This window comes from Mirounga angustirostris, unplaced genomic scaffold (genome assembly GCF_029215605.1).
Source record: "Mirounga angustirostris isolate CCGP_5_RB_7025 unplaced genomic scaffold, mMirAng1.0.hap1 SCAF_8, whole genome shotgun sequence".
Lineage (NCBI taxonomy): Eukaryota > Metazoa > Chordata > Mammalia > Carnivora > Phocidae > Mirounga > Mirounga angustirostris.
Genome location: NW_026991716.1, coordinates 113715796 through 113857438, shown reverse-complemented (window position 1 = coordinate 113857438; position 141643 = coordinate 113715796). Strand labels below are relative to the sequence as shown.

Genomic DNA, 141643 nt, shown 5'->3' with positions numbered 1-141643 from the left:
AATACCCATCACCAGGCTAACCCATCCTCCCACCCCCCTCCCCTCTAGAACCCTCAGTTTGTTTTTCAGAGTCCAACGACTCTCATGGTTCGTCTACCCCTCTGATTTCCCCCCCCTTCATTCTTCCCCTCCCGCTACCTTCTTCTTCTTTTTTTTTTTTTCCTTCACATATATTGCATTATTTGTTTCAGAGGTACAGACCTGAGATTCAACAGTCTTGCACAATTCACAGCGCTTACCAGAGCACATACCCTCTCCAGTGTCTACGGCGACTTGCAAATAGGCTGGAGGGGGTCGAGGGTGGGACAAGGAGACCTTCTTTTTCTCCTGTGTAGAAGCAAGTAAGAATTCCCTCAAAGCCCTGCTACCCACTGCCACTCTACTCTGGGAAAGGAATAACCAACCTTAAAATACCTGGTGTAACTAAAGCACTCATATATAAGGGATACTTCGTTTTCCACGGATTTATGTGGTTTCTGGGTTTTTTTCGCTGATCTTGTCTTAATATATTTACTTATTAGTTCCTTTAGACTTTCTGTGTTGAAGGCTTCAAAGTGCCGATGTTGCCTCATCCTGAGGTTGACGCTGATACTTGGTTAGCAGTATTGAACATTTTAACACAGTCCGAAATACTTTGATACTTTATTTTTGAACTAGGACATGAACGGTAAGCTGTAATTATTGATGGGTTTTTATTCACCTTCGACTCTACAACTTTTACTTTTCCTTCCTCATCAGAAAAACCACAAGTGTGTACTGAAGTGATTCTTGTCTGTGAAGGGGAAGCAAGTGACTTTGAATTGCTTTGCAATACCAGGGACTGACTCTGGGGACCAAAGAAAGTTATACATTCCAAAGACGATTGTCCATCCATTTTGACTATGCGGATGTATACAAATATTTTTTTTAAAAAACTGAGGATGGATATTTAACAGATATAAAGTGTGTGTTATTCCCTTTAAAATAGTCAATTTAAGATGCTTTCCATTTATACTGACTCATTCATTCATTCATTCATTCATTCATTCAATAATGAATCTTTCAATTCAATCTTTTGGCCTCCAACTATGTGTACCATACCAAAGATGAATAAAAGTATATATTTCTCAAGTAGTTGAAGGGGGTAAAGACAATAAATAAACAAACAAAAAAAGTAAAACCCAAGTCCTATATGCATAATAGAGTCACAAATAAGATATTTTGAAAGTTTAGTGGAATGGTAACTGACATCTGGAAGAACTAAAAGCCATCCCTCACACATGACTGAGCTTTTTCTTTTCTTTTCTTTTCTTTTCTTTTGTTTAATTACCTTTGAGTCAGCTTACAAACCACCGGAGAGAAACAGGTTTTCACTATTTCATAGTCACACATATTTTTTACCCCAAACTTGGCTCCAAATTTTCCTTTAACTGTTTCCAAAAATCAGATTCAAGGACAAAGATTTGTGCCACAAAGACTGGTCAAATGAGTGTCAAAACTCCTAAAGGAAACTCAACAGTGTGGCTTTGAACCTAACAAAACAAATGGAATCAGTATATTGATCATAACCATCCCAAGGCAAAGAATCACTCTCCAGGCTTCACCCATGGGAAAAGTGAGCACACAGAGTGAGTCTACAGAGGCACAAACTCAACCTCCATCAGTGAGTGAGGCAGTCCCCTGCAGGTTACCTGTGGGCTCTTGTTACAGGGGTGAGGATTTACTCAGCAGCATCCTGTGCCCATTGTGGCCAGATAGATTTCTCAAGAGAAACCGGAAATTTAGATGTTTGTATGACTTCTCCAAGATTGCAAAATTTTGTCTACAAAATTCAGAAAAACTATTTCTTTAAACACTTGAAAAGCCAAACAAAATGTAACACATCTGCAGGGTGGGCCTGGCAAAGAGGCACCAGGATGTGGCCTCTGCCTTATGCTCAGGCCTCGCCGGAGCCAGTTGGGATTTCTGTGGGTAACTATAAAAGTCTCGTTGAATTTTTAAAAATCAGAGGAATAAGAATGGATCGATTGAGTGTGCCAGTCATCTTGCTTAGCTACAGACATCGCAATGACTGTAGTGATGTCTTGCCAGGGTCTTGTTTCTTTTTTTTTTTTTTTTAAGATTTTATTTATTTATTTGAGAGAGAGATTGAGAGAGAGCACAAGAGGGAAGAGGGTCAGAGGGAGAAGCAGACCCCCTGCTGAACGGGGAGCCCAATGTGGGACTCGATCCCGGGACTCCAGGATCATGACCTGAGCCGAAGGCAGTCACTTAACCAACTGAGCCACCCAGGCGCCCCTGGGTCTTGTTTCTATTCCAAATAGTCTGAGGAATAGCTTCACTCTCCAAAGGACAACAGAACTTTCCTGGTTAGCGCAAGGTTAATAATGACTGTTTCATCCTCAGTCCTAAACGACTCTGCTTAAATGATGGAAGACTGTAATCTAGTACAGCAGTAAAGATGAGAGGCTAAGAGTTTGTAAGATTCCTTAAGTTTTATTCTACAGAAATATTTAAACTCTTCTCCCTCAGTGCCTGAAACTTGAGACACAGATAAGGCCAAAACACCAAATAAAACCAACTTATCTGTGTTTGAAGGATGACTTCTCAATGTGAGGAACAGTTCTTCTTGGCTTTGAAAAACGGAGATTATTTTAGTAATTATTTTACCAGCTGTTCCAGAGCTAGTCCAGCTTTCTCCAATTCCCAGTAATACACAAAAGACATTTAGCCCAGTCAAAGAAGAAAAATAACCGCATGGCTTTTTAATCTTTGTGAGACATAGAAAAAATTATTTTCCATGCGTTAATTTATTTTTAAGATTTTATAAAGCATCTTTTCTCTTTCCTTTTTGTAAGCACAAACATACGCTCTTTGGGAGAAGCTTGGATAACTATGTGACCTTGTACCGATTATGAGAACTCTCTGAGTCTTGGCTTCCTCATTTATAAAATGGTGTTACAAATAATAGCATAAAACTACACGGCTTTCTTCAAATGCCAACAAAACGTGTAACATTTCCCCAGCTTACACAAAAATTTAAATGTCTCCTTTCCATATTTAAATCACTCAACTCACACCCCTAACAGAATAAAACAATGTCATTTTCGCATACACAATGCATGATTTATACTTAATTTCTGGAAAGGTTTGAGAACTGCCAGTGAAAATGCATCTACAAAGGGAGAGCCCGTGGAGTCAGGAAGGGATGCTTGCCCCTCTGGGATGGAGGAGAGATGGCTTGTTATCAGGCAGATAGCAGAATGAGTGAAGTGAACCCTGAAGTGTAAAGTGCAATTGAGAGTAATAGAAACTGGGGAAACATGGAAAGCACATATCCCATCTAGAGGGAGCTGCTGTCCAGGCCTTCACTTTCTGGTTGTCTGCAGTCTCTGCCACTCCTGTTGTCCAACAAAACCTCGGGTTGCCAAGAATCTGAATGTGTATGTCTGCCGCTTTGCTATTTGCTTTCTATGTGCCTCATGTCTTTTCTTTCCCTCTGTTCCTCCTTTACCTCTTTAAATTTGTGATAATTTTTTTTATTATACCAGGCTAATTCCTCTGTTGAATTTTAGCTTTTTTAAAAGTGTTTTTCTTAGTCATTGCTGTAAAAGTTCTAACAGGCATCTTAAACTTACCATCTACTTAGGATTGATACTGACTTAATTCTGGTAAAATACAGTGTTTTTTTTCTGCAATACCTTTCCATTATATTTTTAAGATTTCATTTATTTATTACAGAGAGAGAAAGAGAGAGCAAGCACAGAAGTGGGGGGGGGGCAGAGGGAGAGGGAGAAGCAGACTCCCTGCTGAGCAGGGAGCCCAGTGCTGATGCTGGACTTGATCCCAGGACCTTGAGATCATGACCTGAGCCAAAGGCAGACGTTTAATCGACTGAGCCACCCAGGCATCCCCATTTCCTCATCCTTTTTTGCTATTAGTCTTATATATATTAATCTATATGCATTATTAAGCCAATGATGCAGTGTTATCATCATTGTTTTAAGCAACCATGTTTTTTAGAGAAATTAAGAGAACAGAGTACATGTACACACATACATACACACACAGATTTTTTTTCCCCTTGAATATGAGTCACTTTTCCTTCTCTCTTTGCATGTATTATAAGGTTGGGTTGAATGCTGGACTTCCAGGTACTGTGTTATAGCAACTCTGGATTCTGATTATTTTTCTGACATTTTTTAATACTCCCCTGGACTTAGAGCTACAGATTTGTCCTGCTGTTTTCTACCTTTGCCATTTTCACACCTCACTACCAACCCCACCAAATCAAGTCTACCCCTCTGGTGGCTAAAGCCTAGAAACTCTCACTATTCTTATCCAAAGCCCTAGTAGCTTTTCAAGAATAAATGCTTCTCAACTTGTCTGCCATTAGTCAATTTACAGAACCCTGAAATTATTGTTATTGAGAGTTCTATTTTTATACTTGCATTTGGTGGAGAGAATTTGCAAATCTTTTTAGCTGACATAGCTGGAAATCCATTTCAGATTTTTAAGTTAATGCTGGAAATTTGGATATTTATTTAAATTTTTCAATATTGGCAACTGTGAGGCACTGGGTGGCTCAGTCAATTAGGCATCCGCATCTGACTCTTGATTTCGGCTCGGGTCATGATCTCAGGGTTGGGAGATTGAGCCCCACGTCAGGCTCAATGCCCTATGCCGAGTCTGCTTGGGATTCTCTCTCTCCCTCTTCCTCTGCCCCTTCTCTCTCTCTCTCTCTCAAATAAATAAATAAATCTTAAAACATGAATAAATATTGGCAACTAAGTCAATATTTTTAAAGACACATGGGGGCCAACAAAATATACCTGAAAGATTCAGTGAACCATGGGCTCTCAATTTGCAGACTCTATCCTAAGTGTATGCCAAGTGTGCCTGCAAAGCACTGAAATTCTCCCTCAGTTTTCATTTTAGCACCAGGCTAGAAATTCCCTGCCTATGCCCATGTCCACTCCATAGAGGCTAAATCACAGTATCTCAATCCCTTTGTATTTCTTTGAGATAACTCAGGGACTGGGGTGACATGTAGAGTCAACAGTGTATTGAGCAGAGTTAAGGTGTGAAGAAAGGATAGGTTCCCCAATATATATCAGTGTATTGTTCCAGAAGAAAGGAAATTGGATGCTAGACAGCAAAAATGACAAATGTCCACTACAACTTCTTTCGTGCCTTAATTACTATTGGAATTCTCTAAGCATTGTGAGGTCTCCATGGGCAGTTTCATCCAAGATAACAAATTGCTACTTAATGATTGTGGGCATCATGCCTGCTCTTTGGAAGTCTCTTTATTTTAGTAAATATGTGTAGAAAAGACACAAATGTATACATTAGCATTCAGATGCACAATACATATGTAAATAAATGATCTTGTCTCCTCATTGGGTAGCTAGGGATTGAGGTGATCATGGGGCAAACTAGATCATATTATCTCAGTCCTTTTCAGTATCTTTGGGGGTAACTCAGGGTTTGGGTGTAATTGTGCCCATTCTTTCTGTTTGCTCCCATATCTTTACTCCCCAGGATGTTTGTTGGCAGGGGTTAAACAGAGCTCTCATTAAGCATGTGGGAGAGACTTGCAATGGCTTGCTTCTTTAGGCATTTTTCTTTGGACTTTTGCTGATCTATGTGGGCAATGTCAGGTCTGATCTGGTCTCCGGGCACGTACACTTATCTCTTCTGAAATGCTATTGGTAAATGTCTGACTTGTTTTCTTGGCTCCAACAAAGCTCAGAACTTCTTTATATTTGATCAAACTCAACCTCAACCCATGGTAGGGTTACAGATACTTCCCAGTTCAGCCACATCCTCCATCCAACCATGGTCTGAGTTCTTTATATTTGATTCTCTGACTTAGTGTCACCTTATCTTTAGCTGTAAGGTTTATTACATAACTCCATTGGCTCTCAGCTCAGTACTTTCCACATCCCCATAAAGTATGCAGGAACTTGTGAATTGTTCCCTTTGTACAGGAAAGCCAATGAAAGCTTCAGAGTACTCCTCAGATTCCGCCTAACTATATTAGTGAGGGGAACAATCTGTCAACAGTTCTTCCCGGAGGTTCCATCAGGAAGTAGAATAAATGCATCTGTACTTCAGGCTTTCTATATGGCCTACCTAACGCTTACCCCCATTCAAGATTTCAGCTCACAAAAGGTAAAGCCTGAAGGACATGTAATTAGCATAAACATAATTTGAATTTCAGAAAAAGATGGGGGATGCCTGGGTGGCTCAGATGGTTAAGCATCTGCCTTCAGCTCAGGTCATGATCCCAGGGTCCTTAGATCAAGCCCCACATTGGGCTCCCTGCTTAGTGGGGAGCCTGATTCTCTCTCTGCCTGCCGCTCCCCCTGCTTGTGCTCTCTCTCTCTCTGACAAATAAATAAAATCTTTTAAATAAATAAATAAATAAATAAATAAATAAATAAATAAATAATTGAATAAATGGATCAAAATTTTCCATTTTTTTTAAGATTTTAAAAATTTATTTATTTGTCAGAATGAGAGAGAGAGCAAGCACAAGCAAGGGGAATGGCAGGGGGAGAGGTAGGACTCTGGGATCATGACCTGAGCCCAAGGGAGATGCTTAACCAACTAAGCCACCCAGGCATCCCAAAATTTTCCACTTCTAAGGGAATCTCTCAACTCACAAATTTCAGAATGTAAACTAATGCCAAGCAGAATAGACACACACCAAAAAAAACTATATCAAGGCATATTGTGATCAAATTGCTGAAAACTAGTATTAAAGAAAAATTTTAAAAGCAGTCATGGAAAAAAGATGCATTATATTCTGAGGGGTTTAGAGAAAAGATAAGAATTACAGCAGATTGCTGTTAGAACCTATTCTAGGCCAGAAGATATGGAGAGACATCTTCAAAGTACAGAGAGAAAAAACACACTTGACAAACTAGAGTTCTTTACCCAGTGAAAAATACCTTTGAAAAATAAAGGCAAAATAAAAACATATTCAGACAAACTAAGCAGACAAAATATATCCCCAGAAGAATTGCACTACAAAAAACATCAAAGGTAGTTCTTCAGCAGAAGGAAAATGACACCAGACCAAAATTTAGAGCTATACAAAGGCATAAGAAATATAGGAAATTGTAAATATTTGGATAAATATAAGGATTTTTTTCTCATTTAATCTTTTTCTAAGAAGATTTATTTATTTGAGAGAGAGTGCACACACGAGTGTGCATGTGTGCAAGGTTGGTGGGGGAGGGGAAAAAAAATCCTCAAGTAGACTCCCTGATGAGCAGGAGCCCGACTCCCGGCTTGATCTCACGACTCTGAGATTATGACCTGAGCTGAAATCAAGAGCTGGCTTTTTAACCTATGGCACGACCCAGGTGCTCCTCTCATTTAATCTTTTTAAAATAGAATTCATTTGAGCAAACTTAATGGCAACTTATCATGGGGTTTGCAGCAAGTATGGAAGTAAAAGTCATGATAATAGCATGCAAGATGGGAGGCTGAAATGGAAATTTACTGTTGTAAATTTCATACCCTATATGGTGAAGTGATATGGAATTAATGGAGGTAAGTTATGACAGTTCAAAGCTGTATAGTGTAAACTTTAGGTCAACTACTTATAAAATAAAACAAAGAGCTAATATGCCAATATTGGAGATAAAATGAAATCATAATTTATTCAAATTAACCCAAAAAAAGAGGAAAAGAGGAAAAAAGAAACAAACAGAAGATGAGAAAATAGAAAATAAACAATATGGTAGATTTAAATCTACTTACATTGACAATAACCTTAAAAACAAATGGGTTAAAATCTACTTTAATTAAATTCAATTTCCATATTGAATAAAAATGCAAGACCCAACTTTACGCTCAAGATACCCACTTTGACAGGAAATACAGGTAGGATGAAAGAAAAAGATAGAAAAAATATACCATGCAACACTGATCAAAAGAATGCTTGCATGTTATAATACTATTACACAAAGTAGTTTTTAAAAAATTATCAAGGATATTGGGGAGGGTATGTGCTATGGTGAGTGCTGTGAATTGTGTAAGACTGATGAATCACAGATCTGTGCCTCTGAAACGAATAATACATTATATGTTAAAAAAAGAAAAAGAAGAAGAAGAAGATAGCAGGAACGGAAAAATGAAGGGGGGGAAACCAGAGGGGGAGTCCATGAGAGACTATGGACTCTGAGAAACAAACGGAGGGTTCTAGAGGGGAGGGGGGTGGGAGGATGGGGTAGCCTGGTGATGGGTATTAAAGAGGGCACATACTGCATAGAGCACTGGGTGTTATATGCAAACAATGAATCATGGAGCACTACATCTAAAACTAATGATGTAATGTATGGTGATTAACATAGCATAATAAAAAAAAAGATACGTAAGTCATAGGGATTTACAGTACAACCTGATGACTACAGTTACTACTGCTCTATGGTGTATTTGAGAGGTGTTAAGAGAGCCAATCTGAGAGTTCTCATCACAAAAAAAAACCTTTTCTTTCTTTTTGATTTACTTTATCTTTGTATCTCTAAGAGATGATGGCGGTGAACTAAACTTACTCTGGTAATCGTTTCAAGATATATGAAACTAACATCATTATGCTGTGTACCTTACACACACACAGTGCTCTATGTCAATTATATCAATAAAACTGGGGCAACAGATATTTTCATATTCAAAATGAGCATCAGGAAAGTTGACATGGTAAAAAGAATGACACGTAAACAAACCTGAAAACAGCAGAACCTAAAGTCAGTAGATTATGGTACAGATAAAAAAAGATCCAAGCCATTTGCTTAAAAAGTGGTATTTTGAGTTTAAAAATCAGTGAATTCAAATTAAAGTAGATGAAATAGAATTTTAAATTTGTGTTATATTTAAAAAATTGATCAAGGAATAAAATGTCTTAATCAATTAACTCTGAAAATTACCTTTTCAAAAAGCTTTTCCTGTTTTGCCAATTTCGGATTTTAAGCTTTTACGTTCACACAGAATGAGAACATGTTGTTTGATCAAAGTTGTCTCAAGGAAAATGGCTGAAATAAGATGCCTGAGATAGGACCTAAATGGAAGAGTGTAAGTGGCAAGATGAAATTGCCCCATGTTCATTTCTCCGTATTTGCAGTTTTTTTTTTTTTTTTTTTTAAAGATTTTATTCATTTGACAGAGACACAGAGAGAGAGGGAACACAAGCAGGGGGAGTGGGAGAGGGAGAAGCAGGCCTCCCGCCAAGCAGGGAGCCCGACGCGGGGCTCGATCCCAGGACCCCGGGACCATGACCCGAGCCAAAGGCAGACGCTTAACGACTGAGCCACCCAGGCGCCCCTCCGTATTTGCAGTTCTTAAATACAATTTATTTTTACATCATGAAGGACATTAAGTTCCTGGAGTACATTCTAATTGTATTAAATGCATTAATATCTTTGTACAACCTGCCTGTAACCCATCTTCACATCTCATTGCATCTTGTAAAACTAAAACTCTATACCATTAATCAGAAACTTGAGAAAAAAAATTACCAAGGATAAAGGACATTTTCTTATGAAAAGGGGCCAGTTTATCAAGAAAATATAACAACCCTAAATGTGCATGCACTTAATCAGAGTATATGAAGCAAAACTGTATAAATTTGAAAAAAAGAAATCTGCAGTAATACTTCAAGATTTCAACACTCCTCTCAGTAACTGATAGAACAAATAGAACATCAATAAAGATACAGAAGAATTAAATAGCAATATCAACCAGACTGACATAGCTGGCGTGTATATACAAAACTCCACCCAACAGCCAATACACAGTTTTTCATGTACTTATGGTACATAAACCAATAGAGATTATAAGATAAGCTTCAATACATTTAAGAGGATAGAAATCTACAAAGTATGTTCTCTGAACACGACAGATTTAACCTAAAAATAAAAACATTCCCAAATATTTGGCATTTAAATAGCATACACTCCAAATAACTCTTAGGTCAAAGAAGAAATCACAAGAGAAAATAGAAAATATTTTTAACTTAATGAAAGTGAAAACACAATGAATCAAAATTTTTAATAAGCAGTTAAATCAATACTTACAAGAAAGGTTATGACATTTAAACTTATGTTAGAAAAAAAGTCCCAGGGGCTTGGGTAGCTCAGTCGGTATAGCGTCCAACTCTTGATTTTGGCCCAGGTCATGATCTCAGGGTTGTGAGATCAAGCCCCACATTGGGCTTGGTGCTAAGCATGGAGCCTGCTTAAGATTCTCTTCCTCTCCCTCTGCCCCTCCCTGCCTCTCCTTCTCTAGGAAAAAAAACCAAGAAGTCCCAAATGAATGATTTAGAATGAAGTGAACAAACTAAATTTAGAAAAGCTGAGGGAAGAAAATAGTAAGGAGAAGAATAGAAATTAATGAAATTGTAAACAGAAAAAAGTGAAGACTATCAATGACACCAAAAATGTTTCTTTGAAAAGCTTAAAAAAAAATTGATAACCCCCTAGTTAGACTTACCAGGAAAAAAAGAAAAAAGTCACAGATTCCCAATATTGTGAATGAAAGAGGTGACACAAACACTAGGAATCCTCCAAACATTAAAGGATGAGGGAATATTATGAGCAATTGTATGTGAAAGTCTAGAAAGGTAAATCTGTAGTGGCAGAAGGCAGGTCAGTATTGACTGTAAGTGGGCACAAGGAGGCTTTCTGGAGTGATAGAAATGCTTTATATCATGATTGTGGGGATTACCTGATTCTACACATATGTCAAAACCCATTAAATAACACACCTAAAATCAAAGAATGTTCCTATATACAAAATATGCCTCAATAAGGCTGATTTTTAAAAATTAAAAAATGAAGTAATGTGAATGGGGACTTCTGGGCAAAGGCGATGGATCAAACATATATATTTTCTTTTACTTTCTCCCAAACCACACTCAAACAACAGAATGACTTTTTACAGGCATACATCCACAAGGGCAAAGATAACTGGAGAAGAGATGACCAGAATAGCACATCAGGTGGAAAAACAGGTGGACCCTTGGTAACTGCTTTAGGAGACCAAAGAAAGTATAACCCTAAACCAAAAGTAAAGAAAGCCAAGATGCAACTAGATTTTATTGTATGTAATTATATGTAAAATGGACTGCAACCGGGTACCTCAGTTAGAGGATATAAAGGTTGGACTTAAAAACAGGAGAATTGGTTAAAGTCTATTTAAGAAGCATTGAGAGAGCCAGAGTCTCACCCCAACTCCATGCGGTTGGTCTGTCTCTTCTCCCGTGTCAGCAGAAAACTGGATGTTTATTCTGTGTAGAAAATAAAACACAGCCTTTGAACTCGAGGACTTCAGAACTGAGAGGCAAGAAATTACCATATTCATATATTTAACTAGTCACCGTTATCGGGAACACATTTATTGATTATCTACTGAAGACCAAGGCCTGTACTAGAAACACTGGCAATAAAAACAAACAAAAAAACCCCCCAACAATTGTCTATCCTCACAAGAAGCTCCTAGCCTAGTGGAAAGACAGAATCTTGACAGTTCATTGTGATACAGCAGTTTGAAAGCTATGAACGGATAGCACATTATGTTAGGGGTCCATTGAAAGGTACCAATCCCAAATCAAAGGGCCAGCGTCCTGATGATCATCATCGCTTATGCCCCCTCTAGTCCACTCTAGAAAACCTATTCCATGGAGAGCCACCAGAAAGGACATAGTGCTGCCCCTTTAATCATGACTGATTTGATCAGAAACATGCCTCAGAGAAATCTGGTTCCTCCACTGATTCTGCCATGACTGAGGTTTTCTCTGATTTGAGCTGTAAGGTTTTCTGTGGGTTGAGAATTTTGCATCAGACATTGCTGAAAAGTCATGATGTAGAAAGAGCAGCTGACCTGTGTGCAAGGTGAGTCAGCAGGGGAATCTGGCACATAGAGAAAGGAAAACACGGAGCAGGCATTCGGAAGCAGCAGAGTCGGGAGGGGACATGACGTGACCTCTTGATTTTCAGCACCCCAGCCTAGGACCTGGATGGCTCAGCTCTACTTTACCTACCATCTTTGGATTTTACCTGTTGTTGAGTTCTTAAAGGAATGCCCCTCCTTCTTTGCCTTTAGTTGTTTTTGTTTTTGTTTTTGTTTTTTGCCTTTAGTTGGTTTCTTTCCTTAGGTACAGAAAGACTAGAACAGGGGTCATGGGAGACCTCCTGAAGAAAATGATGCCCCAGCAAATCTCAAAGAAACAGTATGGGTTAGCCAGGCTAAGAATAAGGAGAATGGGATTCCAGGATGAAGCAGAAGGCCACACAAAGACTCACAGACCTGAAAAAGTGTGGCTCCTTCCAGGAACTGCACCACAAGCAGTTGGGTACCATGGAAGCACATGACAGCTGGAGAGAAAGAGACCAAAAACGTGCAGTTGGCATCTAGGCGCTGAATGGATAAGGTGACAACTCTTGGCCCATTCATGTCTTCATTTCTGCAACTCAGAGAAGATAAATAAGACGATCAGAAAGTTTGACAAGGCAATTAAAAGACAATGAGTTGTGGTATTCTGGTTCTGGGAGAAAAATTTACAGAAGTGTTGTTGTGTGTAAATATCCTAACTAGAAAATTAATCCAGGGGGAAAAAACTTTCAAAATATCTTTGTTTTCCCTTTGAGCTCTAAGGGAATTCATTTTAAGAAATTAAATGTGAGATGAATGGAATGGTAATTATTCACAGGTCTCAAACTTTCCCTGTGAATCTAAAACAAAATAATTCAGTCTTTGCCATCAATTAATTGAGAATTGAAATTAAGATTAACATTATTATAACAGAAAAACTAATTATCCAGAAATCTCCATATTATTGAGATTATCACACTTCTTTACAAAGAAAAATGAAGGCCTTAAACTTGCAAATTTTATTAAAGCATGCAAATTAGAGTGAAGAAAATTGAATTTTCAGAAAAAAATGTATGAATAATTAATTCTGTTTACACCTGGCCATATATTTCTTGATCATAGAAATCCTCATAGGACTAATAAAACTTGTACTAAAAACTTAACTGTTTTATTTATTTATTTATTTATTTATTTATTTATTTATTTATTTATTTATTTTTTAAAGATTTTATTTATTTATTTGAGACAGAGAGAATGAGATACAGAGAGCATGAGAGGGAGGAGGGTCAGAGGGAGAAGCAGACTCCCTGCCGAGCAGGGAGCCCGATGCGGGACTCGATCCTGGGACTCCAGGATCATGACCTGAGCCGAAGGCAGTCGCTTAACCAACTGAGCCACCCAGGCGCCCAAAACTTAACTGTTTTAGTAAAATTAAATAAAATCAAGGCGAATATACATTTTAATACACATAACTATTAAATAGAAAAAATATTTTACATATTTTTGCATCTAAAAATTCACTGATTTATTCTTTATTATGCATTCATATATACACGTACACATATGTATATCTTTTTATGTCTATACATCCATCCATTGCACAATTATAGGAAACAATTCAAAGGGAGGAAACAACATATTTGAAGGCGCACATAACTTTCAGTTTCTGAAGCCATAATCAGGTCTTTGATGAACTGAAATACTCAGCAAATTTATTTGATCTGTCATGGAGACTAAAAATAATAATATTAACTTATTTTATTGATTGTCACCATGTTGGTCATGGTTCTGGAGACTTAAGTCATTCACGCATTTTTTTCACCCATTTTTTATTCATTTATTCCTTCGCTCATTTATTCCTTTATTCATTTAATATTTATTGAATTCCTACCATGAAGCAAGTGTTATTATAGGCTTGGGCTACAGAGCAAAAGAACACCAATCTTCTCAAGGAGTTTAAGAGTCTAGGGAAGGGAGATAGATATTAATCAAATAAGTGCTGAGAATTATATTTAAAAGTTGTAACAAACACTATGATGATAAAACACAAGGGGCTAGAATGTAGATAGTAGAGTATCTGAACCAATCTGTGGTAGTGGTAGGATGTGGTCAAAGGATTCCCTGAGGAAGTGATGCTTGGACCAAAATTTGAAAGATAAGTAGGGCTTAACTAGAGGAAGTGAAAATGAGACCACAGACCCAGATGATTTTGAAAAATGCTTACACTAGTTGTGTAACATCTGTATAGAGGAAGAAATGAGGTATCAGCTCTTTATCTGCCAATTTTATGGGCTCCCTTTTATACATGAGAGCAATTCAAGATTTCAAGATCCTCCCAACATTGTCAGAAATAGTTTTGGGATCCAGATTGGGGGAGGGCACTTCAATTTACAAGTGAAAAAAAAGACTTCAAAGGGATGATAACAATAATACACATTTGAAATGTGATTCGGGTATATGTATTTTGCAAACAGGAAGAGAAATAGTAAATTAGATGAAATATGCATTTGGAAAATAGATTCAAATATATATTTTGAAAATAAGGGAGTCACATAAGTGAGAAAAGTTGTACATCCAAAAGGAGATTCAAAAAGAAAGCAAGTCCCAGAATGATGTAGAGAAAGGAAATCTGTAAAGATACTTTTTGTTTTGATTTACCTTGGGTTGTGAAGAACTACAAATAACAAGGGACCTATAGGAGGTTGCAACAGGAAATTCAATGTCTTGTGCTTTTTTTGCCTCAATCATATAAAGTTAAACTTTCAGAGCTATTTCATAGGAATGAATGCTTGGCAAACTGAAAAAAAAAAAAAAAGATTTAGTTTGGCTTTTTTTACACTTTGTTCAGAATAGAGATATTTGAACTTTGGAAGCCACAAATTGTAAAATGTATCAAAATTTTATTTTAGTAAATGATTATGTATCTTTCAAAATAGGAGGATGCAGACTCTGTGGGTCACAACGTTAGGCCTTTGTGCATAAAGAAGCAACTGGCTTCCCAGCTCAGAGAGGAGGCTGGTGCGGGAGCAGGATGGGCAGACCCTCCTCTCTAGCAGTTGCTATATTGTAAACACAAGTGAAGTAATCCCAAGGAGAGGCAAAAAGGACTTTAAGGATTCACTCAGTCATGCTCTTCTGCTCCCTGGAAGTAAGCCATGATTGAGATTGGCTGGAAAACAGCTGTTGGTGACAGACCCATCTGGCAAGCAGCTGAGACATGAAGTTGCTTTTTCTGAGCAAAGGCTAAAAGCCAATGATCTCTCTCACAGGCACTGATACAAACAACCATGGGCGCCTTTTAGAGCTTGTTGCTATGTGACTCTATTACAGGGAGAAAATAAATGATGATAAATAATAAAACAACACTAGTTACCACTTGTGGGGCTGATGGGGTTTAGGGCAGGCTGCCCCAGAATGTGCTATTTGGGCATATAATTTTGAATTAAAGTTACTTGAGAAACAGCCAGTACAAGAAGAACGCTCTGACTCTCTTTTCTGTCTCTCTGAAAGCAGGAAATAAATCTCTCAGGAGAAAGACACCCTCCCTGCACCAGGTGTAGAGACATCCTTATTGCCAGAGATCGGGAATTCAAAGGCAAGTAGGCTTTTTGTAAACAAACTCCGCTTAGTTTCCTCACTAATTAGTACTCAAATCTAAGTTTCCTTGTCTTGTCAGTTCTTCACAAATGTATTGTTTCTTTGTCTAGAAGGTATAAAAGCTGCCTTTGTTGGTCACATCTTTGGGTCTTATATTTTTATGGGGCTCAGAAGATACAAAATTCAATGTGTTTTTCGCCCATTAATCTGTGCCATGTTAATTTAAGTATTAGACCAGCCAAAAGAATGAAGAGGGGTTGGGGGAAACTGTCCCCTCCCCGACAGTTCTGGCGCAGTGGGCAGGATACTTCACTGGCTGGACATGGCGTGCTCCAGGGCCACCCCTGAAAGATCCTAGGGCCTCTGACTAGCACCAGCAGAAAGTAAGAATTCTTAACACACCCGCCTCCCAAGTCTCTGTCTGCAGGGTTCAATGGAAGCAAAAGTGGTGAAAACCCTTTTGCCCTTTTTCTAAATTTAGATTATCAGGAGAAAATATTTGTGGAACTAGTTCCTTGGTTATAATGACTCTGGTAAAGATTTTGTATGAGTGCTGTCAGTTTGTATTGATCCTTTTCCTCCCAGAGATGGCTATGATTTCTCTTCGTTCTTGTCTATTATATCACTCATCATAAGGAGGAAAAATCAAAGGGCAAAACACGGGCATAGACCCTATATGCCTGCTGTTTGAGCTGGCCTCACAGACTGATGAGTTCACAGTTCTCACCAGACCGATGTCTATTTATGACAAACTTTGCTGTGGGTCGCCTGCGTAAAAACTGGAGGAGACTTTTCCTTTTGTCTTGTTTTATGTCTTGAGAGTGTGCCTTTATGACCAATGAGAATATTCTATCTGGTCTCCAGCATCCGGAAGATGCACTTAGGAGGGTACACTTTGGTGGTCAGTTGAATGGACTGGGATTCCAAGACGCAAAGTTACAAGCAGCATCCCCTTTGTCTAGCCATGCCAGCTTTCAGGGGAATTGTTATAACAGGTTCCAGTCCATAAGGAGCCTTTGTCATCTCAACCTTTGTTGTCTGCTAAAATGCTAAAAAGTCTCATTCCTATAGCACCTGCCCAATGTCACAGATTAGCGGGTCTATGATTGGAGAGGCATCCCATGTTCCAACAAGAGACCAGAAACAACATTTTCACTGCACCATCTTTACTTCCTGTGCAATGAAGGCTTTTGCTTTCTTAGGCTGTCTGCACCTGTGAGGGCTGTATCTCTTATACTCTCTTATAGGATGCCTCTTGCATCTTTGGTGAAGCCATTAAAAAAGCTTATTGGTTTGAGTCACTATTTGGATTAGTATAAGATTCTATTCATCAATGATCAAACAGTGGATCCTTTGAATTGGAAAACCTTCTATATTTTAGAGAGTTTAAGCAATTGTCTTATTGGTACCTATGGAAAGACCAAATTAAAAAGTGGATACAAAAAATATGACGGCTAACCTTAGGGACTCCATTAACAAGATAAAAGAACAGAAATTAAAATTAAAATTAACACCCACAATCAACATAAATTCCCCTTCTTAAAATCTGGCCCCATCTCCTCAAATTCTCTTAACTCCTCCAACTCCTCCACCTTCCCAAGAAAATCCCTTAAACACTCAGCTGCTTGTTTTAACTTCCCTTTCCAGAAAAGATTTTTAGAGAGTACTCCAGCCTAATCTCTAGGCCCAAGTTATTCATGTAAATGCTAAAAGCCAGGAAATAAATTCAGAAATACCCAGGATGAGCAATAAAGTTCATTTTGCTGGGTTTTATAATCAGACTCTGCCAGCTTCAGGTCTTCCTATGCAATGTCTTTTGTGGATATATCCAAAATGCCCTCCCAAAGAATTCACATTCCCTGGACAACAGAACATAGAAATCTTTTGATTTCCATTTTAGTTAGAAATTTTCCAATTGATTGAAAAAGGCAAATTCAAAATAAAGTGGTAGAGTGGGTAAATCAACTTCTAAACACTACAATGGCAAAGCCTACCCAATTCTTTGAAAATAGTTTATGGAAATACAGATTTTTTAAAAAGTTAAAATCAATGATTCTTAATTTATAAATGGACTCTTCAGAAGGACAAAAGCATGACTCTGTAAGCAACTCAAAATCCACTCCGACTCTTTCCTATTTGCCTTCAGACATTTGCAGATATTATAAAGAAACAAAGATATTGAAAACAAAACTGTTCTGTACTTAAGAAAAAGAAGGAAAATTTAAATAGCAATTATTTCAGGTTTCTGGTAATAGACAAATATATCCCAAAACTCGAGGGAAAAACTTACATTGTTTCTCTGTTCCTCGAAGTTATAAATCTCATCATGCTTTAACAGGAAACAAACTGAGGGTTGCTGGAGTGGTGGGGGTGGTGGGAGGGATGGGGTAGTTGGGTGATGGACACTGGGGAGGGTATGTGCTATGGTGAGTGCTGTGAATTGTGTAAGACTGATGAATCACAGACCTGTACCTCTGAAATAAATAATACATTATACGTTTAAAAAAAAAAAAAAAGATAGTAGGAAGGGAAAAATGAAGAGGGGGAAATTGGAGGGGGAGATGAACCATGAGAGACTATGGACTCTGAGAAACAAACTGAGGGTTCTAGAGGGGAGGGGAGTGGGGGATGGGTTAGCCTGGTGATGGGTATTAAAGAGGGCACGTATTGAATGGAGCACTGGGTGTTATACCCAAACAATGAATCATGGATTACTACATCAAAAACTAATGATGTAATGTATGGTGATTAACATAACATAATAAAATAACATTAAAAAAAACATGTAAATACAACCCACTAACACCTGAGACTAAGGGGGAGGGGAGCTGGGGGGAGTGGGTAGAGGGGGTTTGTGGGGGAGAGAAAGAGGATTTTTAAAAAATACAAATGCTAAAAAGGCTCCCTTGCCCAAACTCTAGACCACAGCTTCCTTAAGATTGCTTCCAGTGACAATCTTTAAGTCTTCTCCACAATTAGTAAAAAGCTTTAGCTGTCTGAATGGATACACTTATTCCAACTGTTATTGATAAACTAGTGAGTTTATATTGTTATACCTGATTCATTACTAAAATTTTAAAATTAAAGCTATAGGATCTCTATGTTTGTCTATAATACGCACATTACAAATATTGTATTTTTCTACGTCTGGATGGTATTGCCAAAGTTAACTCATAAAAGAGCTCTGTTTAACTGGCTTAAAATTAAGTGCTTATAAATTAAGTATTTCTAATTCTCAAAAAAAAAAAAAAAAGAAACTAACCCTATTGCCTTTCAAAATCACATGCCCTGGGAAAATATTTGATATTAAAGCAAGCTTAAGTCTGTTGGTTTAATTATTACAGACATGTCTTTAGAGTTCTCATCATTCAACATAATGCTTTTATTATACCTAGGTTTACTAAAAGTCAAATAAGCTCATGTTATCTCTGTTACAAAATTTGTCACCAAGAAAAAAAGCAAATTTCAGACATTGGCTAACTGCTTTAATGTCTCAAGAAATTCTCATGAGTAATCTAATTATGATTGTTAAGAACACATGAGTTAAATAAATGCAAGTGAAAGAAGAGTTTTAAAAAGTGAATTTTTTAACAATGATTGCGTTATTATATGTCTACTCAAATAGTGTTCCTAATCTACTTGGTAACTTCCAGAACTTCCACCCTTAGGATTTTGTTAAATTAAATTAAATTATGGGAACTTACTGAGTGTCTAGATCATTTCCAAGTAAGATAAATACTGAAATATTAATTGCTAAGCAAGTCTAAGTTTACCTACTTTTGACCTCTTTTTACAAAGGAACTAAAGAGATTTAGGTGTATTAGTGAATATGTCTTGTGCTATGTTAAATAAATTGCGCTATAAGGAAATGAATGCTTCTAGAAATTATGAAATGTATTTATAATTTTGACAATCTAAGAATATTGATGTAATAGACAGCTCATTATTGTTTACTTTTTAATTTTCACTAGAAATTAAGGTTTCCAAGGCTTGAGAATTCTAATTAATATATTTAATATATTAGCTACCAGAAATAAGTGAAATGACTCTGTATGCAAGAAAAGTAGGATATATGTTTTTAGAAAGCAAATGTATGAGGAATAAAGATGCATTTTTGTTGAGGGAAAAAAAGTAATTTTGTCCTCAAGTAAAGCTGATTATTTCTGAACAGGAAAGATAGCAAGGGACAAATTAAAATAAACAAAGGAAGTTGTACAAGGTTTATGAAAAAGGAATCTTGGGGAAAGAATTTTATATGTGATCAAGTTGAATGAGATTCAATTAATTTGTTATAAGAGTTAAAAAAAAAAAATCTTAAATATCAATAGTGTACTTAGGTCAAACCGGAACTTAATTTTCTTTCATCTGCTAAACATACAAATAAGTCTGCTTGGACTATCGGTCTGCTCCTTATAAAAGTTTATGCTCCTCATAAGAGATAATAAAATGTTTTTCTTTACCTTTTAAAGTAATCTGCTTAGAAAACAAGGGTTCTATGTTTTTCCAAAACAATTTCCTGTGTTTATCAGGTCTTTGATTATTAAGGTAAACTTAGTCCTCTTAATATTAAAAGAGCTAAGTTTTGCTTAGAACTATGTAACCTTTTTTTTTTTTAAGATTTTATTTATTTATTTGAGGGGGGCGGAGAGAGAGAGAGAGAGAGAACATGAGCAAGGGGAGGGAGAAGGAGACTCTCTGCTGAGCAGAGAGCCCGAAATGGAGCTCAATCCCAGGACCCCGGGACGCCCAACCGACTGAGCCACCCAGGCACCCCAAGAACTGTGTACCCTTCTATATTTGCCTATTAGGTCTTTAATTGTCACTTTGGTTAAGTTGATAACTAAGTATTGTTTCACGGTGACCTATGATTCTCTTTTACCAAGTGTTTTAAAACCTTTTTGATATTTTTGACAAACTTCCCCCAAATCAAATTCTAAATAATCTTTTTGACCTCAAACTTTGAGAATTTTAAAAGGATCCCTGGGGCATCTCAAAAGATTTATTCTCTCCTCTTATAAAAGAGAAATGTGCGGTGCCTGGGTGGCTCAGTTGGTTAAGCCTCTGCTTTCGGTTCAGGTCATGATCCCAGGGTCCTGGGATCGAGCCCTGCATTGGGCTCTCTGCTCACTGGGAAGCCTGCTTCTGCCTCTCCCTCTATCTACTGCTCTGCCTACTTGTGCTCTCTATGGCAAATAAATAAATAAAACTCTTTTAAAAAAAGAGAGAGAAATGTTACACAAGTTAGGCTTATTTAGTATATTAAATTACATGGGAAGCATTGTCAAATAAGCGATGATAACCCTTCTTAGGTTATATGGTATAAGTGAATGTTAATATGAGTGCTCTAAAAATTATATAAAATTCCTAGAATTCTGATATGTCCTGGTATAATGTTATCAATCATAATTCCAATTATTATTATCTTAAAATGTTGTGTGTCACAGAAATAAATGATCTTGTCAAATTTTCTCATCAATTGCATTATAATGAACTCTCATCAGATATTTAATTATGGCTATTTTTAAGTCTTTTTTTAATTTACAGATTGTTATTGTTTCATTCAGATGCTTTTACAAAAGCTTCCTGCAAATTTGTTTGATCTTCAGAGAAATTCACGGAAAGGAATCTGACAAATACTCTAGAATACAGTCTTCTGATAACTTTCAGCTCCTATCACTGAACTAAATAAGAATTTATAGAAGCTTCACTGGGGAAACTGCTGGCTTCCTAAAACTTCTGACAAAAGACAGATCAACAAGAATTCATTACATGGGACTGAATGAACTGAGTAAGATGATTATAATTTTTATGACTTTTTATTTGAAACATTGCTGATTTTTTAATGTTTTGTTTTCCAGATTTAAAGAAACCTTTTTCTCTTTTTCTTAAGCTTCCTATGTCTTAGAGCAAAGATAAAACATCTCTTTTCCTCCCTGCCTGATCCCTCTAAATTTGGCAACTCTCAGTGAATATTTTTTATATGTCTATGGCAATATAGTTATTTGCATAAATTCAATAAAAATCCATATTTCACATACTTTGTCATTGTCTTCATTGCATCATTTATGTGATGTGCTAAAGACATCCTAAGTACTTATGTGTTCATCTGTTTTGTGGAATCCCAGAGTAGTCACAAGATCTATTAAAAAATACTTCTTTCTCAGACTCCAAGATGTTTGGTAAATCTGTCTCCTAAATATATTTACTCACACAACTTCCTCCATTGGTTGCAGATATTATTAGGGGATTCTTTTTTGAAGAATCAAGATTCTCTTTGGCTGAAGAGAAGGGAGAGGGGAGCAGGAAAGAAGGGAAGTACATGACCCACTTGTGCCTGATATCCATGGATCCCCACTGGACTGCACCCAAATATATCATGTTGAAGGGTCTGCTGTTGTTTGTAAAGGTAGTTAAAAAATTATCATTGTGCAGTGAGAAAGGTTTGGAATCAGAATACCTTTGTGAAAGTCCTTGTTTCTCTCTTTAATGGTTGGAGGACCTAGCCAAGTTACCTAACTTCTTTCTGCTTTGGTTTCCACATTTGAAAAATGAGGACAATAGTACCATCTGTTCTGCCCATCTCAGAAAGACTGTTTGAAATATAATGAAGATTCTGGACACGGAAGCACTTTGTAAGTTTTAAGGGGCCATTAGAGTTGGTGATGATGTTCCTGATATCATTACTGTGGAGTAGTTGCAAATTGAAGCCAAACCATTTATTCTTAAAGGGTGAATTAGCCACCTTGGGGTGGTGGTTTGTTTACTCTAAAATTCCTAAGATTTTATTTTTTAGTTTCAAACTAAGTTTTGGCAAACCTTACTTGTAAACGGTATGTATTTAAAATTAATGCTCATTTTTAATTTCATGCCATCACTACTGAAAAAAGATTCACACCCAGAAGAAAACTTTACAGGTTATAACCACAGAGAAGGCAAACTGGTTTTTCTTAATTGCTCCAAAGGACATTCTATCCTGAGGTGATAATTGTGTAAATTTGTAGACCTGTCTGAGGATCCAAAGTAAATGTCTAAATATACAGAACTCTATGCAAGAAAATAACGTTTTATTTCAAAGTAAAATTTGAGTTTAAAAATAAAAGCCAGTGTGCTTTTTTAGAAGATCTGTGATAAGATAAACAGACTTGCCCTCCCTTTCCCCAACCCCGACTATAATGACCTTCATTCCTAAAGAAATCACATAAAACTTCTTTGCTGCTTAATATCACTTCTTTTTGACCCCATCCTGGCCTATTTTCACTCCCTTTACACCTCTTATTCCAAGGTCATATCAGCTTTCAGATAAAAAGCAATATTTAAATATCTTTTTATATGGAAGATTCTGGATGTTCCTTGATCCTGTTGCCCTACCCTCGATATCCCCTGGGTTTTTCTTTCGAAGGATATATTATTATTGTATGCTATACGTAAGATAGTTTGTATATCATACAATAATTTTGCTGATTTTAAATTACTCTTTGGCAAATAGTAGAAATCCCTATTTGAAAGATATCATACTATTTTAAAAAAACAGCACTTTTCTTTTCTTTTTTATTGATGTATAATTGACATACAATATTATATTAGTTTTAGGTGTTCAGTGTAGTGATTGAACATTTGTATACACTACAAAAATGATCACCATAATAAGTCTAGTTACCATCTGTCACCGTACAGAGTTAATACAATATTATTGTCCATATTCCCTATGCCGGACATTACATTCCCGTGATTTTATTTTATAACTGAAAACTTGTACCTCTTGATCCCCTTTACCCATCTTGCCCACCCCCCAATCTCTTCTCCTCTGGCAATCATCACTCTGTTCTCTTTATCTGTGAGGCTGGTTTTATTTTGTTTGTTCATTTCTTTTATTTTATAGATTCCACATGTAAGTGAAACCACATGGTATTTGTCTTCCTCTATCTGACTTATTTCACTTAGCATAATATCCTCTAGGTCTATCCGTGGTGTCAATAATGGTAAAATTTCATTCTTTTTCTTTTCTTTTTTCTTAGAGAGAGTGTGTATACATGCACGCACATGCATGTCCCATGGGGGGGGGTGGAGGGGCAGAGGAAGAGGGAGAGAGAGATTTTTTTTTTTAAGATTATTTATTTATTGGGACGCCTGGGTGGCTCAGTCGTTAAGCGTCTGCCTTCGGCTCAGGTCATGATCCCAGGGTCCTGGGATCAAGCCCCACGTCTGGCTCCTTGTTCAGTGAGGAGCCTGTTTCTCCCTCTCCCTCTGCTGCTCCCCCTGCTTGTACTCTCTCTCTCTGTCTCTGACAAATAAATAAATAAAAATCTTAAAAAAAAAAAAAGATTATTTATTTATTTATTTGACAGAGAGGACACAGCAAGAGCAGGAACACAAGCAGAGGGAGTGGGAGAGGGAGAAGCAGACTTCCTGCTGAGCAGGGAGCCCGATGGGGGGCTTGATCCCAGGACCCTGGGATCATGGCCTGAGCAGAAGGCAGACGCTTAACAACTGAGCCACCCAGGTGCCCCAAGGGAGAGAGAGAGATTCTTAAGCAGGCTTCACGCTGAGTGCAAATCTGATGCAAGGCTCCACGCAGCAGTCCACCCAGGGCTCAATCTCATGACCCTGAGATCATGACCTGAGCTGAAATCAAAGTCAGACGCTTAACTGACTGAGCCACCCGGGTGCCCCAAGATCTTCTGCCCCTTTTTAAATCAGATTTGTTGTTTTTCTTTCTATTGAATTGTATGAGTTCTTTATATTTTTTGGATATTAGCCCCTTATCAGATATATGATTTGCAAATATTTTCTCCCATTCAGTAGGTTGCCTTTTCATTTTGTTGATAGTTTCCTTTGCTATGTAAAGCTTTTTAGTTTGATGTAGTCCCATTTGTTTAGTTTCACTTTTGTTGCCCTTGCCTATGGAGTCAGGTCCAAAAAAATATCACTAACACCAATGTCAAGAAGCTTAGAGCCTATATTTTCTCCTAGGAGTTTTGTGTTTTTAGGTCTCACATTCAAGTATTGAATCCATTTTGAGCTAATTTTTGTGTATGGTGTAAGAATATGATCCAGTTTCATTCTTTTGCATGTAGCAGTTTAGTTTTCCCAACACCAGTTATTGAAGAGACTTTTTCCCACCGTGTATTCTTGCCTGCTTTGTAATAGATTAATTGATCATATATGTGTTGGTTTATTTCTGAGCTTTCAGTTCTGAAAAACAGTCCTTTGAAATGATTCTCCTGCAAACAGAACAATTTTACAGTGGGAAATAATTAAGCTCATAAAAAATAATCACTTGGCTTGCATAGCATCCTAGTTTCTAAATTTTCCACCAATATTAGAACCAGTCTGTGCACAAGTTTTAAATTTGGGAATCATATTTTAAAAATTGGGGAACCATGACTTTATTCCATAAACAGCAGGCAAAATAGAAAGGAAGAAAGAAAACATGCTTATCAAATTGAATTATTCTAGTTGGCTGTTTTTTAAATCAAATCACCAGAATGACTGCCACATCTATTCCTTGGGGGGCATGTCACAGACTCCTAATAGAACCAAAATATCAGGAGTGTTTATAAAGGTGAACCCCCTACAAGGAAGGGTACTAAGAAATTCCAGTGGTTCTTTACCCCCCATCCTCACCCCAAGCCCCAGGGTGACCAGGATCCCTGGTGAAATCACCCATATTTGAGACTAAAGATCTTATGTGGGGTATATTAGACTTTCAGTGAATCATGTGAGTTTTGGGGGGGGAGGAAATCAATATTATGATACAATTTTATATTTAAAAAAGCCAAATAAAAATCTTTATTCTGGGGGCACCTGGTGGCTCAGTCAATTAAGCATCTGACTCTTGATTTCAGCTCAGGTCATGATCTCAAGGTGGTGAAATCGAGCCCCACCTCTGCTCTGTGCTGGGCATAGGGCCTGCTTAAGATCCTCTCTCTCGGGCGCCTGGGTGGCTCAGTTGGTTAAGCGACTGCCTTCGGCTCAGGTCATGATCCCAGAGTCCCGGGATCGAGTCCCGCATCGGGCTCCCTGCTCAGCAGGGGGTCTGCTTCTCCCTCTGACCCTCCCCCCTCTCATGTGCTCTCTCTCTCTCATTCTCTCTGTCTCAAATAAATAAATAAAATCTTTAAAAAAAAAAAAAAAAAAAGATCCTCTCTCTCCCTCTCCCTCTTCTCTTCCCACCTCCCTCCACTCACACACACATGCACACACATACTCTCTCTCAAAAAAAAAATTATTCTGAAATTTCAAATCATTTATTATTAATTTCGTTTTCCAAGAGGGCGTGGATTTTGAAATGTTGAATTCTGTCCAGACTTTTTCCTCCTTTCTGCTTCCTGTAGGAATTTGCCTGATTTTTCATGCCAGAACCAAGATCTGTACTGAGAGTGGGTGTCAATGAGACCACCTGTTTCCCAGGGTGCAAGAGAGAGAAATCCAACCTCCACGAGCTCCCTGGCCCAGGGCACAGATGTTCTACATTTGCCCTCACTCTTCTCCTTCTCAGTAAACCTTCCTGTAGAAACTGTAAACACAATGCCCAAGGGTCCTACGTGAAGCTTGAGTTACATGCCTGGAGAGTGAGCTGATGGAGCTCTGGATGAGAATTTGGCTACAAGGAGGGTCGCCATTTCTGACATAGCAATTTTCTTCCACACCAATCCCCTGGGAAAGAAGTAGGATGGAAAGGAGGGAGGGGAAACCTGGCCCACGTTTATCAGTATGAGCTTACTTAAGCCTTTTGCTAAGTAACCATAGAAAAATACACTGAAACAACCAGATTTCATTACTACAACCGGAAAGTATTTTTCATGATTAATTTCTTCTTAGTTTCCAATTCCGGGAATACAGCTCTGCTAATAAGAATGTGCTAATAGTTCTCAAAAAAAAAAAAAAACCCAAAAAACGAAAGACCATAAACAATGTTAAAATTCATACGCTGTAATTATCAGGAAATACTAACACATATATGTTGTGTATTGATTATTTCTTATGCAGAAATAAAGATGGAAGTCGGTTTCCCACACAGAGTAACCAATGAGAATTAACAAGAAGGTTGATGAATTGGCCTGCCTCCTTGATCAATGGTGATTCCAGAGGAGTGAAGTCTAAAGATTTTGTGGTCTCCATAATCTGTAATAAAAAATGGAGCACCTATTGTACATAGATCTGTCTTTCGAGGGCCCCAAGGATCCACAGGCTTAGGAAGCACCAATCTGAAGGCGGTGGGCATGGCTGTCTGTAGCTCATTCATGCACTCAGTACATAGACTCTGATTTCAGAAACCAAAACCTCCAGGTTCCAAGATCTCACTTTTAACCAGCAGATGCTGAAATTACCCAATCACTACATTAGGAATGCTTTCATCGGCTTAATATTTTATCTATCTATATCAACACTTTTTAAAAAAAAAAAATTTATTTATTTATTTGAGAGAGAGAGCTCGAGAGTGAGAGACAGAGAGCACAAGCAGGTGGGGAGAGGGGCAGAGGAGAGGGAGAAGCAGACTTCCCCCCAAGCAGGGAGCCTGACGCGGGGCTCAAGGCTAGGACAGATCATGACCTGAGCTGAAGGCAGATGCTTAACTGACTGAGCCACCCAGGCAGCCCCTATATTAACATTTTATTTACCAAAACGTAAATATTCTTGAGGAAATAACAGAATATGTTTTATCTAGCATTTATATCTCAATGGAGAAAAGTTTATGACAGCCCGGGAGCTGGTTCTGATAGGGAAGGAAGAGAGAGAGGATGGGGGCACAGAGCATGTGAAATGACTGTGATAATAAGAGTGCACACAAAGGGCACCTTGGGCTCTGAAATCAGCTCATTCATTTTCTAGCCTTGTTTTATTGAACCTTACCTCGACAGCATCCCCCTTCAGGATAGCATAGGTTATCTGAATAAAAGAAAGAAGCAGAAACTAGTGAACAAGATAGACCAGGATTTCATATCTAATGAGGCAAGTGGAATAAAATGAAACATCTCTTCATTAGGAGGGGATTAAAAAATCCACAATAAGTGGGTAGGCACATCTGGAGAAGGATGTTCCAGAAAACAGGTGTGGAAAAGCTTTAAGAACACACACAACCGTGGTATGAACTGATGTTCTACATTCGCAAAGTATTCTGGTTGCCTTGGTTTCTGCTGCATCCCAGTGTCCTCTCTGCTCCCCTACCCACCTAAGGCTGTCACATCCACTCTCTAACAGCCTGTGATGTCCTCCATCCCAGTGATCCTTGGGTCCCTAGATTGTTCTCCTCAGAGTTCTGTTTTCAGAAAACTGTGCTCTTAATCAATATCAGTGACATGGTTGCCCAGATGTCCTCAGCAGTGGTTTAATCTACTTCCAATGTAGAGCTAGCAGGGCAGAAATAGGTTTCAGCTTACCAGGCCCATGAAGTCCTCTCAGACCCTCAAACTGCCTACCTCGCTACCTTGTGAACTATTTTAATCTCCACTACCACCACTGCCTCCACCATCAAGGTCCTTGCACTCAGTTTTTATAGACATCCATCTCTTTGTGAGACAGATATTGGGAGCTCACTACATGGCTGGCACTGGAAATATCATAATGGCGGGAAGAGACAAAAATCGCTGCCTTTCTGGCACTTCTAGGTTGCTGGGGCGGGGTGAGGGATGCAGACAACAGGGATAATAAATAAATAAAGCATACAGTGTCAGCGAGTGCTAAGTTCTATGAAGAAGAATAAGTGGTGGAGGGGAGAGGAGTATTAGGGACAGGTGGCTACAATTTCAATCATGGTGGCCAGGGAAGGCCTTACTGAGAAGGTGACATCTAAATAAGACAGGAAGGAGGTGAGGAAGGGCATCCGGGGAAAGAATGTTGCAGGAAAAGGGAGCTGGCTAGTACACAGCTCTGAGGCCAGAGCCTGCCTGGCCCTTCTGAGGAATGCCCAGGAGGCCAGTGTGGGCTAGAGCAGAGCTGGGGAGGGAAGATGAGAGCAGAGGAAATGTAAGAAGTCAGGAGGCTGGGCCTTGGAGGTGAGAAACAAGCCTTCTCTCCAAATCCCACAAACACTGATTACCATTGTGAGACGCTCCCCTAGAGAGCTTCTTCTGGGATATCATATCTTTTATATCCAAGTGCAGCCAAATTTACTGTCCATATGCAGATGCTCTGCCCTCTGTTCGGAGCCTCTGCCAATTTCAGGCAAGATCCTCACGTATTTCTTGGTTCCTTCAATGGCAGTTACGTTGATAGGTTTTTATCTGGACTTGTGTTTGCTCTTAGTTGCTACAGAGATATAAATCTGCAGAGCTTTGTATACAGGAGGATTCACGATCGGGGATACGGGCATTTCTGAGAATATGGAGATAAGATAATGACCCACAGAAGGTGGGAGAGGGGATTATGAATTCTGAAAGGGACACACCGGCCTGCACCTTTTGCAAGGGGTCCCCACTGCCGAGATCAACTCATTATTCTCTCCTCTTGCTGAATGAATACCTGCTTTCCAACGAACCAGTAAGACTTTAATAGTTAAGACTTGCTATCTTTTGAACTATTTTAAACTATTTTGTGTATTTCATAGTACCCAGATGTCATTGTAATTTTTTTTTAATGAGAAGAAGTCTTTTTTAAAAAAGCCCAAAATTGAATCCAAGGAAGTATTCAGCAGCGAGTAAAGATGAATTGACTCTGGATTCTAACCCCACCCTACTTTCTTTTTTAATAATCACAATGATGTTTCACAGAAATTTTCTGTATAAAAAGCAATTATTTAGAACTTATTCTGTACCAGATGCTATCTTAAGCACATATTAACTCTTTACATGTATTAACCCGAAGAAAATGTTCTGATGTATCCTATTGTTATACTATTTTATAGATTTAAAAAGTTGATGCTTAAAGAGTTTAAGAAATCTGCATAGGGTTGCTATGTGTAGCTGCCAAAGGCACATATTTTCATTTACTCTGCAAAGGGAGGTAGGAAGAACTGGTAAAATATATTCAAGCCTTAAGAAGCAATAAGCAGATTGATATCATTAGATCTGCTTGTGATAGTTAATCCAGTGTATTCCTTGATGGATTTCTCTGATGGATGAGGGATACACTCCTTTTAGGATCTAGTAGAGATCAGGAACGCCATAGGAAATCTTAGCTTATTCAGATCTTACAGGCTCACCAACTGGCCTGAAAACATTGTAAAAATAGATATAGACATATTATCTCACTTTTTCCATATCTGAGTCCAGTTTCACCAGAGGAAGTCAGAACTATGTGTTTAGGGAAAAAATCATGGAAATAAACTAACTTAACACCGTCAGTCCTGCTGGAGCTCATGGACCACTATTCCTCTGTGAGTTAGTTGTCCTTCCTTATCTCAGGGTTAAGAAATCCAGAAATAGGGCTCCTGGGTGGCTCAGTCATTAAGCGTCTGCCTTCGGCTCAGGTCATGATCCCAGGGTCCTGGGATCGAGCCCCGCATCGGGCTCCCTGCTTGGCGCGAAGCCTGCTTCTCCCTCTCCCACTCCCCCTGCTTGTGTTCCCTCTGTGTCTCTCTCTGTCAAATAAATAAATAAAATCTTAAAAAAAAAAAAAAGAAATCCATAAATATCTCCAGGAAATGAATTAAGTAGGGTGTACATGCAGAGTCTTGGCCATTTCTTTTTTTAACCATATCAGGCAGGGAGTAGTGACTCTAAGACTCCAGAAAAGCTTCCCACTGGGGACACTGATGAATCCAAGGTCACAGGGTTTGCTGCCCTTGAGGTCAGGTGACTCAGGAGCACACAGAGTGCCGAGTGTCTCAAAATCCAAAGTCCCCATGGTTTTTGCATCAAGATCTTCCACCCACTGTCCCCCCACCATTTCCTGTTCTTGTTTCATTGCCATCAACTTAAATCCATAACATTTACATAAAGTGAGTCTCTCTTTACAAGTCTTTACCATTCTAGAAAAGTCCTGATTTACTTTTTTGTGCAGTTTTTATAAATCTCATTAATGCTCCTTCTTGGAGCATATCGTCATTTCAGACATGTCATCTCACTTGAAGAGCACAATTCATACCTATAAATATGCATTTTTAATTTACATACTTCTATATATTTAATATACATATATTATCTTACAAGCTACATTAATAGTCACCTGTCATGATGCCTCAAACTTTTTGAAATGTCATATTTAAGAAGAATATAATTTCTGATTAAAACATTTTTTAATGCTGAATTAAAGTTGGTGGATACTTTGTGGTAAAACAGCATGGTAATAACATTTGAAAAATTCCAAAAAAATTTTTTCTCATCTCTCAATATTTTCAAATCAACATCCCTCTTCTAAACTTAAAAAAAAAATCCATTCTTTTAACAAGTATCAATTTATTTAGTAAGTGTGTATTGAGTAGCTGACATGTGCCTTGAGCACCTACCACCTCACTGAAACATTTGCTGGGCGATGGAAACACAATGAAGAAATGAGCACCAACAAAGGTGATCCTTGCCCTCGCGGAGTTTAGTGTCTAATGGAGGTGTTAATCACACCAAGGAATCTGACTATAAGCAAATAAAGATGAAGGCAAGATATTTAGGACTTACCAATAATTCAAACCATTTATATGATAAATCATTTTATCAATAAATGACATGAGGATGCGTAGCAATTGTTTGGGAAGTATCCAACTGGTTGCCCAACAACTGCATTTAGAGATCTAGTCAGCATATAAACCTCAATATGGCAAAACTAAGCCCTGTATCTTGTCCCCAGACTTTCTGTTTGAGTTGATATCCTCTTTATCCTTTCAGTTGCTTAGGACAAAACCTTGGTGTCATCTTGACTTTTCCTTCTCCTTCAATTCTTTTATCCAATCCTTCAGCAAATCCATGGCTCTACCTTCAAAATCCATGTGGAATCTGACCACTTCTTATTCCCACCACTGACCCCACTGAAGTCTGGATTAGCAGAATAGAAGTGATATCGAATCTTGCCTGGATTTTTACAAATACCCCCAAATGGCCTGTCTTCTACATTGTCCCTGTAGACAGTCAGTTTTCAAGGTGGGTGATGTAGCATCCGTGCTAAAGGCTAAGTCACTCCTCTGCTCAAAATGTTCCAGTCCACACTACCCATCCATTAAATTCACAGCCCTACAGGGGCCATTTTCACTCTGACCTCTCCTCCTGCTCCTTAGGTCCTCACTCCCTTTACTCTACCATCCTGGCCTCTTGCTGGTTCCTGGACTGACCAGGAACATCCCCTTTCTAGAGCCTTTGCTCTCCCTGTTTCTCCTGCCTAGAATGCCTCTCCTCATAGATCTGCTTGGCTCACTCGCTCCCTCACCTCCTTCAAGCCTTTGTTCAAATGACATCTTTCTAATGAAGCTTATCTTCTATTTAACAGGGCAACCTATCCTGGCCCCACTGCCCAGCATGCCTGACTCCTCTGATTCTGCTCTCCTTTTCTTTTCCCCAGGACTCAGAACCTGCTAATAGGTACATAATTTTATATAAAATTATGCTGTTTCTTTGTCTTTTTCACTAGAATCTAAAATTCATAAGGGCAGGAAGTTTGTCTTTTTTCATTCATGTATCCTAACCATTTAGACACAGTGATGGTGTCATAGGATCCTCTAACCATGCTCACTGTACACACATTATCTTGTTTGATCCTCATGACAACTCTGCAAGATACTGTTAATGCACCCACTTCACAGATGAGAAAACAGGCTGTAGAGAGAGGTGGTTATTTACTTCCTAAGGTCATATGGCTAATAAATGGAAGAAGTAGAATTCAAACTAGGGTCTACTAAACTTCAAAGCTAGAGCTCTTCTATAATCCCAGGATGTAGAACAGAAGTTATCACTATCCTCACCAAAAGAAAGGAAGAAAGGAAAGGAAGAAAGAAAGGAAGAAAGGAAGGAAAGAAGGAAGGAAGGAAGGAAAGAAGGAAGGAAGGAAGGAAGGAAGGAAGGAAGGAAGGAAGGAAGGAAGGAAGGAAGATCACTGTGAGAATTACACACGTACACCCAGTGTGACAGGTTTTATAGGTGTAGTTATCACTGATATCATCACAATATTTTTATATGAAATAGTTAACAAAACACGTAATGCTATATTTTTTCAAACAATGGTCTATAAGTCATAAATATGGCTTGAGCGCTCAAAAATATTTGCTCTCTTTGGCCCCCTAGCCACTACTCAGAATGTTAAAGCTCATCAACGGCTCGAGTTCTGGGTTTCTCCGTGAGAACTTCAGCAGGTCACTTAGTTGCTGGAAGGTTTGTTTGTTTGTTTGTTTTTTTAAGATTTTTATTTATTTATTTGAGAGAGAGACAGAGTTAGCAAGAGCGAGCGGGAGCGGGGAGGGGCAGAGGGAGAAGCAGGCTTCCCGCTGAGCAGAGAGCCCAATGCAGGGCTCGATCCCCGGACCCTGAGATCATGACCTGAGCCGAAGGCGGACACTTAATGACTGAGCTACCCAGGAGCCTCCAGTTACTGAAAGGTATTGTTATAGGATTTTTGTCCCCTTAGTGCCCGTGGTTCTTGGTCATGTTGCCAGGGGGCCAGGGTCCCCAACAAGGAAATACGGAGTCAAGACAGCTAAAATAAAACAGCACTGGTGTCCTGTTTTGCAGCTTAGACAGGACCACACTAACATTCTGCTTTGCAGCCCCTGCCGAAATGACTTCTGCAAAACGTCCTAAAATAAGACAATTAACCACAAAGCATTTGTCACTATCACAGGCAACAGGCAGTTAGGACATAAGCCCCCAGATGTCAGCAAAAAAAGACCACCAGCACAGAGACATTAACCTAATAGGTAGACAGATATGTGACCAAAGCCCTGATTGGCATGATTCAGCACACCTTGACCGCTAAAGATAGTTCCGCAAAAGAGCTCATAAAAACCCCTAAACTGAGAAACTCTAAGGGCAACCCTCTTGGGCCCCTCTCCCTCTCCGGGAGCTTTATACTATGGCTCAGTACACTTTGCTTTGCTGCCCACCACTCTTTGTGTGTCTACCTCTTCATTCTTCAAAGCAGTGTGACCAAGAACCGCGGGCACTGAGCGGATAGAAACCCCGTAACAATTTAACCCTCACCTTTAGCTTTAAAGTGCCTGATCCCTGATGGACACAAGCACCTAACATCTCTCCCCGAGTGCAGGGAGAACACTGTAAGGCATCCCTTCCAGGTGGCCAGTCCCATCCTCCCAGGCTCTGAATGACAGCTTTTGTATTAGCTGATTCTCATTGTTTGTAGAAGTTCCAAGCAGTTAACCTCAGGGACGATTCAGAAGAGAAAAAAAAAAAAAGTATTTGACCTGAGGGGCAAATGTTTAAGAGATAGAGGTGGAGAAACCACTGCAGGGATCCAAAGGGACTTTGCAATCTCAAAGGACACAGGGAGTGCAGCCTGAAAGGCCGGAGCCCCCAATCCCATAGCAGAGTGTGCCGACAGGGGGCGCGACTGGGCCTGCGCAGATCCACCGGAGCCCCCAATCCCATAGCAGAGTGTGCCGACAGGGGGCGCGACTGGGCCTGCGCAGATCCACCGGAGCCCCCAATCCCATAGCAGAGTGTGCCGACAGGGGGCGCGACTGGGCCTGCGCAGATCCACCGGAGCCCCCAATCCCATAGCAGAGTGTGCCGACAGGGGGCGCGACTGGGCCTGCGCAGATCCACCGGAGCCCCCAATCCCATAGCAGAGTGTGCCGACAGGGGGCGCGACTGGGCCTGCGCAGACACAGCTGTTGGCTGACTTCCTAAACCGGACATTGCGCCCTTAGAACGTGGTGTCCACTTCGAAAATGAGAGAAACCCGTACGCCTGCGTGGGAGAGTCCGTTGGACTTCTCCACTTCAACAAACGTTTCTGAATCAGGCTTCTACTCCTTCAAGAACCGGGCTTCCCTTCAAATTCTTTTTGGCTTATGGAGGCCCTCCTTACCCGCTATGTCCCCAAAGAAAGGAATCCCTTCAGGGAGACCTCAGAAAGTATACGAAAAGGTCTTTGAAAGCTATCGCATTTTGAAACTGACTTTCAATGAGCTGCTGCCAGCTACAGTGATCAGTTTAAGTGGATTCAATGGCTTTTCTTTATTTTCAGTATGTACTATTCGCTTTTCCCCGCTATGCTCAAATAACCTGAATATTCTGAGCCTCCCCATGTTCCCTCTACAAGGAAACTGACAGCACAAGGAGAAGCATTCTTTTCCCTGGTAATGTTCCCAGCAGATTTCTGCACTGACGGCAGACTATGGTTAATGGCCATACATCTAGAAGCGTAACTTTGAGCACTATTCAAGAAAACAGACATCCAAAACGTCCCCTTCATGAAAGGGTAGTGCTATTTTAAGTACTATGTTTTGGGATTTAGGAATAGAGAGAAGTACTTTTACTGAAGAAGTGGTTGCCTAGATGACTCCCCGTGGGTGGGGGTCACATGCCCAATGAGGCCGATTCTATTCATAAACTCCTCTTCTGTCCTTTCTCACCGCTCCTAAAACCAGAATCAGGTCAATCCTTAGCTCCCCAAAACTGTTCTGTGCTTATGTTAACTTTCATTAAATACTTATTACATGCCAAGCATTGAAAGTGTGAAAGGTGAAATAAAATAGAGTCACTTGGGTCGAGGAACTTTAAAACAGAGCCAGAAGGCCATTAAAAAGTGGGCTGTAAGCACGTCTTCACCAGATGGAACCATGAACTTTTGAACTGGGCCAAACAGCAAATACTCCAAGGACTCTGCTCTGAACACCTGCAACTTGCTACAGGAACAGACTTTTGCTTAGTGACAGCCTTAGCAACCAATTATGTTCAGCCCAGATTAGTTTTCTGTTGTCAACCCCAATTAGAATTCTTTGTAAACAAGGTATACAAGTATTCCCTTTTCGTCTTTAAAAACCCCTGACTTTTGCTCCCTAATGGGACACTATTACCCCAAATTGTAATTCGTTGAGCCCAAATGAATGCCTTTGCTTAATTATTGCCTCCTGACAATTTTAGGTGGGCACAGTGACCTCTTGAATGGGTACTATTTGTATTCCCATTTTACAAAGGCAGAGACTAAAACTTATATATTCTGCTTAAACAATTGGCTGGTAAGTGGTAAGTGGTGACTCAGGCTCAGAGCCCTGCTCCTTCACTGAAATGCTTCTCTCGGCCCAGTTCCTTCCACCTAGGATGGGTCCATAAGTGCCTAAAGTTAATCGGAAGTGTTCTAATGAGAAGGATAATCCCAGGTAGGGAGTGAGTTAGTGGGACCTGGAATCTCTGGCCACTAGAAACAGAAAGGAGCCCCTGGCAGAAACAACAGTGACCATTAGGTGTGAGATCAGTTATCCTGGCTCGTTCATCCCCCGCTATGGCCACAGCCTCAGCCTGGAAGAAGAGGTCAAGACTGGCCAACATAAGCACAGAGGAGAGAATCTAATGCTTTATTGTTCTTTTTTATTTTTACTCTTTCAGACTTGTGGCTTTTGGAAATCCGCCAGAAAAGCCTGAGAACAGCCTTGGGAGAACTGTTGGCAACACCCCTAGGAGTTGTTAGCCAAAAGCTTCAACCTCCTCTCCTCATCACGGAAACTTGTCTGTTGGGAGTAGTTCCGAGATATTCTTTCAACCGAGATAATTAGTTTAACAAAAGGGAGCCATTGTGGTTTAGAGAGCTCACCATTGATTACTAGGTCAAGATAAGGGTTGTTCTCTCCTTTTTCCCTCCTGAGACCTTAGATAGTAAAGTACTTTTGACCTTGTGCAATAGAGATTCTCTTTCCCCGTTGAGAATAATGTGGGGAGGTGGGAAGAAGTCAACATCCATTGTACCGCTTCTGAGCGCTCATGTTTACACCGTCAGCCTTCGCTTAACCCACAGGCATGTGGCCCTCACCAGTGGAATCAGGACAAAAACATAACATTCCTAAGACCAGCAATGGTCCTGAAGGGCTCAGAACACGCCACCCGGAGATAAGCTGCTTTGGCATATCAATTATTTTGAGCTGAAGGCCCTTGACCAACAGCAGGTGCAGGAAACCCCCCCCTCCCCCACCTAAAAGCGTGCCATAAAATTTGCCATGAAAAAGATGTCCTCCCTGCACCAGGAAGAGAACATTCTTATCACCAGAGATGAATGTACAAACAAACCTACTAAAATAATTCTTATCTTCCATTAGTTTCTCCCATATATTTTCTCATCACTGCCTCAGAGTTTACTGCTCTGAGCCCAAACCCCTTTGTCTTCTCATATCCCCACAATTTATCATTCATTGTTTAAAAAAATATATAAGCTTTGGGGTCTAATGGCTTCTTTTGGTCACCATTTTCATTTTGAAGACTCATGTGCACACATAAAAATATTAAATAAAATTTGTGTGCTTTTCTCCTTTTAATCTATCTTTTGTCAGTTTATTTCTTAGACCCTGCCACAGAACCTAGGAAGATGGCAGGAGTTTTCCCCTTCCCAAGAGCTCTCTTGGAAAGCATGGAAACTTATTTTTCCAAATAACTTGATGACAAAAACTAGCCAAACTGATAAAATGCCTCTTTAAAATATTTTTCCTCCTTTTTTGTTCTTACGTGTGCTATTCACAATCACTGAAGAAAATCTAGAAAATACAAACAAAAAGAAAATGGGTAAATTAAAACCACTCAAAATACCACTATGCAGAGATAATTACCATTAATACTTTTGTGCAGATTCTTCCAAGCTTTTTCTATTTGAGTATAAACCCACTTCATCATATACACGACAATCATTCATACATTTTTGAGCACTTGCCAATGATCTCAGCCAATGCTGAAAACAGCACATCTGTTAAGGTTTCCGAGACACTGTCCTCCAGAAAAATGGTATCCAACAACATTTTCCCTAACAGTGTTTGAAGGTGCCGTAAAGTCCTTAGCATAGCAGATCACCGGCCTACAAGAATGCCAGAAGAGGGAAGAGACAGTTTTACTGCTGAGCCAAGAGGCCCCCTGGGGCTCTTAGCCTTCACTAAGATAATGTAAATGATTGTCATTCTGTTGCCCCATCCCAAACTTGTAAAATGAGACAGCAGCAGAGTTAGATTAGTATCCCAGAACAATGGAGAGTCCGGGGGCCTTCTGAAAAGGCATTGTTGCAATGTGCAGTGTTAAGAAAACGGAGCAAAAGCCAGTATTTGGTGTAGGGGCTTATCTGCAGCAGTTGGTAAAAACTGATGTTTCAGAGGGGCCGAACTTACTTATTAATCTAATATTACCCAGCACTTATTAGGTGCTTTATAAGTCTCAAATCATTTAATTTTGTAACAACCCTGTATGAAGGCAAATAGCACCTTTATCCTCATTTTTTTTTTTTTAAGATTTTATTTATTTGAGAGAGAGAATGAGAGAGAGAGAGCACATGAGAGGGGGGAGGGTCAGAGGGAGAAGCAGACTCCCTGTTGATAGGGAGCCCGATATGGGGACTCGATTCTGGGACTCCAGGATCATGACCTGAGCCGAAGGCAGTCGCTTAACCAACTGAGCCACCCAGGAACCCCTTTATCCTCATTTTTACATGGAGGTTAAGTAACTTGTTGGGATTAGTTCTAGAGTCTGTGTGTCTAACCACATAGCAATGTTGTCCATCAGGAAATGTCCTTGATCAAACTAAGAGCATCCCCAACCTCTCCCACATAGATAGCATAGTAAATGCTCAATTGTTCCAATCAAGCAGAAAGCACCATTTAACTGGTATTGGAAAAGTAAAAACAATGAAAATGGAAATTTGCACACAAAAAGCCGCATAATACCTAAAATAACTAAAATAATTTAGACAGTAACAAGCTCCCTGCCCCTGATTTAGTCCTGGTTTCATCTATCATTTATTAATTTTAACTTTTTCTAGATCCTGCTGTCTTGAATTCCCTCTGGTTTCTATAGCTTATAGATAAGATGTCAAATTCTCTTTTCATTCATTAAATGTTATATTATTTCAAGCATACTCCAAGGCCCCATATACTAGTTACCTAGGTTTGACGAATCTTAACACTTTACTTATTTTTTTCTTTTACTAAAGGAATACAGCATTATAAATACCATAGGAGCTCATATATGCCTCTCCTTGACCCCTTTTCTTTCTCTTCCTCACTGAAGGTAACCGCTAACATGACTATATCATATAGAGATTACATCTTATATTATTTATACATGTATTCATTAACACTATTTAATCTTTTGTAGTCTTAAAATTTCCTTTAAATGGAATACTGGAGAATCATCCTGAAATTTTCTTCATTCATCCAACACTGCTTTGGAAACGTATCCGCAATGATACATGTAGTCATAGTTGATTGTAATTGCATTTTAGTAGTGTGCTACTGTATGTACATGTTACAATTTGTTTACATTGTTGCCTCTTTATGAATATGTAGGTTATTTCTAATTTTTTCTTAATTATAAGATCTCATCTCCTGCTGCTTCATGGAAATGAAGCTCCTGCCTCAACACTGCTAAACCCCCCTGAGGCTGCTACAGAACCAGTTTACATACTCCCCACTCCAGGGTTGAGTTATCCCTTTGTGTATGGGCCCTGGGCGTATCTCTTACTTTTTGCAAATTTAGCTACACATTTAAAACATGTTTGTCATATTTTATCCAACATAGTAGGTGTGACTTAGCTAGGATGTTTTCTGCTTAGCAGGTCCTTCTTACAACCTGAAACGGGAAAGCCACTCCTTTCTTTTCTAAACTTTCCTTTTCATTGGTGTCACCACATTCTATTGCTTCCTCTCTTTTTGCTCCTCTTCCCTTTTCTTGTCCTTTAAATACCAAAATTATCATAAGGTTTGCCCTGACCCTTCTCACTCTAACGTGATCGCTTTCACAGACATAACTGACCACCGCAAACTGATGACTCACAAATCAGGAACCCAGAATTCTCTGACCAGAATCCTCTTGACTTTCGGGTCTGTATATCCAATTACCTCCTATTTATTTTCACCTAAATGGGCCACTGGCATATTAAATTCAGCACTTCCAAAATTTAACTCTTTCCTTTCCCCAAATCTTCTCTTTGTTTTGTATCTCTAAGAGTCAATGTCATCCACCCAGGTCAGAAAACTTAGTCACTCTACACTCCTCCCTTTCCCTCAAATCTTGGTTTTTCTATATCCCACCAGAATCATTAACCACCAAATCCACTCAGGTCCACCTCCCTTCTCCTCTACTCAGCCCTCCACTTTTTTTTTTCTTTTTTTTTTTTTTACCTTTTTTGGCCTTTGTCATCTCTCTTTGAGCAATTACAAGAGCCACTTATCTCTGCCTTTGTGCTTTCCAGGTAGGGCTGTCAAATTTAGCAATTAAAAATACAGAATGGCCAGTTAAATTTGAATTTCAGATAAATGATGAATATTATTTTAGTGTAAATATTTCCCAAATATGGATGGGAACCTATAATTTATCTGGCAACCCTACAAACACATCTCTAATATTGCTGTCAAAGTGAGCAAAAGATTTTACCACAGTATTTCTGGCTTCATGTTGCCAAAGCTTCCTTGTCGACAGACTGTCTCTGGACAAGTCTTGACCTGGCACGCAAAACCTTCCATGACCTGGCCACTCTATACCTCTCTAGTTTTCCTTACGTATCTCTCCCCTCATTCACTGTGTTCCAGCCACACTAGCCTTGGTCCTGGACACACAGAGCTCTTTTCTGTCTTGGAACTTACAGGCCCATCTACCCCAAACACTGTCTCCCAGATCTTTATATGGCTGTCAGACTCTTGTTTTTCAGAACTTAGCTAACTGTTACTTCCTCAGAGAACCCTTCTCTGGGCATGCTGTCTGTAGTAGTATCTGGTTACTCTTCATCTCATTCTTTTTTTTTTTTTAAGATTTTATTTTTTTATTTGTCAGAGAAAGAGAGAGAGAGCACAAGCAGGGGGAGTGGTAGGCAGAGGGAGAAGCAGACGCCCCGCTGAGCAGAGAGCATGACATGGGGCTCGATCCCAGGACCTTGGGATCCTGACCTGAGAAGGCAGATGCTTAACCGACTGAGCCACCCAGGTGTCCTTCTTCATCTCATTCTTGTATCTTTTCTTGATAACACTTTCACAATCTGAGAGTATCTTGTTTATTTGCTCATTTTATTATCTATCTTTTCATTAGAACATAAGTTCTATGAGATCAAAGACTTAACTTGTTCACCACTGTACTCCCAAGGCTTAATACAATTCCTAACACATAGCTGGCACCCAATAAATATTTATAGAACAAATAAACAAATGAATAGGTGAATGAATGAATGAACAAGGAAATGAACAAATGAATAGTTTAGCCCTCTAGCCATGAGTTCCTTTTGAGTCCTTGCTTATGCCCTATGCTTCATGCCCTATATTAGTCAGTTTGGGTTGCCATAACAAAATACCCTAGAATGAGTGGTTTAAACAATAGAAATTAATATTCCCACAGTTCTGGAGGCTAGAAGTTGAAGATCAAGGTGTTAGCATGGTCAGTTTCTGGTGAGGACTTTCTTTATGGCTTATAGATGGTTGCCTTCTCACTGAATCCTCTCATAGTAGGGAGAGAGAGAGAGAGAGAGTGAGCAAGCTCTCTAGGATCTCTTCTTATAAAGGCACAAATCTCATCATAAAGACCCCACCCTCATGACCTCATCTAAATCTACTATCTCCCAAAGGCCCCATCTCCAAGTACCATGGCATGGGGTTGAGGGCTACAATATCTGAATTTGGGGGTGACACGATTCAGTCCATAGCATGCCCCAAGTGTAGTGCCCTCTCTTCCCTTCTGTGTGCTCAAGAATCACCATCTCTCTACAGAGATTCCAGGTGAAATAAATCACTTCTTCCTTTGAACCTCACCAACATCCTATGTACCTGTTGTACTTTATTGGAACTAGGCTTTTTACATGACTGTCTCCTTCTCTGAGACTGTAGGTTCCCTGGGAGCTGTATCAATACCTCACTATGCCACGTCTGGCGTAATGTCTGGTACTATATTCCCAAGGTTCAGTGCAGCTCAACAAAATATTCATTAGCTGCAGAGGTAACTGGATGAATGAAGAGTAGCATCTAAGAAGGCAGTATAAAATAACTAGGGTTTGGTTAGCCAATATTCATAGTATAAAGCTACTTACAGAAAATATATTCTTGGATTCTCTCGAAGTCTACTTACAGTTAGTTTTCATGGTATTCATTAATTTGGTTACATGATTTTCAAGTCAGCCTGTATTAGTTTCCTGGGGGGCCATAACAAAGTACCCTAGAATGAGTGGTTTAAACAATAGAAATTTATTTTCTCACAGGCTTGGAGACTAGAAGTCCTAGATAAGGTGTCGGCAGGGTTGGCTGGGGGCTGTGAAGGAGGGATGTGTTTCTGACTCTCTCCTTGGCTTATGGATGGCATCTTCTCCTTGTGTCTTCTTCCCTTCCTCTTCCCTCTGTTTCTGTGTCCAAATTTTCTCTTCTTATAAGGACTGTAGTCATTTGGATTAAGCCCACCCCAGTGACCTCATCTTAACTTGGTTACACTTGCAAAGACTCTGTTTCCAAGTAGAGTCACACTCTGAAGTATTGGGGGTTAGAACTTCAACATATAAATTTGGGGGAGAACACAGTTCAGCCCATAACACAGTCTCTGCAATGCAAATGAGAAAAGTGGCAGCAAGGCTGGTCTAAGCAGTCACATAACTGCAGAGAAAGAAGTGACAATCAATCACCTGAAACCAAAGGACAGAACATAATGGACATGGGGTGGGTGAGGAGTGGCAGTGGAGAACACATTGAAAAGCAAGCACAAAGTATATTAAAAGAAGAAGAAGAAGAAGAAGAAGAAGAAGAAGAAGAAGAAGAAGAAGAAGAAGAAGAAGAAGAAGAAGAAGAAGAAAGTCTGACTAAAGGGCTAAGGGCATTGCTGTTCAAGATAATAAACAAGAGTCTGTAGGACAATATCTGGTTATGTATAAAATAGCCTGTTTAAAGAGGTAGGAGGGGCTGTAATACATTTTATAAAGTGGTCTTTCAAGTACAGTTACATTGTTCTAACTACTGTTTCTTAAATGTAAACCTCCAGGCACATGAAAAGTTTCATTACTCAGCCCTCCAGTGGTCCCAGTGGTTCCTAATAACTCCCATCTCCAAGTGAATCACCACAGATCTTAGAGTAGAAATGAAAAACAAAATATCAAGTAGTTCCCCAAAAATGGGTTAAAATACCAGGAATATGCATTCAGATGAGAAACATCATATGTAAAATAAGAGACATTCTATCATTTAGTTCTTGTGTTTGCTCTTAATTTCTCCTTTACCACCCACGTTCTAGAGAATCCTGGAAGAATGAATCACCATGTGTGACGAAAACTCGGGAGTATTGGTTTCTTGGAAGTCTGGCAGGTGACTCATATTTCATAGATTTTGTCTTAAACAATTTCATTTGGAAAAATGTTTTCACATTTCCCAAATATACAGTATGTCTGTTAAAAAATTTAAACATAAAATAAATACAGATAAAATAATACATAGCTTGTTAAAGCTAGGAAGTGTTAATACTTTCTGTAGCATAAGATATTTTCATTTCATTATGTTGTCTTCTACGCTCATGTTTTTAACCATAACTACAATCAGTGATTATATTAATTAGAGTAATGCTAATTGCTTTGGCAAATACATGACCAAAATTATGTTTCTGTTCAAACACAACCACTTTGAATATTTATTGGGGGACAATTCAGCTCTGTCTTTGGTGATCCTAGCACTTCTATATTTGAAAATAAGTCAAGTATAAGGATACTTTCTATTATATTTCAATCAACAGAGAGAGAGAACTCTGTAAATTGGATATTCCTGAACTCTTTCTTCTCTAGACTAGAAGGTCTGGTTTTGGTCTGGATTTCTTTATATTCCTGATATCTCCTCGTGGAATTTTTCAACTTAAGCCAGTGTCTGGACCGAAGTAACAGTGGAGCTTACCAATTTAATGCACTGTCTGCCATAAATAAATAATGTTTTCGTAGAACTCCCAAAAGAATTAATTTCTACTTCTTTAAACAGCCAAGTGTAGTCACAAAAATGAGATACCATTTATATCCTGGTATAAAAAGAGGTTTAATGAAATAGAGCATTTAGCACAGTACTATTATCTGTAGGAAACAGAGAATAATCAATAGACAGAATACGACCTTATACAAGCAGCACTTAGAAGGATATGCATACAGACACTAGCAGTAATCTGCTCTGTTTGGTCCAATTTTGAGTGTTATTTCTTTTTCCTATCTTTATTTCTCTGTTTATAGAAAGCATTTACAGCTTTGTAACAAGATTAATAAGTGATTCTTTAGTTTTTAAGATAATATTTTGAATTCAGTGCAAGTGTTTATTTATTCATCTTTCTACATCAGAAATTCCCCTGTTGATTGGTTAGTCCAAATAACCCATTTGCAAAATGGGTCCTATTTCTCCATTAAGAGTCATGCATTTACATTTTTGTTAGTGACATAAAGATATAATTATAAGGCATATATGAAAGGAAATGTTTTCTTTCTTGTTTACTTTTTGCTTCATCAGGCTAAAGTTGGAGGAAAAGTATTAACAGCAGATAACCTGATAATCAGAACAGCATTTCCAATTAAGATGAGATGAATCACTGCCTGAAAGTCTAAATAACCAGATGTGCCTAAAATTCTTTGATGGCTCCCATTCTCATCCTGTGTCTACTCTGAAGCCAAACTCAGCTTTTTGCCACATCCTCAAAATAAATCCAACACTACAGTGCATTCATAAGTAATACCAATTTTACTGATGATTTCTAGGGGAAATGAGGAAAAGAAATTACACCGCATATCACCCAGAAAAACTTAATGAAAGTTAGTCTTCACTGGGTGTCCCACATTCCCTTTCCTTGTCTGCCAATCAAAAAATTCTGTTGTCTTCACATTCAAATCCAGCCTTTGGCTTGAATTCTTGGTTATCAGAAAGAAACCCAAGCAGGTGACCAGCAATGCCCTCCCCAGACAACAGCCATCACCACCACAGTAAAAAACAGATCAATAGTGTTAGTGAAGTCTGGCCCATGGGTGTTTCATGCTCCATCCCAAGCAGTTTATCAAAATATTCACCCACCAAAGCGTGTGTGTGTGGCCGTAGTAGTGAAATTCTGCAGGTAAGAGAATATTATTTTCACCAGGTAGATAAATATGCAATAATGTCATAGATCCATAAACACAATATGAAAGTGACAAGGACTCTTTCAATTCTGCTCCCGGCCTGTCTCTGCCCCCAGCTTTGGCTTCTGATGAGAACGAGCTGGCCAACCCAGAGCTCCTGGTGCTGGGACGAGGACTCTTTGAAGGTAGTTCCCTCTGTGTTGAGAGCTTTCTGGATATCCTCTCAGAAAGCACATAGCAGTGGCTTCTGAGGACACATGGAGCCTCCCAGGGCAAGTGTTTTTTAAGAAAACTTTTTTAAACCTAAAAAACAGTTTTCTCTATACTTTTATGTAACACACTTGACTGATCAACATGAATTTTAATTGGACGTACCCGGCAAACTTCTACTCCAATAGTCATGTGTCCTGTTGGAATATAAAGCTATCTATAACATAAGAGTAAGAAATCTTACCTTGATAGCTGTCATGAATCCAAATTCAAGCTTTTTTCCAACTATTGACGCCATCACTCAGCAACCATTTACTAATTGCCTAGTTACTGTTTCCAAGTATGTGGGCTCTGGCTTGTAAAGTCAGAGTGGGAAAAGAGAAAAACCCAACCTACAAAGTTTCCATCAAGTAAGTCTAAACTCCAGACATGTCTTGAGTCACTCTGACTCTACTTGGTTATTGAAATTATATGGAAACTTTTTCTACTCGTTCGCACCACTAAAACCTCCAGACAACTGGTTTCCAGCCTTATGGTGTGCTGTGCTGTTTTTCCCTAACTGCTTTTTGAAGCGTAAGAGAGTCTAATTCTTCAACTTTCTTCCTTGCTGTTTTGAGGTTCCCAAATTTATGCTTGCATATTATCTAAGTTATTCTTAAAGTAAAGATGATTGCAATTTCAGGTTTTAATATTTTACTTCTTCATTTGCTGTTGCTTCTCAAAACCAAAGGCACCCAGCCAGTGTAAGGTGGCCACATTCCATGGTTGTCCCAGACGTACCTGATGAATATGGCTTTCCCGCAGCAATCTGTGACGGAAGTGCATTTGCCCTGGATGGCCCCAGGCTCTCCTTTTCCGGATCTTTCTCCATTATCAGCATCTTACCCTCCAAGTTTTACCCAGAAATCTCAGGCAACTATCATCTCTAGACATCCCCGAAAAAATGTCCTACAGAATTGAATGAGTTAATCTCTTAGGTAGGGATATACACAATTCGCCAAATAAGGCACATATATTTAGGACGAATTTAGCAAATCTCTGGTAGGAACAGTTAAGATTACAAAAGGAAAACACTTCAGGGCATACTTTTCAGAGGGGGACATCACACCGGAAGAGGAACAGTACTCTAAAGTCTCTGAACTTCACTTGCTGCACCCGTACCTACTTTCAGGAGTGTGTAGAGAAGTGAGATTGTGAAAATATAAATAAGTAGTACTGTGTAAAAGCATGTAAAAAGTAGTGAGATCTGAATATGGCCAATAGGCTAGTTAACAGTATTATACAATGACATTTCCCGGTTTTGATATTTCACTATAGTCATGTAAAATGTTACCACTGGGGGAAGCTGGGGGAAGGATATACTGGACCCTTTGTTCTAATTTTTCAACTTCCTAGGAGTCTATAATTGCTTCAAAAATACTTCTAGAAAAAAAGTGATAAAGGAATTTAAAGTCTTCTTAGAAAAGTACCGCACACTAAAGAAATAATATTAAAATCTTACTTCCCTCATTTTCAGCTATCTTTTATGTCCCGAAGTGCAATGTGCATCATTTTAAAGTAACTAATAACTGGGGCACCTCGGTGGCTCAATGGGTTGAGCGAGCTTGACTCTTGGTTTCAGCTTAGGGCATGATATCATGGGTCATGAGATAGAGTCCCAGGACCAGCTCTGCACTCAGCAGGGAGTCAGCTGGAAGACTCTCTCCCTCTGCCCCTCCCCCCGCTTGCTCACAGGCACACTCTGTCTCTCTCTCTAAAATAAATAAATAAATCTTTAAAGTAACCAATAACTACCCCCTCAACACAACTCATTCAACAAGAAGCATCTTCAATTCTCAAAAAAAATTTTTGGAAAAGCATTAATGTGGTTTTTCTCTTTTTGCTTATTTTGAGCACAATTATTCATCCTGACTTGCCTAAAGATGGATGAGAGTGAGGTGGGGGAAATTAACATGTTTGCATTCTTTTGCAAATATCAGACAAAACACTGGGGTTCTGATATTCAAAAATAGGACTTTGCCCAGAGACATTGGCCTTTCACCACAGATTATTATTTGAGGAAATGAATATCTAAATTCCTTGATTTTCCCTTCAACATACTCACTTTTTTTTAGAAGTATTTTTGAAGTAATTATAGACCCTCAGGAAGTTGAAAAATTAGAACAAAGGGTCCAGTATATCCTTCACCCAGCTTCCCCCAGTGGTAACATTTTACAGGACTATAGTAAAATATCAAATACTCAGGAACTAATTTGACTGCCAAGACACAGAGCTTTCAGTGCAGAGGATCCAGAAGGAGGAAAGGTTGCTCTTTATTGGCCTCGTCGGACTGTGGAAAGAAGGAGAAAACAGAAAATGGCGGCAATTGGATGTGCGTATCAGTTTTTACATCGTTGGGCTACAGACCAAATGTGGTAGGTTCATGAGGAAATAGCTTTTGAAGGTACAGGGGAGATGACCTCACACTGTGGACCTGGGGAGGAAGCTGCCTGGAGTTCACATAAGACAATAGGACAGGGTCACAGAGAAAAGGAGCAGATGGAGTTCCTGAAGCTTGCTTTCCTGAGCCACTCAGTTTCCCTGTGGCATGGATCCTGGTTTAGAACCAGCTTGTGTGGGAGAAGAAATCCCACATTTGGGGATGGGATTGGATTTCGAGGCCAGCTGGATGGAGAAGATGTGGTGGGAGACTCAGAGGCTGAGGTGCCTAAGCCAAACGGATGGACCTCGAGTTCAGCACTGGTAGATTTCAACACTGGGGACCAATAGGGCAATTCCATGGCAAGGCAGAGAGGAATGTACCTCTCTGTGCAGAAGATGCCAGCCAGAGCACACTCATGGACAACGGGAAGCCAGGGATCTCCCCCATAGCACCACAAGGTCACCAAGTCCACCTTTTTTTTCATTTAAACCTGGACATCATCCAAGAGAGAAAAAGAGAATGAAATATTTTCATCCTAGAGTGTCCCAACACTATCCCAAAAGATTGCTTTTACATTATAAGGTCACATTAGGTTTTAAACAGGACTAGTCTTGGGCTCAAGTTTTTCCTGTCAACCAGCAGATGGTGACTTCTCTGCACATTAAACTATAGCATAGTGAGTTATGAGTTCGATTTTCTTAGGCTGCTGTCTATGTGTCTTGTAAACGACAGGCACTCTACAGGGTACCTGGAAAGCTAAAGAAAAGAAGGAAGATTAAAACTGAGCAGAATTTATTCTCACTGAGATTTAACTATATGGCAGGAAAAATCACGTTTTGCATCTTTATATGTAAAGTTTCTCTAAGCATAGCTTAGTACAGCCAAAGCTGAGAGCACTTTCCTAACGCAAGTTTAAATGGGCTCAGATAAGTTTGCTTAGCATTTACTGAGTCCCTTTCCAATCAGACACCCTGGTAGTTGCTGGTACAAAGAGCAATGGTGTCAACAGAAATTCTGAGGTGATGGAATAAAACAAAGATCCATCAGCCAGCCTTTCACCAAGACTCTAACCAGCCATGTTATTGAATCAATAATGTGTCTAGTAATAGTACCACCCACAGTGGTTCAAAGAATTACATTTTAAAATGTGCGGACTGTTTTATATTTTCAAAAAAAAATGTGTTATTTTCCTGCAAGCTAATTTTTAAGACTAGACTAACTTCTTTCACATGGGGATCTATAGTCCCAGGGTAATTTTCAGAGCAAGTAACAGAGTATAATAACAGCAGTTTTCACTTTTCTAAGCATGTTTCATGTGTTAGCTCACTAAATCTTTACAGCAGTTATTAAACTGTCTGGTTTTAGCAATGAAAATGAAGCGCACAGAGTTCATGCGGTATGATACAGGGGCCCGCCTTTTAACCGTCGAGCTATACTTCCTGATCCCTGGGCTTTCTCCAAAGCACTTGGCAGGCCCTTCCATGTACTGCTCATTTTACAAATTGGCTCCATCGCTCCACATTTACTAAGTATATTCTTCAAACGCTAGAACTATATGCACAGGTTGCTGGCACCTTTTGTTTTTATTTATTTATTTTTATTTATTTATTTGACAGAGAGAGAGAGAGAGAACACAAGCAGAGGGAACGACAAGCAGAGGGAGAGGGAGAAGCAGGCTCCTGCCGGGCAGGGAGCCCAATTCGGCAGGGCTCGATCCCTGGGCCCTGGAATCACGACCTGAGCTGAAGGCAGATGCTTAACCGACTGAGCCACCCAGGCGCCCCCAGAGTACCTATTAAACACAACAAAAAGAAAAAAAACCTGATCACTTTTTTGAGTTGGTTGCAACTTTAAAAATAATCTTCTTTATCTTTTTTTTTTTTGGTAAGGTGGATCCCAGGAAATAGTGAAGAGACGTCTGAGAGGACAAGAAATTTTTTCTAACAGCCATGCTGGCTTCCTATAGCTCCTTGAGCTCACCAGTCATGTGCTTTTGTAGCTTCCCCCATGAATCTGCCTGGTTAATACTTCATCTCGTTCAAGTCTGCTCATATCTCACCTTCTCAAGGAAGGCTACCCCGACCACCCTATTTTATATTTTTAGCAACCTTCCCTCACAACCTATTTTCCTGATGCTTTTTACGCTGATTTACTTTTTCTGTTTTTTTCTTTTATAGCACTTATCACTTTCTCACACATATAAACTTAATTTTCTTATCTGTTGTATCTATTATTTATTGTTTGTCTTCTTTGCTAGAATATAAGCTTCTCAAGGGCAAGGGTCTTTGTCAAGTTTGTTCATTGATTATCCAAAGCCCCTGGAACAGTACTTGGAGCATAGAACTCAATAAATGTTGGTTGAATAAATAGATTCAATGAGAAGATCTTGAATAGGCAAGACATGTTGCCAAATGACTAGGAAAAGGCAGTTGGTTCCAGATTCAAAGGAATAGCAAGAGAGGAAGGTGTTTAGTATCAAAGTGATCCATTAAAGATTTGATTCTAAATTTCTTAATGTGTGAAAAACTTTGCTTAAACGCTGGAAGAGGCAGAGGCTGGAATCTGAGAGGATTCTTGATGAAATCTCTGTTGAATAAGCTTATTTTCTGAGATGACATCCACACAAACCTGGCAGAAACTCATGAATCTACTGCCAACGCCAGTTGATCTGAGCCACTGTGGTCAAATCATTTCCATTTTTTGTTTTTTGTTTTTTATTTTTTCCCTTTCCAATATCCCAGAGCAACAGGATTAACCGTGCCATTGGTTCCTTTTTTCTCCCCCTTAAATTGCTTATGTGACCAAACTTATAAAAATATTCTTGGACCTAACCAATGGATAGGGATTGTAATAAAAGCAGGCCAGATTTAAAGATCAGGGCAACCACAAACCATGATGGAGGATACTATTCATGTGACTAACTCGTTCTGGCAGGAAATAGAGGAGTCAAACCTGCAAATCCCAAGGCAAAAAACAACCTGACACAATCCACAAATCTGAGTCACTGAGGCTGTGCCTAAACCGAAGTGAAGCAGAAGCAATTGCCTGGTTAGTTCAAAATGAGTGCTTTCTATTTCCTTCGGAGACTAGCAAACCTCCTAAGCGTCACATTAAATAAACAAGACACTGTTGTAGTCATTAGGCAAATGTTCTTAGTTTCAAGAAATGTGAGAACTTTTTTAGGTCTTTGTCCATCCCTCAGAGACACAGAACATTATTCTTGAATTGAGTAAGTCTTAAGAGAGGGACTAGCTGGCCTCTCCAGATTTCTTCTAGATCTACGAGTCTTTGATTTAGACATTGACAAACATAGTATTGTAGGAGAATAGAAGTAACATAGCTCTAAGTCTTGGTCCTACTTTATTAGTCATCATTCAGCTGCCTTTATCCTGTGGATTTGGGAGGCAGAGTTGTACGAATTCTCTGTCACTGGAAGACTGAGATATGTTCCTGTCTGGAATTTTGTTCAAGCGTGAGTCCACTGATTGAGGGAGTGAATGTGGTCTGCCAAGGGTGCTGTGTAAAAAGGAAGTCGTTTCTTCCAACAGCCTTGTTTGTGTTTTCAAAAACTGTTTCAGTTTATGTTCTGTTTCCATTCCCATGCCCAGCCCTCCCAAAGTAAACAGATGACAAGTAGTGGTGGTGGGATAGTGGTGAGGCAGGGGTGGGGATAGAGGTGGAGGAAGGAAAGAGATGTCCCTAGGGCAAGAGGATTTTCAAAGAACCCAAATATAATTTGGAAATAACTCAAATGCCAAAAACCAGATGGGATTTATAGCATTAAGATCAGCGCAATCTATAGGCATAAATACAGACTCCTAGTAATTCTATTTACTTATTCTAAAATGATCAAACACTGAGGAACATTCTTATACTAAACTCAAGCTAAATTAGTGGCTGAAGATGAATCTTTGACAAACCAGTAGGTGCACCTCTTTCTTCCATTCATCCCACCCATCCACTTCTACTTGCCTAGAAAACTCATTTGTTTCTCAGACTTTCTAGAAGAATAGACCCTGAACCCCCTTAATTCCGACTATGGCACTAAAAACTCTGAAAGGTAAAAAAAAAAAAAAGGAAAGAATAGAAAAGAAAAAAAGAAAGAAATGCATTAAGAAAAGAAACTTCCAGAATTTTAACTAAATCTGGAAAATAAGCCAACATTTAGAATTTTCCTACTTTCCAAGCCTACTCCCAAGACCTTAGCTGACCTCACTTGGATTCAAAAGTTCTCTTTCTGCAAACGAAATTAATTGTAAACCTTTATTCAGTAACATTGGAACTGACAAAAATCTCCCTTTAATATACCTGTCTACCAAAGTACATGCAACTAAAAATAGCAGTAATATGGTTCCTCTATTTAAAGACAAAAATTCTATTGTATCAAATTATAACTTACATAGAAAGCACTTGTCAAAAGTTAGTTGATCACTTATTTCTATGTCAGCAGAATAAAAAGAAAAGACAATTACATAACCTGAGATGACATAGTTCTATTGTCCAAAAGTAAAAAATAACTATATGTAGTTATAGTTATACAATTTATATAGTGTAACAATGAGTATGTGTTACTTTCATAATTCAGAAAGCATAAATTATTTCCATTTTTGGTGGGGGAGAACGATATATCATTAAATTTGGATTTTGAATATACCAATTTAGAAATTAAAGTTGTGCCAATACAGTAGTTTTAGCTTTAGAAAATAAAATTACCAAATATATGTTTACCCACTTCCAGGAATTTTCCCAGAAAATATACTTCCAACAAAATTGCATATGCATAAGATTATTCACTGCTGTATATTTGTAACTACAAAATATTGGAAAAATCTAAGGACTCTTACATAGGAGATTGATTTAATAAACTATGGTAGCCCACAAATTTGATAACCTAGATGAAACAGACCAATTCTTTGAAAGACACACTCTGCTGAAATTCACACAAGAATAAATAGATGACCTGACTGGACCTATATCTATTTTAAAAATTGAATCAATAATTAATGACCTTCTAAAACATCAAGCACCAGGCCTAGATGGCTCACTGGTAAATTCTACTTAAAGAAGATTTATACCAATTCTCTACAATCTTTTTCAGAAGGTAGAAGCACATAGCATACTTCCGAACTCATTTCATGAGGCTAACATTACCCTAATACCAAAACTAGATAAAGACATTATAAGAAAAGAAAGTTAAAGACCAATATCTCACGTGAACATAGATTCAAAAATCCCCAACAAAATATTAGCAAATTGAATCCAACAATATATGAAAATAATTGTACTCCATGACCAGTGAGATTTAACGCTAGTTAAACATTTGGAAAACAAGTAGTGTAATCTATCACACTAAATGGCTAAAAAAGGAAATATTAATAATCATATCAATAGATAGATATTTATTAACAGAAAAAAGAGTTAGAATAGACTAGAAAAAAAGCATTTGACAAAATCTAATTTATGATAAATAACTCTCAGCAAACTAGAAACACAGAAGAACTTCCTAAACTTGGTAAAGAATATCTACAGGGGCGCCTGGGCGGCTCAGTTGGTTAAGCGACTGCCTTCGGCTCGGGTCATGATCCTGGAGTCCTGGGATCGAGTCGCGCATCGGGCTCCCTGCTCGGCGGGGAGTCTGCTTCTCTCTCTGACCTTCCCCCTCTCATGCTCTCTCTCTATCTCATTCTCTCTCTCAAATAAATAAATAAAATCTTTAAAAAATAAAAAAATTAAAAAAAAAAAAAGAATATCTACAAAAAAGCTACCACTAACATCATACATCATGGTGAGAAACTTCGAACTTTCCCACTAAGGTCAAGTACAGGGCAAGGATGTCCTCTCTCCCCTCCCCTTTCCAACATCATACTGGAAGTTCTAGCTAATGTAATAAGACAGGAAAAGGAAATTAAATGTATACAGATTGGGAAGGAAGAAATAAAACTGTATTGGTTCACAGATGCTTTGATTGGTTATATAGAACATCCAAGAGAATCAAAAAAACTCTTGGAACCAATAAGTGATTAGAGTAAAGTTGCAAGATACAAGATTAATTTGCAAAAGTCAATCACTTTTTTGGGGGGGGCAGCAAAGCAAGGTTTATTGAGCGATAGCAAAGTGATAGTACAAAGCTCCCAAGGAGGGAGGGGACCAGAAGGGGTTGCCACCAGAGTTTCTACAACCAGCGGTCTTTATGGGCTTGTTGGCAACTTTTTTAAACAGATTTACTCTCCCTGCGCCTGTCATCCAATCAGATTTTTGTCACCTATCATATGGGAAAGGGTGTAGGGCTCCTTCTGGGGTGGTGTAAAATCCTTTTAAGGGTGGTTTCCTCTTGGGGGGTGGGGAGGGGCCTTGTCCCTGCCTGCCTGCCTTCCAGCTACCCTTCATCATTCCCCCCTCTACAGAGGTAACTCTAACTGCTGCTGGGGAAGAAGGGCGATGACATATCCTAGCTACTTCCTGCTGGTCAGGGGTGTTGGATGGGGCCGTAGTCAGCATTCCTCTCATCCAGATCTAACAAGGGGTCCCCTGTAGATGTCTGGTTTGACCTCCACATGAGGCTCCATCTGAACCACCACCATTTGGAGTTTGATGACCTTTATTGGTTAGTTGTCCTTAATGATGGTGGATATCCCAGATGAGCCCCCATAAATGTTGCAGTATTTTTTTCTCCATTGGTGCCTGTAGTTCTTGGTCATGCCACTTCAAAGAATGAAAAGATAGACCAGACAGAGTGGTGAGCAGCAAAGAAAGGTTTATTGAGCAATAGCAAAGTGATAGTACAAAGTTCCCAAGGAGGGAGGGGACCCAAAGGGGTTGCCCTCAATCACTTTTCTTTATGCCTTCAAAGAACAAATGGAATTTGAAAATAAAAACACAATACCACTTACATTAGCAACCCCCAAAATGACATACTTAAGTATAAATCTAACAAAATATGTACAAGATCTAAATGAGGAAAACTACAAAAGTGGTGAACAAAACAAAGAATTAAATAAATGGAGAGATAGTCCATGTTCATGAATAGGAGGACTCTATATTGTTAGGATGTTAGTTCTTCTACTTGATCTATAGATTCAATGCAATCTCAATCAAAATCCCAGCAAATCTTTTATGGATATCAACAAATTGATTCTAAGTTTATAGAGAGGCAAAAGACCCAGAATAGCCAATATGATATTGAAAGAGAAGAACAGAGTTGGAGGATTGTTGCTACCTGACTTCAAGACTTATTATAAAGTTGGAGTAATTAAGACAGAGTGGTATTGGTGAAAGGCCAAATAGATCAATGAAACAGAATAAAGAGCCCAGAAATAGACCCACATAAATATAGTCAATTGATCTTTGAAAAAGGAGCAAAGGCAATACAATGGAGCAAAAATAGTATTTTCAATAAACAGTCCTGGAACAAGTGGACACCCACAGAAAAACAAATCTAGACACAGACATTACACCCTTTACAAAAAGCTAACTCAAAATAGATCATCTACCTAAATGTAAAATGTAAAACTATAAAACTCTTAGAAGATATCATAGGAGAAAATCTAGATAATCTTGAACTTGGTGATGACTTTTTAGTCACAGTCCATAAAAGAAATAATTAATAAGCTGGACTTCAGTAAAATTAAAAACTTCTGCTCTGCAAAAAACAATATCAAGAGAATTAGAAAACAAGCCACAGACTAGGGGAAAAATATTTGCAAAACATACATCTGATAAAGAACTGTTATTCAAAATATACAAAGAACCCTTAAAACTCAACAATAAGAAAACAATCTGATTAAAACATGGGTTGAAGACCTTAACATAGCAAATAAGCATGTGAAGGTTCTCCACATCATATATAATCAGGGAAATGCAAATTAAAACAATAATGAGACACCACTACACACCTATTGGAATGGTCAAAATCCGGAACACTGACAACATCAAATGCTAGTAAGGATGTGGAGCAACAGGAACTTTCATTTATTGTAGGAATGCAAAATGGTAGAGCCACTTTGGAAGACTGTCAGTTTCTTACAAAACTAAACTGGGGTGCCTGGGTGGCTCAGTCAGTTAAGTGTCTGCCTTTGGCTCAGGTCATGATCTCAGAGTCCTGGGATCGAGCTCCGTGTCGGGTTCCCCATTCGGCGGGGAGTCTGTTGCTCCCTCTCCCTCTGCTCCCCACCACCCTTCATGCTCTCTCAAATAAATAAATAAAATCTTTTTTAAAAAAACTAAACATAGTCTTACCATATGATCCAACAATTATGCTCTTTGGTATTTCCCCAAAGAAACTGAAAACTCATGCCCACACAAAAACCTATATATGGATGTTTATAGCAGCTTTATTCATAATTGCCCAAGCTGAGAAGCAAACAAACTGTCTTTCAGTAGGTGAATGAATAGATGAGTATATCCAGACAATGGACTCATGGTTTTGTGTACACGTAGTTATAAATATGAGTAGAGACACAAATAGAGAGATCCTAGACAAGAAGATGTAGATACAGATTGTACTTTTGTACAATCTGCATAGATGCAGTGATACTCCAGAAGTAATTACAACACCAATACCCACTAAATGGAATCAGGGCTCCTTGGAGAAATGGCTGATTCCAGAGTTAGCACAGGGAGAGTATAAGATCAGCCTAAACATTTTTTATGTCAAAAAGTAAGGAGGTGCTCTAAAAACGATGAGGATATGTCAAAGGACACAAGAATCTACTTAAAGGAGCTCCCACAGGCCAAATCTGGGGCAATTTGAGTACCAAAATAAGTAACAATTATAGTATATTTTAATTCATTAGAATAAAAAGAATCCTTGAGTCTATACAAATAACAAACAAATAATGAACAAATAAACACACAAGGGAAAACTTTTCCTTACAGTAGAATGCTAATAAACGTAGAAGGAGTAATGGCAGTTTAAGAAATCACCTTTTTGCCACTATCATAGTAAAAATTTAATCAGCAAGAATTATTAATGTAGGTAGGGGTGCTTGGGTGGCTCAGTCGATTCAGCATCGTCCTTTGGTTCAGGTCATGATCCCGGGGTCCTGGGATCAAGTCCTGCATCGGGCTCCCTGCTCCGTGAGGAGCCTGCTTCTCCTCTCTGCCTGCCGCTCCCCCTTCTTGTACTTTCTCTCTATCAATAAATAAGTAAAATCTTTAAAAAAAAATTATTAAAGTATACTAAAGAAATGGGTGATTTAATGAAAACCAGGGAGTTTATAGGGTCTCAAATATCCCCCACAAATAACTTATAAATTATAAAGGGGAAAATACTATCTTTACAGAAGGAAAGCCAGGTGAACACCACCTTAACCAACTGATCAAATTTGGCATCAGGAACAATGGCATAATTGAACAACATCTTGTGCTTCCTCATATGAAGCACTGAGAACACACCATCACTGATGTAGTGTTCCTGCCAAAAATGCAAAACATTGATCCAATTATGAGGAAATGTCAGAAAACCCAGTTTGAGGGACAGTCTACAAGATAAATGACCTGGATTCATCAAAAATGTCAACATTATCTGGTAAAGGCTGAGGAACAATTGTACATTATAAGAGACCAAAGTGAAAAGAAAGCAATGCCATGAACAATTCTGTTTTGGATCCCAGAAAATATTATCAAGGACATTACTGAAAATATGAGAAAACTTGAATTAGACCTATAAATCAAATAACGTTATTGTACAAACATTAAACTCCCCGACTACAGCTGTATGAGTTAATGTTATTGTACCAACTTTAAACACCCCCAACTGCAGCTGTATTTCTTAAGAAAAACACATTGAAGTTTTGGGGGTCAATGGGTATGATGACTCTCAGAAAGTTTAGGGAAAAAAATGAGGATATTAACAATTGGTAAAGCTGGATGAAGCTTATACAAGAGTTCTTTATACCATTCTTGCAACCTTTCTGTATCTTGGAAATTCTTTCTAAATAAATAATTTTTAAATGCAACTAACATTATTGTCTACATTTTCAGATTTTAAAAAAATAAAACAAACTCATCAAACTCATTGTAAAAAAAATGGACTACATACTTAAAGTTGTAAAGTAACAATTTCAAGACCCTTGTAATTCCAGGACTTGCCAAATAACTGGTGTCTTTCCTTCAAAATGATTTTACACATATGTATTTCTTTTTAATAAGATAACAATTATGCATAAGGAAAGTGTATCACACAATCTCTATGCAAAAAAAAGTAACTTTAATTTTTCTCTGACTGAAATTTGTATTTCTATGTTGAGCACGCATTTGGCCTGATAATAGAAAACAATTCAGTTACTTTCAGAGAAATGCAGAAGCAATGAGGACATTCAGAGTTAAATTCAGTTCAGGGGTGTAACCATCCTTCATTTGTCTCCCCATTGTGGAGTCTAAATTCAGGTGATCTTATCTAATTTCCAGGCTATGATAGGACAGAGGAACCTGAATTGGAGGAATTCTATTTATATTCAAGGTATTAATGTTTCTGCCATGTAACCGGAAATAGTTTTCAATTTGTGTTTGCACTTTTCACTGCACAATTTTTAAAGCTAAATCTTACAAGTGAAGAAAATATGTAAAAAAAAACAAAAACAAAAACCCAGTGGCATTGAAACTAACATTTCAATTAGTTGTAATTAATGACCATACTTCAATTGACCTCCTAATAGAAATAGTTTATTTCTTTTTAAGCCATGACTTTTTTTTATGTCACAGGATTTTTCATCACTAGCAAAGCTTTTGTGCCCTGGATGAACTGGTCTTTTTATCAGAGAATCATCTGGAAGTTTATTGGAGCCAAATCTAGCCCTCCATGTTTTGTGGGGTTTTTTTGTTTTTTGTTTTTTGGTAAATAAAGTTTTATTTGAACACAGCCACTCCAATTGCTTTTACATATTATCTATGACTACTTCCTTGATGTAATGGCAGAGCTGAGTAGTTGCAATAGGGACCATGTGGCCTAGGACATTTTATCATCTGCCCCTAAAACATGATAGCATGCTATTTTTCCTAGTTCTCTGCTTAACAATAGACATACATTCAATCTGTAGATGTACTTCTTTCTTCATAGTATTGGAATAGCATTCCATTCCAAAACAAATTCCAAAATTGGTTCAACCAGTCTTTTAGGTTGTTTTCTGGTCTTTCCTACCGTAAAAGATTTGTTGACACAGTTTTTACAGGTGAAATTACCAAATGAGGTAATGTGCTTCTTTTAATATTGTCTAATTGTCAAATGTAACACTTCTTGGTATAATGTTCACCAAAGTGACTCTTCTCTTGCTCTCCCTTCTGTTTAGTTAATGCTGGGCAGAAAAATACAGTCCAAGATTATAAATGAGATAATAAATATAATAAGGTAGATCTCATACAGCACAATCTCTGTGCAAAAAAAAAAAAAAAAAAGTGACTTCAAAATAAAGTTCACATTTATAGAGATGAAAAAGAGAGAAGGAAATGATGAAATTATGCCACAAAGCTTTTTAAAGAAAAATTGAAAACTTTATTTTGTGATTATTTAACAGGAAAAAATCATTTATGTTCTGCCAGAATTCATTTATATATTAAGTTAAATAATGGTTTCAAATGTGGGTAGATATGTCTTGAGTTGCAAAATTTCAGAGACAGGCTGTGCTTTTTCCTGGTAAAAGTCCAGTCCAGTAAGAAGTTCCACATCGCGGACCCGAGCGATGTGGGCTTGCCATCTTTCTTTAATCCAAACAGCTTTTGGTTTATCTCCCTGTAAAAGAGCAGCAAAAGACTGTTTTTCACAGGGCATTATTTTTCATTAACAAAAGATCTTTTATGATTTAGAAGTTTTCCTTTTTCCTGGGGCTTTTCTTGCCTTAAATCTTAATTTGACATAGCTACATTTTGTTGTTTCCTAAAATAAAGGGAAAACAAAAGTACAAAGTATACTAGAACAAATACAGACCACCAAAGTCATAAAATTTAGCTATTTTAATATTTACTTCAGATAGAAAAGAAATAGGATCTTACAAATGAAGCTAAATCCCCAATGTCCTTCTACTCAGCACCAATCATCATCATGAGTTCATGGAATCCACTCTGTGTTTTTAAACTCTTAATGCACATCAATATACAATACACAGTATTGACTTGAGTTTTCAAACTTAGGTAAGTGGTATTATAAGTGGTATTCTATAATTACTTTCCCAATCAGCATTATGTTTGCAATCCATCCATAGTGATATGCCCAGCGCTAGTTAAATCACTTGTTTTTAGCTGTGGTTTATGGTGGCAGTTTCTTTTTTCATTGCCGTATTCATAGTATTTTTGGCATGATAAATAATACTGTAACGAACAACTTGGCACATGCCTTCTGTAGTCAAGAATATAAGTCTCTAAGATCTATGAATGGACTTGCTGGATCATAGAGTACAGGCAGCTTTAATTTTTCCAGATGTTAAACCCTGCACTCCTCAAGGTGTTCATACCAATTGACACTTACATTGGCAGTGGAGCATAAGACCTATTTCCCCACATCCTTGCCAAATCACAGTGTGAAATAGTGTTCCATCCCTGTTTGATTTTATTACCCTGAGTATCATTATAGTTGAACATCTTTTCAGACATTTCTTGGCCATCTGACTTTTAACAGGTTTTTTACTATATAAAAGTTAATTCGATTTTAGTTAGAGCCATGGATAGCCACATAATTTCTTATTCTTTATACAGCAATCTTCTGATATTCATATGGTATTGTTAATTTTCATTTAGATTTTTTTAAAAAGTAAGAAAATGTAAAAGTTTGTTAAATTAGAAGAGTGTGTTCCAATAACTGTCATTTGATTTATGATGTACTATATTCTGGCTAACTGAACATGAAAAAAAACCGTCATTTGACTTCAGTGTGGTAGTTTACTTGTTTTTTAAATATGCAGCTTTAAAATAGGCAGCTATTATTTGAGCTAGAGGAAGTGTAAGAGGAAACTACTTCTTGTCTCTAACCTTCTAAGTACCTCTAACCTCCTAAGGGCTAATGATGTATGTTAATTTTTAAAAATAAATATGCAGTGTATTAATTTGAGTTCATATACCCAACGGCAATCTAATTAATTATTTTTCCCTGCCTTTACTACTTCCCATTTCAGCAGTATTTAACGTTTTTTATCACGTTTTTTCATAAAGTTCTCCCCCACTTGATTTATATTGCTCTGCTCTCTCATGGCTTATTTAGTGTCTCACCAACTAAATGTTTACTCAACACCTGACTGGGTCTACCCTCTTCTAAAATTGCAATTCAACGAACCTAAAGCACAACACACAACTATCTCGGCAGGGGTACTACTCAATACCAGCTAGTCCACCTGCACCAACCAACCCGAACAGACGCTAGCCGTAGACAACTCTCACTGTACGAGTGCATCCCATCAGGAGAGCAGCCTCGCATACATACAGTTCTCATGAGCTGTATTTAAATACCATCGACCCTTGAACAACACAGGCTTGAACTGTGAGGATCCACGTATATGCAGATTTGTTTCAATAAATATGGTACAGAACTGCCATGGTCTTTTCCTTATGATTTTCTTAATAACATTTTCTTTTCTCTAGCTTACTTTATTGTAAGAATACAGTATATGATACACAGAAAATATGTGGTAATCAGCTGTTTATGGTATTGTAAGGCTTTCAGTTGAGAGTGGGCTACCAGCAGTTAGGTTTTGAGAGAGTGAAAAGTTATACATGAATTTTCAACTGGGTGGGGGGTAGCATCCCCAACCCCCATATTGTTAAGAGTCAACTGTGTATGTGTTAGAAGTATTATATACCCCTAAAATACAACTCGCTTTGTTAGGTTTCTGAGGCAATACCAGTTTCAGTATTTTTCCACCCTAACCACTTCTTTATTTTCTCCCCTTGACTACATACAGTCTGGTTATTGCTGCTATCACACTCATGAAATCGCTTTGGCAAGCATAACCAGAGTGGATTCTTTTTTTTTTTTAGATCTTTCACTTAGTTGATCACCCCAAGCTTCTAAAATTCCCTCTTTTTTCTAACTGCTTACTTGTTCAGTGACACTTTCTGTTTCCTCAACCGATTCTAGTGTTTTCCGTCCTGGAAGTATAGACATTTCCCTCAGTTTGACCTTTGGATCTCTTCTTTCCACTTTCTTCCCTTTGGCAACTTTATTTCACTCCCATAATTTAATACCAAATTCTGTCTCTACAGTTCTGATTTCTTTTCCAAGTTCCAGACCTGTATTTTCCAGTATCTTCTGAACAAGCTACAATAATGATTGCCACTTGGACTCATGACAACATTCTCTTTTCTCTGACAGGAATTGAACAATACAAAGGTGAGGGAAAAAAAGAAAAAGAAAAAGAAGGGCAGAAAATATGGAAAGAACAGGGAAGGAAAAAAATAAATAAGGCTATATGAATCTAGTTTCCTAGACCAAGTGTGAGGTGGAATTGTGAATCTATCATTTCTAAACTGCTGTCAGTTCCTTCAGATCTCTTACAGTGGGGGTACCTCCCCGCACTGAGTGATTAGAATATTTAAAAGTGCAGTTTCCATAGAACATGCCCCTTAAAGCAAGCCAACTATTTCACTGGGTGCCTTTTCTAATGCTAGGGGGAATATTGGCTGATTTAGACTTATTAAGGTGCAGTTTGTGTGTGTGTATATATATATATATATATACTGTACTTATTGGGTGATTTGATTAAAGAGGATTTTATTTGTATACAATCTCATTTTATGTTGACTGTAGAATGTGTTAACTCCCACACAAGACATGATTTCTTTAAAATGGCCACCATTTGCTTACTATGTATTGAGAATTCTTAGGATTCTATATGAAATAACTTATCTAATGCTCACAGCAATTTTATGAGGGAAGATGAATTTTTGTATACAGCTGAGGAGATTGACATTCAATTATTTACCCAAGGAGGTGATGTCAATAACTGAACACAGGATGTCCAACTCCAAAATCCATGTGTGTAAGATCTATTCTATACTGCTTCTCATATTATCCTCCTAGATATTCAACTAGTTTCTCAATTTGAAGACCACCAAGAGAAAATTCATCCTTCCCAAAACAACTGATTGTCTCATATATTTTTAGCAGATGGAAAAGAAGGGCATTCGAGTAAAGAAAAGCATGAGCAATGATGTTGAGGTAGGGAAACTCAAGATGCATCAAGTAGTTTCAAGGACTTCAGTGGGTCTACAACTTGGGTTTGTAAGGTCAACTGAAGGTAAACTGTGAAGAGCCTTAAGTACAGGCTAGGAGGCAAGAAAGGTCTAGACCAGGGATAGCCAATAGTTTCTTCTTTGCATACCCATTTTAATCAATCCATAGTAGCTACTTAGAACCTGCTATAAAGAACTACTTAATTCTGATTCAGTGGTAACCAGCACCACAGTGTATTAGTCATGACTTCTGCCACTGGAAGAATAAGTCAAGAATGATGGCTTACCCTTTTCTGGAAAACCTTGCCCACTCTAGGACTCTGGGAGAGTCACTGCTTAGCCTCTTATCTTTGCCCTCCATCTTTAGTCATTGAAAGACCATTCAAACATTCAAGTTCAAATCTTATCTTCAAGACCAAGTTAGAATGTCGCCTTCCCTACTAAGAAATATTTCTCTTTTGAAAACCTAAAGCAATTTTATCTACCCCTCTTTGTGCCACTTATCTCTTCCTTCTTCTATTGTACTAGCCATCGAAGGGCTAGACTGTGAGCCCCTTTTGATAAAATTCATGTCTAATTTATCGGTGTATCTCCCATAATACATAGTATGGTGAAGGCAGTTATGTGTTGAACAACTGAAAGAATAGAGATGAATTCCCAATCTGGCCTAGAACCTAAGCTTTAATATCCAGTCTCTACTAGCCTATGGGATTTTCCATGTGAACACCCATTTCTATAAAGGACATGCCTAAACTTAAATATCTTATCTACCTGCCAAAATAATTCTCATTCCTAACTTCCCTCTCTCTGTTTTTTTCCTAATTACCTACATTTAAAATCTTGATTCATCTTCATGTCTCCCTTTTTCTTTGGCTGTTGCATCCAGTTACCAAATCTTTTCTCCTTTGAAGATTCTTCTCAATCCTCTCAATTTGTTCAAATTCTGCCCATTTTCAGGGCCCAGGCCTACTCTCTCCTCATTTTATATAACTCTCTTTTATTGATTATTCCAGCCAAATGTGTTTCAAACTTAAACACTAAATCCTTACGTTATTTAGCAATTAATCCAACTTTGGATTTAGCAATTAAAGCAACTTTGTGACATCTCTTATTTTTTTAAAATAATTTTTATGTTATCAACTGAACGATCTATGTGTCTATATTTCATTTATATACCTCATTTATATCTCAAAGTTATATATGAACTCCTTGAGGGCAGAGACACTGTATTCCTCGTTGGTGTATTCTAAAAAGTTTCTTTCACAGTACTATGCACTTAATAGGTACTCAGTATATTTGTTGAATAACTAGTAAAACCCAATTACAAGAATACATATTTTTCCTATAAAAAATATATGCAAGTTTAAGTAACTATTTACATACAATTTCCCTTGATCCAGAAGGATGTTGAAGTAGACTAACACACGATGTTTTAAAAAAAGTGTTACTTTAACTCACTGTGTGTATGTAATTAATATCAGACCTCATGTTTCAAGCTGATGGAGTTTTTATATTTACATATTCATTCAGAAAACATTAACTGAGTGCCCACTTTGGCACAGCACCCTCAAGTTTCTGTGTTAAGAATCAAAATATTCATAAGATATCACCCCTTCCTTTATGAGTGTGAATAAAACGTATATGAATAAAATACATAAGATACGCATATAAACACATGTTCAAGTAGGCATATACATATTTAAATTGACATAAGTTACATAAAGATCAATAGTCTAAGGAAAAGTTTAAAAATGAGGTAATTTAGTACGACTCTACCCATGAAACAACTAAAAAAATATGTTGTAGTCAAAGCCACTTTTATGAAAGCCTGGAGATCTGACTAATCATTTTCTCAGGTCCTGAGGACTCTCCAGGAGCATACTCACTGGGCAGCTCTCCACGTTGGTAGGTCGGTGAGGGATAATAAAGGGTAGGACATCCAACCACCCAGGGCAGGCCTCGGGGGTGTGGCTCTGATTTTTGCAACTGGTCAGTACCACAAAGTAGTGCGTTGGGATGGGAACAGTAGTGTTCTCCATATATCTAAAAACACAATGGAAAAGATTTCATGTTAGTATACTTTTGCTTCTAAAACTTCTAAATGTCATTATACATTTTTTAAAGAAATGCTAAAGTAAAAACACAGTCAAAGAAAGCAAATGAATAGAAAGAACAAAATCTTATCACATATTTTTACACTTCCATGAGCCAGATCAGAGCTTTACAGAAGTCCAAACTTGGTCATTATAACGCTATGGGAACATATGAGAATACAAAGAAAAGCAGACCATGACATTATGCCTCTTGTGTTTCCTAGTTTTGTTGACTTTATATTTTATAGTGACGATTTGCAATAGAGCAAATCGGGACTGGAAACAAGCCCCAATGCCAACTCTAGCTGAGCACTTCTGCTAGATGTCTGGGTGGGTGCTAATCCTCTCACATTCTGTGACTTGGTCAGTTTCCTCAACTTTAATATGGAGGTGACCACTACTACCAACTTCACAGGGTGGACAAGGGGATAAATCCATATAACTAATATGACAGTCCTTTAGTTTTAGATAATGAACATGAAAGTGCTTTTAAAAGTTTTAAGTGCAAAATAAGGGTAGACTATTATGACGAGCCCAGTAAAAGAAATATGACTGCTGTAAGCAGTGATAGGACTGTGATCTTAGGATTTCTACATGAACTCAGAGGGTTTGTACCCTGGCTCTCCCACTTATTAGCTGTGGAACATAGACCAGATACTTAACCTCTCTGTACCTCAGTTTCTCCATCTCTATATGGGCGCTAACAGCATCTAACATAGGAATGTTTTGTGGACTAAATGAAGTGTATGTGTTTAGGAAAGTACTTAGCACGTGGTAGAGTGCTATCAAAGTGTTTGCTAGAATTATTAAATGGTAAAATATAGGATTAATAAGCACTAAAATAAAGACAAGGCAAATGAAATGGAAAAAGGCCACACACTGAGTTGTCACAAATGTTACTCTATCAAAAGGTAGGGGTAGAAACTGTTGCTTTATGCAATCTAGGCTCAGATAGCACGGTTGTTTAGTTTGGCCCTTCATACACTTTGCTAATAAAGAGAAATAATGAATAAGACTAAAACTCTCTATTCCTCTGTGCTGCATTCAAAGGTAATTCTTAGCATCATATTATGACCAGGTTTAGTACAAAGATATACAAGTTAATAGGACTGGTTTTCTAGAGGAAGCCTCTACCCTCTCCTGGGAGATAGTTTATGAATCATCCACTATTGGACAATATTGTGAATCATCACTGCTTGATTTTTTTTAATTAATTGCCGGACTGGCTCTGTATTTACTGATAGTACAGTGAGTCTTATCTCTTTAACTTTTACAAAATCACATTTTCCCTGTGCCCATTTGTTTAGAAATTTTCTAAATAAAAATTTTGCCGAACTTTTCCTCAACATTTTTTCTTTGCCCATTAGTTTAAATTTTTGCCATATAACATTTTTGCAACATTTTTAGGCTAGTTGAAAATAGTCAATGATAGCATCTCTACGTAAATATATTGTGTGATATTTAGAATATTAAGCTTTAATTTAGAGTACTGAGGTTTCTCCCCTCATGATACCCTATCGCTAAATCAAAAAGTCTATTTGTTTTCAAATTACTTACCCTGTAATTTCATTTGGAGCATCAAAGTGACCATCATAATTATAATCAAATACTGGCCCACTAACCACATTTACTCCATTTCTTTCCATGGCATGTTTCACAAGAAGAACACTGTGGAAGTAATCCCACATTTCTAAAAATAATAGAATAAGACGTTAAAAATATTGAACATGGAAATATTTTCTATAATAGAGAGGTACATTTAAATAGCGTCAAGTTCTGCTTCGATAATTGTCAGTGGTGATTAGGTAAATTCTGCAAAATAGCCCATGTAACAAAAATAGTCACATTGATGGTGCTTCCTTTTGCTGATGTAGTTGCAGTCTTGATATTGCACTAAAATATGTTTCCAAATTCCTTCCTAATGCTGAGGTGCTTTGGGGACAGTGATATTCAAACAACAGTCAGAACATACATACTGCTTTATTAATTATGATTCTAGGGACAAACACCTTTCACTCACTTATGGTAAGTGTCAGTAAAATTTTGTTTTGTGAATAACTATTTAGAGCTAAATTAGGATTAAAAACAAAGTATTGAAGTTCTAGTCACAAGGTACCCAAAGTTGAAGTAAGTTAAAAAAAAAAAAAACTATGTCAGAGATCCTTCCTATTTCTAAATTTAAAGCATTAGAGCATAATGACTCAATATCAGAGACAAATTGCAAAAAAAAAAAAAAAAGATGCATTTAGTTTATAAGTTCATAAAGTCACTTAGGTATTTTTAAATTAATAATCTAAATGTATACTTACCTTTAAATGCTTTATACATAGGGACCAAATTACTTGTGATTAAACCATCATATTGACTATCAGAAGTTCTGTTGTTTGCTGCAAAACAAATGGATTTGATTAACTCTAGCCAGAATAGAAAATATAACATACTACATAATAAGCAAAATAGTACTACATACTAATGAAAATTTATTAGCAGTCAAAACACAGGGATACTGAGTACTCTCCAGTAGAGGTTATCAACAATCCTGACAGCTTTATGCATTTGATACCTGTAGGTTGAATGGTGACCCTGAAAAAGATATGTCCAAGTCCTAAACCCCCTGTACCTCTGAATCTGATATATAGGAAAATTGGGTCTTTGCAGATATAATTGAGTTAAGGATCTCAAGATGAGATTATCCTGGATTTAGAGTAGGCTGGTGTTCTTATAAAAAAAGAGAGAGGAGGTTCAGGAAAGGAGAGATTCAGGCAAGAAGTCACTGTGAAGACATAGGCAAAGGTTGGAGTGACGTAGCCATAAACCAAGCGATGCCTGGAGCCCCCAGAAGCTGGAAGAGGTAAAGAAGGATTCTCCCCTAGATTCTCTCCTTCAAAGGGAGCATGGCCCAGCCAACATCTTGATTTTGGACTTCTGGTCTCTACATCTGTGAAAAAATACATTTCTATTGTTTTAAGCCACCAGGTTTGTGGTAATCTGTTATAAGAGCCCTAGAAAACAAGCACTGTACCAGTATGCATGCATAGTTATTGAATGTGCACAAAATAATAATGCTGCTATAAATAACTCTTCCAAAATCAAATTTCCCTAAGAAAGTGAGTTTTAACTCGATAAAGACTGCTGAGGACACCACATACGATTGGTTTGGAGGACTCCTGGATGTGCTGTCTAGCACAGTGAGTGCTGGAGCAAAGTGCTCTGTCCCTCTGTGCTTCATTGTCTCATGACATCTATTATCATGGAAGTATCATGAGGATTAAAAAAGCTACAAGCCCGGGGCGCCTGGGTGGCTCAGTTGGTTAAGTGACTGCCTTCGGCTCAGGTCATGATCCTGGAGTCCCCGGATCAAGTCCCACATCAGGCTCCCCACTCAGCGGGGAGTCTGCTTCTCCCTCTGACCCTCCCCCTGCTCATGCTCTCTCTATCTCATTCTCTCTCTCAAATAAATAAATAAATAATCTTAAAAAAAAAAAAAGCTACAGGCCTATAAATGTTTATTATAATGGTTTTTATATTTAAACTATACTTGGGTATACTAATATTTAAATGAAAGGCCAATGGATGGGTGCCAAAAAGCAAGGAAAAACAAGTTGTTGGGGTTTTTTGTTTTTCCTTAAAATTTCACATGTTATTCACAGTCCTCAGAACCCTTAGAAGCTTTTTCTACTTTTTAAATTAAGCCCTGAAAGTTGGGATAGCAAACCATATAGTCTTACCTCCTTTTCAGAGAAAAATAAGATGAGCTTATAATGGAATTTCCAAAATAGTGGAGAGTTAGCAAAGAGTTTCATTTCATCCTTAAGATTTTTTGAGACAAGTTGTTTAGTTATTAATTTCATTTCCTTGTCGAGGCATTTATATTATCAACCAATGCCTTACGGCTCAACAGATACAATTTTATACATCAATTAAAAATTATTAATAAAATATTGCAACTACTTAAGGTTCATCCTAGCATTTGCATTGATGTGCTACTTGTTTTCATGAAGGATTTTTTTACCCCACTCTTAAGAACCCCTAAATTATAAATCTCTAAATTGACCTCTTTAGGTCATGGCTTCCAGAAAAATGAAGCCAAATATCAGGAGCAAACCCATTCCCAGAAGCTGAAATTTTTGAAAATCTCATGAGTGAGTTAATAAAAATGACATTTCCTGCTGAATAGAGAAGAGATTTGAGTTTAGAAAAATGACCCTGGCTTTTGCATGTTCTCAAGAGAGATGCTTTCTAAAAAACAAACAAACAAACACACAAACCTGAAAACCAACAAACAAAAAAACGTAAAGTTCATTCAGCGGCTTCACCCCCGGTGTGACATGGCTGGGCGTGAGCATGCTCTGTGTGCGACAGGCCCGAAGTCCAGCCTGACTCCTCGCCACGAGCACAGCTGCGTGCTCCGTGCAGGCCCTCGCTTGGGTGGCAGCCAGAAACAAAAATGTTTTTTTGGACTCTTTGCGTCCCTCTCCAAGGAATCTTCAGTTTTAAAATTAAACTTAAACCTGCCGAACTCTCTGAACATCTGGGCCAGATTAGCGCTGATGTTTCGTTTGCACTGCAAAATTTATTAGTCTTTATTAGAGCGGTTGTGCTATTTCAGCCAGCCCACAGCATCTGAAGCCTCCTGGGCAGCTAGTCCGGCCCAAGCAGGTCGTTTCGGCAGGGAGCGTATGTTTAAGGCACATGCCCACATCCAGCTGATGAGGGCTTTCTAAGTCGCTGCCCTAAAAAAGAGTTCTACTAACCAGGAGGATAGAGGAAGCCGTGGGTGATATTCTCGTCTGCTAAATAAAAGGAACACTTCTGGCTTTCAGAAGGAGCAACCCTGACATCAGCCCGTAGACAGTCTGGGACAGTGGGAGGAAGAGGCGATGTGTCTCCCTGTTGAAAGAAAGAAAAAGAGGGGAAAAAAAAAAAGTTACACCCACAGTTGTGGCTAAACCCATCACCTTATATGGTTTGTAACTTCCCTAGAATGTTTTTCATTTAACCTTTTCCTATTTTCTTAGTGAATCAGGTCTACGCAAGCAATGGAAATGGATGTCTTCAGCAATGTTTTTTTCTGTGGTTCCCTTCTGGTTAGGGACACTTGGAGGGCAAATCAAATACATCTTGGAAAGGAATATTTGCAGAATAAAAGTGAAATGAGAGCCAACAAATAACGGGAGCTACTACTAAAAAACAAAATTCTTTTTAGGATTTAACTTTTAGGTGGATATATATATGGTGTATTTATAAGTAAATATTGAAAATAAAATAAAAACATTTCATTTTAAAAATACACATACAAACTAAGGATATTTTTTCTTCAGCTGGGCAATCTGAGATTAATTCAAAGAAGCTACAGTTGCCTGGACTTACTTGGGGACTTAAGAAAATTGGTAGCTGTGCTTCATTTATCATGTAATATAGGAATATATTTTTTGCAATTTTCTTTGTAACTTTTATTTATTTATTTAAAGATTTTATTTGAGAGAGAGAGAGCACAAACAGGTGGAGCGGCAGAGGCAGAGGGAAAAGCAGACTCCCTGCTGAGCAGAGAGCCCGAAGTGGGGCTCAATCCCAGGAGCCCGGAATCATAACCCAAGCTGAAGGCAGATGCTTCACCGACTGAGCCACCCAGTGGCTATTTAAAGACTAATACAGGGGTGCCTGGGTGGCTCAGATGGTTGGGCGTCTGCCTTCGGCTCAGGTCATGATCCTGGGGTCCTGGGATCTAGTCCCACGTCGGGCTCCTGACTCGGTGGGGAGTTCTGCTTCTTCCTCTCCCTCTGCCTCTCCCACTGCTCATGCTCTCTCTCTCTCTCTGTATCTCTGTGTCTCAAATGAATAAATAAAATCTTTAAAAAAAATAAATCAAAAAAAAAAAAGACTAATACAATAACTTATCCACTAGCAGGCATCTTATAAATATGCTGCCTAACCCAAGTGTTTAAGGTAATACAGTATTAAATCATCATTATATTTCAATTAGCATATAATCATGAGTCAGTAATTTGCCATTCATTTCATTTTTTTCAGATTTTGATTCATATACCACTATTGCCCACAATGTATATATTTCTTAACAACAAAAAAAGAAGGTTAAATTAAATTATAATGTCCTTCCCCTATTCACTGCATTGTGCTAAAAGCGAAAATTAGCTGTGGTGTCCAAAATGTATGTAGTGATCATTTTATAATATATACATGTATGAAATCATCACACTGTTCACTTTAAGCTTATATAATGTTTTATGCCAATTATATCTCAATAAAGCTGGAGGAAAATAAAATGTAGAAGATCAATTCACAAAGAAAAAGGCAAAAACTGCTGTGCACTATATTCATAGGCAGGAGAGTACCATGATGAGGTATAGAATAGGTAGGAGATGAAGATGAGTGAAGTCTAAGGAAAGCCAACCAGAGAAGGTACTCCCCAACAGACTACAACACTCCAGTTGGAAAACACTATAAAGAAGTTGAATAGACTCCTCAACTAGATTGAACACATTTATCTCTGCTCCCTCCTGAAATCCCATTAAAAGAACATTAATGGTGAAAGCACATAATGGATAATAAGAAATTTTCAGAAGCTGGAGATCAGATCAACACCTGTTTACTATTGTAACATGGCTTAGTAGACCAGTATATACTGACAACCAAAAGCCATGATTGGGGAAAGCACAAAGAAGTGGATTCCAAAACCCAAGGGTAGAACTTGGAGTCTCCTAAGGACGGGTAATGTACATAGGGCCAGAAAGAAGAGGACAGGTTGAAAGTCTGTAAAAGAGGCTAGATAGAAAGTTTACTCACTGGAGAGGTTGAACTGGAGGAATGTTCAGACTGAAGGACACAAAACAGCCCAGACAGCAGGTGCATCATATTGAAAGCAATGGGATTAAATAAAAATCCATGTATGAATGGTAAGACTCACCCCAGTCTCACTGCTCAAATGAAGGCTGCCCAATTTTATATGCTGGGTGTATAATTATTAGATTAAAAGTGTCCTTTCTTTGGGATACAAAGCAGCCAAAAGGAAAACTAGATGCTTACAATTAGGAATCCCCAACAAAATGGCTGGTTCTTATCCTGATCAACCTATACTGAAGTCCACCAGCTGGCCAGCCCCCAGCCACACAGCTTAGTGACTGTCCCTTAACATATAAAATTATAACCAAAGATCACCAAACATTTTCTCGGGGTAGAGGAGGAACCAAGATAAAAAAGAGACAATGCAGAGAGAGAAGAAAACTTGCTCAAGATGAGAGTATATATGTTATCCATATAGGAAGAAGAGAAAGCAGTAGAAAAGCAGAAAGAGCTCCTGGGATTTAAAAAAGAATATGACAACAGAAATAAAATATTCAATAAGATTTATAAGATGAAGTTGCAAATATCTCTGAAAAAGTAAAATTAAAGACAAAAGATGGAAAAAAATTAGGGAACATATAAAAAACATTAGAGAATCAGTGCAGGAAACTTTATATCCTATTAGTTTGAAGAAAAATTATCTCTAAAATTCTAAAGCTAAACCATCAAGTAAGTGTATAGATGGAATAAGAATCTTTTAAGATACATAAAGTCTCAAAAATATACCTTTCCTTCTTCCTTTCTCAGCAAGTTCCTGAGTGATAGAACTCGCCAAACCAAAAAATAAATCAAGAAATATGAAGATATTTGTGTTAGAGGCAGTGGATTAGCTCTCACCATTCATTCCACTCTCCTCATGGCAGACACCGGAGAGCTAAAAACATTTCTTTATATCCTTTCAGAAACACACCAGAGCAAACAGTTCGGAATAACCGGGTTTCTTCATTTGACATAAAGGGGCATGTAAAGATGTCATAAAATGGGAGAACCAACAATATCGATTATCAGCCCCATAGACAACCAGAATCTCGTGAGTTCATGTTTCCTATCACACGTCTTTATCATTTTACTCTAAAACATCACGTTTTGTACATTTTACTTGAAGAAATGTACAATACATAAATATAGCCATGGATGTATTTTCTGTAATGGAAGGAAGATGAAATGCCTATACTCAACAGTTAAAATTATAAAAATGGGGACACCTGGGTGGTTCAGCGGGTTGAGCGTCTGCCTTCAGCTCAGGTCATGATCCCAGGGTCCTGGGATCGAGTCCTGAGTCGGGCTCCTCACTCAGCGGGGAGCCTGCTTCTCCCTCTGCCTGCCACTCCCCCTGCTTGTTCTCTCTCTCTCTCTCTCCGAAAAATAAATAAATAAAATCTTTTAAAAATAAATAAATGTTAAAAATTATAAAAATGTTAAGGAAGGAAGTATATTGTAATTTTTCATGAGGCCGCAGCTATAGAAGTTATACTCACATAACAGTTAGGCAAAAATGTTTACTATTTTCTCAAAGTAGTATAGACTTGGAGTTGGGGGACATGGATCAGGATGGCTTTAGCCAGAAAGTGCTAAAAAAAAGTTATGCTTTTTTTTTGTTTACTGAAAATCTTGCTTCTTACACACCAAACTTGAACCCCTAATATAAGTGCATCGAGACAAGGAAAGACAGGATGTGGCCTTCTTTAGAAAGGGGAGATTATGCAATAGGCAGCCCTCTAGAAGGATGGAGGGGAGGTGTGATCACGTCACTTCTGAGTCCTGGGCTCCTGAGAGAAGGCACAGCGAACCATCCCCCCACCTCCACACATAGAAACAGCTTCAACCCTGCTAGCTCTTCAGAGTTCTTTAGAGTTTTTTAAGCCAGGGGATAGAAAGTCAGGAAAACAATAAATAGAACTCAGACACTCAGATAAAATCTGAACTCCCTAGCTCTCAAAACTCTTCAAGAGAGGTAGATGATGAGCATAGACAGGAAAGCAAGATGCTTTCATTTCTAGTCTGGCATGGGGTTAAAATAAAACTTAAACAGTGGATAAAATTATTTTTATTGAAGTTATAGACTCTCTTTACCTGTAGGCTGAACATAAAAGCTAAACTTATTTATTTGAAGATTGGATTGTTACCATCTGATCTTATGGTAAGGATAATCACTATATATTTTTAAAATTATTATTTTTCTGGACGTGGTTTTTTTCTTTAGGGAAAAATATTTCTTATAGTTCCAAAAAAATGTTTCCGATACATAATAATGTTCCTAGTTTTTTAAAGAATCATTAAACATGATTGGGCCATAATTTATGATATTAGCGCTAATAAGCTTTTGAAACAAAAAAAGGCTATTCAAAAATCCAATGATATGGGACATATACACACATATAGATCGAGAGAGAGGGAAACATTCTTCAAGTGCACTAGATTTTCTTCTCTGAAAAAGTGTTTTGATTTACATTAAATTTATAAGGTATATATTCTAAACATAACGCAATTTTTGCTCTTAATTTCAATTTTTCACCCAGCAACAGAAAAAGCAGCTCACGTAGTCCTACTCAGTGGGCCCAGAAGCGAAACCCATATACAGTCTAATCAACCCTAATAGTTTTGAAGCTGTTGTTGCAGGAGCACGATTTCAAATCACAGCTCCTTCTCCAGAACTCTTCTGAGATAACAATAACAACAACAAAAATTAGAAAACCCACCAAAACCACAGGAAAACAAAAGCTCCATAAAACTTAAAGGCACAAGCCAATTGGGCCCATGCTCCAAAAAGTGCTTATTTAAAGTCTGATTTTTCAAACACAGGGCTGATTTACAGCATTTTTATGTGAATCTCAAAACATCCTTGTATGTAATTTTCTTGAACCACAACATACTAACAGAGTAATTTCCGAATTAGAAAGCAGAAAATTGCTAGAATTCCATCCTGTCACATGGAGGGAGAAATACACAAGTAGTTCTGTGGGATCAGTGAAAGGACAGGAACTTTTGGTAACAAAGAAGCTAGTTTTAAAACAATAACAAAAAAGAATTGTACTAAACTCCTGGTCTGAGCCCACTTAAAATCTCTCTGCTTCTGGTTTCTGCTAAAGCTCATATAAATTCAGGAATGCAAGACAGAAGGGGAAAGTATTAAAAACATAAATATTCCCCTCAACTCCACACAATCCCTGATACCTGGACTTTTCAAAATAGAGAATTGAATGCTAAGACTGGCCTTGAATATACTGCCCTTCTCAATACCACGAACAAATAGGAATTATTTAAAGGAATAAATAACTTCACATTGTTGTTCCACAGTGTGTTGAAGAAAGTAACAGACTGGACATTTTGCATAATAGGAAAGTGATGTTGTCATTAACCATACACATGAACTCAGGTAACAGCTGGTAAAAGATTTGCCCACACTGGGAAACAACATCAATGCTCTCCTACCGCGGGCCACAATTAAACCATTTTCAGCAGCAGAGTTGGTGCTCAGAACACACAAAGCTTCAATTAATAGTGGGAAAATATGCTTATTTTTCTCCAGAAATCTTGAATTAGAACAAGAAGAGTAAATAAACCAGATACAATCAATCACTTCCTGGCCATAAAAAGTGGAGTATCTATACTCTTAGCAAGAACAGTAATAGGTGGAGGTTTATCATCAGAGTCTTTGGATCTAAGACATCAAGATTATCTTGACAAGAACAGCTTCCTGATTGTTTATTTACTCTTCTAGTTGAAAGTACCACTTTCTCCTTAAGTCTTTTAAAATAATGGTTGGGATTAATTTAGCCAATGCATTCATTCAGGTAACATTTACTGGGCAGCTCTATTGTGCTGGGATACATTAAATAGAACCATCCCTGCCCCGAAGGGGTGTTTTGACTGATTTTTGGCAGACTTTGATTTTTGCTTTCATTTATGTTTCCCTGATTGCTAATGAGGTTCAATTGCTTGGCTCATAGTCATTGCCCATTTATTAACGAAATGTTTGCCATTCTCTTGGTTAGTAGAAGAAATTTATTAGCTATTCTGGATCCTAATTACCATTCTGGATACTATCTCTTGTTTCTTATATACAATGCAAATATTGTCTCGTCCATAACTGTCTTTTTGTCACCCATTACATTAATATAGTCAAATTAGTCAATTTCCTCTGTATTTTTGTTGTTGTTGTTCTTGTGTCCCAAGAAATCCTTCTCTATCCCAAAGTCATAAAGATATACACAAAGGAAAATATGAATTTGCTGTTCACATTTAGGTCCATAAATCCACCAGCAATTTAATTTTGTATATGGTGTGAGATAGACATCTGACATTTTCTTTCTTTTGGTAGCCAAATGTCCCAAGGTCACTTATCGAAAGAGAGATTGCCAGACAATGAAAAAGGAAGAGAATTTCAACAGTTGGATTCTCAACCCCAGCCTGGAGAGATGTGACGTAACACATCTACACCTGTAAGTTTAGCCTGACGGATTAGAGTGCTTCAGGAATGAATTACTTCTCACTCACGTTGTGTTCCTTGTGCCTAACATAACACACAGCAGATGGTAAAGTATTTGTTAAACAATCAAATAAATATAAAGCCCTTTATAATCTAGTTAGCATCACCTTCTAGGTGCACCCACCATGTACGTAGGATAGACAAAATAGTGTGCTTCTGTATTTCGTGTTGTTTCTCTTGGAAATCTTCTTTTCTACCTGCCTTACCAATTGGCCTGTGAACACCTTTTAATTTCTCCAGGCAAAACACAATGTGTTCTCTTTTGCACACACACAGCACCTATAAATACTTTAAGAAATACCTGGGACATTGCTTTACAAGACACAGACCAGTGAACTCCCTTTGGGATCTCTACTGAAAATCAAAAGTCAACTCTTGGAATATTCGAGAACTACAAATTTTTTCCAGCCTTCATGGCTCAATGGACACAGGAACTCACTGGTTTCGGTACTGTATAGGAGCTCCACATGGGCATCTTGATAGCTTTTCCAAATCCACTGACATATTCCCTGTGATAGAGAAGACAGTGTTCCTTGTTCTTCTGCATAACCCTGGGCCTCCCAAATGGCAAATTTAGTTTCTCTGTCGCTGTTACTAAAACGAAAATAACATAAAATAAAAATGTTGGTAAAATTAGCAAATGTTTCTTTCTATGCATAAAATTATCATCTGGTGGTTTATTACGTACCAATTACTCTGATAATTACTTTACATACTTAACCTCCTAATTCTTACAACTCTGAAGCAAGTGTTATTTTCCATTCTACATATTACAAAACTAGGGTTTAGAAAAGTAATTTGGCCAAGCAGCTAACAGATCACAGGACGTATTTGAAGAGCTACAACCTCTACAACCAAAAGGACATACTTTGTAACAAAGATGACCTACCTTAATAATTATCATATGAATGATTTTGCAATTGTATAAAGAAAGTATGCCCTAATGTATTTATTTATTTTTATTTGCCTATTATTATATTCTAAAAATCCATCAATTCTTGATAGTTTAAAAACCTACAAGGTATTCATGCCATGCAGTAACACTCAACAGATTATAAAAAGATTATCAACCAACCAAGACATTTACTAAACTCTTATTGTGTGCCAGGCACTATTCTAAGTGCACACATATATTAACTCATTTAATTGTCACAAAAACTCTACAAAGAAGGTATCCCCATTTTAAAATCATGAAACAGGCCTAGTGAGTTTAACACGAGAATACTTAAAAGATAATAGGTAATAATAATAATAGTTTTGTGGGGTTTTTTTCTTCCTGTATATTGGCAATACAATCTTTATGTTCAAAAGCCTCTGGGAGCTTATTTTAGAGAATCCCAAAAAGGCAATATTGTGTTCTGTTAGGCCTAAACACCAAAGACTTGACATGTTTTCTATTGACTTACTTTCATCTTGAGAGAGATTTAGCATTTGATTCACATGTTCTAGAGAAGAATTCTGCAAGACAACATGGGGAAAAGAGAAAGTAAGTCGAAGTGATTAAGACATGTATGTAAAAGGTGGTCAGGATTATTTCTGCAGTAATACCCGAATATTTTACTACTCAACAAAGAAGCCAAACTAACTTGAGTTTAAATTCCAATTCCACCACTTGCTCAGAAATATAAAGATCCTACTACTGCTTGGGATACCCTATGTGGGAGTTGACAAAGATAACAACCGATAATGGGACAAAGCACTGTGACCACAGCTAGAATCAACTACTAAACTGGAATGACAACATCCCTCAGTTTCTCAGGCTTTAATATGAGTACAACTCACTTGAGGGTCTTGTTAAAATTCAGATTCTGATTAGTAATCCTGAGCCCAGTAGGGCCTCAGATTCTGGATCTCTGACCAGCCTGCAAGTGAGGCAGATGCTGTTCCTGTGACCACACTTTGAACAGCAAAGTGCATTCTTTACAAAGAAGAATTTGGAGGTTTGCAGTCAGGTAGATCAAATTTCTGTGACCTTGGACAGTTTACTTAACTTCTCGGACTCTTCTTTGTTCCTCAAATGGAGACAAAAACACCTACGTTGTAATGTTTATTATTATTATTGTTGTTATTATTATTATTTTAAATGGAGGTTCCATTCAGGTAAGCTGTAGGTAAGAAACCAACACCCCTACTCTGATCCAGGCTGTGGATTTGATTTTTATTGGAAATCTTGACCGGACTTTTGTCCTTTAAAGGCTCTTTTGGTCAGCATTTATTTATATACTTATTGATCTATGTGGTGTAATGTTGTTTTGAGGATTAGAGAAAGTCAAGTCTTTGCTGACTCCTGGCTATAAAGAATAATTCTTCCCAGAGGCAGCAGGTACTTATTTAGCTCTACCACATTTTGAACTTGGCATCAAATGCACCTTGACATTGGTTTTAACTTGATGGACTCCTGACAACTGGGCTCCAATTCCATCCTGAAATCCCAGCCCCCATCCCTGTGCTCTAGTTCTCACAGGTAGGGTTGGTGCTTGCATTCTGAGCTCCTGCTCTGACTCCTTGCCTTTTGGGGGTGGGGGGACTCCTAGCGCTGGAATCTCACCTTACTGAGAGTCTCTTGGGGTCTGAAGTCAAGCTCCTGAGCTCAGCCAAGTGCCTGACCCACTAAAAAGACCTGTAAGAGGTCCTGTAGCTGTAAGAGGAAGGAAATCAAAGAGAGCTCCAAGATTCTACTGTGTTGAATTGTTAAGGACACTTAGCTCACAAGGGAATTGATAATGTCCAAATAGTGCTTTCCAGTTTACAAAGCATATTCACATACTTAATCTTACAATGCGTCTCTCATCTCCAGACAAGTTTCAGAGAAACCACATACATCTACTTAGTAAATATCTGAACTAGAACACAAACCTGGGGGTCAGCTACCCCGGTTATAACCCTGGTTATAGATTAACTTGCCCCTTTACATTCTTATGGATGTGTAAAGTTATTACTTACGTTTTGTAGCTCAGGGCATGAACAACTTAGAGCATCTGTGGGCAATGGAACAGTAAAGCCACAAAGAGAAAACTTTGACACTTCTTCTGCATGGGTTGGCTCATAAAAAGGTACCTTCAGAAGATGGTTTAAACTACCATGGGTGCCGTTGTTTGGTGCTGGTTGAATGTGTAGAAGATCTGTGTTTAAAAATAAATTCAAAGTAGTTTTAAATTAAAAGGCAACAATATCTATCTCACAGATGGAAGAAAACAAAACTTCCTTGAATAAATTCTGCTATAACATGATCTTGTACTGCATATGTCTTCAGGTTAGTGTCTCTTCCCCCAGGGATTTTTTTTTTTTTTTTTTTTTTTTAGAGAGGGAGAGAGAGTGGTGGGGGGCAGAGGGAGAGAGAGAATCCCAAGTAGACTCCCCACTGAGCACAGAGCCCAATGTAAAGCTCCATCCCACTACCCTGAAATCATGACATGGGCCGAAACCAAGAGTCCAACACTTAACCTACTGAGCCACCCAGGTGCATACACTCCCACCCACCCCCCCTTCTAGGATTTCTATCACTTCCTCTTTCTAGACAATGGGAACATTTGTTATAGAAGCTACACGCTCTTTCAGGAACTGTTTCTGCTCCTCCAGAGAAAAGTATCATTACTTAAACGATCACTTTGTTCCTTAAGCGTATCCTGGTTTTCTAGCATAAAAAGCTATACTTTTACCAAAAATAATTTTGAAGAAGTTAATTTACAATCTTACTTATAGTATATTTACTTAGTTATATGAAACTTCTTTAAGGACAGATACCTTTAAAAAATTAAACTCATAAATTTTGTGTAATATTTAGATAACTTTTTCTATTTTTTTTCTACAACAATACAATATACAGAGATTTTACAAACATAGTCTTTTAAGTGGCTCCTGCTGAATACCACCAAATAGATCTCTCTTAGAACTGAAATTCTATCTGGTTCCTTCTAAGCCTCCCCGCAAAGGGCCAGCGTCCCTGACCACAAACTTCAGCTTGGGAACCAAGAGCCAAAGTTGTTAAGGCTACAACACATTATTTTCAAATGGATACTCTTTGGTTTCTAAGTCATATTCAATCACCACAGGCCTTTGGCAAGATTAGGAATGACAATTGTGAGTGTATTTACGTCAGAATTCCTAAAGTTCAAGGTGAAATGACAACTTACCCATTGCCTTGCCGAGATAAATGATTTATTAGTACAGTGCTCTGAAGTAAGCTGTATGCACAAAAGTAGAGGAGATCCCCTAAAACTCTAATTCTTTAAGTTTTTTTTTTTTTAAACAGTAAGTGTAATTCCAAAGTGTAAATCCAAAAAGGCCTTTTATCATCCTTTTATGCCAGAAGCTTTTTCTCTGTGATTACAAGAAAATACTTGTGCTTTTAGGGGTCTTTTCCTGCTTTGAAAAGTTAGAAATGTAATTTTATTTATCTAAGTTTTACAAAACTTTCAAATAGTAACTAACTGATAGAAAAGCTGGTTTCCTGAGATCTAAATCATTGCCAGCGAATAGAAAGATTCACCCTTATTGCTGAATAATTCTGAATGATGATTCATTCTCATCTTCTCTACTTTCTGTCTTCTTAGGGCAAAGCATCCATTTCTGGGATTCATTTTATTACCAATTTCAAAATACATATTTTTAAAACTATATCCACATTTTGATGTTAAATTTATATAGATATACTCACCACACATTAGGTTATAGATTTCAATATTTTCAAATGGCTCAATTTCAGTCTTCTCTTTAAAACTCGGTCCATGTGCCAAGAAGATAGCCTAGGTGGTAATAGTCCTACTGTTACTAGATGTCATCTAAACTCAAAAACAGATGTTGGAAGAGACAACATTTTCCTTCTGTCCCAGCTCTCCATTTGTGTCTGAGGCTATTGTAAGGATTTCTTTTCAGATCTGAAAATGATTTTTATTATCATTTGCATCTATGATTGAGATTCCAACCGTCCCAATCAAATATAATCTATAGTGCATTTACTTTTGCTAAATGTACCTGCTTCCACAGTACTTTGTATGTCAACAGACAAGGAGAAACAAGCCACAATGGACAACCAGCATCAACACAGTTCTACCATAGCTAGACAGTATAAATTAGAAATTCATCCAATAACATCAGATATTCTTTTCACAATCCTTTCATATCATTGTTCAAATATGTTAATACGTGACAAAAACCGTTTAAGTCTCTAAACACTAAATTTTTTTTACAACTTATACTAACCCACTGATTTCTCAAATATATCTCCCCTTTACTTTTAGGATGAAGAAACCTAAATACTTTTATTTACATTTAATTAATTCATGTTAAATATATTATTAATAACACATCAAATATTTTCAGATTGTAAATAACTAGAATAAAAGTGTCGAATATAAATAAACAATTATTTTTTTGATAACAGGGCCAGATAGATAGATAGATAGATAATCTTTTTTTCCAAGATAATTAGCAAAGAACTGGGGGCATAAGTTTTCGTTATAGTAATTAACTTAATTATCAAATACTACTGTATTTAACAGAGAAGCACTCTGTCTCCAGAGACTTATCAAATGTTTACAAGGATCTATAGCTCATCATGACAATGTTAAAAGCCAGTATATTCATAAAAAAAAATCCAACACATTTTCTTTATTTGGGAAGGAGTGTGTGTGTGTGTGTGTGTGTGTGTGTGTTATTAATGGAAATAGATAAGATAACCAGGTTGCAAAAAATCATTAAGCTTTACCTATAGGCGAATATCAGCTACACTTTACTCATGGACTCTCCCTAATAGACTCTTCCCTGGGCTTCCAGGACACACCATGCTCCTAGTTTTCTTCCCTCCCTACTGGTTTTACTTCTAAGTGTCTTTGCTAGTGACTCTTTTTCTTGCAACCTCTTCAAGTAGATTTGCTTAGAGCTCAGTTCTTGGTCTTCCTTTCTATCTATACTCAGTTTCTGACGATCATCTCTAGCTGCATATCTTTTAAATAATTTACATACCTAAAACTCAAATTTTTTTATCTCTGGATAGACAGACTCTCTTCAGGTGCCTCTATAACATCTCCACTTGCATGTCTAATAAATATTTGGGACTTAACGTACCCAGATGAACCCTCACTCCTTCCTCTGGAATCAGCTACGGTCTAACATCCTTCCAACAGCTTATGAAGGCTCTCCCGTCCCCAACATACCAGGCACACTGCCACCTTCAGGCCTTTGCACTGGCCATTTCCTTGGCCTGGGACGCTTGTCCTCTGAATATTTGAGAGGTAGAATCTTTCAGCTCCTTCAAGCCTCTGTTCAAATATCATCTCGATGAATCTGACCCTCTACACCTTATGTAAAATTGCATATGCCCCCATGGTACCCTGAAACACCCGCAAGGCCTACCTACTCTGCTTTACTTTTATTTCCCATGGCACTTATCCCCTAACATACCAAATAATATTATTTCCTTATTACACCAATTGTCTATATTCATCTGTTAGAATGAAAGCTTCTTGAGGGCAGGGATCCTTATGGGTTTTGTTCACAGCTGTATTTAAGGGTCCTGAAGATTGCCTATTACAAAGTAGGTGCTCGATAAATATGTTAAAAAAATAATAAAGCAGTAAGTTACCTCCATGCTCTTAAACTCGTTGTTATAACCATGATTCCCTCCTCCACAGGATGAATATGCTTTACTCCTTTAAAGAAATAATAATGTTACATTGCAATCAATACACTGATATGAAATCTTATTATAAACTGAGCTTTAATGGATTTTTATGTACCTTCTGCTTTTATATAAATATATTTTTCTGTCAACAACAGCATAAATATAGTTCTTTTTGTGCTCAAATTCATAACCACAGAGGAACAAACAGAATGGCAGGAGAGAAGGAAGGAGAATTCCAGAATCTGTAAATAGAATTCAAAAGCCTTTGACCCTTAGACATTGAAAACAAGGTAATAACAAAGGCATGGATTTAAAAAAAAAAAGAATTTGAAATTGTCTTCAAGCTTATCTGTATCTTACACATTAATTAATGTCTGTGTGATCAAGAATAGTTTGACTAATATACTACTTAATGCATTTCAGTACTTTAGAAATAAGTCTTTGAAACTGGGAAAAAAATACTGATTACTATTTTACACCAGAGATATCTAGGGAAATAATATAAAAGTATAAAGAATATGGAGGGAATGTTAATTATAACACTTGGTCAGAAGAAGCTAGTATATTCTTGTAAATTCAGAGTTTATTTTTAATTTGGGGGCCATTCTTCCATAGGCTGTTGCCCTATTACTTGAATGACTTTTCAAATGTAATTAGTCTTTTGCCCACCTTCTCATATTTTAGTATTTGAGTTGAGCAGTATTAGCAATTTTATACATAGTTTGTTTTTATACATGAAAACAAAATGGCAATAAATAAACCTAGATTTTTTTTTTAAAGCAACAATGTCAAATTAGGTCTCTAATGGAAAAAAAAAGACTTCTCTTCCCAACAGTTGGCCTTAAGAGATTTTTCTCATTTGCTTTCCCACTCCCACCTCCCACTCCTCAGGCAAAACCCACAAACACAATGTTTTCGTTGGTTTTTACGTTGTAAGCAGGACTTTAGTGTCTTAAAAAATTAACTTTAAAAAATTCATAAATGACTCTCACTCAGCTTAAATAAAAATAAATCACAGAATAAAAAATAAATCATTACACCGAGCAAGGCAGGCTACACTTAACCTAATAGAGGGAAGAAAGGAGAGGCTAAGGACTAGCTGGAATGAGAAAAACAAGAGGAGTCCTATTTATAAGGGGTTTGAATTCAATTATCCAAAGGTGCCAGTTCATTACCTTGGTTAATTCCAATAAAATTTTTGGCATAAGGAAAGAGTTGTTTAAAAAATATTTTTATCTTTATTGCAGAGAAATTTGGTTCCATCAAGATTGGAACTATCTGGGGATAATTAAGTTTTAAATTCCACGTGGGAGGCTAGAGGATTCATTAATGAAAGAAGAAAAAAGGTCTTTAGCACCAAGTCATTGGTAAAATTTTCTAAAATTGATCCTTTCTATATCTTTATATTTTCAGAAAAATACTTAATATTTTCAACATCTGACCCAACTCAATTAGGAAACTTTAGTCAATATGAAAGTCAATACTTATTCAGAAGTAAAAGATAAAAAATAGTGTTTGAAAAAACACGATTTTCTATTCAAGTGAAAATTTTAAAAATTTGCTCTTCTAACTGCTCATGTTTATGCTTTCCAACCATTAGACTCTGGAAATTACATATGGAAAAATAGAAGCCAGCATTTGGAAAAGATGAGTTGTTTTTATCTGTCATGATTTAGCTCCACTTCCAAGTACCCTATGAAAACTTCTGGAACAAATTCTCTTTTATCTTCTCCATGTCTAATTAAGAAATTGAAATCAGGGCCAGTTTCTTTGCCACAGCTGAGTAATGACATAGATGGGAGATGAACAAGACTTCTTTCCTGAGCCCCAGGAAGCTGCCAAGTCCTATGCACTTGTGTAGTTCCTTTCACATTTTCTCCTGCTCTCCTCTTCTGCCTCATTCTAAGCTAGATCCTTATTACTTCTGACCTGAACAAAGTTCCTAACTGGTTATCCTGACTCTGAATTTCAGAATCTTCCCACATAACACACACACACACACACACACACACACACACACACACAACCCCACTCATACTGAACACTGTGAGCTCTCTGCAGTGCAAATCCACATATCCACATATTCAGCACTAGCCACCATTTTTCTGTTTTCTTTACAGTCAAAGTCCCAGGTCTTAGTCATGACAGGTAAGGTCCTTCAGGAGGAGAGCAGCTTCATTTACCCGGTGCTCTAGCAATACAGAACTACTTGAAATTGCTGGAACCTAGTCCTTCTGCCTGCAAACCTATTTCTACCCTTCCTTGCCCCAGAGCAGCTGCTGGCTTTAAAAAAGGTGCCCCACTGCTCTGGGCAGAGTATTTCAAGAAAGAAACACCTCTGAGAAGATACAGCCTGGTAGTGCTCGAGGCTTGGATGGATGCCTTCCAGCAAAGAAAAGTGGTCTGTTTCACCTGCAGACATAACCCCCCGTCAGGGCTCAGTGAGCTGAGCAAGGGTTCTGTTTCCACTGCCTCTCATCTTGGCTGAGTGCCTCTGCACAACTGTCTGGGGCAGACCTGCTCTACTTGACGGCATTTAGCCTATCCCATCCTGAGTCTTCAAAACCCAGAGCAGGAATCACACCCACCAGGAACCATCCTCTGACATTCTCTGACATCCACACCTGGGCTGTGTAATCACTCTTTTTGTTTCCTTGTACCTTGTACTTGATCCTCGAGCAGTATTTGTTAAACCTGATTATAACTGTTGTCTTCTTCCTTGCCTGCGCAAAGATTCTTAGGATGGGGACTGTGTCTACCCCCATTTCTTAGAAAGGTGCCTGGGAGGGGTGCCTGGGTGGCTCAGTCATTAAGCGTCTGCCTTCAGCTCAGGTCATGATCCCAGGGTCCTGGGATAGAGTTGCACATCGGGTTCCTTGCTCAACAGAGAAACTGCTTCTCCCTCTGCTTGTGCTCTCTCTCTCTCTGACAAATAAATAAATAAAATCTTAAAAAATTAAAAATTAAAAAAAATAAAATCACTTAAAAATAAATAAATAAATAAAATGACTTAAAAAAAAAGGAAAGTTGCCTGGGAAGTATTTGTCACTTTCCGATCATAACATAAAATGCACCTGGGCGCCTGGGTGGCTCAGTTGGTTAAGCAACTGCCTTCAGCTCAGGTCATGATCCTGGAGTCCCGGGATCTAGTCCCACATTGGGCTCCCCGCTCAGTGGGGAGTCTGCTTCTCCCTCTACCCCGCCCTCCCCCCCACCCGGTCTCGTGCGCTCTCTCTCAAATAAATAAAATCTTAAAAAAAAAAAAGCTATTATTCATGTTCTTTAAGGGGGCATTTTAACAATACTTCAGTTGTAGTTTCAGATAATTGGGTTTCCCCAAATAAGTAAAATCCAACACATTTTAGGCAAAATAAGGATAATGATGGTGATGATAGATTACACTAAATGATGAAATTTGCTCTAATTCTGGAAAAGAGATCTAATCTAGTTATCAAATACCGGACATTATAACTAAAACAGCATACTTTAATGTAGAAACCAGGTAGCCTGACATTCATGTGTTAAGAGTTGGAGGTAGAGTGAACTCAGGACTTAATCAGACGAGACTCCCTGGTTTGGGCTGTCATCAACATTTCCTTTGGTATAAATTAGTTTACTTTAATATCAAGAGAATAATAAAACCAGGCTAATTTGGTGTTACAGATGATGAACATGAAGTCCTGAGACATTAATTTAAGTTCTCACAAGCTAGGTGTGGAGGCAGGTCTTGAACTCTCAGCCTTGAACATCTCACTGCTAGCTATTAAATGTACAAAGCTCATAATTTGAGACTAGATATTAATGTGTAATACCCAGAGGTATTCTGGTGGCTGGACTCTCCTTCTATAACCCATAGGTCATGTTATAGGATGGATGGGCACTTCCTCCTTTTGTACCAGTGGCCTCCTAACTTCTTCCACCACAGAGTCTCAACAGTAAATATTTGGAGAATTTACCCACATTTGGACATATACTTGTTTACATAATACATGCCTACATTACTAAAAGCCTTATATTCTTAATATTAGTAAAGCTTAGTCTTTTTAATTCTTCCGGAGAATGCTATGGTGAGCCACACAGTAAGGCCACTGAGCTTCACAAAGGGTTATGAAACTCCAGTCCCAAGAAGAGAGGCCTGCGCCATCTAGCGGTCGGGTGTGAACATGCACACTCTCTGGCCTAACCCTGTACTGCTTGGGTTTCCCCAAAACCCCGGTTCCTCATCCCGCACACAGTTATATTAGAGCCCAACTACCTCAACTTTTTTAGTCTCCTCTTTGTTAAACATATCTTTCAGACTCTGTATTCCCATTGTCCTCTGTATCCTCCGGCATTACATAGCATACAAATAGGCCAGAAAATAATACGATCCTGCTTCCATTTCAAACCACTTATGCACGTGGAAAAACAACAACAACAACAACAACAACCCTGGAATGAAATCTAAAAACAGGAAACATTAGTTAAACTACCAAAAAGTGTGTATGTATTTGTTTGCTGCCTTATTCTCAGACTTTGTCACTGGACGAGAATCCTGTCTGTATCCCAAAGGCCTGGAGCAAGGCCCAGCACACACAATAACAAACCAATATGATTTTGTGAAACCAATGAATTAATTGGTTATCTTGGGATGAAGTGATTCAGAATGGTTTTTATTTTCTCTAAGCACAATTATAATTTGCAAGTGCTCAACAATCAATGTGCATGATAACTAGAAAAAAGAAATAAATGTTAACACCTAATTGGTTAGCTTGGCCTTCGAGCCATGAAGGTGCTCTTTCATGAAAACCACAAAGATGACAAAGATGTCAAAGAGCCATCTAATCAGTTTCTTATTACCAACCTGCAAGACAGCGGATATCACCTTCCCATCTATCTACCATCTGAAAAAGCCCCAAGTGGGGGTTAGCAATGTGCTGGTGATTTCTGGAGTGGTCTATAAACAGCGTCAGCCTTCTTCCCTGCTTCTCTATATTGTGAGGATTAGAATGCTAAGATTGGCCCCCTAATAACAGGGGTTTGAAATGCAGAAGTGCTAGGTAGCATAAAAAGTCAAGCAAATACCCCTACTCAGGAAAGATGCCATGATCATAATAGTGGGTAAAATTAAGGTAATTTATATTGAAAGACGGTTGTTAAAAGTATTACGAGACAAGTAAATAGATGCACAAACCTCACAGCCAGCCACTGCTGATCCACCAAAAGATGAGCTTTGTCAATTCTAACATTTTTGGCAAAGTGTAGTCGTTTTGGCAAATCAGGAGTCAAATAGGGTTTGAAATGCTGATCAGGTTTCCGGCACTAAAAAAAAATAGGTAAATTCTTTCTTCATATAAGTTATAAAAATATGCAAGCTAATTCAACAATTTCATCTTCTAAGACAATTAAGCACTTTTTAAAAGAAAGAGGATTTAAGCTTGGCTAATAAAATAAGGATATTAAACCTATTATCAATGTGGTCACATTCCCCAATTATGTTATTTTTGTTGTTGCAACAATATTTAAATTACAATTAAAAATGATTTAAATTATGATTTGGTGTTTGACGTTTTAAGTTTTTATTCCTGTGTATGTATCTTAAGCCACCATAAACCTCCCCTCCTTTGTTGACAGACAGTGGATATGTCTAGATTTCAAGTGGCAAATACAACTTTTGAATTTAAATTATATATGAAAAGTATATAACACCAGTAAAAATTTAAAAAATCAGTTTAATTGCACCAAAATCCTCTTACAATGGATTCAATTTGCCCTTGAAATAACCTTCATTGACTTAAATCCCAAATCAAGTCAAAAGTTTTTGAGACCTAGGATAGGCTCCTTATTTGTGAAAAATTCATGAATCTCTTACAAACGAGTGAAATGTTGTTTCTTTAATAATTACTGCAGTAACTTGATGGCATATTTTAAAACTGTGTAAAAATGCAATTCACAGTTATCTAAAAAAAAAGGTAAGGAAGTGACCTTTTTGAGAAACAAGAGAAAAAACCATACAGGTAAGAATATGGGAAAATTACCTTTTTTTCTGCTTCCTCATTTTTTTTTTTTTTAAGATTTTATTTATTTATTTGACAGAGAGAGACACAGTGAGAGAGGGAACACAAGCAGGGGGAGTGGGAGAGGGAGAAGCAGGCTTCCCGCGGAGCAGGGAGCCCGATGCGGGGCTCGATCCCAGGACCCTGGGATCATGACCTGAGCCGAAGGCAGACGCTTAACGACTGAGCCACCCAGGCGCCCCTGCTTCCTCATTCTTATTTAAGTCTCAATCATCTCATAAATATTTTAAGCCTGTGTCACTATTTTGTGCTCAATTTATAGAAGAAAAAAAGACACCATGAAATTGAACAAAAAACAATTTAAAAAGAAGTATGGACAATAGAGCAAGGAGAGTTCTAGAATGAGGGGAAGAGAAATTATTTATTGCACAGATATTTCGGCCAGTTTTTTTCTTGCCTATTTTGGTATCTTTACCAGGCTTCTTCTTTTTCTTTTTAATTCATCATTACTTCTTTTTTTTTTTTAAGATTTTATTTATTTGAGAGAGAGAGAGAGAAAGAGAGCATGAGCAGGGGCAGGGGAGAGGGAGAAGCAGGCTCCCCGTTGAGCAGGGAGCCCAATGCAGGACTCGATTTCAGGACCCAGAGACCATAACCTGAGCTAAACAAAGGCAGATGCTTAACTGATTGAGTCAGCCAGGCGCCCCATCATTACTTCCTTCTGAAGCCAATATTTTTGTAACATCCAGGCAAGTACACTATGGCAGCTGTTGGGTATGCAGCTTCCTTCCTCAAAGATACAAAGGACTAGAATGTGCCCTCGAGGACCACAGGTCATATGACAGTCACACTCTCCTAGCTGGTGTGTAGCCAGAGTAAATCCCGAGGACACTGGAGGCATGCTGCCAACTTCCGAAGAAGGACAGGGTTATACTCTGCATTTGAGAATTTAGGCTGAAGACCTTAACGCTGGGAAAACTTGGGTCATTTTATCTAAGAACAAAGTTGATGCTGTTGTTGGTCATGCAGCCAGAACCTTGTTGAACTAAGGAGTCACTGTTCATGTTTGGTTATCTTTGTCCAATATAAGCTCAGTACAGGACCTCCGACCAGCATTACCAGGAATATTGCACGGCCTCACGCAGTATTTCCTGGGACTCGTGGGCGACTGTATGAAATGATGATCCATTTCTTCGGGGTTCTTTGGCTCCAGGCCCAGCCTGTATTTACGATGCCAGGTAATGGATTTCCAAAGCCTGTGGTATCCAATCCCCCTGCACCACTGGGATTGTTAGAGATTTGCCCCTCCTCACCAACAGGGCTTCAGTTGTACGGCTCATGAGGTGACGGGGGAAAGAGCAGCAATATGTGGTTTTAGGGAGTCCACATGTTGAAAATTCTGAAGGGCCCCCCTTAGCAGCATGAATACACTGCCTGTAGGCCCTTCCCCGCATGGGCTAAGATTGCCTACCAATCTGATCTCACGATCAGAATATCAGAAGGTATAAGAGAAAAAAGGAGTGATTAAGGCTCTAAAGAATTGCTCTCATAGTCATTTCTACATCGGAATGCAGAGGTTACAGTAACGCTCTTCTCCCTGTCTTTTCTCACCTTTAGTCATTCACATTTCATCCTAACATGTTTTACTATAATTGCATGCTACCTATACTTAAATAAACTAGGAGTCCCCCAGACTAATCTCTGGGGTAGGGGTGGCGACTGCAAATGGAAATACCTAAGATAAAAGCAACTGATATGCACATAAAATAATGTCCACAGAGGGTTTCAAAAATAAATGACAAGTGGCTTGGGCTCAGAAATACAGAATACAAATTTCTTCCAAACCAGATTTTAAAGACATTATATTACCTTATAGATATGTATTAGGGCGCTGTATACTTACACTGAGGTTCCTAACGATTTCTTCAGAATTAACTGTTTCAAAAGGGAAAAAAAATAAATCACATTACAAATGTGAACAACTCAGATGAATTTGATATATACACTTATTAATGACAGTAATCTGGTAAGATTAAATAAGAAATTATTTTAAGCAAAGAATTATTTTAGAATTTAAGAATATATTTTAACCTAACAATTAAGTAGAATATATTAAATCTTAATATTAATATTTTAATTTAAATAATTGATGTTTTAATTAATATAACTAGGATTTATTAATGTAAGTAGACTATATTTCATTATATATTATTTATTATATATCTACTTATATGGATATAAGTAGAATATATTAATATTTTATTAATATTAATGTTTTTGTTTTAATTAATATTTTATTAATATTAATATGATTAAGTAGAATATGTTTTAACTTAACAACATTAAATATTACCATAGACTTTATAGACTGACTACATTTAAACAAGGAAGGGAATTTCTCCTTTGCTCTGTGTGGTCTTCCCAAGTCACAGGAGGGGGCTTGGCAATCTCTACATCCCCAGAATCAGGAAGTATGGTTGTTCACTTTCGATTTTACCTTTTTTTTTTTTCACATGGGCATCTTCATACTTACAACTATAAAAGTCATGAGGTATGTTACGAGCCCTGATACGAGGTGCAGGCCCTTCATACATGTAGAAGTTTATTCGAGGAAAATAATTAGTCATATATTCCACCTTGTCACAGTAAGTTTGATCCATTCCTGAATTAAAAAAAAATCCACTGAATATATACATAGATGGTAACAATCAGTTGTCTTTGATCATGTCAAATCGGGGATACTCTATGTTACAGATCTCAAACCACGTTTCACTGAGCAGTTACACAATTTACCCTATGATTTCACTCTAAATGGCAGAACTTGAAATCCTGACAGTGGAGAAGGGTCATGTTTATAAGAGAAGAATAAACAAGAATTATAAACAGATCTTTTGTTCAACATAAATCAACTAATTTCAAAGAAGAAAATCATCTGGAGAAAGCTAATTATATCTTAAGTATATTATTTAAGTTTATTTAAGCAGCATGCACTTTAAAAAAAGATTCGGTAGTTAAACCTTTACTATTTAAAGATTCTTCCCACTACACCTAAATTTTTATTTTCATATTTATTCATACACTTATTTTATGTTTTATAATTTCTTCTAACAAAATGCACAATTAAAATGGTTCCCTTTAATTTTCAAACAAGAGGACAATGTGTTAAGAAAACATTTTAGAAATTTTTAATGTTTCTCTGTTTCTCGTTATCTTGATGTCCTAAAATATGAACAGAAGTTCTGTAGACATAGTCCTTTTCCTCCTCTTCTCCATGCCTGGTTCCTTCACAGCCTTTGGAGCTTAGCTTGACTAACCTAGAGAGGATCACTCCATCTGGAAGAGGCCCATATCTGCTTTATGCACCTCCAAACACACCACATCTGGTAAAGTACTTGACATTGAATAGGCACTCAAAAAATATTTGATTGAACAACAACCCAGCCATATCCCTTACTTTTTACAGAAAAGTAAGTATATGGATGGATTTTTCAGAATGAATGTTAGAATAAACTAGAAATTTTAGTTTTAGTCCTCTATTCATCACAGCCTACCACAAAACTTGTTCCTTGCTCATTCAAGAGCTTCTAGGTCTGGAAGTACAGATTTTAAAATATCACTTATCATTTTTGCATGCTCCTTGAAGTGATAAGACATAATCAATGATAAAATATGATTTAAAAAGAAAAATATACCATGGTCTGCCAAAAGGATAATATTGACACAGTTGTGTAAGTTCCGCTGTTTTAGGCCTTCCATCAACATTCCAAAAGCCTTATCTACCAACTGTAAGGCTTGAATTACCTAAGGGGGAAAAAGAAACTGGAGTTAAGATTGTCTTTATGAATTAAATTTTAATTAATGAAATCCCTATCTAAGGGAGTAAAAACTGAATACTTTTCCTTCTCTGAAACTTGCGGATTTTGAAGTAGGACATCAGAGCCCAGCATCCATGGCTACCACATGTATCAAATACCAATTCCCTAAATTTCTATAAACAAATTAAAAAAATTAAACCATGTTTTCAACAAAGGAAGATAAACTGCTGGCCAATAAATATCTGAGAAAAATGTTCAACCTCCACAGTGGTATTCAGCTGCAAAGGCATTCATGATAATGCCCAGTGTTGGGGAGGGGAGTCCACGGACACCTCCATAGAAGTCTGCATGGTTACATGCGGGCCGGAGATCACGTGACAATGCCTAACCAGCCAGTTAAAAAGACGCATACCCTGTAATCTAACAGCTAACTTCTGGGCATTTGTCCTCATAAATACTTAGAGTACAAATGGAGATGTATACCTAAGCAGGGAGCCCGTTGTGGAGCTCCATCCCAGAACCCTGAGACCATGACCTGAGCCTAAGGCAGACACTTAACTGACTGAGCCACCCAGGCACCCCTCATTTTTAAATATATTTAGTATTTCTTAGTAAACATGCACGCACAGAAAACGAAAAGGAAATATATCAAGGTAGTATAAATAGTGGTTATCTCTGAATAGTGAATTGGAGTTCATTTCTATTTTATTGTTTACATTCTTTTGTGTTTTAAAATTTTTCTACACTTCATCACCATAGTGCATTGAACTGACAAGGTTTAAGTGAATAAATTTTAATGACATAACTGGTCATTATTTTTTTCAGTGAATAGGAAAATATAATAACAATGGATTGGGAAAAACGTGTAAATCTCTTATAGTACTATCATAAAATGATAGCTTTTTTTCTTTTTTGAGAAAGACTTTTACAAGCCAATTACTGTCAAGAGCTTTAGTACATTACCTCATAAAATTGTCATGGTAACATGCATGGATGGTGCTATTTCCACCATCTGGAATTTCCCGGTGGGAAGACCCGGAAACTTGAGGTTTAAAGAAGTTAAGTAACATGTTCATGGTCCCACAGTTAATAAGGGACAGAGTAGGACTTGAATTCAAACTGGCTCAATCTACTATTAAATCCATCAACTCTTGAGTTGCTTTCCTGATTCCCATTCTTTTCTTTCTTTCTTTTTTTTTTTTTTTTAAGATTTTATTTATTTACTTGAGAGAGAGTGACCGGGGGGGAGGGGCAGAGGGAGAGGGACGAGCAGACTCCCCGCTGAGCAGGGAGCTCTATACGAGGCTCGATTCCAGGACCCCAGGATCATGACCTGAGCCAAAGGCAGATGCCTAACCCACAGAGCCACCCAGGTGCCCCTCCTGACTCCTATTCTTTTTTTTTTTTTTTTTTTAATTATTAACATATAATGTATTATTTGTTTCAGGGGTACCGGTCTGTGATTCATCAGTCTTACACAATTCACAGTGCTCACCATAGAACACACCCTCCCCAATGTCCATCACCCAGCCACCCTATCCCTCCCACCCCCTTCCACTCCAGCAACCCTCAGTTTGTTTCCTGAGTTAAGACTCTCTTATTGTTTGTCTTCCTCTCTGGCTTGTCTTTGTTCATTTTTCCCTCCCTTCCCCTATGATCCTCTGTCTTATTTCTCAAATTCCTCGTATCAGTGAGATCATATGATAATTGTCTTTCTCTGATTGACTTATTTCGTTTAGCATAATACCCTCTAGTTCCATCCACGTCGTCGCAAATGGCAAGATTTCATTTTTTGATGGCTGCATAGATTCCATTGTAGATATATACCACATCTTCTTTTTCCATTCATCTGTTGATGGACATCTAGGCTCTTTCCATAGTTTGGCTATTGTAGATATTGCTACCATAAACATTGGGGTGCAGGTGCCCCTTCGAATCACTACATTTGTATCTTTGGGGTAAATACCCAGTCTGACTCCTATTCTTAAGGTGACCATGCACTCTGGTTTATGAGCGTGAGTCACAGTTCCCACCTGTTATGGCGTAATTATGTCCCCTTTCACGGTCATTCTACTCACTCCTCCCAACTGTACCAAGAGCACCCTGTCCTCTGTCCTCTCACAGCCCCTTGGCATCTGCTACCATTGGCCTTTCCACAGATTTGAAATCATCTGTGCATGTGTCTGCCTCGCCAGGAAGCATGAACTCCTGCAGGGAAGGGACCCTGCGACCTAACTCATCACATGCTTCCTAAGCATAGAGTCTTTCACAAAGTATCCACTCAATGGATGGCACATTTTACTGAATGTAAAGTGACTAGATGCCAACCCCCTATTCTAGCCCAGACAAAGGAAAGAAACAAGAAATCCCTGTGACAGGCAGCAAGTGAACAGTTTTTTGGATGGTAAGATAATAAATAGGAATAGAAATGTTTGCAGCTGTGGGGCAAACCAAATTTGGGTAGAAAGCCTTGCTTTTTTCACATGGAATCATGATCAATCACTTTCAGAGTGGATATTGTGGAAACAGCAAGATCAATTCCGACACAATGCATTAAATGGCTAGACCCTCAATAAACAACTGTTTTTTGGATCCAGAAGTTCCTTTTTGTAAAACGAAATTCAAGGTTGCAGAGGATGATGCTAGTAGGAAACTCTATGCAGCATTAACATAATTGGTTTTCAATAGATACAACATCCTTCCCGTGTATTCTGCCTCCACGTGCTTCCCCCAAAGTGGAGGCCCTCAGCGTTCTAGAATCATTACATCATGTACATGAGCATTATCAACAACTTAAGTTGCTCTTTACTTAATTTCAGGTTTGTTTTCCAAATTGAATTTTTTTTCAACTTTTCATTCCATCTAAGATGTAATAATTTGTTTTTCAATAATGAATTAACAGGTGAATCTTGTTCAAGTATTAGACCATTATTTAAAGTTACCCAGGACCAGTCAGGACATTCTGTGCCTAATTCAACTTCAATATTAGAGAATTATTGGAACAAATTTGGTATCAAGATGTTGCTGGTCTCACCAGACTTTAAATCTCTCTCCTACCACCTTCTACATCCCCATTTCATAAAGCCCTCTCCAGCTCTACCAGGCCACAATCTGCTTTCCATTTAAACATTGTTTAGGCTATCACATTTTTAAGGTTTCTTAAAATAAAAACTCGTTATACATTAACTCATTATTCCTTTTATTTGCCCCTTCCACATGGTTTCGGGGTAATGGCCTCATTTTCTTCACCCCCAGGAATGCCTAGCAGAACTTTAGGTCCACCAGAAACTGTTCAAAGTAGACTTTAAAGGGATAGCAGAGCAAAAGCAAGAGGGTATTGATGACTGAAACATCGAGAGGTTACTAAGCTTTCAACAGCGTGAGTGAGCAAACAAATTAAAATAGATTTTTTGCTTTCAAATTACATCATATTAACTCTGAATTAAAGTATGTGATTAAAAATACCAATAACAGTAATAAAGCCATAAAGGCATCCAGTTTCTCCATCTGTTTTGCCTCCTAAAGTTTTAAATGGGGTGTGGTCTTCATCCTTCTATTTTCACTCTTCCCTCTCTCCCTAGGACCTCTTCACTTCCATGCACCATCTACATGCTGCCAAGCTGCCCAGTCTTCATCTCCTGAGCTTTAAATCCATGTTCAATTGCCTTCTGGGCATCTTTACTTGGACATCATAAGCACCTTAAGCACACCATGATCTTCTCCTCCAAAATTAACCCCCTTCAGTCACCTCACTGATGTAAACGGAAACACCTGTAGCAGCTCATGATAGAAACCTGACAATTGTCCTTGATCCCCTACCCCATCACCCAACTGCTACCAAGCCATGCCAAGTCTATCTCCCAAATCGATCTCAAATGCATCTCTTTCCTTCCATGATGGTTGCCACTACCCTAATCCAAGACACAATTATCTCTTTTCGGGAATGTTGTAAAAACTAATTCATCTCCCCTCTCCTTCCCCCGTTCCCTCTAATCCATTCTTCTCACACAGTAAAACTGATCCTTAAATGCACGCACATCTGATCATGTCACTTCCCCGATTAAAGTGCCTCAGTGCTTCCATTACACATTACATGACCAACAAGAACCTGCATGATTTGGTGCCTGCCTCCGTCTCTAGGCTTCCTCTTAGCCCTCACCTCTGGGCCACCGTGCTCCAGACATGGGTGGGAGATAGTCCCTACACAGTGATTCCAACAGTGCCTGGCATAGAGGAGCACACAAGAAGAGTTAAATGCTATTGTAATTCTTAACTATTATCATGCAGTCCATTCGTCTAACTATCGGTCCATTTGCCTGTCTGCTCATTTGTCCATTCTGTGCATTCCTCTATGTGCTCAGCTCCTCTCTCAACCAGGTCATTTGTGAATTTTTTTCTTTTTTATTATTCAGAGAACTTTCTAACCAGCCCCAGTCCCCGTTCCACCATAGACTAGGTTAGGACTTCCTCCATCACCTCTCAGGGCACCTTGATCTTTTCCTTTGCAGCACCTTTCAAATTATACTTAAAATTTATTTGGGGGCCAAACTAGAGCATTGAATAGAAGAAAAAGATATGGTGCCTAATATTAAGTCGGCAGTAGGGGTCAGGCAAATGCAGATTATAGTGTCCCCTCTCAAACAATTAATTATATCAAGTATGGATAAGAATTTAAAAATAGAGGGAGGGGTTCCTGGGTGGTTCAGTTGTTTGAGCATTCAACTCTGGATTGTGGGTCAGGTCATGATCTCAGGGTCATGAAATCGAGCCCTGTGTCAGGCTCTGCGCTCAGCTGGGAGTCTACTTGAGATTCTCTCCGTCCCTCTCCCTCTGCTTACCCCCCGGCTCTCTCTCTCTCTCTCAAAAAAAAAAAAAATTAAAATAGAAAAGAAGTGTTGAATATACTTCAGATAGTTACTATGCCATTCATCCTTAAAATAGCCTGATTAGATGTTAAATTCTGGGATATAGTCAAAAGCGGTGTTGGAATGTGAAGGACAAAAGGGTTAAAAGTGGTAGGACTTGAGCAGGGCCTTGTATAAGGAATCATTTTGGTTTAATGGGAAAAAAGTAAGAAGGATGCTGATAAACCACAAGTCAGGGCGCTAGAATAAATATACTTGTATTCCAACAGAGGACAACTGTTAAATAAGTTTCCATGAGGCAGGAAAATGCCATACTCATGGAGGCCTTCACAGCTTTACATTATGTCCAGGACAATAGAGGTTTCTGTGGACTTCAGAAGACAGATGACTTTATTCTTTTTTTAAGTAATATTTAAGTTCTATATTTCTGTAGTAAAATATAACATAATGGTTTAGATAATGACAAAACTAATATTTAAAAGTCGACTTCAGTGATAATAGAGGCCCAGGAGGAGAGGAAGAACTCTGCCTGAGGCACTAGCATATTAAGTCCAATTATAAGGATCTTATGAATGGAACCCAGGGCATGAATAGAAGCTGGGTAGTCCACCACCGACTTGCAGGAGACTTAGCTTGGAATGAGCTACATTAACGTGTTGAACTGGCATGGAGTATCTAGCCTTGCTGCTTCCTCTGTATGAAATCACAGTGCTGCATCTAAGTCCTCAGCAAATGTCTATCAAACGAATCAAGATGTAGTTAATAAAGCAGGTATCTTTTTTTAGACTTTTAATTTTTTTGTGGTTTAATAAGGTAGCTATTCTTTTAGACTGTTCACTATTTTAATGTCTTAATGTTTATATCAAATGCATTTTATTTAGAGGGAACTCAAGAATATTTTATGTTGTGGGTTAGGGCTAGATCATTTTACATTTTGTTCAATCAAACAAACTTACTCGAGCACTGACCGGCCCGCTCTTATGTCCGGCAGAATCAGGCTCTTCCACATAGATGGTGTAAAAATCAGGTCTAGGAGTAAAACGGAAACAGAGAAAGACATTATCAACTTGGAATAAACCTGCAGGTTAGATTTGGGAAATGTATTGGTTTAGAACTTGGTGGCAATTTCCTTCTTTTTCTCTGGCCTGCTCCTCTTCATCCAGGCCCAGTGGTTCCTCTTGGCCCCAGCGCGGAGGTTCTCCTAACAGGAAGTAAGTGAGACCTTCCTGGGTGTGAGTGTGGCTCTGACTCACTTAGGAAAATCTGCCTTGCTCTCGCTGCTGAGTCCTCTCTTGCTGTGCGCAGTCCTTTATACCTCCCAGTCTCTGACTTTGGGCCCACTCTTTGCTCTGCCATTCCCGTTCTTTCTTTAAATGTCTGGTTTCTGTTGACCTGTTGCTCTCTTGGGATCCTCTGACTCCACATGGTTGCCAGGGCCTTGCTCCGGCACCTCGGGCTCCATGAGTCCGTCCTCATAACAAAGTTTCAGATCCGCTCTCCGTTCTGCCTCCAGTCTGTCCCTGGTTCTGTGATACTTGCCTCTACTCTCTGGTACTGGCTCTATCTTTATTGCCCCATAGTGCCCATCACATTCTCAAGAGAAAATAATTATTGAAAATTTCTTAAAAAAAAAAAAAAAGCCAGGTTTCTTTCAGAAATGGTCAGTTACAGTAAAGAAATATTTCATTTTATACCCACAAATATCCCAGGGTGCCAGCACTTTTCTGATACTAGATAATACCTGTCAACTTTGGGCAGGTCCAGCCATTTTAACAATGTAGAGATCCTTTCTTCATATGGGATACTTCTGAAAAGAAGAGAAAAAATAATTTTCCAAAATTAATCAAATCAAAAATAATTCCATTATATTCCTACTCAGGAAGACAGGTTGATATTTTTAGATCTCCATTTTGTGTTCATATGTGATCAGAATACTGAAGGGGATTCAATACTACTCAAAGGGATTCCTGTTTTCAATACTTATATACAGATACATTTGTCTCAATATAAATTAAATATATATTTTTTCTTTCCTTCTTATCATCCCCTCCTTCAATTTTTCCCCCAACTAAAGTAAAAGATCATTAATTATTATCCATTCATTTGACTTATTTTTATTTACTTCATTCATTCATACATTGATGTTATATTGAGCATCTATTCCCACACACTATTTGTTCATTTTAAACAAAATTTATCAGTGGGCAAACCAAAGATGCTTTCCTTTCTAGAGATGATATTCCGTGAAGACAAATAATAAACAAAAGATCTGATACATAAATAAATTACATAGTGTATCACAAGGTGACAAATCCCATGGAGAAAAGAAGAGCACAATAAGGGCACTGCAAAACTAAGGTGGGGATGGTTTGGAATTTGAAATCTTAGTTTGATCAGGCTACGACGGTATCGGGAAAGTAATTTTTGAGCAACAACCTGAAGGGGGTTAGGGAGCGGGCTGTGCAGACACATGGGGTGAGTAATCTCAGGTAGAGGGAACAACCCACACAAAGGCCCTAAGGAGAGCAAGCCAGGTGTGTTAAGGCACACCCAGGAGGTCAGAACCTGGTGGCGTAGTGGGAGAGGATGTCTGAGACACAGTGGGGTGATTAGGGTCATACCAATATGGCCCTACTATGAATGGGACAGGGAGCCGTAGAAGTTTTTGGTGCAAAGAAGTATCATAAGTGGACTTGTTTTTTTAAGTTATCATTCTGGTTGGTAGATTAAGAATAGATGGTAGGAGACAAGAATAGAAGCGGGGAGATGTGTAAAGAGGCAAGTGCAGTAATATAGGCACAAGATGATGGTAGCTCCAACCGCAGGAGTAATGCTGGAAATAACACAAAGTTCTGACTGCATATATTTTGAATTCGAGCCAAAAGCATTTACTGACTGACCAGATGAGGGTTGAAAGAGAGAGGAATCCATGATGACCTCAAGATTTTTGACCCAAACAACTGGAAAAATAGAATTACTATCAAGATTAAGACCCAAAACATCCCAATCGTGCCTGCGTAGGGGGGTTCATCTCTGCAAGCGCTTCACTACCTGTTGTAGTTCATATATTTGGAAGGATAGGAGCCACTGATAGCCACATCTGATCCAGGCCAGAAGAAGCTACCAGCTTTTAAACCTTGATACATTGCTGTCAGCCAGATCTGTAAGAAGAGAAAATTTAAGATAAGTGGAAGTCAAGAGAATAATTAGTTTGGGTAGAACGGGTAGGAATGGTGCCATTTTTTAGAAACTAAACAATATCAACAGTTAACAATATTAACAGTTGCAAAATTTAATTACCCAGGGATCTACCTCGAAAATAAAAAACATAGTAAGGTAGTAGGAAAGACCATTTTTTTTTCAAGTTGGTAAAATTGGTAAAATCTTTCCCTGTTAAAGAATCATAAAACAGAATGAGGGGAAAAAATGAACAGAAAATCCTTCTGAGAAGTTTCTACATTGATATGTTTAGCATACTACATCCTAGTTTTAACAGAAGGCAAGTTAGGTGAGCAATCATAAATACTTAGAAGAGTTAAATTATAAGTGGTGAAACACCGTCTCACCACCCTCCACCCTGAGACATTAGAAAGATAATGGAAAAGGAGAGAGAGAAGAGTGATCCACTATCACACTGGAAAATGGAGATAATTTTGGTGTCACATGCAGAATGTTACATACTGGTTGTCCTTGCCACCAAGCGGGATTATTTTTCTCCTTTGATGAAAGTGAAAAATTCTTGTTGAGGTTTACATCATACATATTATTGTCAATGATGCCATGGGATTCTGGATATAATCCCTAAAATGATAATTTAAAAAAAGATTTAGAATAAAATAATATATCAATAAAACATATTTAAATTGAAATAGCGTAAGATCTGTAACTCATAAATTGAAATAGCATAAGATCTCTAACTCATATCTTGGAAAGATGTCATATGCCTTTCAAAATAAAACCCCTGGATCTGAACCCAAATACCAAATATATACATATGTGTATATGTATATACATAGGTAGAGGTGTAAGTGTAGGTACAGGGGTAGGTGTAAGTATGGGTATTTACATACATATGTAGGTATTCTGGCTCCATCATAGTCTAGAGCAGCAGATGAATGAAATTAGGCAGATGGCTTGTGCTGATGGTGTTAATGTAACTCTTATGTGATTAATTACTGTTAAAGTTTCCGATATTATAAATAATGGTCAGCCACCAGTTATGTTGGCAAAAATAGCAAGAAATGTGCTACTTGGAAGCTTTTAAATATCAAATATCTTGGGTAAAGGAGTTAAAGTGTGTTACCAGCACTTTAGAAGGGAGCCTGCCTAGTCTCTAACCATCTTCCCTTCCACCCAACAATCAATCCAATCAGTCCTTCAATCTGATCACACATATTTATTTATTCTATACATTTCATTGAATGCCTATGATATCCCATGCATTTGTAATTACTTGTAGGTAGATTTTAGAGTCATTACTTCAGAGCATTTCTATATGGACACATATACATATATATGGTAAATGAATAGCTCTTATGTATGTTATACATGTGTTATATATACAGTGGGTGTACATTTATGTATATATGCGTATATAGTCCATTCTTTTTTATTGAAGTATAGTTGACATAAATGTTACAGCAGTTTCAGGTGTACAACATAGCGATTTGACAATTCTGTGTTCACCATGGTAAGTGTAGTTGCCATCTGTCACCATAAAACATTATGAACTTATTGTTGACTCTACTGCTTACCCTGTACTCTTCATCCTTGTGACTCATTTATTTTATAACTGGAAGTTTGTATCTCTTAATCCCCTTCACTTATTTCGTTGATCTCCCCAATTCCCTCCCCTCTGGCAACCACCAGTTTGTTCTCTGTATATACGATTTTGTTTCTGTTATTTTGGTTTTTGCTTGTTAGTTTGTTCATTTGTTTTGGATTTTAGATTCCACATATAAGTGAAATCATACAGTATTTGTCTTTCTCTGTCTGACTTATGTCACTTAGCATAATACCCTCTAGGTCCATCCACCTTGTCACAAATGGCAAAATATCATTCTTTTTTATAGATGAGTAATAGTCCATATATACCATATACAATGGAATATTACTCACCTGTAAAAAAAGAAATCTTGCCATTTGCAGCGGACATTTAAATGCTTCTATAACTTGGCTGTTATTGTAAATAATACTGCAATAAACATAGGGGTTTCATTTATGAAAGCACAATTTAGTGCTTTCATTTTCTTTCTTTCTTTCCAGATCATATGGTATTTCTATCTTTAATTGAGGAAACTCCACATTGTTTTTCCACAGTGGTTGCACCTATTTACATTCCTACCAACAGTGGATGAAGTTTCCTTTTCCTCCACAGCCTCGCTCACACTTGTTATTTCTTGTCTTTTTGATACTAGACCTTCTGACAGGTGTAAAGTGATATCTCATGGTGGTTTTTATTTGCGTTTTCCTGTTGTCTGTGATAATTATGTTCTATAAAGTTGCTGCAAACACTGAATTAGTGAATACTGAACCACTACAGCTAGGGAAAATACAGGGACAGGCTCTCGCAAGCCTCTAGTCACAACACTTTTGTCTGATGATCAATACATAATCTTGCTTTTGTCTGTTTCCATTTAAAGATACCTTATGTAACATATGTCATTGGTTCGCTATAACTCAGTCCTGAATGAAGCTTATCTAACACACATCTATCTACTCTATGGGGCACATCATAGCCATCTTGCTTTTAGGAATACTAGACAGCACTTCGGCACCACACTTGAGGCCTACTGTAAACAGCGATTTAAAAATCATCAACAAAAAGCACAAACATGTGAAAAATATGACCCTAAATAGGCAGTAGACTGTGGAAGCAACATTTGTTTACTGTATGAGAGCTACAACATGAAAGGCAGAGTGTCACCTTGGTAGACCTCAGGTGGGAATACGTGAGCTGTGCAATTTGAATATTTAGGAAAATATGCAAGTATATATATGCATGCACACACACATGTGTATATATGTGTATATATATATATATGTATGTACATACACACACAAGCGGGCATGCATACATTACATATTATTACTTAAGAGTTAACATTTAAATGTTATAGTTACTGTTCCATAGTAATAAAAGAATAAACACAAAGTAGTAAAGACACAATATCCTTTGGTAATAAAGGCTGAGGCAAAGAACTCCTTAAAGATGTGTTCTAAATCTATAAATGTTAAATAATTTTATTTTCTTTTGAGTTCATTTTGATCGTTTCACTTATGTCTTATCATACATGAGAATTCACTTGCTTTACTTGCTTTATCTAAAGGGATCTAGCCAGCATGAATTTATTTAAAACAGAAGGCTTTGTCAAGTTAAATACAATGAAAAGATCAGGAAAAAAAGAAATTTTCTACATCAAAGTGGCTGTCCTCACACATAACCTACCATTCCCAGCAGGCCTTCAGATAAGTGGAGGCAAATCCAAAGATCAAAGGAGAATGGTACTTCTCACATCCAAGAAGCTATCCTGACCCATCACACAGGTGAATTTAGCCTATTGCTGGGACATTCATTCATACTTAACACCCCAGAGCACTGGATTGGCTCGCAACGAGATGCTACTTCCTAGCCTGAGTTAAGTAGCCATGAACTGTCACACATGTGCTTGTGAAATGTGTGGCATATGGGCTCAGCCACTTCCTGCCTCCGCGTGTCTGTGGTGACCGGTTGCCTGTCTATGGCCTGTCAGGCTTGCCCCTGGGCCAAGCACTTACCGTGACAATAGTGTAATGATTTGGGAAGGTTTTGGTTGGATAGACAGCTCTCATGTATTTTGAATGAATTCCACATGTTTCTGCAACAAAGCATAGTAAGAAATTAAGAGCCCCAGCACCCACAAAACCGCCCCTACTTCCAGTGGTGGTGGCAGGAGCTCCCCCCACCCCCGGACCCAGGCAGCCCACAGTCCCAAAGAGAGGACCTAGGCTGTTTGGTGGGGGGCAAAGGGGACCTTGGCCCCCATCAACAGTGGGGACCCCCCACCACCACCATACTGGAGTGACTCCAACTCGAAGGACCCCCACAGCTACCATGTGGGTTGAAGGAAGGGATCCATCATATTATTCAGAGGCACCACCTCCCTCCCCTAAATCAGGCTGAGAAGGAACCAGCCAGGTCTTACCTCCTCCTGGTTGTTTTTCTTTCCCACCCCAGGTTATTTTTTGTCTCCTCTCTAGCCCCTACCTCTGAAGCCATTTTATGAACCATCTTGTGCCACCCGAGCCTCCAGTAAAAACAAAAACAGGCTTTCCCCATGGAGGAAAAAATATTTTTTTCCTCATAAGTTTTTTTATAAGTAAAAACTTAAACATAAAATTTTCCAGAGAAATAAAAAACTAACTGAAGAGTGGATTAAAGATGGAAAGAGGTTGAAATCTTTCTGATGCCTACAATTCCTCCTTCCCAAGGAATGTCAGTTGTTAGTAGAGAAGTGAACCAAATCAAGGAAAATCTACGTTTTTCTGTAAAGGCCAGATAATAAATATGTTCGGCTTTGTAAATGCATATAGTCTCTGTTATAATGACTCAACTCAGCTACTGAGGCCCAAAAGCATCCACAGATGCTATGTGAACAAATGAACATGGCAATAAAACTATATTTATGAACGTTGAAATTTGAATTTCATGTAATTTGTACATGTCACAAAATGTTCTCTTCTTTTTTCCCCCAATCATTTAGGAATGTAAAACAATTCTTAGCATTTAGCAGGCCACACAAAAACAGAGTGGGCCACATTTTGACCACAGGCCACAGCTTGCTGACCTCTCAGCTAAGCGCACCCTAAATTATACACTGCCACCAGCTTTGTTTTTGCTGCTCCCCTCTTTCTGATCCAGGTCATTAGGATGAGAATTTCTAGATCGCATTTGCATCTCAGCTAACAGTTCTTGTACGACAGTATCCAATAGAACAAAAGTCAATACAACTATCTAGGTAGCTGAAAAGGAATTTGACTTGTATCAGAGCATAGGCCCATGTCACATAGTAACATTTACCAAAGGAGCTAACTTTACTACTTATTATTTTCAGTACAGTTTCCATTGGATCACTGCAGTTTCCTGTGATCTGTTTTCCACAAAGCGTGGCGTCAATTTTGCTTTCAAATGTTCTGTTGTTTTCGGTCTGTGCAATGATCTTGCTGAAGGAGGTCAGAAACACTGCAGCATTGCTGCTCCCTCTCCAGCAGTGATAGGCAAGAAATTTCCCATGCCCAAATCCAAAATTTGCAGCTGAAAATAATGAATGTTTGCTCAAATAGACTTGGAGTTGGTCCAGTATGCAGCGTTTCCAATATGAAACCTTCATATTGGGATTACCTCCTTCAGAACCTTCTTGGGCTCCATATTAAGTTTACTAAATAGGACTCTGGTAGGAATGCAAGGGTAGGTGGAAGGTGAAGAAAAAGGGAGTTCAAAAAAAACCCAACCAAACAAACAAAAACTACATTTGTGGCAAGCATCCCAAGTGGTTCTGATGTACCTAAGTTTGAGGCCTGCCCTGCGATTTGATTCCTAAGTATAATTAAAGATTAAAATAACTTTTTTTTCTTTCTTTAGTTAATACTACCAATAAATAAATCCCATCCTCAATCGGAGAAAGATACATTTATTATTGTTAAGAAGTCATATGATAAGAAAATAAAATGAGATCCAATTCATTATACAATGAAAAGAATTTAAGTAAGGGAAAAACATACAAAGTAAATAGAAATATAAAGTCAGTCTCTGTTTTTATTTCTTTCATACATGTAATTAATGTAATTAAATTAATGTAATGTAATGTAATTAAATTCTTAAATGCCTAAGGCATTGAGTATAAAATAAAATATAAACTAAGCTACTGGTAATGGAAGAACATGACACTTCCTTATTGAAAATGTTCCAAACAGGACACACGTGCTGACTATCCATGACTCAGGCTACCATTTGGATCACTGGCCTTTGAACTAGAGCTGTTAGAGAACAGCTCACAGAAAGCAAAATCTTCTACCATTGTTTCTTCCAGAACTTAATAATCCAAATTAAAACTAAAAAGTATAATTCTGGAAAGACACACACTAAATCAGTAAGAGTAGTTGCTTCTGCAGAGATAAGCTTAGAAAGATCCGGAAAGAGTTTTATTGTTGGTTGGTTGTTGTTATTCTATTATATACATATTTTCCTTACTATTTACATTTTAATATTGTTTTTAAAAGTTTATCATTTATGTAATTTACTCCTTAAAAAAACCAACCAAAAAAATCTGAAAATACAAATGGAATAAACACATACCCCAAGTAACTATAAACTTTAAGAAAGAGCAGAAAACTAAATGGATGAGCAGGTGCAACAGCCGACAGATGCAGCAAAAGCAGCGCTAGGATGGAAGTGTATACAACAAACACCCACATTAAAAAAGGACTTTCAAATAAACAACCTGACTTTGCACCTCAAGGAACTAGGAAAAGAACAAATGAAACCCAAAGTTAGCAGAAGGAAGGAAACCATAAAGATTACAGCAAACATAAAATAAAGAATAGAAAAATAATTTTAAAAATTACGAAAATTAAACTTGGTTTTTTGAAAAGATAAAATTAACAAATCTTTAGTTCGACTACACCTTTCAACAGAGAAAAGCCTAGGATTAGAAGGCTTCACTGCGGACTTCTATCAAACATTTAAAGAAGAATTAATGCCAATCATTCTTAAACTCATCCAAAACATTGAAAACACTTCCAAACTCATTTTACGAAGACAGCATTACCCTGATTCAAAGCCAGACAAAGACACCACAAGAAAAGGAAACTACAGGACAATATCCCTGATGAGCATAGATGCAAAAATCTTAATGTTATAAACCACATTAATATAATACAGCATAAAAATCACATGATCATATCTCAACAGATGCAGAAAAGCATTTAATAAGATTCAATACCCTTTCATGATAAAAATTCTTAACGAACTAGAAAGGGAGGGATATTTCTCAACATAATAAAGGCCATATATGGAAAGCCCACAGCTAACATCATACTCCACAATGAAAAAACCGAGTTTTTCCAGTAGGATGCTGGACCCTTTCATATACCATAAACAATAACTAACTCAAAATGAACTAAAGACTCAAATATAAGGCCTGAAACCGTAAAAGTCTTAGAAGAAAAGAGGAGGAAAGATTTATGACATTGGTTTTAGTAATGATGTCATGAATATGATACCAAAATCACAAGCAACAGAAGCAAAAATAGACTAGTGGAACTATATCAAACTAAAAAGCTTCTGTGCACAAAGGAAACCATCAACAGAAACAACATACGGAATGGAAGAAAATATTTACAAACCATATATCTAACAAGGAATTGATTTCTAAAATACATAATGAACTCTTACAACTCTAGAAAAAAACTAATAACCCACTTAAAAATGCATTAAGGATTTGAATAGACATTTCTCTGAAGAAGACCTACAAATGACCAATAGGTATAAGAAAAGATGATCAATGTCACTAAACATCAGGAAAATGCAAATCAAAACCACAATGAGTTATCACTTCTCACCTGTTAGGATGGCTCTTATCAGAAACACAAAAGACAAGTGTTCACAAGGGCATGGAGAAATTGCAACATTTGTATACTGATGGTGAGATTACAAAATAGTATAGCCACTGTAGAAAACAGTGTGGAGGGTCCTCAAATAATTAAAAATACAACTACCCTATGATCCAGGAATCCTACTTCCAGATGTTTATCCAAAAGAATTGAAATCAAGATCTTGAAGAGATATTAACACTCCCATGTTCAATGTATCACTATTCCCAATAGCCAAGATGTAGAAACAACCTAAATGTCCACTGACAGATAAATGTATTTTTTAAGTAATATATACACACAATGGAACTTGATTCAGCCTTAAAAAAGAAGGAAATTCTACAATATGCGACCATAGAGATGAACCTTGAGGACATTAAATGAAATAAGCCTGTCACAGAAAGACCAATACTGCAAGACTCCACTTATATGAGAGATCTAAAAGATTCAAACTCATAGAAGCAAAGAATAGAATGGTGGTTGCTAAGGTCTGTGGGGAGGAGAAAGTGGAGAGTTGCTTATCAGTGGGTATAAAATTTCATTTACGTGAGATGAATAAATTCTAGAGATCTGCTGTACAACATCGGGCCTATAGAGAACAATATTGCATTACATACTTAAAAGTCTATCAAGTGGTTAGGTCTTATGTTAAGTGTTCTTACCACAATAAAATTAAAAAGAAGAAAGAGGAGGAGGAGGGGGCAGATGGAAATCTGTCCACATACACTATCTCGAAAGTGGTGTCAGACTTGGGTTCTGAATCTTAGCAAGAAGAAGGTGACCAAATGGCATCTGCTGTGGAGAATTTAAGAGTTCTGTTGTTCGTGAATGTAAACCTTGCTAACTCTCATCTTCAAAACTGCAAACATTGCCTGCCAGTTCTACTAGTCTTATTCTATCCCCACTTTCTCACCCAGTTTTCAAGGAAACCTGACTTGTAGTTCACGCCATACCACCTCTATCTTACCTGACAGTTCCCTGTTCTTGGGCCTGACACCTTTTTTTTCTGCTCCCACCCACACTCAGACAAGACAGTGATCTCACGCGCTCACTAGAGTTGAGTCTGAGTCCTTTTAACCATCACAGATACGACTCATGGTTCTGTGGTGTGAGTTCATGCTCAGTTTCCATGACCACTGTCGCTGTCAACCAACCCAGGGAGCCTGATGGGACACTGGAGATGGGGTTCTGTACTTCCTTAATGTGATGCCTGTTTTCACATAACCCACCTCAAGCCTACCATTCCCAGGAGGTCCTAATCCTAAGTCTTATTACATCTACTTTTAATCAGGCCTCCTGAAAGCTAACAGCCCATTTTGCCTTGTAGACCTAGTTAGTGATGTCTACACATTAAAGGATTAAAATCTTAGAAAGGGAACACTCTCCATGGCCCAATATTTCCACTGGTGTCATTCCCAACTCTGAGTGGGATGAGCAAATCAAATAATTCCACTTCAAAAGGGGTTCAGCTCAGCCTGGCTAGCTAAATTCCCTTTTGGATACAGAATTTGATATCCAGATTATCAAGGAAAATGTGAATAAAGAAATAGAAACTGTGGGAGGTGTTAATTAACTTTCCGGGCCAAAGTAACTCAGCACTTCAATGGCAAGTCCCGAATTCGGAGCCTGTTCTGTCATAACCCCCAAACTCTCGACGTTTTTGCTAAGGATCTGCCTCAGAGAGTGAGAGAAAAGCTGAAGTGACAAAGCACCTTGTGTTAGAGGGGAAGCAGTCCATCATGGGATTTTAGAGCCGGAATAAACAGTAGAAATCATTAGAGCTAATCTTCTCATTTTACAAGTAAGGAAATTGAGACCCAGACAAGGAAATGGATTTACTCAGGCCCAAACAGTTATTTTTTAATAATTTGGAGAAAAATAAAAACAAGACACCAGTAAAATTGTGATAAACTTTGAGGGCCTTGGAGGCAAACAAGGGTCTGGCAGAAGGGGGAAGAAAGAAAGAATTGTGGGGCAGTGAAGACTATAGACCCGGGACTTGACCCTCTGGCTCTAATCATGTTCTGATACTTCTTGGCTCTGTGTCCTTAGGTACTTAATTTCTCTTTATTAATAACTTTATAACATCATACGAGGGCCAAGTGTCCTAAATAGAAGTGTAACATCCTGATTAAGATGACAATAAAACCAATAATTATAATAATAACTTAAAATCATTCAGTGTGTACAGCATTTATGTTCTCGCAGTATTCCCATCAGGTAGGAAGTGACCATTTTACAACTCAAGAGAATGGGCACCAGTAGGTGAGGTAAGCTTGCCCACGGTCTCACAGCTAATAAGCAGTGGAACCAGTTTCCAGGCAGCTTACTTCCAGAACCAGACATAGACACTAGGGTTTTTGCCTTCTGGAGCATTGGTATGTGCTGGCTCAGTTCTGCCACTCAGGCTCCTTCAGGATCCTGTCCCTGCTGGTCACGTTCTTCTTGCTAAGATTCAGAACCCAAGTCTGACAAACACCACTTTCGAGATAGTGTATGTGGACAGATTTCCATAAGATGGAAATTATATTCAGATACAAACGAATCACAATAAACCAAAAGATGAACATGCTACAAAAAAAGGAGGAGCCAACAAGTATGAAAATAGGTCCCATGAGTGGTAAATTCCTCAGGATCTTCGGAGGACCTGGGAGAAAGCAAACGACTAATATGGAAGGTCAGGAAGGAAAGTACCCATCTACAGACTGGCTAACTAGTGTCCTCGTCCTTTGTGTGCCTACAGTTGTGGAAGACTTACTCAGTTTATTAATATTAGGTATGAGGGCGTCCCATGTTTGCAAATATTCAGCCCTAAATCCATCCATGGAAAACAAAATAACTGGTGGCAGTTCAAATCTGAAAATGGAAAACAAAATATTAGTCTACTATTTTGATTGTAAAAAAAAAATAAAGACACTTTTCTGTGCTACTTACAATTCTCTAAATTAGAAAATGCTTAGAAAGTACAGTATGTCCTGGGTCATTTTTTTCTTTCTCTTTTTAAAAATTGTTATCTCCTGGGGCATCTGAGTGGCTCAGTCAGTTAAGCAGCTGCCTTTGGCTCAGGTCGTGATCCCTGGAGTCTCAGGATAGAGCCCAGCATTGGGCTCCGTGCTCAGCGGAGAGTCTGCTTCTCTCTCTGACCCTCCCCCTTCTTGTGCTCTCACGCATGCTCTCTCTCTCAAATAAATAAATAAAATCTTTTAAAAATTTTAAAAAATAAAATAAATATTGTTATCTCCTTTAAGAATCAGTACTTCCAGTAAGGAACCCCTAATTAGCATGTTAGTAATGTTAGTAGGTCAGTAATCCCTTACCTTCAGTCTTTATTAGCTATTGAACTCTAAGCAGTTACTCAACCTCTCATAACTCAGCCCCAACCCACTCACCTAATACTTTGGAATCACCATAATAGAACATTAGTATCATTGCCTTACCTCAAATATATTTAGCACTTTACAGTGGTGAGTATACATGGCGCTAATTAATTGCAGTTTTTCAATAGAGGTCAGCAGCATGCAAGCAGAGCATTAACAAAACATCCCCAGAAATGGAGCTGTTAACCGCAGACCTTGCATGGACCTGACTTTGCTAAAGAGCCAAGAGCAACGATTCCTGAATACAAGGCTCAAACTCAAAAATCGTAAAAGTAACAATTCCTCTACCGCATTTTGGATATAATTATGATACAGAATTTAGGAACTCTATAGCTTATGAGGTTTTTTATTATTCTAAAGTTCTACCCTTTTGATTCTTTATTCTAATATCTCGCTATATTAATATTAACATCAAAAGCATTACAATTTTTTTTTTTTAATATCAGTATTTAAGCTAAAGTAATGGAAGGTAACTCTTAGGGTATAGCCAGAGGCTGTCTTTTCTTCATTTAATTTTTTTTCACTTTTAAAATTTTATTTGTATATATTTTATATACACATGACCACACACACACATTTCACAGATGTATAATTTGATTAATGTTTCCTAACTTCCTAACAACTCCACTGTGAACTCGATCACCCAGATCAAGAAACAGAATACCAGCACCCTAGAATCCTCCCCTTGAGCTTCTTTCCACTCAATAGCCTCTGCAAACCACACCCCACCAAGGGTGAGCAGTACCTTGACCTAAAACAACAGATTGATTATGCCTGTATCTGTATTTATATTTACATGCAAAAGGAATCATACAGTATGTATTCCATTGTGCCTGGCCTCTTTTATGGAACATTATGTTTGAGATTAATCCATACTGTTACATGTAGTTGTAGATCATCCATTCTCATGGCTGTCCTGTATTCCAGTTAATGAATAAACCACAACTTAGTTATTCTACTGTTGCTGGGCATTTAGGTAATTGCCACTTTGGAGTTATTATGAACAACAGCTATAAACACCAACATTTGTTTTAAATTCCAAATACACTGCATGCAACTGAGTATGTGAAGCTCGGTGCTCAAGCAGCTTCACATCTAAATTTTTAAGCAGGGGGGATGGGGTGGCTGGGGGATGGGGTTGCTGGGTGATGGACATCGGGGAGAGTACGTGTTGTGGTGAGCAATGGGTGTTACATACCTATACCCCTGAAACAAATAATACATTACATGTTAATTAAAAAATTTTTTTAAATTAGAAAAATAAATTTTTAAGCAAAAACACACTTTTCCAAGAAATTTGATTGGAGTAGTCCTTAAAAATATCCACTATTATTATGGAGAAAATTCTGAATGCTAATACAAACTATTTTTTTTTAATTTATTTATTTTAGAGAGAGAGTGAGAGAGTGCACGTGAACAGGTGGAGGGGCAGAGGGAGAAGGAGAGAGAGGATCTCAGGCAGATTCCCTGCTACGCATGGAGCCCAATGTGGTGCTCAACCCCACTACCCAAGAGATCATGACCTGAGCTGAAATCAAGAGTCTCATGCTTAAGCGACTGAGCCACCTGGGCACCCCCAATACAAACTATCAATAGGAAAAATAATTTCCGTGTTTTTCAAGGTGCTTGAGTAAAGCTGGAAAAATATCAGTCTGGCCATCTAATTACACATTTGTAAAAGAAACTGTGAGGAGAGTCTGGAGGACAGGTCTATATGGTTTCCCAGAATATACAGTTATTGTAGAGTAATTCATTTAACAAATATTTGAGTCAGACATTATTGCTAAATATTGAAAATAAAGGCATGAAGGAATTACAGCCCTAATCTAGGGAATGAAATTGAGAAGTAAATGGGGGTGGTTAAAGGTTAGAATTGATTACAGGATGCTATTCAACTACATAGGGGATGTCAGATTTGATCTCTGTAAGGTAAAAACAGACGTGTGAACTTGGCCCTAAAGAAAAAATAGAAATAATATGAAAAGAGAATGGGACCAATGTGTTAGAGAATGGGACCAATGTGTTAATCAGAAAAAAATATGCTGTGTAAAAGCCCATGTGAGAGATATGGTACATACATGCAATAACATTTATGAGTCTCAAAATCGTTGGATTAAGAACAACAACACAAGGGAACATATGGGATGATTCCATTTATATGAAATTCTAGAACAGGAATCTATGGTGATAGAAATCAGCACATGATGGAAATATTCTGTGTCTTGGAAATACTCTATCTCTGGGTTGCATGGGTTTCTGAATTTCCAAGTCTCATTATACTGTACACATAAATGTTAGCATTTCAATATATAGATTATACCTCAAAAAAATAAAATGGAAAATTGGGATTTTTTTTTACACACAATATATAGAAAACTCATCAAGAGGTTCAAGTGCTGCATTGCTGTTTGCATTGGAAATACTTATACTTCATAAATTCATTAGCATAAGGCCATTAAAACTTTTATATTTATAAATATGCCATCAGAATAACCTTGCAGCTTAAAAACAAGGTCAAACATCTATGGGATCAAGATGTTGACTTAATTCTCACATGAAATCTTTTTTTTTTTCAAAGTTTTTTTGTTTTTGTTTTTTTGATGTAGTGATCCATGATTCATTGTATATAACACCCAGTGCTCCATGCAATACATGCCCTCCTTAATACCCCTCACCAGGCTAACCCCATCACATGAAATCTTCTGAACTTGGCATTATTATTATTATTATTATTACAACTACTACTATAATTTTATAGATGAAGCTCACAGAATTGACTACAGTTAAAAGTCCCATAGGCAAAACCAGGACTCAAACTCAAGTATCCTTTTTATTCTAAATTTTTTGCTCACCCAAAAGCCACTGGACAGGGCAGCTGGATCTGAGGATTGGGGTAAACCAAAGCAGCATGGTACAAAAACAGACATTATCTACACACATTCTTTAAATAAAATAAGGCTATCTAAAAATGACTCCACCAATTCTTCCTACAGCCAGATACTCCATTTTTCTCCTACCTCACCAACTTCCTTCCACTGCTTGGGCCAAAAGAATGAAGTCGGTGAAGGGCAAAAGGGGTAACTGGAGGGGAAATCCACCCTGACTGGAAGGTGATGTGGGGCATGCTTCCAGGACTGGGAAAGGTCCAGTAGAAGCCATTATAAGTGTGTGGAGGAGAGGCATGGGAGGGGTGGGGTGAGGGGTTTTACCTCATGCTTTCCTCACCCATGTACACATGATAAAGTCCTTTTCATCCACTCTTCCTTGTGAGGCCTTCCGTGGGCAAACTTCCTTCCCTTTCCTCAGTTAAGTATAAATTCAAAGTTCCAGGATATTCATAGGAAAGAGTTCTGGCTGGAGTAATTCAGATCTAAATCCCAGTCCTGACCAGAGGAACTTGAGAATGCTAGTATTTAATACTTCAACCATTTCTTTAAGTCACTGTTACATGAATGTAAAAAATTAATTTAAAATGCTTTGTAAACAATGATGTGAGCAAAAGTCTGAGTTTGAAGGCCACCAAGAATCCTAATCGTTGGTTAAGTGTATTGTTTTAAAATATAAAGTGGAGGAAATGCCACTTGGCTTCTCAGCTACAGTCCATGTTAAAGGAGGATAAAAACTCCCCGTATTCTCACCCTTCTGGACATTGAGACTGCTGGGCTGTGCCACAGTCTTCTTTCACCCAAGAGGTTTCTCCTGAAAAATAAGATCAAAATCTTTAGACAGCTGCACCACAGAAAAGAAAAGAAAAACAAATGTTCAATGAACATGATCTTTCCAAACTACTTTGTTCATGTTATTCCAATGACTAAATTCTTCCAGAACAGAATTAAGTGCTATTCCGCATGTTGAAAAGATCAGCGTTGCCCAGAGGTTTGGACAGACTGAATACCAAGAAGCTCATCTTTACCAAGAAAAACAAAGGGGATTCTTTTAGCTGGAAAGAGACAATTAGAAAAAAAAAAGAGTTTAATAAATATAGATATACCAACTAAAGAAAAGATAAAAGAAATCATTGTGCTGGGGGGTCAGAAGCAGTAAATGAGAATAATTGATTTCAACTGGGAAAAATTAAACATAGTAAGTTTGAGGATCTTAACTAAAAAAATTTTACTTCATGAATGTTTCTGTTTATAGAACATTCCAACTAACTAATGAAGTAGAAATGATAGAGTATAAATATCATCACTTGTATCCCTTGATAGATACAGGCAATGATCATCGATGGCTAACATTCCAGAAAAAGCAACAAGCAGACAAGATGTGCTTCTTGATGGAAGTAATACCACCATCTACAGAGTATACTTGCAAAATAAATAAATACTTTGCACCTGAATCTGAACAGTCCTCTAATTCTAACTACCAATTTTCAGGAAATACAGGAGATGACAAACTGCTTAAGATGCAATCTGCAAAACAAACTGGAAAAGTCTGCCGGACAAAGGCCTCATTTCTTCAACATGTAAATTGCAAAGGGAAAAAAAGAAAGAGAAGCTATTTTTAAAGGACTTGAAGTATTAGCCACTTGAAATGTATGGAATCTTTTTGGATCCTATTTCAAACAATCTTTTTTAAAAATGTTATGAGACAACAGAAAGATTAGAACACTGGATATTTGATGATATCAACAACAATTGATGTTTTTAGATATACTAATGGTATTGTAATTTTGTTAAATATTTACATTTTTAGATACACCCTAAAAATATTTACAGATGAATGATAGTAACTCTAGGATTTGCTTAGAAATCATCTAAAATCTGGGGAGAGAAGTTGGGGTGGATAAAGAGTATATTTTGTTAAGAAAAAACAATCCAAAACTTGAAAATAAGCAAAAGGAAGATTGATCACTAAATTTCATTTTAATGTCATTCTGGGGATTATCTAAAAAGCCCACCTATGAATTATCTAATTACTTAGAAGTATATACCTTTATCTGGCTTATTCCTTACCATTCATTTTATAACACAGTAACAGTAGCAGTTAATTGGTAGAAAAATAATAGCAACGTAAGTGATTCTTGTCTGATAGCAAAAAAATTGTCATGTAGAAATGCAAATCCTTTCTGTCCCACCAGAATTTACACTATTTATAACTTCATTCCAACATTCTTTCAGTTGTATGTATACTTAGTCTCTTTCATTTTCTTTGAGCCAGCTGGACAGTCCAGATGATTATCTCATGAATGAGCTATTTACTTTTTGACATGTTCACATTACATTCTATGAGACTCATGTTTTTATCTTTTTGAAAATTATACTTTGTCAAGAGGAGACAAGACTGGCCATGAGTTGATAGCTGCTGAAGCTAAGTGCTGGACATATAGGGAAATCACCATACAATTCTCTCCTTTATATATGTTATAAATATATCATAAAGGTTTTAAAATTCTAAATTTAAAACATAAAAGTGACTAGCTGGTTTCTTGCACAAAAATTATTCAAATGCCTTCAAACTATGGCCTGAAGATTTAATTTGAGCAAAAATCATGTAACATCTTTAAACAAAGTATTGAATCCTTAGAGAAAACATTTACATTTATTTTGAAAAATAAACTGAAATGATAAAATTAACTCCATCAAAGTACCCATTTAGCAGTGGTGGTAAATATCAACACTGCTTATAACAATTACTGTTGTTTCTTTTTTTTTTTTTAAGATTTTATTTATTTATTTGACAGAGAGAGACACAGAGAGAGAGGGAACACAAGCAGGGGGAGAGTGAGAGGGAGAAGCAGGCTTCCCACTGAGCAAAGAGCTTGACGCGGGTCTCGATCCCAGGACCCCGGGATCATGACCCAAGCCGAATGGCAGACGCCTAACGACTGAGCCACCCAGGCACCCCGCTTCTGTTATTGTGTGTGTTGGGAGGGGGCAGAAGCAGCCAATGAGAATAATTGATTTCAATTGGGAAAAATTAAACATAGTAAGTTTTAAGATCTTAATGACTGAGCCACCCAGGTACCACAACAATTACTGTTGTTTCTATTAAATTTCAGCAATGTTGTGCATTGAATTCAGTGGGAAATTTTACCATATGACCTGAGGATCAGTCTTGACATAAAAAGTTAAATTATATATTTGATGTAGAAGGTGGGAAAATAGAGGGGTCAGAGGCAGTGAACTTACAGAAATAAGCAAACAAGAAATTGCCTTCATGAATTTAACAGAATTTTTAATGATGCAATATTAAATGTCAAACAATAATTATTTGAAAAATAAGTTACCATTTCAGACATTTATTCTTCCTTTTTGATAGCTCTTTTTAGTTGATTTTCAATTATATTTTGTAATAAAAATTGATTTATCCATTAGTGTGAAATCTATTTTCTACTAAGAGATTATAGTTTTTAATGTTTCTACTATAACATTTTCCTTCTATTCAAAAAAATCAGAATTCAACCTAATCTCTTTTTTTGGTCTAGAAAAATTAAAAGTATAAGTTAGTTGCCTTTATTGGGTTTGGCATTATGAAAAAGGGGTTGATAACTTGAAGCAATTTTGTTGCTGTGTGTTTATGTGCATTTTTCATAAATTTCGTTACATGTTCAGAGGGATTGGTAATTTTTAAAAATAATCTGCAGTACATCACTTGCAGTTGGAACCAGGAGTTGAATAACCTGTGTCCTAATCTTGGCTCTGCAGTAACTCTCTGAAGGTCCTTAATCAGTAATTTGACCACTCAGGACACAGTTGTTTCAGCAGTAACGTTGGATTAACAGACTGATTGACGGGCCAGATAACCTCTTTCATCATGTTTTAACGTTAGGATCTGCCATCTGGTATCTCAAACCACAGATATTTCTAGCATAGTCATTGGATTGGAGAAGACCTTGCCTTATCAATGAATATGGAAATTTAATCTTTCCCTTCTTTTCTATAGTATCTATGCTATGAACTCCCTCTCTCTATAATGCACGAGCCACATTTCTTCCCACAGTAAACACATTGTCTCTGACTTGTTTTAATTTATGCAGCCTGGGTCAGCCAGCTCTGGGGTCACTGAACACAGAGAAGCGAATGGGTCAACTTCCTCTGCTTACCTTGGCAAACACTCTTGTAGTCAGCACAGCAGTCTTTCCTCTGCAGACAGTCATCCGAACAAGAGCAAAGGCTGAACTCTAGTCTGGTCTCCCCACAACGAAATCTATTGCATGTCCATATTCGAGCTGTAAAATCACACAATTCAGTTCCCAGCATTTAACGTATACCCAAGTATCCAACAGCAAATGTAAATTCCAGACGTTTATCCCTGTATTATTGTAAGGGCCAACTCTTGGCTTCTCTGCATTAATAAATGAAAATACGTCATACAAACAAGGCACAACCCATCACTTTTCTTCAGTTGGCATGAGTGGCAGAGAGAAATGCAGTTTTGTAAGTTGCAGCTCTGGTCTACCTGGCAGGTACACCTCTGACTTTGGAGAAACTCTGAACACTGACTCTATTCCCACCCAAAATTAGGAACTCCCAACGGAGATGAACCACTAGTGATGGTGGCCACCCAAGAGCACTTTCGTTTAAAGACGGGCAGGAAGGAAGAGGCCGTGAGAGCAGAATTAACAGGAACATGGTCAGGTCTGTAAGAATGCAGGCAGGCCAGGGCACCTCCCAGCTGAGGGTACGGAGTGCTAGGTGAGCCTCCGCTGAGCCTCTGCAGCTCTCCCAGGCTACGTGCTCAGTATGAGAGCAGTGTAAATAAACATGAGTGCTAAAACAGCACGAGGCTATCCCATCACTGCTTCCTAGTGCCATCTGCTAGGAATCAGTGTCTAAAATCAACATCAGCTCTGTGCTTAGACAAATGTGTTCGACAGGTGACTGCTGTGTGCTTCTGTTGTGCATGGAGTTCTTCATTGTCCATTACTTATCACTTACTTAGGAAAGATTTGGGGAGATTAAGTAAAGGGAATGCAGATCTTATCTACACTAAGTTATCCCCTCCCCCTTGCCCTTTTCAGAAAATATAATGTAAGAAGCTCTACTATTCTAATCTTTACCCTTTGAACCACTAGCCACCCCCGTATCTACATGCCTTCACTGATGTCTTAAAAGATTAAACATTGAGAACTGTCTCTTCTACCCAGAGAACAGTGTTTCTCAAGTTGTGTTCTGTGGAGCACTGGCATCAGAATCACCAAGAATCACCAACTTTCTAAGTAAGTCTTATGCACCCTGAAATCTGAGAATGACTGCAAAGGAAACTGAACAAGATGATTAACTTGAGCAGTAGTGAAACTGCGTTGCGACGTTCGTATTCCCAGCAACATAGACAGCGTTTCATCTACTGGACACCATTATTCCTCAACCTCAATCAAATCAAGTGTGGACTCTGTGTTTAGTACTGCAAAAGGGGAAACGATAATCCTGTACACAAGGTGTTATGGGTTGAATAGTGTCCCCCTAAAATGTTGGAGTGTTAGCCCCCCAACGCCATGAATGTGACTTTGCTTAGAAAGAGATCTTTGTAGATACTCAAGTTCAAATGAGGTCATTAGAGTGGTCCCTATCCAGTGCAACAGATATTCTTATAAAAAGGGGAGATTTGGACATGTACATACACACACACACACACACACAGGGAAGACTATGAAGGCACAAGAGAACTCTCCGTGAAGACAAAGGCAGAGTTTGGGGTTATGCTGCCAAAAGCCAACGACAGCCAACTTGTAACCCACCAGAAGCTAGGAGAAGGGCAAGGAATGGATCTTCCTCACAGACCTTAGAAAGAATCAACCCTGATGAAACCTGCATCTTGGATTTCTAGCTTCTAGAACTGAGGAAATGAATTTCTGTTGTTTAAGCCCCCCAGTTTCTGAGTTATGGCAGCCCTAGCAAACCAATAGACAAGGTGTATGGTGAGCATTTGGACATGCGTTAATGACAGCACAACCAACATGCTATAATGAACTTATCCTCAGAATCCATACTTGATTCCACACAAGTGTCTTCAAAATCCCAGCAGCAGTCGCCTCTGTGTTTGCATTCCGTATCACACCGACAACTCTCCAGTCCTCTGAATGAAGAATCAAAGCATTTCTTCCTGCAACTGCCTGTAGGAGTGGAGGGAATAAGGAAACCAGTGATTAGAAGTTATCTGAGGGGGCTCCTGGGTGGCTCAGTCGTTAAGCGTCTGCCTTCGGCTCAGGTCATGATCCCAGGGTCCTGGGATCGAGTCCCACATCGGGCTCCCTGCTCGGCGGGAAGCCTGCTTCTCCCTCTCCCACTCCCCCTGCTTGTGTTCCTGCTCTCGCTATCTCTCTGTCAAATAAATAAATAAAATCTTTAAAAAAAAAAAAAAAAAGAAGTTATCTGAGGGCCAACTGGGTGGCTCAGTCAGTCCAACTCTTAATTTCGGCTCAGGTCATGATCTCAGGGTCATGAGATTGAGCCCATATCAGGCTCTGCGCTCAGCAGGGAGTCTGCTTGAGATTCTCTCCCTCTCCCTCTGCCCCTCCTTCCCATGCTCTCTCTCTTTCAAATAAATAAAATCTTAAAAAAAAAAAAAGAAGTTATCTGATGTCTCTGAGTTAGATGGTAGAAGCACACAGAAGAGGTACCCAGCACAGACTAGGTCAGACAAACAGATATTTTTTTATTGTGCTCTATGAGTCATCAATGCACAATGATAAATAGTAAGTGATTTTTCCCCAGGACTCCAGAGAGGTCCCAGACTCAGAAACACCAGGCACCATTAGGTGAAGGTAGGAGGGACAGGCAGAGGCTAAATAAAGTGAAACTGGTTTAAAGTCTGAAGATGGAGCAGCAAGATCCACCTCACCTCCCACTCGATAGAGGCTCATAATCTGGAAGAATTTAGGAAAAGTAGCTTTCATCACAGAGGCAGACATAAAGGTTAGCTATGATGAGAAAAGATGAACAAGCCGTATTCATAAACTTGAACAAATGGTTACCAGACATTTGAGAATAGCAAGATAAAATTCTTGGTTTGTTTGGTGTTCCCCTAGACCCTCCATTGGGGTCTTCTTTTTATGGAAAAAGGAAGACCAAAACAAATAAGAAAAGAAAAGAGGAAAAGAAAAACTTGATTGAAAAGGAAACAATGAAAGAAACAGAAGAGTTAAACACAAACACACACATGCACAGCTAACAGTGAGAGCTTCAGAAAAGATGATATTGTATCCATGAAATAAGAAAGAAAGCTATAATTTCAAAAAGAGAAATAATGTTCAGGGTTCTCTTAGAAATAAAAACATGAAAGCAGTAATGAAAAATTCAGTAGAGGGGTGTGGTAGGCAGAATGATGGTTTCGGAGAAGATTTCACACCCTAATCCCCAAGATTGAACATGCTATGTTGTTTTACATGGCAAAGAGATATTGCAGATATAATCAAGGCTACTACGTAGTTAACCTTTTAAAAGGAAGGTAGTACCTAAAAGTGAAAAACAGAGAAAGTAGTCATGATATTATTAAAGAAGTCATATTATAAAATTTCCCAGAACTGAAAAGTATTAATTATTACATCAACATTTCCCAGGGCAAAACTCACATGAAGGGGTCAGCACAACAGGGACAAAGAGATCTTGAAAGTTCCCAGAGAAAGATCATGAGCAAGCTATCAAAGATTACAAGTCAGAATGGTATCAAATTTCTTAAAAGCAACACTGAAAGCCAGAAGAAAGGAAAGCAATGTCTTCATATTTCTAGAGGAAAATTATGTTCATCTCAGAATTCAATATCTAGCCAAACTGTCAAGTGTTAGGTTAGGATGATGAAAATATCTTTAGATAGATAAGAACTCAAGTTGTATCTTTTATGTATCCTATTTTAAGAAGCTACTAAAGGATGTTCTTTAGCAAAATGAGGAAGTGAAACAGAGATCCAAAAAATAATGAGATCCAACACAATGGAGGGTCTAGGGGAACACCAAACAAACCAAGAGAGAAACCAACACAGATTGGAGCAGCAGGGCAGAGAAATAAAAGTTAAAATAAAAGATACCACTCTATACCTAAGTTTACATTGCCAAAAATGAGAGAGCCAGATAATGCCAAGGGTTGGTGAGGGTGCATGGTAAAGACAGAGTAAGCTGTGGCAGCCATTCCAGAAAGCTATCTGGGGCTAATCACCCAAGTTAAAATACAGACCCTAAGACAAAGGAATCCTATTTCTGGGTAGATGATGAAGCAATATCACGCAGGTCCATAAGGGAACCTGCGGGATTTATGTAATGTAAAGGAACTAAAGTCAACCTGGGTATCCAGCACCAGGGGAGGGCATAGGTCAAATAGTATATTGCTATACATGCTAAAGAGTACTATGTAGCAAGCAGAGAGATGCCTAAGAATAGATGGATGAATAACAATTTAGGATTTTTTTTTTAGATATTTATTTATTTATTTATTTGACAGAGAGGGAACACGAGCAGGAGGAGTGGGAGAGGGAGAAGCAGGCTTCCCATGGAGCAGGGAGCCCAATGCGGGGCTCGATCCCAAAACCCTGGGATCATGACCTGAGCAGAAGGCAGACGCGTAACAATTGAGCCACCCAGGTGCCCCAATTTAGATGGCTCTTAAGAAACGTTCAGTGAAAAAGTAACCCAAAAAAGTTTATATACCATTTATATAAAAGGCCTTTACATTTTTATATTCACTCTCCTACCTTGAAACATTTTCTGCACATGGCTTCCGGGACACAACAATCACCTGGCTTTCCTCCCACATCCCTGGCCAATTCTTCCTAGACTTCATCCGTGGTTTTTTTCCCCCCTCATCTTCCCAATTTTTTAAGGTTAGTGTGTTCCAGTTACATTGCCTTAAATCCACATATGAAGCTGATAACTGCCACATTGCATGTCCATCTAGGACCTCCCTTCAAAAGCCAGCCTCATATATTCAACTACCTTCTGGCTTTTCCACTTGGACACCTAGTAGATATTTCAAACTTAACATGTCCAAAAACGAGTTCCTGATTATTCTCCCCAAACCAGCTTCTTCAACAGTGTTCCCCATCTCTATTGTGGAAATTCTGTATTTCCAGATGTTCATACCAAAAATTTTGAAGTCATTCGTGACTTCTCTCTTTCTCTATATCCACTTTGTGGATAAAATCTATCACATCCAAAGATATCCAGGATCCAAACACTTCTCACCAGTTACAATGTTACCACCCTAGTTCAAGACATAGAGCTTGTGTGGATTATTGCAATAATTTCCTAATTGATGTCTCCACATCTCCTGGTTTCACCCTGCCATTTATTCATAAGACAGCAGGCTAAGTGAGTGTGTGGAAAAGCAAACCATGCATGTATCTTCTCTGCTCAAAACTCCAATCACTTCCCATCACTCTCAGAATGAAAGCCCACGGCCAGATTTGACTTAACAATCTCACTGATGTGGCTTCTCTTCTGTCCTTTGGTTGATCTCATTTTATGACTACCCTCCCTCTTGTCCTCTTAGTTCCAACTCACCAACCTTGTTATTCTTTTTTTTTTTTTTTTTCAAACTTGTTATTCTTTAAATGAAGTTGCCAAGCATGTTCCTGCCTTAGGCCTTTGCCCTTGCAGTCTCCTCCTCTTGCCTGGAATGTTCTTCCCCCAAATATCCCTATTTCTCCCTCACTCTAGCTCTTTACAAAGACTTTTTTACAAAAGTCATTTCACATACATCTCCCATCCCACCCTAACTCCATATTTTATAATCCCCTTTTCAGTTTTACTTATCCCTTAGCACTTTCCTTATCATATTATATGTATTTGGCTTATTTATATTTTTAGTGTCTGTCTTCTATGCTAGACTATAAACTCCTGAAGGATGTGTCTATTTTCTTCACCACTGTATTCCCAGTAATTAGAATAATACCTAGCATACAGTCAGTGCCCAATTGTTGAAGAATAAGTAAAAAGTATGTGCGCATAAAAGAATAAATTTTTAAGAACCCATTAAAAACTCAAACCGGAAAAATTGCTTGAAAACTCACACTAGAAAAAAACGTACTGTGCCTATGAAAAGTGGGTTGATTGGAGTGGAGAATGGTGAAAATGGTCCAGGATTGGGGATTAGGACTCAGCTATGGAAGAATGAGGGGATGAATATTTTAAGGATGCTAGTAAATGAGGGGCTGGAGTTAAGTACCAATGCCCTGGGTGGGAAGGGGTGATGCCACATGAGGGCTGATAGACTGAGATAAAAGGACAAGAATAAGGAACAATGACACTGGGAAGCCAGCCAATAGGTGTACTAAAGTAAGGAAGGGAGAGAAAGAGCCAAAATAATCAGAGATTTTGTTCAGATATTAGTATATGCCTCTTGCAATTAATTTACATGATTTGAGGATGAGAGAACTAAGAAGTGGTGCATACCTGTGCAAACTAACATCAGAATAATACTACCAAAGTGGACCACCTACACCTGTTAGGTCTAGGACTGGTACTGTAGTTCAGAAACACAATAGCCAAGTGACCCCAAAAAAGACAGTAATTTTCCAGGTTAAGGTCCACCTTTCCAGTTCCACCGTGTTCCCATGTTAGGCTAGGGATACTGAGTGTCTGTTAATTCTTAAGTGAGAACATAACTGGAAAATTGTCTGTTAATCTCACCAAGAGTCTCCCTAACAAAGAAGCAGTAAGACCTTCCCCAAGGGAGTCAAACTAGAAGTTAATCAGCCAAATTAAAAAGGAGAATGAATTACCTAACATTTGACCTCATACGTCCCCTTCATAAAAGTACCAAAACAATACATAACAAGATTTAGAAAATGCTTTTCATATAGTCACTTGTAAGTAGTTTATGTACTGTTCATACTGATCTGATATGGCAAAAGAGACGTGTTTTGATATTTTGGGGATTCTATCTCCTATTTTTTCTTTGCTTCTTTTATTTTTTAGATTTGTTTTTATTTATTTATTTGATAGAAGGGGAGTGGGAGGGAGAACACAGAGGGAGAGGGAGAGGGAGAAGCAGACTCCCCACTGAGCAGGGAGCCCGACGTGGGCCTCGATCCCAGGACCCTGGGATCATGACCTGAGCCAAAGGCAGAGGCTTAACCAACTGAGCCACCCAGGTGCCCCTTTCTTTGCTTCTTATGAGGAAAAATAAATAAATAAATGTGAAGCTTTTACTCTGCACTACATTTAAGAATGTGGCATCGCCTAGCCAAGAAATAGTGAGATTTCAGGGAGAATGCAGTACTAACATGGCAGGAGGTCCTGGGAGGGAAGCAACCAAGACTTTTGAGACCAAGTTTATCGACAAGCAGATAGGAATGAGTAGAGTAGGTGCTGGGACAGGAGTCTTTAATCCAGTTATCAAAGTCCTCTATGAAGGTGAGGTTAAATAAGAACATAGAGGAATGATGTGAATCTCAAGGGAGCAGGGGGTGAGGGCAAAAGGGTAAAGTCCAGAAATGACAGTGGATAATGCTAACCACAGATGTGGGCTCCTAGTAAGTGCGGTGTGGGAGACGGAGAAGCCTAGGAGGAGAGTACTCCATGCAGGAGAGAGGGAGCTCCAGAGAAGAGACAAGTTTCAAGGGGTGAAGGTGAGGAGAAAGGAGAAATAAGGAACTGTTGAGAAAACACTGAGGGATATACCTTGCTGTTCTTGTCGCCTGAGTCCAAGCCCCAGCCCCAATCCAAGTGACACAATCACCAACAAAGCAAGAAGAACCTATTATGAAAAAAGGAAAAGTGACCTTTACAATTTTAAAAAAATGTAAAAAGGTACAAAGATACCTCCCTCCCTCTCTCAGTGAATATTAAAGGCGCAGAGCGCACCAGGTCCAACAATGAAAGAGGCATGTATTTTTTTTTAATGCCTGAAAATAAGAAAGCTTTGGGAAGAAATTTAGAATGCTACTTATTGCACATCTTCAAATTCAAATACATTGGTCCTGGTTAGCTTAACCCCAGATGGAGTTAAAGTATGAATGAAACCATGGGAGCCATTTACCTTTGCCCATTTCTCATTCTTAACTAGATTCCTGTTTGGAGATCATTTATCTAAAAGCATTCCTCAACTGTGAAATCTTTAACTACCTCACTCCTAGGGAGCAGAGGTCCCTCCCTTTCCCCGCCCAGCTCTGCCCTATGGAGGGGAATGAGGAATATCTAACACATGTAAAAATATAGTGTCCAAATAATTAACTGGCAAATGATCCACTTTGATCTACAGCTCAGACCGATGATGTGGAAGCTCTGTGACTTAAGACTGTGTGTGTCATTCATTATCACTACTGCTGACCAGGCTCTTCAATATAGTGGACTTTATGTGATACCTGGAATTAAACTGTGATACAGTTAAATTATTCCTACTGACCTTTCTCCCCTCTCCAGTAGGTCCAATTATAAGTATGATGGATAACAGACATTGAATAATATGTAGCCATAAAATATGAATGCAACAAATAACAAATTGCTCAGGAATGTATTTTACAACACCAATAACCTTTGGCCTGACTTTAAAAAAAAAATCACTTTTTTTTTTAAAGATTTTATTTATTTATTTGACAGAGAGAGACACAGTGAGAGAGGGAACACAAGCAGGAGGAGTGGGAGAGGGAGAAGCAGGCCTCCCGCTGAGCAGGGAGCCCGATGCGGGGCTCGATCCCAGGACCCTGGGATCATGACCTGAGCCGAAGGCAGACGCTTAACGACTGAGCCACCCAGGCGCCCCCCAAAAAATCACTTTTATAAAAAAAACCCACAACATCAAAATTGCTTAGGTAATAAAGATCTACATAGCCATCAATTGTCTTTGTTTTCACTCTGAAAATCAACTGGAAAATTAACCTATCTAACTTTTACCATAGAAGTGGATTAAACTATTGGGAAAATACGTTAAAATACTGTAAGAACAATTTTTTATGAAGTCTGAAAGTTAGCCCAAGTTTCATTGACCTTCCAGCAGGTATGCATTCAGTGGAGAGAATAGAAGGGGAAAAGTGAACATAAACAGTTATTCAGTAGCATCACTAAGCACTTAGTCCCTCGCTATGATGCTCAAAAGCCACAGGTGACCAAGATTAGGAGCACAAAGTGGAGAAACACGGGGAAATAGTCCGATGGTAAACCTCATGCATCATAGATTTACATATTAGCCTATTTTGGCTTTACATCTTATCTTTGGTCCTTTTGCCATTCAAATTTGATGGGAAAATAAACAGCATCTAGCTGTCCTTTGGATGCTCTCGAATTTTTCTCCTGCTAAATCTTAGTGTCAGTTTCTTCATGGCTGTACTTTTTCCATATATTTTTTACTTCTTCCCTACATTGTTCTGTAAATTCCTCAAGAAGAAGGTTCATTTTTAATCTCATATAATCATTTCCTCTAAACATGTAGTAATTCTGAATAAGCTTCTTTTTTTTTCCTTTAAAGATATTATTTATTTATTTGTCAGAGAGAGAGCAAGAGCACAAGCAGGGGGAGCAGCAGAGGGAGAAGCAGGCTCCCCACTGAGCAAGGAGCCCAATGCAGGACTCAATCCCAGGACCCTGGGATCATGACCTGAGCTGAAGGCAGACACTTAACAGACTGAGCCACCCAGGTGTCCCCTGAATAAGCTTCTTGATATTGAGGTGCCTATGTATCTTAAACTATTTATGCTATCAACAAAGTGGAGAGGGGAGAGCTCTGGACTCCAAAAACCTCTGAGAATCCAATATTTGGCTTCAGATGGCTGAATAAAGAGTGCTAGAAACACAGTCGATACATGTAAAGTTTTTTACATGAAACTTTTTTTAAAATTTGGAAACAGGGTACTTTTGAAACTATGATTTTGAAAGATTGAGCTTCTATTATACATACTGGTAAATCATTAGAAGGATAAGGAAGGAAAATAAATGATGTACAAAATTTTGCTTCCAAGAGGTTTATAATTTCTTGAATTTATAAGATGGAATAAATATAATAAATGGCATAGAAGCTAACACTCCAAAGTTCCCAGAAGGATAATGAATAAATAGAATATCTTGACAGTTTACTTTGTTATAGTAAGCTCAATGCTTACACACATTGTTTCATTTACTTCTAGAAACAATGCTTGAGTGACAGAACGGTGGTGACATTAACCAAAGTAGGGAATTAAGGAGAAAATTGCAGCATGTTAGGTGTGAGAAATTAATCAGTTGGTTTTGCCTTGAGATACTGGATGAGGAGCCAGCAAGAAGGCATTTGAAATTGTGTGACAGAAACTCAGCAAGAAGTCGGACCTACTGGCTTGCTTGAATTTTTTTTTTTTTAAGATTTTATTTATTTATTTGACAGAGAGACACAGTGAGAGAGGCAACACAAGCAGGGGGAGTGGGAGAGGGAGAAGCAGGCTTCCCGCGGAGCAGGGAGCCCAATGTGGGGCTGGATCCCAGGACCCTGGGATCATGACCTGAGCTGAAGGCAGGCGCTTAACGACTGAGCCACCCAGGCGCCCCTTGCTTGGTTGAGAATGTGACTTTTATTTTATTTTTTTTTAAGACTTTATTTATTTATTTGAGAGAGAGAATGAGAGAGAGAGAGCACATGAGAGGGGGGAGGGTCAGAAGGAGAAGCAGACTCCCTGCTGAGCAGGGAGTCCAATGTGGGACTCGATCCTGGGACTCCAGGATCATGACCTGAGCCGAAGGCAGTTGCTTAACCAACTGAGCCACCCAGGCGCCCGAGAATGTGACTTTTAAAATCATGAAAAGATGAGATCGCCTACAGAAAAGATCTTTAAAAACAGGGTTCGGTGGAACACTATGTGCAATGTGCAATGAGAAGAAAGATAAATCAGCCAAGGATGCAGATAAAGAGAAATGTCATAAAAATGGGGGCTATCAATGCCATTATGGAAGCAATAGGAGAGAATAATTCAAGATGAGAAAATAATAATAATAACAATATGCGGTAGTATTATTGTTATGGAGATGCAGCAGGACAAGGACAGAGAAGGACTGACTTTCAGGGAGATGACTTCAGGACAGTAAAAACAAGCAGAACAGAGAATGGTTGGATGGTGAGAAAACCAAGGTAGTGGATGGACCTCTCTTTTCCCCAAAAGTTTGAAAATCAAGGAAAGTTTTTTTTTTCTTCCCTTTTTATTCTTTTCAACAGGGCAGATCTTATCATGTAAAAAAAGCAAAGAGGAACTAGACAAAGAGACCATTGTTAGGAGTAAAGTGAACTAAGAAAAAAGCAATAGTCCAACAAAGAATATAAGATACGGTGATTTAAATTGCTCACTCTCTGGTCTTAAAGATATTCACACAGTATAAAATGGTGACTTGGGGGGCACCTGGGTGGCTCAGTTGGTTAAGCGACTGCCTTCGGCTCAGGTCATGATCCTGGAGTCCCTGGATCGAGTCCCGCATCGGGCTCCCTGCTCGGCAGGGAGTCTGCTTCTCCCTCTGACCCTCCTCTCTCTCATGCTCTCTGTCTCTCATTCTCTGTCTCAAATAAATAAATAAAATCTTTAAAAAAAAATAATAATAAATTAAATAAAATAAAATGGTGACTTGGGGGGTGATTATAATCATGCTAGAATCAATGCTGCAAAGTGTTCCACCACAGATCCCCACTTTTTAGGTTGATCAAATATTAATTTGTAGTTACATTTCTTAGGCAAAATATGATTAAAAAACATTAACTTGGCATCGCAGTTGTCAGAAGGGATAAAACTGAATACAACCATTTAAAAACTTTACACTTAAATAACAACACAAATATAAATGGGGATTTATACGCTTAACATTGTCATAAAGCTACAAAGACTAAAATTAAAAATTGTACTTACAATACAAATTATTTTATATTTCTTAACACTGTTCCTCTTAGCAGGTTCTTCCATTGATAAAGCCAGCATAGACTCCTTTAGCTGTATAAACCTGTTTTACTGGAACACAGTAGTACTCCTTCCTTTTTCGAGTCCAGCAGAGAAACTGAATGAGTTACATGGCTGTGACTAACTTTTAAGTGTTTGGGAAGATTATAGCTCTTTAGTGATTGGACAATCAAAAGAGAGGAAGAAATGTTGTAATAAAAATAGTGTCGAGAGATGAAAGTCCTTTTCTGGGACATTGTAGACAAATAGTAAATACTAATCAAAACCTATGTGACAAGAATAACACAATAATCAAATTTTAATACAATCTATTTGTTTTCTTCAAAAATAACCCAAAACAAAAAGCCTTGTTAGGGAAATTCCAGGACATTTCTATATTTGTATAAACTTCATAGCACAGCTGAAAACCAACATATTAAAAATGTGCATGAGGGATGCCTGGGTGGCTCAGTCGGTTAAGCGTTGCCTTCAGCTCAGGTCATGATTCCAGGGCCCTGGGATGGAGCGCCTGCATGGGGCTCCCTGTTCAGTGGGGAGCCTGCTTCTGCCTCTCCCTCTGCCCCATCCCCCAGCTCGTGCTCTCTCTTGCTTTGCTTTCTATCTCTCTCTCAAATAAGTAAATAAAATCTTTAAAAAAAAATATTTGGATACCTTTGGCACACAGTTCTCTGCACTAAATAAATTTAAAAACACCCAGAGTAGTTTTTTTTTTTTTTAAGATTTTTTTTATTTATTTGAGAGAGAGAATGAGATAGAGAGAGCATGAGAGGGAGGAGGGTCAGAGGGAGAAGCAGACTCCCCGCTGAGCAGGGAGCCCGATGTGGGACTCGATCCCGGGACTCCAGGATCATGACCTGAGCCGAAGGCAGTCGCTTAACCAACTGAGCCACCCAGGCGCCCACCCAGAGTAGTTTTTTAATTTTAATTTTAATTTTTGAAATTCTGAAGCCCAGGCTCCACTTCAACTGAATTAGAATCTTCTGGATTTGGGGTTAAATTTTCCCTCCAAGCCATTTTATATGTAGCCAAAGTCAGTGTAAACACCTTGCTTTGAGTAGTGCATGCACTTTTGAATTCTCTTCTGCAAACATTTACTCTGGATTCTACTTAAACTTGCCAATTTTACAGATAAGACTAGAAGACCTCTAGAGCTTGACTACTTGCCCAAGATCACTTTGGGTAGCACTATCTCAGAAGTGAGATTCCTGGTCTTGAGACTCCTGATTCTGGGAGTACTGTTGTTGTCATTGCTGTTGTGGCAAATAGAGAGTAAGAAAGAAAAATCAAGTCTACATCACAACTGGCATCAAAATTATGAGATTCCTAGGAATTAGGGCTATTATCTAGTCATCTGACATGTAGCTTCAATTTTTCTATTTGCTCTTTGACAATCTACCCAACCTGCCTTGACTCTCATTAACAGTTCTACTTTTACCTTCCTTTCTATGATGGTAGTTTTGTGTGTCAATTTGGCTAAGCTTTGATATCCAGTTATTTAATCAAAATCCAATCTAGGATGTTGCCACAATGGCATTTTGTAAATGTGGTAACATCTACAATCAATTGACTTTTAAATAAAGGGGGTTTCATCCAAACAGTTTAAGGCTAAAAGAACAAGAAATTTTGCCTCAAGAATCTAGGGTGTTGCCACAATGGTATTTTGTAAACGTGGTAACATCTACAATCAATTGACTTTTAAATAAAGGGGAACATCCCTTTTAAAGATTTTATTTATTTAGGGATGCCTGGGTGGCTTAGTTGTTAAGTATCTACCTTGGGCTCAGGTCATGATCCTAGGGTCCTGGGATCGAATCCTGCATCAGGCTCCTTGCTCAGTGGGGAGCCTGCTTCTCTCTCTGCCCTCAGCTCTCCCTGTTTGTGCTCTCTCTCTTTCTCTCTGACAAATAAATAAATAAAATCTCTAAAAAAAGATTTTATTTATTTATTTCAGAGAGAGAGGGAGGGAGCACACATGTGCAGGAGTGGGGGGAATGCAGAGGGTGAGGGGAGAAGCAGACTCCCCAATGAGTGCTGCTTCCTGGTACTCTCCATGATGTCACTTGATTCTATACCAGCTTTGTTCACCAGAATATCACTGACTCTGGCTCCATATTTTTATTATTGTCATGAGCATGCTATGAAGGCACACACACGAGTTGTGTCCACGATGTCAACTTTATTCAATCATAAAGCAAAGTTAAATCACAATGATAAAGCAGGTTCAGGATTCCAAACTCAGTGACAATTCACCATGTGATGAAACTTGGCTTCTTATACAGCACACGAAGCAGGACAGAAGGCAAGTCACACAACAAAGAAGATAACAGAAGGGTGCAGGAAGTGAATGAACCAAACCCGAAGTCAGTCTGTGGGCACACAGTTGAGATAAGGTCTCGGTCCGGTCCAGGTCAGCTCTCAGAACTGACTGCTTCTGATATTCAAGCAGGGAAGGCTCTCGGTTCTGTTTGGAGATCAATTGGGCAGATCGTTCGGTGGCAGTTGCCTTTTTTAAGGGGTCAGATGTAGAGGGGTCATGCTGTAGAGTCTGACAGTTTGCTGCCCAAATCCTCCCGTTTTTAAAGGGATTTCATTAGTTTCGGGTATCTGCAGACCTCCTCTGGTTCTGCTCATTATCAGTTCTGGGGTGTCAGCTGACTTGGTGATAGGTATCTCCTAGCTGCAGTACCTTACCTGCTTACGTCATTGGTTGACGCAGGCTCCTGCTTGACACGAGGGACTCCATTTTGCTCTCTATAATTATGTAATTCATTGCCTCCCCCCACTGCCAAAACATCCTTCCTCTCTTCTTCCACCCTCATCCTCTACCCTCTTTCAACCCTGAGAACACAAACACACTAGATAAGAAAGTCAAGAGGCCTCTGATAAAATCTTGTCTCTCTCACAAGTTAATTGACTCTTGACATCAAATTATTCATTTTTAAGGTGATCTCAGCTTATCTCTAAATTACTAAATTAATGGAAAATATCTTAGTCCTTCAGGTCCTGAGGTGAGTAAACCTCAGGGGATCTACCTAGGGCACACACACGCAGTTATGGTAGAGATGTTAGCATTGTCTGGTGTCTAGTCATATTTTCTACTATAGCAATTCCCCTAAATGAGCCATAAACCCCAACCTCTTTTGAGTGTCTCAAGTCTTAGAAACTTATTCCCAACAGTTCACCTGAACACTGGACTCTGGCCAAATCTACATCCTCCATGCAACTTGGACTTTGGAATAGACTGGACACGCAGATATGATCCTATAATCTTTAAGTTACTTGAACCTTGGAAGCCGTGCTATGCTTTTCCCCTTTAAACTTTATTTAAAAAAAAAAAAGATTTTATTTATTTATTTGACAGAGAGAGACAGAGGTAGACACAGAGGGCACAAGCAGGGTGAGCGGGAGAGGGAGAAGCAGGCTCTCCGTTGAGCAGGGAGCCCAATGTGGGGCTCCATCCCAGGACCCTGGGATCATCATGACCTGAGCCGAAGGCAGGTGCTTAACCAACTGAGCCACCCAGGTGCCCCCCCCCCTTTAAACTTTAGAACAATCTGCACCTTCTGGGTTCTGAAAGCTTCACTCTGCATATTGTAATGCTTAATGGCCAGAACATTTGTGCTCTGATAGGCAGCTACCATTACATCTCCCACCAGTCATAAATATTTCTCACACTCTACAAGGTCATCATGAATTCTGAGAGCTTTTCTAAAATTACAGAAAAACTACTTGCTGCTGTCTTGGGAAAGCCCCAGGGACTGCCACCATCAACTTCCTTAAGTCACATAAACCTGCCCTTTCTGGTTCCCCGAACTAGACCTTGAGTGGCATTTGGACAAGCCAGACTGGGAAGGTCCAGAGGAACTAGAGACACTGAGGGAGGTGGTAGAGGTGAGGCAGATACTAGGCTCAGGTCCAGCAGCAGGAAGGAGTCTTTCAAGGTTGAGAGACCTCAAATAACATAATAACAAAGGGGCAGGTGGCCAACTTCAAGGAGGGCCTGTCATAAGGAAAAGGCAGAAAAACATACAGAGATATTAATGAGCATGCTTAGCAAGCAGAAAGCTACCCTGATGGGCAGTTACTATAGGAAGGGCAGATGCTAGTCCTTGGCAAGTGAAGATCCAATCCTGGACCTGATGCTAGGACTAGCAGTCCTGGTGGGACTTGTGTTAGCAATGCTGAACCAGGGCTGAGAGGCAACATTTTACACGAAGGTCAAAGCAAAAGCTCAGCATGGGCTATAGGACCCAAGTTCTTGAAACTGAAATATAAGTAAAGTGGCTGGGTTACTACACATCCAAACGATGATGATAAGGTAGAATCAATGCCCATAGATTGATATCAGTGTTTTACAGTACCTATGTGTGTGAAAAGACATTTTCCAAGATGAAATACATAAAATCTCATTGCCAGTCAATACAGTTGAACATTTATGATCAATTTGGAGATAGAGAACAAGCATTTTGAACCTCAGTTAAACAAAAATTTTCTCCCAACCCTGGAGGGGGAAAAAAAGAGTTCCATACTTCTTATCAGGAAACACTTATTACCAAAAACAAACACACACACAAACAAAAAACTCTATTATTATTATTATTTTTGAATTTTATCAACAAAAATTTGCAAAAATTTATTTCTTAACTTATTTAAATACACACACATCTCTGATTTTATACACATAGCTACATAATATCTTTAGTTTTGCTTCTTGGCCCACAAAGCTTAAAATACTAACTGGCCGTTTGTAACATTGCTAATCCCTAATCTAGCCCTAATTTCTTCCAACTTTCAAAGGCTGCCACTAATGTATTTGACCAGAGAAACTTGCGCCAGTTTGTCACTTGAACCACCAATTACTACCTCTTATGATTCAGAAGTCAGAAACCTGATCTGATACCTCCTATAGCATTGCAATTCTTTTCTACTGAAAAATCAACATTTCTAAGGCTGTCTCTGGGTCCTGGAGCACTGTTTCTCTTACTTTGCCTGAAGTGCAGAAATAAGCCCTAGTAATGTTAGAATTTTAAGACTCTTTCTTATTTGTTTCAAAACTCAGAAGTAATTTTATTATTATTTTTAAAGATTTTATTTATTTATTTGATAGAGAGAGTGAGAGAGCACAAGCAGGGGGAACAGTAGAGAGAAAGGGAGAAGCAGGCTCCCCGCTGAGCAGGGAGCCCGATGCGGGACTCGATCCCAGGACCCTGGGATCATGACCTGAGCTGAAGGAAGACACTTAACCATCTGAGCCACCCAGGCGCCCCACTCAGAAGTAATTTTAATGCCAAAAATTTTCCAAGCTTTAGTAGGCTCTTCTTGTTTTCAGTGTTCTCAAGTGGACCTCATTTATGACTGAAATTCTAGAGACAGCTCCAGAAAAGACATCTAACAACCAGGGTGTTATCATGCTACCTGAGTTCTCCAAGGCTCTTCAAGGTCCATGAAAGTATAGGCTGTGGGTTCATTCTACTTCCCTGAAACCTGGCAGGAACTGGATTATTTCCCCAAACTCAGGAATCTCTCTGGCATGTCAGCTCCATGTGGATAGGAACAAGGTCAGTTTTGGCTCACCATTTGGTCCAGTATCCATCACAAAGTCCAGCACCTAGAAGACATTCAATAGACACTTGTTGAATAAATCATTAATGGTTTCCAAAATAATCTGAGAGGTCTAAGCCCACCCTCATAAATGTCTAGTAAACCAAATTATAATAAATTATAACTTTACTAGATATAACTTTGGATGTGATCCAAATCTTTTCCTACATCCAACATTTCAGAAATAGGTATCATTTCAAAGGTAAGACTCACCCATGAAACAAAGGCACTTTATTTGGATGCTTTCATTCACTTCAGAGTAACAAATAACAACTGAGCACCACCGAGCCCCAGATTTTATGCCACATGATGCAAAAATGTTTAGTATCTACTCTAAAGAGCTTCAGTCTGGTAGAAGAGACATTTTTAACCATAAAACAGTAGGATATATGCTATGCCAGTGGTATTAATGAAGTGCTAGGGGGATAGAGGAGGAAATAATTAAACTTTTATGAGAGAATTCAGAAAGGTAACAACATGAGTTTGCTAGGGCTGCCATGACAAAATATCCTAGACTGGGTGGCTTAAACAACAGAAATTTACTTTTTCACAATTATGGAAGCTGGAAGTCCAAGATCAAGGTGATGTAGGGTTGGCGTCTCCTAAGGCCTCTCTCCCTGACTTGCCAATGGCCACCTTCTCCCTGTGACTTCCCATGGTTGGCTCTCTGTGCATGCACCTGTCTGTGTCTCTGTCTGCGTCCCAATTTTCTCTTCTTATAAAGGACACTAGCCATATTGATTAGGGCCTACCCTAATGACCTCATATTAACTTAATTACCTTTTTAAAGACTCTATTTTCAAATACAGTCATATTCTGCAGTAGCAGGACTTCACCATATGAATTTTAGGGAAACAAATAATTCCATAACAATAGAGATCACATTTCTAATACACATTATGTAACTTAAAATGTAATTCAAGCACTATTGCTGAGTAGTGGGATCATGAGTCCCATCACCCATGCCAATTATGTTTAGAGCACAGTCTTTGCCAAGGTTTCATGCATTTGCATGTATAGACTTCAAGGGAAGGTCAGTGAGCCACTTGAAATTATGCACAACCTTGATTTTGTGAATATGTGTATATATATGCATATGGGTATATGTGTATTTGTTTTCTTTATAGCTTACATCAGGGAAAGAGCTAAACCTTCTAAAAAACAACACTTTACTTTTTTAAAAGTTTTTATTTATTTATTTGTCAGAGAGAGAGAGAGCATAAGCAGGGTTAGCGGCAGGCAGAGGGAGAAACAGGCTCCCTGCTGAGCAGGGAACCCGATGCGGAGCTCGATCCCAGGACCCTGGGATCATGATCTGAGCTGAAGGCAGACGCTTAACAGGCTAAGCCACCCTAGTGTCCAAAAAAACAAGTTTGAAGGATATAAAGGGACCAATACGGCATGAGAAATGAGACAAATCCAAATTGAGGGACATTCTGCCAAACAACTTATGTGGAACCTTTCAAAAATGTCAATTTTACGAAGTGGGGACAGAAAGGATAACAGAACTATAATCTGAAAGGAGAAACCTAACAACTAAACGCAATGCAAGATCCCTGATTGGATCCTGGAAGAATAAAATGGAGTAAAAATGGAAGAAAAAATGAGAATTGAAGGACACTACTGAGACAAGTGAGGAAATGTGACTATGGATGCATTCCAGATAACAGTAGTGAATTGATGTTTAATTTCCTTAGTGTGATAAGTGTATTATGGTTAGGAAAGTCAGGTCCTAGGTGCATTGACTTACAGAAGGCACACGGTGAAATATTTCAGAGTGAAGTTATGATGTCTGTAAATAATTCTCAAATAGTTCACAGAGATAGAATTAGATTGGGAGAGGGACAGAGAAAAGGGAGACAGGAAAAGACAAAGAAATAGTAAATGTGGTAAAATGTTTAAAATATGTGTGTTGATTGTAAAATTCTTGCAATTTTTCTCTAACCTTTAAATTTTTCAAAATAGTTTGGGGAAAAGAAATAGTCTTTTGAGAAAGCAAATGGGGGATGTGCTCTCCTCCATCTTCCAAACAGGGGAGTAAACTGAAGAAGAAGAAGGCATGAAGCTGAGCACACAGACATTACACAGGAGAGGGCAAAGGAGAATCACCAGGACTCTATCCCCTGGCCAGTAACCTTGAGGCAGGTGTAGGCAGCAGGCAATCCAGACAGGCAGAGGATCCAAGAGGGATGTCCCCAAGAGGAAGATAAGTTAGTGAATACTTTATGTGTCTCGTTCCTGAGAGGGGATTTACATCTCTGACAGAGGTTTCTGGATGAATTAGTAATAGGCACATCCAAAACTGAGCAAAGAAAAAAAAATAAGACAATTATTATTTTTTAAAAGATTTTATTTATTTATTTGACAGAGAGAGACACAGCGAGAGAGGGAACACAAGCAGGGGGAGTGGGAGAGGGAGAAGCAGGCTCCCCACTGAGCCCGGAGCCCGATGTGGGACTCGATCCCAGGACCCTGGGACCATGACCAGAGCCGAAGGCAGACACTTAACAGACTGAACCACCCAGGCACCTCTATTTATTTATTTGAGAGAGAGAGAGTGCACAGAGGGAGAGGGAGAAGCAGACTCCCCACGGAGCAGGAAGCCCGATGTGGGACTCCAGCCCAGGACCCCGGGATCATGACCTGAGCTGAAGGCAGACGCTTGACCACTTAACCAACTGAGCCACTCAGGCACCCCCGTAAGACAATTATTAACTCCCAAAACAAAACAAAAAGTGGTACAGAAAAGGGAAATGTAATCACAATGCCCTGTGTTGCTAAACTGTAAATAATAGCTACAGAGTCAGAACAGTATGAACGGTCTGTAATTACTTACTTAACAAATTCTGATACATGAGTAGGTTGGAGAAGGAGGAAATGTGAAGCATATCAGGGAACACTACATACTCCTCTTTCATGGTAAGAAGTTGAAATATAGTATCTAAAACTGAAATAGCAAAAAATAGTAGACTAAAACATGTTATTTAGAAAAAGAATTGAAAGTGGCTAGCTTCTGGGAAATGAGAGGTGGGGAGAAGTTTGGTTGAAAGCTGTTATTTTTTTTAATACAAGCTTTGGAGACTTATTCATCTTTATTAATATTTACATATAGTGCTTTGAAAAATTATAACAGCAAAAAGGAGTTAAGTATTATCAATAGTATTATCAATTGATTTCACAGTGTATAACGAGAAAATTAAATTTAAACTTTAAAAAAATTAAAGTTTTTAATTCTGGGGGCGCCTGGGTGGCTCAGTCAGTTGAGCGTCTGCCTTCAGCTCAGGTCATGATCTCAGGGTCCTGGGATGGAGCCCCGCATTGGGCTCCCTGCTCAGTGGGGAGCCTGCTTCTTGCTTTGCCTCTGATGCTCCCCCTGCTTGTGCTCTCTCTCTGTCAAAAAAAAACAAAAAACAAAAACAACTTTAGGCATGCCTGGGTAGCTCAGTTGTTGGGCGTCTGCCTTCGGCTCCGATCATGATCTCAGTGTCCTGGGATCAAGTCCAGCATCGGGCGTCCTGCTCGGCGGGAAGCCTGCTTCTCCCTCTCCCACTCCCCCTGCTTGTGTTCCCTCTCTCGCTGTGTCTCTCTCTGTCAAATAAATAAATAAAATCTTTAAAAAAAAAATTTAGCCTTTGGGGCTCAGTTGGTTAAGCATCTGCCTTCTGCTCAAGTCATGATCTCAGGGTCCTGGAATCAAGTCCCGCATCGGGCTCCCTGCTCGGCGGGAAGCCTGCTTCTCCCTCTCCCACTCCCCCTGCTTGTGTTCCCTCTCTCGCTGTGTCTCTCTCTGTCAAATAAATAAAATCTTTAAAAAAAAAAAACTTAAAAAAAGTTTTTAATTCTACACAACACAATGAACACTACTGTCATGAGTTAAAGTACTATCTGAATCAAAACATCTCTATACAAATAAAACGATCTAGGAAAAATGAGGTTTTTACAAAGCAGAAGAAATTATAAGAATTAGAATAATTAGGCTGTGACATTTATGTGGTAAGATTTAAAAAACAATAAATTTGGAGTTAAAAAGCCATTCTTTCAAAAGAAAGAAAGAAAGAAAAAAAATGAAGTAGCTTGGATTGAAGAAATTTAAATATGAGTCTGTAGGAAAGGAAAAGCCAAAGAAGGATCCAGAGTCAGAGAGTAACATAATGGAAGATGTGCTTTCAGAATATTTCCCTGGTTCTAGAGAATAGAGTGGACCGGAGTGGGGAGAGACAAAGGCAGAGAGACCAGGCAGGTGCGGCTGTCACAGTCCTAGAGAGAGGTGACAAGCTCAAAGAAGCCGGTGGAAACAGGTAAGTGCCGGCCTAGAGAAACATGACAGCAGCACCTCTGAGCTTAGAGACTGATTCTAAACTCAGGTGACCAGGAAAAGGTGGGGGGGCCCTTAGCAGAGAGAGGGGGCACCAGGAGGACAGTCTAGTTTTCTAGAAAGGTGGATGACAAGTTAGGTTTCGGACCTAATAAGGTTGAATTTTTTAGGGAACATACATGTTGAAATATTCAGCATCAGAAGTGAAGAGAATATCTTCTCGGAAAGTCTCCACTCTATTTTTTTTTTTAGGTGTTACTTTATAATAAATAGTCAATCTCTCCCATCTCTCTTAGGTAGCCAATATTGATATGTAGGCATTTAGATTAGCTTTCTGTGGGAGCGCCTGGGTGGCTCAGTCAGTTAAGCCCCTGACTCTTGATCTCAGCTCAGGTCTTGATCTAGGGGGTGTGAGGTCAAGCCCCCATTGAGCTCTATGCTGGGCATGGAACCTACTTAAAACAAACAAACAAAAAGACAGATTAGTTTTCTGTGGCTGCTATAGCAACTTTTCACAAACTTAGTGGCTTAATTCAACAAATTTATTTTACTAGTGTGCTACAGGTCCCGTTAGGCTAAAATCAAGGTGTCTGTGTGGCTGGGTTCCCTTCTGGAGGCTCTCGGGGGAGAATCTGGTTTGTTACCTTTTCCAGCTTCTAGAAGTCACCCACACTCCTTGGCTAATGATTCCCTTTCTCTATCTTCTAACCCAGAAATCTTGCATCTCTTTGACTATTCTTCCTTAGTCATGTCTTCTGGTTCTCCTCTTCCAGCTCCCTCTTCTACTTTTAAGGACCTTTTTGATTACATTGGGTCTATCCAAATAATCCAGGGTAGTCCCCCTAGTTTAAGGTCAGCTAATTACCAATCTTAACTCCATTTGCAACTTTAATTACCCTTTGCTATGAAATCTAACGTCTTTTCAGGTTCTGGAGATGAGGATATGGACATACTTGGGGGGCTATTATTTTGCCCACCAGATGTAAAAATACTTCCATACTTTCTCCTGATGCATGTAAGCACATACCTATAAAGAGAGATAGTGGCTGGCATTTTCTTTCTTCTCTTCTTCTATCCTTCCCTTCTTCCCTCCTCCCCTCCCAGGCTTTCTCCCTTCTCCTTTCTCTTCTTTCCTTCCCAACAAAAATGGAATTGCGGTGTGTGTACTTAAAAGGAGCAGTCCTCAAGATTATCCTCACTTCTGACACCCATTCCAAGTTTGGAAGTCCCTAAGACAACACTTAGTTTTGACCATTTTCTAGAAACACTCATATTATACCCATGGTTATGGTTTATTGTAGCTAAAAGATACATATGGATATCAGCCAAGGAGAAAAGGCACATAAGACAGAGTCTAGAGGAGTTCCAAACAGAGTTTCCAGTTTTCCTCCTCCCATGGAGTTGTGGACGGCATTACTTTCCTGGCATCAATACATGACAATATACATGAAACATCACTAACCAGTAAAGCTCTCTTGAGTCCAATGTCCAGAGATTATTGGGGCTATCCCATGTAGGTGTGGTTGATGCCTCTGTAGCTGAATTCAATCTCCAATCCCTCCAGAGGTTGACCTCCTGAGCCAAACTTCCTCACCCCAAGTCACATTGTTAGACTACCTAGGGTATTTTGAGGGCCCCAGGCAAACCAAAACACAGCACAACATTCCAAGGGCTTCAACATTATCCTTCAGAAGTCAAGGGCAAAGACCAGATTTTCATTTCATTGATGAGTCCATGAGATAATTTATCTGCTTGGAACCTGAAACCCACCTTACTATCCACACCTTCCTTTACAATCTCAATATTCTTTCAGTCATCATTCATTCATTCATTTCATTCATTCATTCATTTATGACTTATACTAGA

At 38.4% G+C, this 141643-nt stretch overlaps 1 protein-coding gene and 1 long non-coding RNA gene across 3 annotated transcripts; both read right to left on the bottom strand.

Moving 5' to 3' along the window:
- Positions 1-11036: 11036 nt before the first annotated feature.
- Positions 11037-17908, bottom strand: LOC123837172 (uncharacterized). Of its 2 annotated transcripts, none has more exons than XR_010413761.1 (3): positions 17750-17908; positions 12298-12454; positions 11037-11278 (listed from the first exon to the last, which is right to left on the bottom strand). It is a non-coding gene; the product is annotated as an uncharacterized LOC123837172 (long non-coding RNA). The 2 variants fall into 2 exon arrangements; XR_006789158.1 differs by lacking the exon at positions 17750-17908 and adding an exon at positions 14521-14634.
- Positions 17909-58690: 40782 nt separating this feature from the next.
- ENPP3 (ectonucleotide pyrophosphatase/phosphodiesterase 3) lies at positions 58691-132680 on the bottom strand. The gene is made up of 26 exons (XM_064596966.1): positions 132553-132680; positions 129814-129904; positions 125642-125717; positions 120020-120142; positions 118133-118258; positions 114726-114786; positions 110469-110566; positions 103859-103938; positions 100763-100882; positions 100133-100242; positions 98823-98888; positions 98038-98110; positions 92094-92202; positions 90935-91063; positions 90305-90336; positions 87579-87706; positions 82367-82433; positions 80441-80528; positions 78727-78905; positions 77190-77241; positions 76223-76377; positions 69188-69323; positions 66743-66820; positions 65991-66123; positions 64223-64383; positions 58691-58908 (listed from the first exon to the last, which is right to left on the bottom strand). The coding sequence occupies exons 1-26, from the start codon at positions 132678-132680 to the stop codon at positions 58742-58744; spliced, it is 2766 nt and encodes a 921-aa protein (XP_064453036.1). The 3' UTR covers positions 58691-58741.
- Between the last annotated feature and the right edge of the window lie 8963 nt (positions 132681-141643).

Bases quoted from the DNA above. Each gene is read 5' to 3' on its own strand.
- ENPP3 (XM_064596966.1), bottom strand. From the start codon at position 132,680: ATGAGGGTGGAAGAAGAGAGGAAGGATGTTTTGGCAGTGGGGGGAGGC. The intron at 110,567-114,725 runs GTGAGAATACGG...TTCCATTTTCAG, and splicing joins CAGTCTCAATGTCCAGAAGG to ATTTGAACTGCCACCAGTTA. The intron at 66,124-66,742 runs GTAAGTATACAT...TATTATTTTTAG, and splicing joins TATGTATAAAGCATTTAAAG to AAATGTGGGATTACTTCCAC.